At 43.3% G+C, this 144,179-nt stretch overlaps 1 protein-coding gene and 1 long non-coding RNA gene across 7 annotated transcripts; both read right to left on the bottom strand.

Annotated features, from left to right (window-relative positions):
• Nucleotides 1-55,305: 55,305 nt before the first annotated feature.
• Nucleotides 55,306-65,096, bottom strand: LOC141275729 (uncharacterized). Its single transcript, XR_012324002.1, has 2 exons — nucleotides 59,207-65,096; nucleotides 55,306-56,019 (listed from the first exon to the last, which is right to left on the bottom strand). It is a non-coding gene; the product is annotated as an uncharacterized lncRNA (long non-coding RNA).
• Nucleotides 65,097-71,104: 6,008 nt separating this feature from the next.
• LPAR3 (lysophosphatidic acid receptor 3) lies at nucleotides 71,105-143,263 on the bottom strand. Of its 6 annotated transcripts, XM_019919920.3 has the most exons (4): nucleotides 143,096-143,263; nucleotides 142,805-142,920; nucleotides 118,696-119,452; nucleotides 71,105-72,916 (listed from the first exon to the last, which is right to left on the bottom strand). In XM_019919920.3, exons 3-4 carry the CDS (start codon nucleotides 119,429-119,431, stop codon nucleotides 72,585-72,587), a joined length of 1,068 nt encoding a protein of 355 aa, XP_019775479.1. In that variant the 5' UTR covers nucleotides 119,432-119,452; nucleotides 142,805-142,920; nucleotides 143,096-143,263; the 3' UTR covers nucleotides 71,105-72,584. The 6 variants fall into 6 exon arrangements, with proteins under 6 accessions (XP_019775479.1, XP_019775477.1, XP_073644047.1 ...); XM_019919918.3 differs by lacking the exon at nucleotides 142,805-142,920; XM_073787946.1 differs by lacking the exons at nucleotides 142,805-142,920; nucleotides 143,096-143,263 and adding an exon at nucleotides 142,596-142,786.
• Nucleotides 143,264-144,179: the final 916 nt, after the last annotated feature.

Raw genomic sequence — 144,179 nt, 5'->3', positions numbered from 1 at the left:
TGCCAAGATATGCAAGCAACCTAAGTGTCCATCAGCAGATGAAGGATTAAGATGTGGTGAATATACACACACACACACACACACACACACACACACACACACACACAATGGAACACTACTCAGTCATAAAAAAAGAATGAAATCTGGTCATTTGCAACAATAGGAATGGACTTGGAGGGTGTTATGCTAAGTGAAATATGTCAGACAGAGAAAGATGAAAGACAAATACTGTATGATATCACTGATATGTGGAATCTGAAAAATACAACAAACTAGTGAATATAACAAAAAAGAAGCAGATTCACAGATATAGAGAACAAACTAGTGGTTACCAGTAGGGAGTGGGAAGGAAGAGTGGTAAGATAGGGAATTAAGAGGTACAAAGTACTATGTATAAAATAAATTACAAGGATATATTGTACAACACAGGAAATATAGCTAATATTTTATAATAACTATACATGGAGTATAACCTTTAAAAATTGTTAATCACTGTTCTGTACACCTGTAACTTATACAATATTGTACATTAACTATACTTCAATAAAAATAAATTTAAAAAATTTAAAAATATATATTAGAATTGGTGAGTTCATAATGATATTTTTAAACGTAAAAATTGATCATCTTTGGAGGATAATAGGGAAGCAATATATTACTATCTTGAATGCTGTAAATAAATGGAAAGGATCAAACATTTATCCTTCTTTTCCTATATGAACTTTACCATTGTGTAATGAAATAGTAGAAAAGGAAAGCATCTCTTTACAAAATTATTCCAGCTAATAAATGAAAATTAAATTATAACATTTGAATATCACTAATTTGCAAACACCAATGAATAATGAACCTAAGAAATGAGCACCAATGGATGCTAACATCATAAAAACGAGCCATCCAGATATTATGTGCCTCCCAGTGAAAGAACATACAACCTATATTCTTGCCAAAGGAATGAATCTGAGTCTGGTCAAATCCCTAGATAGAGCACCAATCTGCAAGAAACACAGAGGACAGTGGAACATATTGAATGCACCATAAGGATGCAATCAGCAAAATCATAATTGTGAAAAATTTCACAGGTCAGTGCTTCTTAAAGTGTGGTCCCAGACCAGCCACACCTATATTACCTGGGAACTTGCTAGACATGCAAATTTCCAGGCCCCATTCTGACCTCCTGAATAAGAAACTCTTGAAGTGGAGTCCAGCAATCTGTATTTTGTTGAGCTCTTCAAGTGATTGTGATGTAGGCTTATGTTTGAGAACCACTGCTCTAGGTCAAATGTCCAGCGTTCTTCAAAGGAAGTGTAAGCAAAAGACAGAATGGAAGAAAAACCTATAGATTAAAAGAAATATATTGAAAAAATTTTAAATCAACCACAGTGTCTGAAGACCTGCGCTTGGGTGAAGAACCATGAGGACATTACTAGTATACAGTCAACACTGCGTGGTTATTTTTGGAGGAACATGGGAGGTTATGACTTTGCTAATGTCAGAGCACACGCATGGAAGGCTCTCTGGAGTGCTGGCAAAGTTCTGTGTCTTCACCTGGGTGGCGATTACAAGGGTGTTTGGCTGGTCATACTTCACTAAGCTATATATTTGTTTTGTGTGGTTTTCTGTATTTTTGTTTTATTTCACAATAAAAAGTTATAAAACATTACTGCTGATTCAATGACATTATTTAAGCCTCTTGGGCCTTAGCTTCTTTGCCTGAGCTGTGAAGCTATAGCTTCATGCTCACTCTGGAATTTTACTTTACAACCCAAATAATGTTGACCTTATAGTAGTTCTTTGTCATGGTTATGGGAAATGACTGCATGCGTTACAGTCCTCTAAGCCAGTGCTTAAATCATATTTGGGGAATGGAAGGAGTAAAGAGGACTAGCTTAATCCTGACAATAATTTCCTCTACACTCCCATTTTCTCTTTACCTCTGCCTGAGAAATACACGCTGTCACCAGGATCTCATGAAGGAAGGGAAGAAAGCCATAAAGCTGGGATCCTCTGAGGCAGTAAAACCTCCTGTCCTTTCTTTCTCTCAGGAGGATGTATATTTATAATCACTAACCTGCTTAAGACTGGAATGGTCACACAGACAAAATCTGCCAAGAACTGTCATGGGATTCAAGGTTTGACAAGTTCTCTCAGCCCAAATAAAGGGGAGCCCTGGTGAGGAGGCTTGAGGGACTCTACATCACAAGGTCCAGTCCCACTGATAGTTGAGACAAAGACTGAGTTACTGATGTGGAGAGCTCGGCAGAAGGGCTAACCCAGGGCAGGAGGTGCAAAAGCCTTAATGGACTGGCTCTCCCAGTGACTGACAATGATCCACCCATACCTCTGTGACCACCAGGCCAGGGGAGCCTGTGCCCATGGTAAGGTAAGTCTGAGAGAGCATGAAAACACTCACTTGGTTTGGGAACGTTTACATTCCTTAATTCCCTTTCTTCCTCTTTTAAATGAATATTTATTCCTCTTGGAACTATTTTAATGTCTTTGTTTTCTATTTAATCCTTATATTAGTTGATTTTTATTGTATTTCTCAGAAATATGTCTATGACTGATTGGAAATTAAAAACCAAAAAACCAAAATAAATACATAAATATAAGTGCCACAGATAGTTTGAGAAGCACTGAAATAGACTACACTAAAATCAAGAAATTCTGTTCATTGAAAGACACCATAAAGAGTGAAAAATCAAGCCACAGAATGGGAGAAAATATGTGTAACACATAAAACAAAGAACTGTATCTAAAATACACAAAGACTTCATTCTAATTAGGAATATGAGCAAAAAACTTGAATAGTCACTTCACATAAGAGGAAATGCTGATGGCCAATAAGCTTATGAAAAGGGATCAATTCATTTGGGAAATGAACATTAAAACCATAGTGAAAAGCACACGTTCACCAGATTGGCAAAAATTTAAGTTTCCCAATTCTGAATGTTGGCAGAAGGTACAGAATCCCTCATATATTGCTCATGAAAGTATAAAATCGGTGAAATCACTTTAGAAAACTCTGACTGTATGAATCTACCAAAGCTTATTATACACGTGCCCTGAGCCAGCAACTCCGCTCCCAGACACACCACAGATATTCGACAGGAGTAAGTCAAACAGCTGGTGCAAAGATTCTCAGAGCAGCATTATTTGTAACAACCCCAAACTGAAACAACTCAAATGTACCTCCATCATCTGAAGAATGGATACATTCTGGTATATTCACACCGTGGAACACTGAATAGGAATGAAAACGAACCATCCACAGCTTCACACAACAACACGAAGGAATCTCTCAGACATACACAGCTGCCATAGGGTTTCACCATGGTTCCCCCAAGGGACACAGGATGTTTAAGTGGATGAACTGGTCTGTATATTTACACATATTCTGGTGCTGGAACATTCTCCACTGGAAAGTCAGCTCCACTTTGGAGCTGAGGGGTCATACAGGAGGTAGATGTTGAAGTCACTGATGGAGTCTGGGTCCAGGAGAATTTTCAGATTTTGACTTATACTCTCCAGCATGAAAGCCAGAAGCTAGGACTGGAATGGAGACCACCAGATCCCCTGCTTGGAGTCCTTGTGCTGGGGACTCACCAGGCTGGGGGTGGATGGAGACAGAAATATTCCCATTGTTTGAATTCCCAAGGGACTAGACAGAGGGGAGCTGCAGGAACCAAACATGCTGGGACAATAGGATTGGCAGAGGCAGAGGCTCCAAGTAATGCATCCGGATTCCTTAGCTCCATATTCCTGGCTGGGTCTTCCTGGTGATTGCTGTTGCTGCTCCCTGATGCTATTTGGCCCAGCGGTTTGAACCACACCTGTATTTTGTGCTTGCGTTTGTTAGCTAGGCCCTGCCCTTCTTCGTAGGCTGGATGCCTGGTTCTCTCAAAGTGTTGCCACTCCCTGCTGCAGGCAGAGCGTGCCTAGACTGCTTCCTTGTGGGGCCCGTGAGTTCCTGAGGTTCTTCCATCCTTCACTTCAGCTCAGTTCCCTCTCTCGGTGCTTAGGACTACTTTTGTTTACTGTACTGCTTTTTGGTACCTTTGCTGGAGTCAAAGGATTGAGAAAAAAAAAATACTTTCTTCCATTCATTGTCAATCAATAATCCTGAGTCCTTGGCCCCAAACTCCCCCCACCTTTTCCATGATGGAGTTACATCTGTCATCTTGCTCTCTGTCCCCTGCAATTTCGATCTCTCCCTTTCCACTGGCTCCTTTTCCTGCCTAATGGCATTGCCCCCCTGCTTCACAGCTCTTTTCTACTCATCTGTGAAGACCCAACTCAACAGCCACACCCCCAAGGTAATGCCTTTCACATGTACCCTGGGCCCGGATTAAGTACTACTCCCCTGTGTGTTCACATCACCAGGTACGTCTCTCCATCACTGCACCAACTACAACGCTGGCAGGCACACAGTGAGTATTTTCCAAATGGATGAATGAATGAGTAACCGATCGTTGAGGAATGAAGATGATACTCATTCTCTGTATAAAAGGTTGCTGCTTTCCTGACCATCATGAGCAGTGCTCTCCTGATTACTATATATCTTACTGGAAAAGGCATGCAACACCCTCACATTCCCACTGAAGGCCTCTCCGGGTGGTCCCTGCTACGTGAACAAAAATTTCCAATTTTGCTTAGAAACAAAGGTTTATATTTGCCACCCGTATGAAACAAAATGGAAAATGTTATCCTTAATTACAGCAGTGAGAATTAATTTTGAGTTGTCTCTCCTGTGTTTCTTGGGGTCTGTAGATTGCAGCGTTTTGGAGCCCATGTTTCTGAGCGACTCACTGTTGAGAAGAAACATCTCTCTTTCTCAAGAACAGAAGGAAGATTAATAGTCTGCTGTAAATCCTGTCGGTTCACAGTTTGAAAGCTCGTTTTGCACAGATGTTCATACTGATGTGTGGCTTTAAAACACCTCTTCTATTACGCCAATGTCCTGTTTCAACATCCCCCATGGAGGATTTCTGTCTATTGTACTACTCAACTCCCTTAACACCAATCCTTACCTGACAGCAAGAAACACAGTCTGCCTTCTCATGTGCCAGGGCATAGGAGGAGGGCAACTTCCCTTTTGAGTTAGAAAAAAGAGGACTATATTTGTAAGGGGGAAATCTATACATCAATACTTGTAAATGATAGATTCTTTACACTGTATCTATTAATTATATCCATCAAAATGTATAAAGGATGTGGAAATTCTATTCTAGAATGCTGGGGACATGACATTCAATAAGATATGGTCTCCAACCTTAAGTTCTGACAATCTAGTGAGTGTTAGTACTTGACTACCATGGAGGGATGTGACTTACAGTTTTTAACTTATCTTTAAATATTCCACATTTTTACTTAGATTCACCACTCATCAGTCTCTTCTTTTTGATCATGAGAAGGGAAAGCATCAACTTAAGTTTCTGTTCTTTTGCCCCATCCAGAGAACATTACTGAGACATATTCCTGAGGTCTCTTCATCTAAAAAAGAAATGAAGATACATCAGTATTCACATCTGTGCAAAACAAACGTGGCACTGATATGGCTGGTGGCACCATGTCTGTGGACAAATCAGCATGTCATCACGTGACCAAGTCGTAAATCCTTACAACCATAATCATACTCTAAGGAGAGTAGCACTTGTTAAATGAAAGCTGTTTTGTTTGTTTTGTTTTTTTGTTTTTCAGCTCAGCCCTTCCATGGAAGCTGAGTTTGGAATCCAGGGCTAGAGAAAGTTTCATTGTTTTGCGTAACAGGGTGAGAAGAATTGGGAGTTCGCACTGCCAATCCATGGATTGCGGCGGGGTGGGAAGGGGAGAAAGTGGAGAGATGAAGGAGGGAGGAGTGAGAGGACAGCAGGGAGGAGTAGAATGAGGCTAGGGTGCCATGTGGGGTGGAAGGGCCAGGGAAACACCCTCAGTGGTGGGACGGCCAGAAGCGTGACGCCTGAGAGTCAGTAGGAAGTAGCCTCTGTGGCTGCAGTGAAGCATCCCTCCACCCCTGCCATCTTCACCATCCCTCATGCGAACAGATATTGGGTGTGTGGTGGGCAGAATATTGGCCCCCAAAGTTGTCCTAATCCCTGGAACCTGTGATTATGTTAGATAACTCTACAGATGTGATTAAATTCAGGATATGGAGGAAGGGAGATTATCCTGGATTTTCTGGGTGAGCCTGCTGCAATCACAAAGATCCTGAAAAGTGGAAGAAGACGCCAGTCAGAGGAATATGGAACTACAGAAGAAAGGCACAGAGAGAAGCAACGTTGCTGGCTTTGAAGAGGGAGGAAGAGGGCCGACTCTAGGAGCTGGAAAAGGCCAGGAAACAGATTGTCCCCTGGAGCCTCCGGAGGGGAAAGCAGCCCTTGTCAACACCTACATTTTAGCCCCACGAGACCTGCACTGGATTTCTGACCTTGAGAACTGTAAGATAATAAATTTACATTTTTAAGCCACTAAGTTTATGATAATTTGTTACAGCAGCAGTAGGAAACTAATATAGGGCATAAATCAGGGAGAGGAGTTGAGTGCAAAGACAGGAAAATCTAAGTATGATTTAGAGACAGTCATTAGACCCGAGGGTTGCTGTAGCCAAGTAGAATAGACTTTAAAGTCAGAAGGTGAGTTTGAGTCAGGCTGTGGGACCCCTTAAAGGAGAGATTAATGAATTTAGACAGGATCTCTGGGCCATTGGAAAGCCACTGACAGGTTCCAGCACAGAGACGTAATGAGCAGAATTTCATAAGTGGCGATGCGAGAGCACTGAGTGCCTCTTGCAAACTCTGTAAAGATGCAGAGGCCACCTCGGGGCTTAGCTAAACTGTGTAGTAGGTGAACTTCTCCAGAGCACTTTGCCTTGTCCCCCATTTCCTGTCCTGGGCTTCCGCTTCAGAGCTCATTTGAACAAGGGATTTGTATCTAAAATAATAAAAAGAAAATAGGGAGTGAAGAGAATTTGCTGCACAGAGACGTTAAGTGTCTTGTCCCAGCTCATCCAGCTGGAAGGTGGGTGGGCAGGAACTTAATCTCTAGTAATTCCAACTCCCAATCCTGGGCTCTGCTGGGGCAGACAGGAGGGACTGGAAAGGGAAGCAAGTGAGGCCATCTGTTGGGTGATCGATCCTGAGTCATGGACTGTGGACACTTCGAGTATGAAAGGAATGGTCTGGTCATAAAGAATCAACGTGTCTGGGGGACTCAGTGGACGCAGAGGCAGCAGATGCCAGTGAGAAACACTGCACTGACCCCTTCCCAAGTCCAGGAGTCCATGGACAGGAGGAACTGGATGTTTAAAGCTCCGGAGTGAAGGAGAGTCACACTGGCAGACCACAAAGAGGACACACGAAGGATGCAGGTATGGTTTCACAAGGAGGGTCCAGGCTTGGCTTAACAAAGCAAAAAAACAAATGAAATGATAGAGCAGGAAGCAGAGACCTGGACTCCAGCTTCTGCCAAAGATCCCAGATGAATTACAGCCTAGTCTATTAACCTCCTCATGACCCCGCTTCCAGGAAACTTGTAAAATCAGAAACCAAACAGCTCTGCGAGGGCTCAAAATGAATGTTTAGGGCTTTGCGGTTCTCTAAGCATGCCTTTCAATTGTCAGGGTGTTATTACTTAAACAGGAACATTGTAATTACTTTCGCATTATTACAGTACAAAAGTGATTTAAGCAGTAAAAAGCCTTTGATGAATTAGTAGGTCTTTTGATTCCTACAGTTTTGTGGCTCACGGTCAAAGATGTCTTTTAAAAGTTTTCAGAGCCATGGAAAAGCTGCTCTAGCTCTTACCTAGATATTCTTTTTTCTGACTCCAAACCTGTATAGCTTTCTGCTTTCTGGGCACTCCACCCAGAAGTCCCACCCTCATCTCCAGCTCAGCTGTTCAAAATTAAAACTCATCTCCCGTTCACTCCGGGCTCACTCCTCCTCCTACACTTTCTATCTGGGAGAATGGTCCCTCCATCCATTTGGTTGTCCAAGTCCAAACTTTCGGGAGTCATCTTTATTCTCTTTTTTGTTCCATCTCCCGCCATCACCCTTTACATTCAGATAACATTAGCCACCAGCCTAACAATAACAGTGGCTGCCATTTTTGAGTGTCTATTATACTTCAGACACCTTGAACACATTATTGCTAGTCCTTACAAATTCTACAAAATTTATATTGTAGTCCTCACTTAATAGTCAAAGATCCTCAGGTTCAGAGACATTGCTTCAGCAAAGGCATTATTTCAATAACTGCTACTAGGAGGCAAGATTTGAACACACATCCATCTGATTCGAAAAGATATGCATTTTCCACTACTCAGGGCTGCATTCAGTAGATCACCAATAGTTCTGCTAAATTTTCCTTTTAAGTATTGCTAAAATCTGCCCACTTGTCTCCGTCTGCAGGGCTGTTCCCTACCTCAGTTTACACGTTCATTAGTTCTCATGAGGACTCCGCACTGGTCTCCCTACCTTCAGCCTTGCTATATTCTCATTCACCTTCTCTAGTGGTGTATTGCTAATCTGACTGGTCATAAACATTTTCCTGGACCTACTAAATCAGAATCTCCAAGCCTGCAGGTCTCTCTTAGTAGCAAGCACCCCCATGCCCTGCCCCACACACATTGATACTTAAGATCAGCCAGTACAGCCAGAGAGATGTCTAAGAGGGAAACCCTTTGCTTAAAACCTTCAGTGACTCTTGGTCCCCTAGAGGATAAAATGAATAATCTTTAACCTGACACATAAGGGCCTTTTATCATTTGGCTCCAACTTACCCTTTCTAATCATGCTGGCCCATAGAAGTCACTCGGTAAATTGATGCATGGTGTGGTAGGCAGAATAATAACCCCCAAAGATGTGCACACACTAATCCACAGAACTTGTGAATATATTACCTTACACGGCAAAGGAAACTTCGCAAGTGTGATTGAAGTTATGGTCCTTGAGATAGGAAGATTATCCTCAATTATTTAGGTGAGCCCAACCTAATCACATGAGTCATTAAACCCAGAGAACCTTTTTTTCAGCAGCAATCAGAGAGAGATACGATGATAGGAGAAGGGTCAGAGAGATGTAATGTAAGAAGGACTTGACCTACCATTGCAGATGAAGGAGGGGATCATGAGCTAAAGAATATGGCAGTGTCTAGAAGCTGAAAAAAGCAAAGAAACAGATTCTACCCTTGGGCTTCCAGAAAGAGATGCACACACCTTGATTTTAGCACATGTTGGATTTCTAACCTCTAGTACTATAAAATAATCAGCCTGTTATGATTATTTGATTACCTAAGCTTATGGTAATTTTTTATAGCAGGAATAGGAGAAAAATGCACATAGTTTTCCAAAGGTGACCTGCTCATCCACACTTTTTTTAAAATATATATATATATATTTTTAAATTATTATCTATTTATTTATTTATTGGGTTGCACCAGGTCTTAGTTATGGCAGGCAGGCTCCTTGGGTGCAGCTCTCAGGCTCCTTAGTTGTGGCATGCATGTGGGATATATGGGATCTAGTTCCCTGACCAGGGATCGAACCCGGGCCCCCTGCATTGGGAGCGTGGAGTCTCATCCACTGCACCACCAGGGAAGTCTCCTCATCCACACTTCTTGCATGTACCACTTTCTCTGTCTAGAGTGCCCTGTTAGGTGTACTTGGAAGACTCCTACTCATCCTTCAAAACCCAGCTAAAATCAACTGATTCACACATGCATTCACAAATAGTTCCTTCAACTTCAGTAGCATCCAATATTTTATTCATGATAAGTCCTAACATCACCTTGCTTTGTATATATTTACAGTCCCCATTCTCTCCATTCTACTTAGAATTGAGATCTAGTCGTGCTCTAGTTTGTACTCCTAGCCTGGCACAGTGCCTGGCATTTAGTCAGTGCTCAAAAGTATTTGCTGGGCAATAGCCATGGAGATATTGAAGGAACCTTATTATAGAAGCGCCTCACGTAAGCTAATCAATGTTGGATTCTGTGAATTCTTAATAGAATATCAGGGTTTTAAATGTCAAAGGTAATGATTCCAAAGATGAGTCTCTTTGGGATTGACACTTTATGTTTACCACTTACACTTACTTTTGAAATCAGATTATTTTTATTTTCCTTATACGGAAAGCATTGACTCCTGATGTTTTACTCCAGGCAGGCAAGGCAGAATAAAAAAATTACTTTGGTTAAAAGCAAGTTCTGCATCCCAATGTCATTATTAAAACTGAGTTTAGGGCTTCCCTGGTGGCGCAGTGGTTGGGAGTCCGCCTGCCGATGCAGGGGATGCGGGTTCGTGCCCCAGTCCGGGAGGATCCCACATTCCGCCGAGCGGCTGGGCCCATGAGCCACGGCCGCTGAGCCTGCGCTTACGGAGCCTGTGCTCTGCAATGGAAGAGGCCACAACAGTGAGAGGCCCGCCTACCGCAAAAAAAAAAAAAAGAAAAAAAAAAAAAACCCCAAAACTGAGTTTATACATCTTCCCAGGAACTCGATTCTCACTGGTTCCCTTGTTCTACAGCCACGTGAAGAAGTTAGGAGCCTGGCCACGTTTCCTCCATAATGTGAGAAAGTCCTTGGTAGCTGGGAAAGCCTTACTCAGACCACAGGGAAGAAACCAGATGCTCCCAGAAGGAATCCTGTGGCTTTGTCCTGCCACCCCTGGCTTGTCCTCACTTTGTGTCACAAGGAGCCCAGGGCTCTGTCCCACACCTGCCTCAGGGCCCAGGGGAGGAACCAGGACAGGGAGTGGGAGTGTCACCCAGGCTTGCTCCCCTAAGGTACCTGGAAAACTCTGTTTGTTGTCATGAATTGCTTGGTTTTCATCACTGGCTGCAAATTTGAATCACCTGGAGAGCTATTATCAAATTCCCGTGGAATTTTTGTCAATTGGTCTGTGGTAGGACCTGGGTACCTGTATTTTTCAAAGCTCCTCAGATGATTTTGAGGTACAGCCAGGTTTGGGTTCCCATCAGACAATGGTTTTCAAATTTCCGTTGGAATAAGAATCAATTGTGAGGCGTCTTAGGCACAAGAGTGCGGGCCCCCAGGGTCAGCAGGTCTGGGTGGAGCCTGGGAATCTGCTGGCTTGACCTGCAGCTCCAAAGAGTCTGAGGCAGCCCCGCAGCCCCTCTGGGGGTGTGGACACTGTCAGCAGCTGCCACCTGGAGGTGCCCGGCCCACCCATTGCCCAAGCCAGGACACTGTCCTAAGAAGCAGAAACCCTGGGAACGTCCAGGGTCCCTAAAGCAAAGCCTGCAGTTATTCACAAGCACCAGTTTGTCTATACAAAACTGACGCCACAAAGGGAAGAGGAAAAGGTATGGTGTAGGTTGATGGCATATATAGAACACACCTCTCCTTTCCCACCAAGTAATAAAGCGAATCAGGTCTTTATGAGTTCACCCTTTCCCACAGTCACTTCCCGAGATAACATATTAACCCATTAACGTCTGGCGAATTTAAAAGAAGGGTTCAGTGCAGGGAGTTTGCGATTGATACGTACACACTGCTGTATTTAAAATGGATGACCAACAAGGACCTGCTGTATAGCACAGGGAACTCTGCTCAATATTCTGTAATAACCTATGAGGGAAAAGAATTTGAAAAAGAATAGATACGTGTATATGTATAACTGAATCACTTCGTTGTACACCTGAAATTAACACAACATTGTTAATCCACTATACTCCAATATAGAATAAAAAGTTTAAGAAAAAAGAGTTCAGTGCAAATCCACACATGAACTCTCATGACACACTGCAGACATCCGGTTGTTTTAGATCCATCCAGCCTCTGTTTATCCAGTTTTTATTCACTCAGCTTAAACTTTGTAACAGAAAAGTTTTGTCTTTATTGACATAAGTATAATGGAATATGTGAGTTTGTCATGGTCAGGGACAGAGCTGTCAGGCAGGTCAGCTCTGCTCAGTTGTCTGTGGCTTTGGTTCCAAATATTTACACAGATGATCCTACTCATCAGGAATGCACAAACATTTCCTTACGGGAGGTGGGAGAACACAGGCTTCCTCAGTGCTCACATTCACCCTCCCCAGCTTCTTGGATGCAAGATAGTGTAGAAAGAATGAGTCAGGTCCCCTTATCTGCCGAGACCAGGGGTCATATAACACACCATGTGGACGGATCCAGATGGGGACTTGAGACAATGACACAGGAGTGGTCAACTCTAGGTCAGCTCTGCCCTTGAGAGCTTTAGGGGTGCTGAGCAGACAGCAGTTGGGCTGCACACACTTGCCAGAGGCTTGCCTGCATCCCAAATTCTCCTATGGAGTTTCACTTATAATATACTTTTATATAATGTACATTTCATATAAGGTACTTTTGCCTGTTAACTCTTGAGGTTGGTTTGAATCTTATATACAAGAGGGGCAACCACTTTAAAATGGCCACATGATATCACCTGCAATGCTGAGTGTAGTGAAGAGTGGACCCAATCATTCAGATGCCTTCATTAGTATAGGAAGGGATGAGGTTCATTCTTTCTTCCAAATGTATTATTCACTATAATTCCATCCCGAAAAGGAAAAGCATCACAGCGACTTGCTGAATTCTCTGTGTGACTTGAGCTCACTGATGGCAGTGACCATGCCTGTCTCTCATGGGCTCGCCAAAGTGCTTTGCCCTTACTGGGCCCTTGTAACTGTTCACTGAATCAAAGAATTAATTAACTAATGAGAAGCTATGCATTACTCAGTTCTAACCAAATTTAATTGTGCTTCCATGGTTTCACAACTTGCATTGGAAGGCTTCTATGAGACAATAATGAAGTAGAAAACAGTAGTTTATGGAATCTGAAAAAAATCTGTGGCAGAAGTCACATATTTGCAAAGAGTTCTGACAAAATGGAGGTATGTTAAGAGGCTCCACAGTGAGATTGGTTCAAGATGGTGGAGTAGAAGGACATGTTCTCACTCCCTCTTGCAAGAGCACCAAAATCACAACTAATTGCTGAATAGTCATTGACAGGAAGACACTGAAACTCACCAAAAATAATGCCCCAGATCCAAAGACAAAGGAGAAGCCACAATGAGACAGCAGGAGTGGCACAATCACAGTAAAATCAATTCCCATAACTGCTGGGTGGGTGACGCACAAACTGGAGAAGACATACCACAGAAGTCCACCCACTAGAGTGAAGGTTCTGAGCCCCACGTCAGGCTTCCCAACCTGGGGGTCCGACAACGGGAGGAGGAATTCCTAGAGAATCAGACTTTGAAGGCTAGAGGGATTTGATTGCAGGACTTCGACAGGACTGGGTGAAACAGAGACTCCACTCACGGAGGGCACACACAAAGTAGTGTGCACATCAGGACCCGGGGGAAGGGGCAGTGACCCCATAGGACACTGAACCAGAACTACCTGCTTGTGTTGGAGGGTCTCCTGCAGAGGCGGGGGTAGCTCTGTTTCACCGTGAGGAAAAGGACACTGGCAGCAGAAGTTCTGGGAAGTACTCCTTGCCGTGAGCCCTCCCAGAGTCCGCCATTAGCCCCACCAAAGAGCCTGAGTAGGCTCCAGTGTTGGGTCACCTCAGGCCAAACAACCAACAGGGAGGGAACCCAGGCCCACCCATCAGCAGTCAAGTGGATTAAACTTTTACTGAGCTCTGTCCACCAGAGAAACACCCAGCTCTACCCACCATCAGTCCCTACCATGAGGAAACTTGCACAAGCCTCTTAGGTAGTCTCATCCACCAGAGGGCAGACAGCAGAATTAAGAAGAACTACAATCCTGCAGCCTGTGGAAGAAAAACCACATTCACAGAAAGATAGACAAGATGAAAAGGCAGAGGGCTATGTACCAGATGAAGGAACAAGATAAAACCCAAGAAAAACAACTAAATGAAGTGGAGATAGGCAACCTTCCAGAAAAAGAATTCAGAATAATGATAGTGAAGATGATCCAGGACCTCGGAAAAAGAATGAAGGCAAAGATCGAGAAGGTGCAAGAAATGTTTAACAAAGACCAAGAAGAATTACAGAACAAACACCTTGAAGAATTAAAGAACAAACAAACAAAGATGAACAGTATAATAACTGAAATGAAAAATACACTAGAAGGAATCAATAGCAGAATAACTGAGGCAGAAGAACGGAAAAGTGACTTGGAAGACAAAATGGTGGAATTCACTACTGCGGAACAGAATAAAGAAAAAACAATGAAAAGAAATGAAGACAGCCTAAGAGACCTCTGGGACAACATTAAATGCATCAACATTCGTGTTATAGGGGTCCAAGAAGGAGAAGAGAGAGAGAAAGGACCCGAGAAAATATTTGAAGAGATTATAGTCGAAAACTTCCCTAACATGGGAAAGGAAATGGCCACCCAAGTCCAGGAAGTGCAGAGTACCAGGCAGGATAAGCGCAAGGAGAAACACACCGAGACACATAGTAATCACACTGGCAAAAAAAAAAAAAAAGACAAAGAAAAATTATTGAAAGCAACAAGGGAAAAATGACAAATAAGATACAAGGGAATTCCCATAAGGTTAACAGCTGATTTCTCAGCAGAAACTCTACAAACTAGAAGGGAGTGGCATGGCATATTTAAAGTGATGAAAGGGAAGCAACTACAACCAAGATTACTCTACCCGGCAAGCATATCATTCAGATTCGATGGAGAAATCAAAAGCTTTATAGACAAGCAAAAGCTAAGAGAATTCAGAACTACCAAGCCCGCTCTACAACAAAGGCTAAAGGAACTTCTCTATGTGGGAAACACAAGAGAAGAAAAGGACCTACAAAAACAAACCCATAACAATTAAGATAATGGTAATAGGAACATACATATTGACAATTACCTTAAACATGAAAGAATTAAATGCTCCAACCAAAAGACACAGGCTCGCTGAATGGATACAAAAACAACACCCATATATATGCTGTCTACAATAGAACCACGTCAGATCTAGGGACACATACAGACTGAAGTGAGGGGATGGAAAAAGATATTCCATGGAAAAGGAAATCAAAAGAAAGCTGGAGTAGCAATACTCATATCAGATAAAATAGACTTTAAAATAAACAATGCTACAAGAGACAAGGAAGGGCATATGTAATGATCAAGGGATCAATCCAAAAAGAAGATATAACAGTTATAAATATATATGCGTCCAACATAGGGGCACCTCAATACATAAGGCAACTGCTAAGAGCTATAAAAGAGGAAATCAACAGTAACACAATAATAGTGGGGGACTTTAACACTTCACTTACACCAATGGACAGATCATCCAAACAGTAAATTAATAAGGAAACACAAGCTTTAAATGACACAACAGACAAGATAGATTTAATGGATATTTATAGGATATTCCATACAAAAACAGCAGATTACACTTACTTCCTGAGTGTGCATGGAACATTCTCCAGGACAGATCACATCTTGGGTCACAAATCAAGCCGCAGTAAATTTAAGAAAATTGAAATCATATCAAGCATCTTTTCTGACCACAATGCTATGTGATTAGAAATCCATTACAGGGAAAAAAATGTAAAAAACACAAACACATGAGGCTAAACCATACGTTACTAAATAACCAAGAGATCACTGAAGAAATCAAAGAGTAAATCAAGAAATACCTAGAGACAAATGACAATGAAAACACGATGACTCAAAACCTATGGGATGCAGCAAAAGCAGTTCTAAGAGGGAAGTTTATAACAATACAAGCGTACCTCAAGAAACAAGAAAAATCTCAAATAAACAATCTAACCTTACACTTAAAGGAACTAGAGAAAGAAGAACAAACAAAACCCAAAGTTAGTACAAGGAAAGAAATCATAAAAATCAGAGCAGAAATAAATGAAAAAGAAACAAAGAAAGCAATAGCGAAGATCAGTAAAACTAAAAGCTGGTTCTTTGAGAAGATAAACAAAATTGATAAACCATTAGCCAGACTCAGCAAGAAAAAGAGGGAGAGGACTCAAATCAATAAAATTAGAAATGAAAAAGGAGAAGTTACAACAGACACTGCAGAAATACAAGCATCCTAAGAGACTACTACAAGCAACTCTATGCCAACAAAATGGACAACCTGGAAGAAATGGACAAATTCTTAGAAAGGTATAACCTTCCAAGACTGAACCAGGAAGAAATAGAAAATATGAACAGACCAATCACAAGTAATGAAATTGAAACTGTGATTAAAAATCTTCCAACAAACAAAAGTCCAGGACCAGATGCCTTCACAGGTGAATTCTATCAAACATTTAGAGAAGAGCCAACACTCATCCTTCTCAAACTCTTCCAAAAAATTGCAGAGGAAGAAACACTCCCGAACTCATTCTATGAGGCCCCCATCACCCTGATACCAAAAACAGACAAAGGTACTACAAAAAAAGAAAATTACAGAAAGAATATAGATGCAAAAATCCTCAACAAAATACTAGCAAACAGAATCCAACAACACATTAAAAGGATCATACACCATGATCAAGTAGGATTTATCCCAGGGATGCAAGGATTCTGCAATATATGCAAATCAATCAATGTGGTACACCATATTAACAAATTGAAGAAGAGAAACCATATGATCCTCTCAATAGATGCAGAAAAACTTTTGTCAAAATTGAACACCCATTTTTGATAAAAACACTCCAGAAAGTGGGCATAGAGGGAACCTCCCTCAACATAATAAAGGCCATATATGACAAATGCACAGCAAACATCATCCTCAATGGTGAAAAACTGAGCATTTCCTCTAAGATCAGGAACAAGACAAGGATGTCCACTATGGCCATTATTATTCAACATAGTTTTGGAAGTCCTACCATGGCAATCAGAGAAGAAAAAGAAATAAAAGTTATACAAACTAGAAGAGAAGAAGTAAAACTGTCACTGTTTGCAGATGACATGATACTATACATAGAGAATCCTAAAGATGCCACCAGAAAACTACTAGAGCTAATCAGTGAATCTGATAAAGTTGCAGGATACAAAATTAATGCACAGGAATGTCTTGCATTCCTATACACTAATGATGAAAAATCTGAAAGAGAAATTAAGGAAACACTCCATTTACCATTGCAACAAAAATAATAAAATACCTAGGAATAAACCTACTTAGGGAGACAAAGGACTTGTATGCAGAAAACTATAAGACACTGAGGAAAGAAATTAAAGATGATACAAACAGATGGAGAGATTTACCATGTGTTTGGATTGGAAGAATCAATATTGTGAAAATGACTATACTACCCAAAGCAATCTACAGATTCAATGCAATCCCTATCAAATTACCAATGGCATTTTGTATAGAACTAGAACAAAAAATCTTAAAATTTGTATGGAGACACAAAAGACCCCGGATAGCCAAAGCAGTCTTGAGGGAAAAAAAACAGAGCTGGAAGAATCAGACTCCCTGACTTCAGACGATACTACAAATCTACAGTAATCAAAACAGTATGGTACTGGCACAAAAAGAGAAATACAGATCAATGAATCAGGATAGAAAGCCCAGCGATAAACCCACACACCTACGGTCAACTAATTTATGACAAACGAGGCAAGGATATACAATGTAGAAAAAACAGACTCTTTAATAAGTGGTGCTGGGAAAACTGGACAGCTACATGTAAAAGAATGAAATTAGAATGCTCCCTAACACCATATACAAAAATAAACTCAAAATGGATTAGAGACCTAAATGTAAGGCCAGACACTATAAAGCACTTAGAGGAAAACATAGGAAGAACACCCTTTGACATAAATCACAGCAAGATCTTTTTTGATCCACCTCTTAGAGTTAAGGAAATAAAAACAAAAATAAACAAATGGGACCTAATGAAACTTAAAAGCTTTTGCAAATCAAAGGAAACTACAAAGAAGACGAAAAGACAACCCTCAGAATGGGAGAAAATATTTGCAAATGAATCAATGGACAAAGGATTAATCTCCAAAATATATAAACAGCGCATGCAGCTCAATATTAAAAAAACAAACAATCCAGTCCAAAAATGGGTAGAAGACCGAAATAGACATTTCTCCAAAGAAGACATACAGATGAGTAAGAAGCACTTGAAAAGCTGTTCAACATCACTGATTATTAGAGAAATGCAAATCAAAACTACAATGAGGTATCACCCCACACCAGTTAGAATGGGCATCCTCAGAAAATCTACAAACAACAAATGCTGAAGAGGGTGTGGAGAAAAGGGAACCCTCTTGCACTGTTGGTGGGACTGTAAATTGATACACCCACTATAGAGAACAGTATGGAGGTTCCTTAAAAAACTAAAAATAGAATTACCATATGACCCAGCAATCCCACTACTGGACATATACCCAAAGAAAACCATAATTCAAAAAGACACATGCACCCCAATGTTCATTGCAGCACTATTTACGATAGACAGGTCATGGAAGCAACCTAAATGCCCATCGACAGATGAATGGATAAAGAAGATGTGGTACATATATACAGTGGAATATTAGCCATAAAAAAGAACATATTTGGGTCATTTGTAGAGACGTGGATGGATCTAGAGACTGTCATACAGAGTGAAGTAAGTCAGAGAAAAACAAATATCATATATTAATGCATATATGTGGAACCTAGAAAAATGGTACAGATGAACCTGTTTGCAGGGCAGAAATTCAGACGGAGATGTAGAGAACAAACGTATGGACACCAAGGGGGGAAAGCGGTAGTGGGGGTTTTGGTGGATGAATAGGGAGATTGGGATTGACATGTATACACTAATATGTATAAAATGGATGACTAATAAGAACCTGCTGTATTAAAAAATAAATAAAATAAAATTCAAAATTTCAAAAAAAAAGAAAACCAAACTGGTGGAAAAATAACATTAAAAAAAAAAAGTGGCTTCACAGCTTTATGAGGCTCTGGCTGACTCCCTGGCTCGAGCATTTTGTGGTCCCTTGACTTGTATTTTCCTGCCTGATGAGACACGGTGCTCAGAGTGTTAGCACAGAGCTTCTTTGGCCAGTCGCGGTAGGACACATGCACATGAGCATGAGATGGGGAATTGAGAATATTTTAGTAGCACTCCAAAAAAGACATCTGTTTTCAAAAAATGTTTATGTTTAGTACAAAAATGTTTTCTGATTCCACTAAATTATGGCATGAATCTACATATTCGTGGGACCCAGAGGAGATTTAAGTTTACATTGGGAGCTCTCTCCTGGTTCTGTGAAGGGTGGAACCGCCCTGCAAGTAGGGTAGCAATACTCTGGCAAGGAATTTTGTCCCCTAGAGTCTTTAAGAAAAGGATCACCTGGTGGGACAGCCACCAGGCACACATTACATTTAACTGAAAAAAGTTTTCACAAGATGATACTTCCCTTACTATGAAATGCCCCTTAATAGTTTCCATTCTATGCTGTTCCAACTTTCAAAATGCTGGTCACATTCACTCTATTGATTACCTGACCCTCTAATGGACCGTGATCTGCAGTTGGAAAAATACTGCAGTAGAAACATGAAGAGTGTACCCAAACTAAAGACTTTAACGGGAAGCCACAAACACTGCTTGGGAGGTTTGGGAAAGCTGTGGTCCAGAATATCCATCCCCAGAGCACACTCTTCAATGGTGGCCTACAGCTCGTTGTCTGGGAAGCTGGGCTGTCTGCCTGCGCTGGGGCGACAGCGCCCTGGACTCACACAATGAGTAGGGATGGGAGAGGGCTTTGCATTCTTTGCCTGTTAGCACAGCATGGTCAGGAACAAGCCACCTCTCCTAGTTCTTAGCAGAGGCTCACAGAGATGTCACCCCAGAAGGAAACTTCTCATCCTTTGAGAGGATGAGTTTTTAGGCTGCACACCCCACCCCACCATACCTCAAATGTCACTTTCATGAAGCTTTCCTTTAACAGTTCAAAGTCCTTTCCCTCTTCTCAACACCTGCAGCACTTAATCCACAACTCACTTTGTGTACATAACACTTTCTAAACTGTGTATTGGTTGTGATTTGGTCTTATCTCCTTTACTGGCTATAAGTATTGAGGACTGTTATGATGTCTTACTCATTTTGTGTCCCCAATCTACCCCGGTGCCTTGCATGTAGTAGGTGCTCAATTGATATTTGGTACGCACACAAGGAGGTCAGGGAAATGCTTTGTCTTATACCTGGAAGTTGGAAAGGATTTATCTTTGGGAAAGTGTCACTAAACTTCTCTAAGGATTCACTTATCCAGCATGGTTATTTCCACATCTCTTATCTTCTGCCTCCCCATACATTTCTCCATCAATTCATCCATCCATCCATCATCCATCCATTCCTCCATTCCTCTATCCATTCCTCCATCTCTCCATCCATTCATCCTTTCCTTGTCCACCCATCCAACACTTGCTGAGATTCTATGATGTTCCTATGCTAGTCATTATGGTTACTGAGGTAGATAAGACAGGATCCCAGAGTTTTGTGGGGGCAGAAGACAAGGTGAAGAGTAATGACAACACAGTTTGAGAAATGCTACGAGGAGAGTTTGCTGTCTCTCACCATAATGCAGCCCTCTCTCACCATATTTTTTTTTTTTACTTCTCTCAAACTTCTTAAACTCTGCTCCACTAGCAGAGATTTTGTTAAGTTTTATATCCTATAGTTTGTATTATAAAAACCACAGCTGTGTGAAAATGTAAAATTGTTACAATACTGAATATGTTTTTTTCAAAGTGTCTACATATATCTAAAGACGATGAAACAGAAATCACAATACAGTGTGAAAAGCAAACTGTTTAAGTTGAATAATCTCACTTTACTGCTGAAACTCTTCAAAGGCTTCCCTTTTCCCTAAGAATAAAATGTGAACTGAGGTCTTCCCATGAGTAAAGGTTTCTGCATGATCTCGCCTCTTCACACTTCTGTTTTCTTTGCTGTGCCCCAGCCAGTGTGGCTGCCTACAGTCCCTCTGCTCGATACACTCTTCCTCCATCACTTGGTGGGATGAGGGGGTGGGGTGTGCAGACTAAAAACTCATCAGAAAGGTTTTCCCTGACCATCTTGTATAAAGACAGCTTCCCACGGTTACTTCTATCATAGCAGCCCCTTTCCCTTCACAGACCTAATTACAACGTGTCATTATTTCACTTGATTTTTTCTCTTGCTAGATTGTTCTGTCCACAGACTGTTCTGTTCACCAGCCTATCCCCAGAGACCCACATGGTTTCCAGCACATGGTAGATACTTAATATATTTTCTGAATAAATGACTGTTAGGGCGGCTCACCAAAAGAGTTCCTACTTGTAAAGGGAGGAAGTCTTCCACCAGCGAGGGAAAGGCCTCGGTAGAACGCAGCAGTGGAGCAACAGCGCCACCAAGCGGTCAGTCACCATTTCTCAAGACATCTGCTCCTTTCCAGAAATCTTGCCATTACAGGGCTGTTCCCGGTATTTAAAGGTGAATCACAATCCATTAAGCTTCTTTCTTTCTTTTTTCTTCCCCCCACCCCCACACAAAAAAAATCCAAAAACTTCCCTCAAACGCCTCCCACCTCTGCCCCTCCACAGAGCGGGACATTTGAAGGCAGGTGGAGGCTAGCTAGCTAGGCCGGCTTTGGGTGTTGCTACGGTAACTTTCCCCTTTATTGCTAATCCTTTGGAAACCTTACTTTTTCAAATCTGCACACTTGGAAAAAGTCTGCTTGCTTTTACTTTGTTTCTCAAGCTTTGCTTTGATTTACCGTATTGAATTTGCTCCGCCTTCTAATTTGTTAAATGACATGTTATTAAAATTCCCCAAGGAGTCAGCAGGACTCTGCGCTGTGAGAGATATAACTGCATTCTGGAAGCATCGGTGATTCCCATCTGAGCACCCCTTACAAGGTTTTAAAACCCATTAGGGTTTCACTACTGAGCCGCTGTGGACAGACTCCACGTTGGCCTGGAAGCTGCAGCAGGCAGCTCACGTCTTAGGTTGATGCTGGAAAGCTGGCTTTGTCTCTTCACTCCCTGCCCCTCGTCTCCGCTGCTGCTGGCCCTGGATGTGAGAAAAGTGACCCTGATTGCCCATCGCACCTGCTTGTTTTCTCTCATTAGTCACCCCTACGACACAGGAGAACAATGTTCCGCGCTCAATTAGAATGACGCTAAAGTGCATCCCTGAGGTCTGTCCATCACAGATAGGAGACACAAGCAGCAGAACAGGCTAGTAGGCGGTAATGGCAGGGCCCCGCCTGACTCTCAGGCCCCAGAATGGGGGATGATTTAGGGAGGCTGCTCAATGCAGGTCTACACGGCCACCGCAGGCAAACAGAAGCATTAAGTAAAGGAAATGCAGGCAAACCGTGGTTACAGAAAGGCTGCTAAGACTGACAGAGATGCAGAGCTTCCAGGAAGAAGGTGAGGGTAAAAATTTATTTGTGTTGTGAGAAAAATAGATCTCAGCACCCCCCTTAAACGTTATTACACAGCTTTAGGGTCCATGTTGTCCTTCAAGTAAAAAGGGAAGCCATTTCTCCCGGCAAAGACCAAAGCCCTGGTGCCCTTTCTGGAAAGTAGTACATGCTTCCACCACCTCCCACCTAATTTTTTTAAATGCTAAATAGGTGGTAGTTGTTTTACCCAAATGCATGTCCCTTATTAAAGGGAAGAAAATTGAATAACACGAAACTGTATAGAGAAAAAATAAAAGTTCTCTCATCTCTCTTACTCCCTTTCTGCCCACCTCTCCATAGGGAGTCCTCTGGGAGCAGTTTGGTGTGTAGTTTCTGGTGTGTGTATGTGTGTGTACAATTGAGGTGTACAATTCAACATTCAGACTCAACGACCCTGTTGTGCTATGTCCAGAGTGCAATCTTTATTGTTGCTTTAATTTGGTCTCCTGCACAGCCTCCTGGGTCTGGTGCTGCTTTGGCTGAACCCAGAATCCCACTCCCCAGGCCCCCTGCCTTTGTGCTGGCCTCCCACGCCCTTGCTCCTTGCATGGTGGATCTGGGTATCCTGGACACGCAGTCGGATTTTGTCCATGTCTTTCTGCCACCTACTGGTTCTTTCTAAAAGCCCAGCTATGACACTGACCACCATGCTTCCCAGAATCATTTCTCCTGAGTAAAACCCACCCCCTTCTTTACCATGGGTCACAAGACTCTCGCAGCGGCTTCCATGGAGTCTCCTTATCTTTGTTTGTGATACAAAATTCCAGCTGCCTTCCCTAGGGTCTTTATATGTACCCTACCCCCTCCTGAACTCTCTTTTCACCAAATTTGTTATCTTGCTGCCTTAACATCAGGCTTGGCTCTTTCAACGCTAGGGTCCCCCAGATTTGGATAAATGGAGGACACATCCATCCCACACACAATCTATTTGGTTGACATTTTGTGTAACGACAGCAATTTTGCTTAAGAATAAAATAAGAAAAAAAAATGTGTCCTTAACCTGTGTAGAGCACAGGGAACTACATTCAATATTATGTAATAACCAATAGGGGAAAAGAGTCAGAAAAATTATAGATATATCACGGAATCACTGTTCTGTACACCTGAAACTTACATGGTATTGTAAATCAACTATACTTCAATTTAAAAAAAAATTTTTTAATGTGTCCTTGTTGTAAAGCTTGTCACAGTAGCTCCACAATCAAATCATTTGGCATTTTGCTTCTAAGTGGAATTGTGTTATCAGATGGCTACTACTTCTGTCTCCTTCTCCTCCCCCATGTATCCTTTCACATCCTCTATGTTTGCCTATAATTTCTTTCACATCGATCAAGAGAAAGTATTTATTCAGGGCATAACCCTGTGATAGGCATCGAGAGGGATATGAAAAAGCCACGGGCCAACTCTTTTTAAAAGGTGTTAATTGGATTTTTCCCATATAAAACCCCCCATAGCATTTTATTTCCTAACTCTGCTTCTCACAATCAACTTCATTTGCCCATTTAATGCAATTTGCTTCACATGATAAGATTCTATTAAGTGATTATTAAGACATTCTGAGTTACTTCAGCCAAGCACGTCTATAATCATTACCTGCCTCCTGGGGGTGATGGGAGGTGTAATTAGTTAAAGCTCACAGTTACCTGCCAGCATCCGGAACTACAAACAGAGCCACTTCCACGCAGCTAAGCCAAGAGCCCTGAACTTACTCCAGGAGCAGGGCCAACACAGCTGCTCACATTTACATAAATCCCACAGATCCGTGTTAAATGACAGTCAGTGTCAGCTCTGCGGAAACAGACAGCATACTAGAAGTTGGCTATCTGTATTTTTTTAATTGAAGTATAGTTGATTTGCAATATTTTATTGGTTTCAAGTGAACAACATAGTGATTCAATATTTTTATAATTATACTCCATTTAAAGTATTATTATAAAAATTAGCTATATTTCCCTGTGCTGTACAATATATCCCTGTAGCTTATTTATTTTATACATAGTAGTTTGTACCTCTTAATCTCCCCCCTTTCCCCAATGTCAACCACTAGGTTGCTGGGTTTTTTTGTTTGTTTGTTTTGCGGTACGCAGGCCTCTCACTGTCGTGGCCTCTCCCGTTGCGGAGCACAGGCTCCGGACGCGCAGGCTCAGTAACCATGGCTCACGGGCCCAGCCGCTCTGCGGCATGTGGGATCTTCCCAGACTGGGGCACGAAGCCTTGTCCCCTGCATCGGCAGGCGGACTCTCAACCACTGCGCCACCAGGGAAGCCCTAGGTGGTTGTTTTTTGTTTTTGTTTCTTGGCTATGTCTATTGATATCAAATTATATCCCTAAGGGTTGATTTCTGTTGGCTACTAAACCCTATTATATAATAGCCCCAATCTTGCTGTTAATCAAACAAACAAAAGAATCTTCCACTAAAAATTAAAATAGCTTGAAACAAATCAACCCAACACGCCCCTTGAACATCTCATTCTTTTAGTCTCTCAGAAACACTTACTGAGCTCTTACTGTACAGGAAGCGCTAGGCTAAGATCTAAGGCTACCATGTTGAGAAAGAAAGTCACCGCCCTCAAAGAATTTATAAACTGTAAACTATACAAATGGTAATAAAGACTTTGGGCAAACTTTCACCACTTATTCAAAAATCTACCTGGTATTAAGATAGTGGGGACCCAGGAGAGAGGAAGAGAGAAAGAAGACATTGCCTCTGAGTGGTTTAAAAACTTCACTGATAAAATACTTGAGTCAAGTACCAAGGCCCCAGAGGTCCCGGGGTCTGTCCCCTCTTGGCGGGCTAGTTTTTAGTCCACTGGAAGATTAGAAGCCTTTAATTAGAAGAGGGAGTGAACTGCTTCAGTAGGCAGCAGACAAAAGTGAGAAAGGACATGGGTGACATCTCTGTAATAAGGGATCAGGATGAAAAACTGAAAAAAGAAACAAGAATTCATGGAGCACTGCCGTGCGGGGACATTTAGCACAAGGACCCAGAGCTCTGCAAATTCCAGCAGCTCCTCAGGGTTCCTTCGCCTTACAGCATCATGCAATCATTTATTTGCATAATGGCTCTAACTCAACAGAAAAGGTTACAGCATGGCTGTTAGGCAGGGGAATAGGTCATGGAGGATGATTTCCACAGAAAAACATTTCTAGAAATTTAAATCAGTTCTTAAAATGATTAAAATCAGTTCTTAAAGTCATTCTTCAGTAATAAGATGCAGGAGACAAAGTGTAGCTCAGTCTAAAGAAGTGTGTTCTCGCCATTTTAGCTGTCCCTGCGTGGGTTTGGCAACTTTGGGAGGTGGTGAGTATCCTGTGGCTCAGAGGTATTTAAGCAAAGCCTGGACAGCCCCTTGTGGGGGGGCTGCCGAGGAACTTCAGGGTTAGCCTGCTGCAAGTTTTGTACAGCCTGAGAGCTAAGAATAGTTTTTACGTGTTTTAATGTAAAGTGTAAATGGCCAAAGATCTGTTAGCTTTTCAGTGAGAACAGTTGCTCAATTTTGCCTCCCAATCTGGAAAGCCTACAGCGCCCCTTAGCTGGCCCTGGGCCCACCCCTGCTCTAAGGGGTTGTTGTCTCCCAACTCGGAGGTCCTGGGATCTGCACACACCTCATTTTCTGATGAGGCCTCCATCAAAGTGACTCTAGAGCAAAGCTGCTTCACTGTGGAGCTGAGGGTCCCTGCAGGAGACAGTACAGTCTCTGGAAACAAACCTGGATTTAACATTAAGCCGTGCTTGTTAGCAGATACACATACTGGATTTCCTTTCTCTCCTCTTTCTTACAAACTAAATTTTATACTTTCAGAATTTTTTTTTTTTTTTTTCGGTACGCAGGCCTCTCACTGTTGTGGCCTCTCCCGTTGCGGAGCACAGGCCCTGGACACGCAGGCTCAGCGGCCATGGTTCACAGGCCCAGCCTCTCCGCGGCATGTGGGATCTTCCCAGACCGGGGCACGAACCCGCATCCCCTGCATCGGCAGGCGGACTCTCAACCACTGCGCCACCAGGGAAGCCCTATACTTTCAGATTTTATTCACTGGCTGGGGAGAAAGACAACTCAATGAGCTCCAACAGGCAAGCAGCAAGAGCAAGGCATATCACAGTCCCCCAGATCCCCCCTCCCATCAGTGCCAGGGGGGACACCTTCCAGGGCATCCCTCACACAAGGGCCAATGACCCCTGGACCATCCTTCCGGGTCTCTCCAGGGAAGACGGTAGAGACAAGGGCCAGGGACTGTCATGTTATTTTTACTCTAAAAGAGAAATACCCTTAAGAAAATAAAAGTGTTCACATTTCTTTAAACTTTTTTTCCTATTTTTTTTCTCCAAGTATAGGGGGAAAAAAATCTTAGCTTAGAGAAATGCTATCTCCACCTGTTCTGGCTTTGCTGAGGGATTAGCAACCCTTGAAATGCTCTGGTCCCTGGGCATGCCCAGGGGCAAGAAGAAAAGGGCTCATCTTGTGATGGTCCCAGGTGTGAGGTTGTGGCTTCAGGAATGGAACTATGATCCCTGGGTCTCTGGGAGGAGGATGAACAAAGGGGGAATACACCCTGACACAGCCCAGTTAATCTTAGTTTAACGTAATAAATTCCACTGCTTGGAGTTTGAGCCAAGAGACCAAGTCTTGGGGGGATTTCATGATCTCCAAGGACGAATGTGTGTTTTGAGTTCGTTTTTAAAATGTGCATCTATGTAACCATAAGTTTGTTTTCTGTGTCTGTGAGTCTGTTTCTGTTTTGTATATAGACTCATTTGTATTATTTTTAGATTCTAGACAGATAGATAAAAATAAAACAAAGGTAAAAATGTGCATCTAGGTATGTTCTCGTCTTTCCCAGCACCAGTGCTCCCAGACGTGGTGAGTCACTCAGGGCACAACAGCATGCAGTACATGACATTAAAAAGCACACACTGTAAGTCATTTTAATTGCTGCAAGGACTTGCTCACGTGCTCACACGTGCATGCATGCACACACACCCCAGCTCAGTGCTCTGACGTCTGCCGCTGCCTCTTGCCCTGCTGTGTGTGTCAGATTTCAAGGGCACAGAAGCAAAGTTTACTGCCCCCAAAAGGCCTAACTCATGCCACCAGCCCTGCATGCATTCTCCACGTCTTTCATTTCAGAACCCCTGAGCACAAAAGATTATGGTATGCCACGTTTTACTAAACATCAATGTTGTGACCCAAATCATGCTTGAAAATACAATTTTCACCCACTGTGGGTGTTTTCACTGGGACTGTTTTCATAAGCACCTGTGAGAGGCTAGAAATTTCACAATACCTTTTAGAATTAATTGTGGTCGGGAACCTACAAACAGCTCCAGTTGCAGGTCTAGGTTTCCAGGTACCCTGCTCTCCTCCCCCCTTCTCTTTAGACCCCTGCCCTTCACCTTCTCACCCCCCTCCCCACATGATCTCACGCTTCTCCCAGAGAATGGGCTTGGACCACAGGTGTAATGATCTGGACGGGCCCATCTCCCTTGTCACAAAGTCAATCGTGTTTTCTCTCCCAGCCTCTCTCCTCCTCCGCCCCTCCTTCCCTGTTTCACAGTTAGAATTCAGCTCAGAGTGAAAAGAGCTGGCACCCAGCAGACGGCTGCAAGCAGCACCTTCGCCCAACCTGGACGCCCATTCCTCAGCAGAAAGAACTGGGCAGCGCCATATGTCGGGGCCGCTAACGTTGCCAGCAGAAGGAGAGCTTTGTTCTTTTGTTGGGTTTGTTTTGAACGGGAGCATAAATAATACACACCCACTACTCCTTCCCCAGCAATCTGGGCAGAGCTTGCTGGCAGAGCCTTGCAGGAGCATGGAGTGGCCCAAATTGTTCCCCGAACATGGCTGAGTACAAGCGCTGGCCTTGGCCCCAGATGGATGAAGTGTGATTATTTGCCAGCAATAAATAGTACTCCTATTACTTTCCTTATATGGAATCAGTGAACGAGCTTTCGGCTGAAACAATCACGTTACCCTGTAAAAACTAAGATCTTTGTTTTCACACAACCCAAAAAACTTCTCACAAAGTCAATCAGAGGGATGGGTGCTCCCACCTCCTGGGCCCATGTGTGTATTGGGGAGGGGGAGGGTTGGGGGGAGTACATGGGGGAGGGGGAGGGCCAAGGTCTGGATGTCCTCAAGGCACTTGAGAAAAGAGTATCAAATGAGGGAGCCCAGGGGTGTGTTCTGCCCCAGCCAGCCAGGTTTGTGTCTCCTACAGAAATCCTGCACGCTTCTCAAAGTCACTCATTTCAAGCTGTGAAAAGCATCTAAAACGCGTCTGAAAACCAGCACGGCCTTGCTCAACACTTCATCCAGTCTTAGCTGGGCCGGCACATCATCAGCTCTCAGTAATTTTTGTTGGATAAGTGAGTGATTAAATGAATTACTGCTATTTGGGTTAAATTCTTCATAGCTTAAAATGTGTTTTGGAGGACTTCCCTGGTGGCGCAGTGGTTGAGAGTCTGCCTGTCGATGCAGCAGACACAGGTTCGTGCCCCGGTCCAGGAAGATCCCACATGCCGCGGAGCAGCTGGGCCCGTGAGCCATAGCCGCTGAGCCTGCGCGTCCGGAGCCTGTGCTCCGCAACGGGAGAAACCGCAACAGTGAGAGGCCCGCGTACCGCAAAAAAATAAATAAAAAAGAAAAAAAATAATAATAAAATTTTTTTTAAAATGTGTTTTGGAAACAGATTGATATACATGTGTGTGTGTGTACTTGTATTATGTGCATATGTATACAAAAAGGATCTAAAATAATCTAGCCAGGATATTAATAGTGCTTAATATTATTTATTGCTAGTCACTATTTTCTGATTTTTTTGTGTTACTTTTGTTATTAGAAAAAAAACTAACTTCATTTTGAAAAGGGAACAACATGTAACACTGAATAAACCAAAACAATGTCAATCATCATCATTATAGTAATTACAATCTGCAAAGAAACTGTGAGTGGGTGCTGTGTACCAGACTCTGTTCTGAGCATCTTACATGCATGACCACACTGTTAAGTAGGAACTATTATTAACCCCTTTTACAGGAAGGAAACCTATGAATGCAAATGATTTATGTTCTTAAACAGTGTACATAATTCAAAGATAAACAAACGAACAACCTACAATTTACAGCAATTTCCGGGCAGCAGCGTGTAACTGACAGCTAGATTCTGAGTTGCTGTATGTAGCGTGATGAGGTTCACCTAAACAACAGCGCCTGCTGTGCTGGGTTTGAGAGGAATCAGTGAGATATGGGAGTTTCCTGCACTGGTCCTGGCCCTGAGTTGGATTTAATAAATGCTAGTTCTCCCCTTCAGCCATCAGTCCAGCCTCCCCAGCTCCAGCTTTCTCCTGGATCCTTCAGGGGTGAATGGTAACAACCCAGGCCTGAGCTGTAACATCTGGAAACATTAACAACAACAAAATAAGCAGTTTGAGACCCAAGTAAGGGCCAGCCCTGTGGAAGGTGTTTTGTAACTGTTCCCTCATTCACTCAGTCTATGTACTAACTCTGACCCCCAGTGGTAATCTGTATGGACCTCATTCGCCAGTACGGTGACATCCACTGGGATTTATGCAAACACCGTGAGACAAGACTGTCCAGTCTTCTAGAGCACTTGACACCATCCCCTAAAAATCATGTTCCATGCCATTGTAGTGTAAAATGGGTTTTGTTTGAAAAACAAGTTGTCCCTTTCAAAGTCAATAATCTCTAAATGGCTGTCATCACCATTAAAAACTATTTGAAGAGAATTCATGGATCACGCACCCAGTGAATAGGAGAGGCAGCTGTGAGGTTTTGTGGATGATGGAAAGGTCAGGAGACCGAGTTAATCCTGACTCTGCCACTCACAAGCCTGGTAAAGGAGGGCTTCAGTTCCTTACCATAACACGACAAGGTTGGCTGTGTACGGTTGCTTCCAGCTATAACATTTCATGAGTCTGAGCTAACAAAGCCCCTGGAGACAAAAGGGGCAGCAAAGTTTCCCCAGAGGCAGGGGCATATGATGAGCACATGTCCCATAGACTTGTAAAGCCCAAGTTCCGAAACGATGGGCAGGTCTGCCTGTTATTCACGATAGACTTCTCTAAAGGGATGAGTTTGAACTGGGTTTTGTGAGAAGGGAGGAGAGAAGGCTTTCTCTTGAAGTGGAAGGAGATTAGAGAACGGAGTCCGGGAAAAAGCTTTCCTGCTTGGAAAATATCAAGATCAGCTCAGCTGGCACAGAACATGCAGTAGCGGTATATTTAATAAAAAAAAGTAATATCCTACAATGAGTTAGTTCAACAAATATTTGTGGGCACCTGCTGTGGGTCAGGAATAAGCTGGTACTGGGACATCAAGAGGGCTTCTGCCTGGTCCCTGCCCTCAGGGAGTTTCCAATCTAGCGATCAAGCCTAGAGTAGGACAGGTCACTGAGGCCTCCAGACTTTTGGGAGAATGGCAGCAGTAGAGAGACTCCCACACTCAGAAAGAGTCATCTAGATCAATGTAAAGACCTTCAATCCAGAAAGGAGCTGAGCACAAGGCTTGTGATGTGGCAGAGAGGAAGGGAGAGGAAGGGATTACATCCTTTCCTTTAAGATAATTGATTCCATTCTCAGGGCTCACCCTTGTGCAAACCTCCTGCATGCTGCTGAAAGGGGGTCTTTCTAAACCATGGAGAGCCTTGGGTCACCCTTCACAAGTTGTCGTCGCCTCTCCATTTGCTGCAGAAAACTCCTAGTGTGACATTCAAGGCCCTTCACAGAATGACTGTTTTCCTAACCTCTCCCCCAGACTCATCCTTCTGTGTCCTGGGACGCCCCAGGAGTGTACTTGTATCCTCGTAGCTATTCATGCTCCTCTGAGGAGAAGAGGGAGTAGAGACCATCTCCTCAAATATTATCTTTCCTGGGATAATTTCCCCCATCTTACAAATTCATTCCATTTAGCCCAACAAGATATCCATTGAATTGCTTTTCTCCCAGCGCCTAACACATTGTTCTAGACACATGGGCATTCTTGTGAGCTCAATCCTCAGAAACTGAAGGGGTTTGAATGAAATTGCTAATAGTGACTCTAGTTTGCAGACTAGAGTTTAATCTTGCATGCTAACTCTGTCCTCTGATGACGCAGAGAAGGATTTTAATGCAACATTCTGGTCTAGCAGGAGAGGTATGGTGGTTGATTAATGAAATCTGCCACTATCACAGGAAGAGGGTGGCAGCATGCATGCCATTTTCCCATTATTTCACTAGAAGCTTCCACAGTGCTCATACCTTCTGTTGTTGTTAATATATTATAGTCCTCGTTGTTGTTATTTTGTCAGAATAACATGGTCTCAGTCATTATGAGCCGGTTTTTCGCTGTCTGTTGCCCTTCACGTTGACTATACCCACGTTTAGCCCACAGATTCTTGGAGGCTTCCATGTGTAACATCCATACCTCTGGCTAAATAATGAGAAAAAGATGTTTAAAACAAAATGCAGCTGGATTAAATACCTTCCGCTGATGTTTTACAGCATTGAGGCATTATTATTATGTGGACTCTTAGTTTTCAATATCTGAGCCTCAAATACTGCTGCTTGTCTGCGTGGCTGATCCCGCACAATACCGTCTTCTACATCCAATGAATAAGGTGTTCTGGAGGCTTAACAAGTACAATCTGATCTTCATCCAGCAATTTGGAGAGCAAAATGCTCTTGCAAAAGACCAAATATACCTCTTCCCAGCCTTATTTGACTGGGACCCCACAGCAAGGAAATGTGCGTCTGAAGCTCGAGACAGGTTCCCAGTCTTTGTACAGACACCCCCTCATGAGGTTTCTAACCCAAGTCAGGGGTCCACGCAGTGCCCTGTGATCACAGTCAATGCAGGTAAAACAAGGATACCTCCTGGGTTAAGGTTGAAATCAGGTTTTATTCACTTGGGTATTTTTTCGCTTTCTCTGTAGACTGAAAGTGATTATCTTCCCAATCAGGGACCATCTACTGCAAAGGAATGCGATACGTGTAAAACCCAAGGGCACAGTTTCTCTAACCAGAAACATGTCTCACACTGCAGAGAGGCCGCCCGGGATGTCGTCACTGCCGTGGGACGGGGGAGGAAACCAGAATGGAGCCAGGATGCCAAAGTTCATGGAAGGGAGGTGGCTGCCTGTTTGAACAGGTGCTTTTGAAAAGCTCCTGCTGGGAAGATCCCGGGAAGTGCTAATGGATGTAATGAACCAAGACTCCCAGGGAAGCCGGAGAGAGCAGTCCCGTCAGCCAGATCATTTAAAGCTAGAACAAGGAAAACACTTTGGAGGAGAAACACAGTGGAGCCCTTCAGTGTGGCCCAGGAAATGGGCAAGAGCCCCTGAAGTCGAGGGCTAATCATCAGCTCTTCAGCCCTGAAAGAAGATAGGTGCTGTATTTCCAGCACAGAGACCAGAGGTAGGCGATTAGCTCTCAACAGGAGTCTCCCACCTGCTTTGGGAAGGGGTCTGCGGTGGTGAGGATAGTTTACAAAGCTAGACCACAGTGGAGGGGGAAGCACAGGGCAGCTGAGGCTGAGTCCTCACGCAGGCCCCTCCCCCTTCCCTGCCCACCTCTGCCTCACCTTGACCATCATCTCGTCCTTGTCTGCAGGCATTCTAGTGGGTGCCTGCTTCCACCTTTGCCCCTGTATTTTTTTCTGATTGCTGCTGTAACAAACGACCACAAACTGGGAGGCTTAATAGGAAAAGCAGAGAAATACAATGAATGGGAAAGTCGTTAAATTTGTTGCGGTCTTCTACAGCAGATGAGGCATGTATACAGTGATTGAGTCCAAGCCCAAGATCAGGCCTTCCTGAATTTTAATCTGAATTCTACCATTTCTGACTGTGTGACTTGGGCAAGTAGATGTGTAACCTCCCATGTCTCAGCTTTCTTGTCTATAAAAATAGATGACAATAGTACCCGACCAATCCTGTCTTCCCCACCTGCTTCACACTAGAAGTGGAGAATACCAGACACGTGCTTTCCCGTTCTCCTCTGCTGCTAGAGGTGACCCAGTCCTGGCCAGTAGGTTGCTGGAGAATTGGGGGAAATAGCTTCCTCTATAATAAAAGGCATGGGAGGAAATGATTCTTTTACATGCCTCTCTTTCTGTTGTGGATGCTGTCATGTGAGAACGTGATGTTTGCGGCTGCCGTAACCATGTCAACCATGAAAGGGAGGCCAAAAGAAGGTAGAGATGTTCGGCCTGTGCCCTGATATCACTGACCGGCTGAACTTCCCTAGAACTGCTCATCCATCCTTCTGTCAAGCGAGATGATTAAATGACTCTTCGGTTTAGGCCACTGTCCACTGAGTATTCGGATTCTTGCAACTTAGAGCATTCCAACCGATACAAATTTCCATCTTGGGGAATCATTGTAAAGATGAACTGAGATAGTGCATGTCAAGTGCCTGGCACAAAGCTATCATTCTATAAATGATAAACTATAATAATTATTACTAATACCTGGGGAAAATAAGGACCTACTGTTATTTGCTTTTTAACTTCCTTCTTTTCAACATTGTTAGCTCACCAATTTATGTTTATGCTGGGAAATCAGGTGAAGTCTTGTAGGCCCAACTACATTTGCTAAGTAGTTTATAACCCTATTTGGGCTCCTGGAACAGGAGTTCTTCAAGGTAAGGCGCTGTGTCTCATCCCTCAGTAGGCTCCCTGCCTGGCACAGAGTGCCATGATTAGATGTTCTTGGGTGGATGGATGAATGGATATCGATGGATAAATGGTTGGATATGATTGGATATGAATGGTTGGGTAGATAGTCGGATGGGATAGATGGGTAAATGGCTATGGGTGGATATGGATTGGTGAGTGGGTGGGCACATGGTTGGATGGATGAATATGGATACGTAGGTGGGTTGATGGTTGGATAGGTAAATAGATGGGATAAATGAATGGACAAGTGAACTAACCCCAAAGCCTATGCAGAATCCCTTCTCACATGGCATCAGGCCTGGTAGCCTTTTGTTCTGTATAACACCAGAAAATGAAAATCAAAATCACACTTCCATAGGATCTGGTACTTCTCATTTAAATCCTAACTAATGATGTTTTACAATCTACTCAGGGTTGTGTCTACCTGGGCTACGAATAGGTCAAGGCCACCAAAGGGATTTATCCTTCTCACTGTGATGGTCAGCATCAATCATCAAATTTTATTTTATCTCATGTCTTCCTATACTCCTGTATCAGCTAGGAATTTTTTTTTTTTTTTTTTTGGCCACACAACGCGGCATGTAGGATCTTAGTTCTCTGATCAGGGATCTAACCTGCACCCCTTGCATTGGAAGCGCAGAATCTTAACCACTGGACTGGCAGCGAAGTCCCTCAGCTAGGAATTTCTATTGGCTACTATTAATAGGCTGGATATAATGTGTAATAAACACATTATTATGAAGTTTGGATGCAGGTAGCCCAGGCCTGGTTGGTGGTTCTGCATCTCATCAGGAACTCAGGGTTTTCTCTCACTCTTTTAGTATGTGGTTTCCATCTCAAGGCTGCCTCATGCTTCAAGTATGGTCACAATCACTCCAGCCATTAAGCCTGCCTTCCAGCTAGGAAGCAGAAGGAAGAGAAAAAGAACACTTCTCAACCATTTTCCTCTTTAAGGAGCCTTCCTGGAAGTTCCACTGAACAGCATCCATTTATATTTCATTGGCAGGAAATTAGTCATATGGACACAACTGTCTGCAAGGGAAGCTGGGAAACATAGTATTTTGGTTGGTGTGTGGTCACCATGCATACAACTCAAGTTCATTACTAAGAAAGTCTGGGAGGATGGATGTTGAATAGAAACAGTCAGTTTGCCCCATCTTTACTCTGCCTTTCCCTCTTTCACCCCCAACAGTCCATCTAAGTTCTGACCTCTGATCTGTTTGGGTTTTGGTTCTTCATTAAATCAGCGTTTAACTTTTAATGTTTATTATCTAGTCTCTGTATGGAGGGGGATTTGTGGTGTTGTTAGTGATGCACTTCAACCAAAACAGACTGAGCGACTTCACCCAGCTAGGCTGCCTCTCACTTTAAACAGAAGCCTAATGCCTCCAGGGTAACCTGCCTTTAATTTGCCAACACCACCAAAGACGCAGGTGTAGAAAGAGGCAAACAACCCATTACTGAGTCTTTGCTATGTCTCATTAAATCCTTCTGACCAACACTTAATAGGAAGTACCATTATTAATCCTCATTTGATAGATGAGGAAATCAAGGATCAGAGAGGTTAAGTGTTACCCTAAATTGCACAACTGTGAGTGGGATTTAAACCCAGATGTGTTTCATCCCAGAGCGTTTCCTAGAATACTATATGTTTTAGTAAATTCTGGTCTGTCTCCTAAAAATAAAACCAGGTCTAAACTGGAGGCCACAGATGTGAGTTTCTGCCCAGAACACACCAGCCCCAGCCTGGTCAGGGTCACTGATTTCAGAGGTAGCTCTTGGCCCTTTGCCAATCTGGAAGACGGAAGCAGGAGGGGTAGTGGAAATGTTCACCATTGGTCTGGTCCCCAACCTCAGTGCTGTCTAACTTATTTCCCATTGTGGCACATGTAAAAAATGATAAACAGCAAGGGGGTAACAGAGGCTGATTCAGGCCCCCTCCTGCCAGAGGATGAGGGGTCCACGTCTCTTGCCGTCCCCTCTGTCAGGAACACTAATGTCCTTATTCTGCTCCAGGCTGCAACCCAGGACCCCACATTCCATCTAGTTGTCACTTCTCTTTAGTCTTCTCGAATCTGTGGCAGCTCCTCTGTCTTTCCTAGTCTTTCATCACCTTGATGCTTTTGAAGCATTCTCATCAGTTATTTTTATAGACTGTCTCTCAAATTGGGTTTGTTTGATGTTTTCTTATGATTAGATCAAAGGTATGTGTCTTTATCAAGAGTACATAGAAGGGGCTTCCCTGGTGGCGCAGTGGTTGAGAGTCCACCTGCCGATGCAGGGGACACGGGTTCTTGCCCCGGTCCGGGAAGATCCCACATGCCGCAGAGCGGCTGGCCCTGTGAGCCATGGCCGCCGAGCCTGCGCGTTTGGAGCCTGTGCTCCGCAACGGGAGAGGCCACAGCAGGAAGAGGCCCGCATACCGAAAAAAAAAAAAAAAAAAAAAAAGAGTACATAGAAGTGATGTGCCTGTCTCAGTCCATCATATCCAGGGGTTGGTGATGCCAGTGTGTCTTATAACTGGTGATCTTGACCGTGAACGTTTGGTTAAGGTGGTGTCTGCTGGGTTTTCCCACTGTCAAGTTATTATATTCCCATTGTAATTAACAAGTGTCTTGAGGGAGATACTTTCAGACTATTCAGATAATCTGTTTCCCTTCAAACTCCTGCCCACTAACTCTAGCGTGCATCTGTGGATCTCGCCTGCGGTGTTCTAAATGTGATTTTTATATGTGCCTCATTCCCTCACTTATTAATTTTAATTCTTCTGTAAAGTTGTCCCTTCTCTCCCCTTTTATTTATTTATTAATTTGACAATTTATTTACATCAGTATTGACTCAGGAGTATTTCAGGCTATGAATTATAATCTGATTCTATTATTATTTATTTTGCTGCTCAAATTGTTCTAGCTCTGGCCATTGAGAGTTCTTTCAGATTAGCTTCTGTGCCCTTTTGACATGCTGTTGTCTTTTTGACAGGTCCTGTGCCCTTTTGACATGCTGCTGTTGTCCTTTTGGGGGTACTTTCTTGCTTTTTGGCACCACCAAAATGTTCCAGATTTATCCTGTGTTTTCCCTGCCTCAGTCCGATAATCAATCACTTTTCCAAAGGAGCTCTGGTTCATTTCAAGGGAGAACGGTATTTAGGAAACATCTGGATACTAGGTGGCATTACCTGTCATTGTAAGATAATTTAGAATCAAAACATGACTCCAGTTTTAGAGATGAGAAGTATAGGGATTAGCAAGGTTACATGATTGACCAGTGTTACACAGGGCAGAAGTGGCAGAAAAGTTCAAACCAGAACAGATCCTGCACTCTGAACCTCTCCACTAGTGTAAATGCCTTATTTGTTATAAACGTGAATTAATACTTGGCAGGAAAAGCACAGATGTCCAGATAGATGTGATTTCTGGTTGATGGAGTGTCGACATCAACCAGAACATATATAAAAACAAATTTGGCATCCAATAAACATTTTTGGATAGATTCTGTTGAATGAATCATCATTATCATCAAATATTTCTTGGTCTCTGTGAAATATTCCTACTGTTCAGCTGTACTTTCATTCCTTTCTGGAACAAGATAGGGCATATGCAAAAGACTAAAGAACATAGAAAAATAAAAACCATGGCAGGTTCACTTTCTGGGTCCCTGTGGTCTTTGGATGGAAATTTGATGGCAGAGTTCACCCTCCCTTTGCCATGTCGCTTTACTAAAGCCAAAAACCAAGTCTTAGGACAGTGACTTGTGTTTGGCAAGCGCGGAGCAGAGTGGACCTAGCGTTGCCTCCTCCAGGCTGGGTCCTATCTGGCTTTGAGCATCATGATCTGATCAATTACAGCCCGGGGCAGGACAACAGCGGCTGCAGAGACTGAGCCTGGATGGGCAGGACTACAGTTGAATTCTCTGTACCTTGTAGCCCAGGCCCTTGGGTCAGCTGAGAGGTGCATCCGCACTGCTGGGAAAGAGACCTAGCAACTCCACTCCCTTCCTGTCCTTCCTATGTTTAATTCTCAACACCAAAGCCACTTCTCGCTTCAGTCGTGGCCAAGAATCCAAGACACACATTAAGGAGAGAAAGAAAACATGGTGGCCTGACTGAACAAGCTTAATCCAGAGGGAGGAGACCTGGTTTCTCAGTCCAGTTTTGCACTAACTTGTTGTTTATACCAGGAAAGATCTTTCATCTCTCTGAGCTCCACTTACCTGGTCTCAAAATGATAGGGTTGAACTAGATGATCTCTAAGGCCCAATCCTGCTTTGAAATTCTAGGATGCTTCAAATTCCTTTCCAGAATTTCTCTAAAAGGGCCATGGGCCAGCTGTGGTCTCATTGGTAGAACTCTTGCGCCACCTAGTGGCTCATTTGGAGCCTTTTTCTCCCTAAAATGCCTTCTGCTCACGGGTCTTTCCTCCATTGAAGTAAGAGAATAAAGCCAGTTCAGCCCTTCCTTTGCAGGAGTATGGCAAACTGCCAGACCTGGGAGAAACAGGTGTTTAATTCACATCCTAGAAAGATATTTTGTGTGAACACACTGCCACTTCCTATGGCAAAGACCTTGCCATAGAGAAGTATAGGGATTAGCGAGGTTACATGATTGCCCGATGTTACACAGGGCAGAGATGGCAGAAAAATTCAAACCAGAACAGATCCTGAACTCTGAACCTCTCCACTTTTGTAAATGCCTTATTTATTATAAATGTGAATTAATACTTGGCAGAAAAAGTACAGATGTGCCAGATAGATGTGATTTCTGGTGTGGTGGGCATGTGGTTCCAAAGCCGGGCTCCTGAATGTCAGGAACACCCAGCGAGGTGCCCTGACACATGCAATGGGGAAATGTGTTTGGGTTACCCCCTGTGTGCCAATTTGTTACACGCTGGTCCTTAATGCTATCAGCTGTTCTGCAGTTAACACTCATTAAGCATGCATGCAGTGCTTCCATCCTAGGCCTTACCCTGCTGTCAGAACCCTCCGCGAGACATCTGACGCAGAAAGAGAAGCGAAGGACCCCTTGGGTCACCTGCCAACATGGACCAATTCTTCATCATTTGGAAGCTCCCTCTGAGTTTTTCCTTTTCCTGACATTCCCATCTAAATAAAGACCATTTCTGAAGGCTGCCTGGCCCTCCCTTGAAGCACCTGAGTCATCCTCGAGCTGCGGTGCATTTATCCCACACATCTGCCCAATGTTGCCACTAATCCTGGAATGACAGACACGACCTGATGGCTCATCACCCCTCTCATGGTGACTACTGTTTACCTGGAGCCAGAAGTTCCACATCTTTTGCTTTCTGTTTCTATATCCTGGTGGGGCAAGTACAGGCAGCAGTATTGGTGTTCACTGCATAGGTAAGAAAACCCAGGTCAAAAACGGGTTAGGTGACTCTCCCCAGGTATCCAAATAGGGAGTGGTGGAGTGACACCAGAATGAAGGCGTTCTGACCCCCTGTTCAATTAAGCAATGTTTGGTATTTTGTATTTTATGGTCTCAGTGAGGGGGCCATTGGTTCGTTAATTTTCACCACAAACACCATTGAAAACCATTCGTTGCCTGTGCCTTAAAGAGCTGTGTTTTTTTGTTTTGTTTTTTTTTCATGCCAAGCAAGACAGTGTAGTCAGTGGAGGAGAGGGCACTGGGATGGGAACCAGAAAACCTGGGTTCTTTTCTGTCGTGGCCTCCGCCAAGCTGGGTGGGCTGGGGAATCACAACCCCTGAGGCTTTTATTTCCTCATCTCTGAAATGAAAAGGCTGGACTAAGGTTCCTTCCCTTCTAGAACTCCATATGTATGAAGAAAGAGCACGTCTGATTTAAGGTATGTTTCAATATCTCTCTAACTCTGGGTCTATCCAAATAAAATGATTCAGTGCAGATATCTTGCCTAAAAATTAAGTATCATTCATCTGGACAGTCCAGATTGTTCAGGTGGATTTATTTCTTTATTGATTTTTAAGCTTTTTTCTTTCCTTTTCTATCTTTCTCTCTCTCTCTCTCTCTTTAATGTCCTGGTCTGTCCTTGGTACAAAATTTCATTTACAGGTTATAAATTCCTAGGGTAGTGATGGCAACTAGGTTTCATCTTGAGTGCCCTTCAAATCAGTGGGCATTGGCTGTCGGGAGCTCTGTGTTAAGAGTTCATGCTCGGGACTTCCCTGGTGGCGCAGTGGTTAAGAATCCACCTGCCAATACAGGGGACCCGGGTTCGATCCCTGGTCTGGGAAGATCCCACGTGCTGTGGAGTAACTAAGCCCGTGTGCCACAACTACTGAGCCTATTCTCTAGATCCCGCGAGCCACAACTACTGAGCCCACGAGCCACAACTACTGAGCCCGTGAGCCACAGCTACTGAGCCCGCGAGCCACAGCTACTGAGCCCGTGCACAACTACCGAGGCTCGCGCGTCTAGAGCCTGTGTTTGGCAGTAAGAGAAGCCACCGCAATGAGAAGCCCACGCACCGCGACAAAGAGTAGCCCCTGCTCGCCGCAACTAGAGAAAGTCAGCGCGCAGCAATGAAGACCCAGCACAGCCAAAAAAAAAAGAAAGAGTCCATGTTCTAAGGCTCTTGGGGAGAGGGATTGGTTAGCCATGTCTGCCACGGGCATGGGCTGCGGATATACGGAGGTCGAGGGCTGTGTCTACAACAGCTGTGGACAATTTGGTTTCCCATGCCATGCTCAGAGGCACAGAGCTAGGGCAGAGATTGAAATACAGGCCTCCTCCTTTCAAGTTCAGCAGCCTCCCGCCCAAATCTCCCTCTCAATTGGATGTCTGGGCAATTAGATGCTTTGTGATGATGATGATGGTGAAATTGATGGTGCTGTGGCAGCAGCCTCCCTGGCTAGCCTCTCTGAGCAGTTTTGTGTACAGCCCACAGATGTGTTTCTTCCTTTCTGCGGGGCAGAAGAGCTTAACACTTGACAGAAAATTGACCGGGTGACTTTAATAAATGGCTCATGTCCCCATTAAAACATGCCTTTCTCCTCCCGACCTGTCCCGAAAGACTTCTAAAAGACATGGGAGATTGGGATTGACATAAATACACTAATACGTATACAATAGATAACTAATAAGAACCTGCTGTATAAAAAATAAATAAAATTCAATAACTAAATAAAATAAAAGACATGCCTTGTACAAAGACAGGTGGCAGCAGGGGGAGAGCATCTGGGCTGCAGGTGGGAGGGCGGAGGGGAGGGCAAGGGGACAATGGGAACGGCCTTCTTGGCCTTGCAGAGGGGCATCTGAGAGAACAATGATAGCTCGTGGCCTTCCAAATGGCAAAGGCACAGCCAAGGCGAGCCTGGCTGTGGAGCGGCTGCCCACCCAGATGGACTCGCTGTTCTGTGAAGGAACATTCTGTGTTCCCTGGCTGGCAGCCAGCACCCGGCCCATCAGCCTCCCCTGACTGCACATCCAGGGCCCCGACAGCTTTCTCACAGGGCACCTGGAGCTTCTGCCCCGAGCAGATGCCTGGGCTCTGTGTTCCCACAGAGCAAGTTGCCTGCAGCGGTCCATCTATCTTTCTCACCTTCATCTGGGAGACAGTGCAGCCCCCCTGAGCCCATGCAGGAGCCTCTGGCCTGGCCCAGGAGGGAGGATGCTGTCTGGGTGGAGAAGGCAGCCTGGGCCCTGGTGGGCATGGGAGACTCTGGGACCCATCCAGGGCCCTGGGGCCTGAATGCCCTTTTGTTTGCAATGAAATAAATCTACCCTTTAAAAAAGCATCCGTGTTGCCAAAAGCTCGGGTAAAGTGGGTGAAGTTGACAAGCTGCTAGGAAGGAATTCCTCTCAAGCTCTGTGGGCCACGAAGCCTCTCCAGGGAAGCCTGGGCCTGGCTCTCAGTGTGCATGGGGTTCCCTCAACACACGCCCTCCCTTCACAGGCGGGCAACTCCACAGTGAGGAAGGACCAAACCAAGTCTCAGAGCTGCAGAGAAGGGGCTCTGGATCCCACTTTAGGTTGGGGAAAGGCCCATCTTTTCTGGAGCAGTGAGCCTTCCAGTCCATTCCTTAGGGCAAGGCCTTTCCATCCTCTTCTCTCTGTTCACATGCAGGGCCCACCCAGCTCCCACAGGACTCCGATCTAACCAAGCAGGCTAGTCCTTTCTTTGCCACCATCAGTGCACATTCCTCAATCACAGAAACCCCAGGAGGCCAGATGTCTGCTACACAAGGGTGTATTATTGATTTCCACAACATGATTATCACCACAGGGTGAGAAACTGAATATGATTGGGGTCCTGAGAGACCTTAAGTCACTGTCAAAGGTGATCTTGTTTTCAATCAGCCGAGACCTGGGGCTAAGTTTCTGTCTCCCAGGATTCCACAAAGGACCCTGCAGGAGAGGAGGGAACATTCCACTGACCAGGCTAAGCTGAACCCCAGGTACTCGAGCCATCCTTGCCCTTGGGATTGGGCCAGGAAATTTTTGTAAGCATTCCTGACCCAAGCTATCTTGTTGGATTTCTTTACACACCTGGCCCCATTTTGTGTTCAGATCCATCATGCATTTGATTATAAGGCAGAGGCTGCTCCCGTGCATAAATACACTCCCTGCCAAGGCTCAGCAGGAAGGTCCTCTGACAGATAAGCAAACAAGCGTGTATTATCTGCTATGTTCCAGGCACTGTGCCAGGCTCAGGCTCCCCCATGGGTCTTCATGAGGCTTTCAGATATGGGGAAAAAAATCAGTGCAAAATGTTACAGGTGCCGTGTTAGAACGAAGTATCAGGTTTCATGGGGGCACAAAGTAGGTACAGGAGTTGGAGGGGAGAGAGCAGGAAAGCTTCCCACCACCTGCATTGTTTTGAGGATGAAACTTACAACGTGGAGCTCTTTCATAGGCTCTCAGATCTGTTTGCCAGGCTGCGGTCCTGACGGTCACAGGCTATCTGCTGGCCCTGTTTGGTGGGGACCAGCATCTGGTGTGTGGATCGAGTTCTCCAGCCTCCCAGGAGATTGTTAGGACACCAGATTGTCGGTATCCTAATTTTCCACAGTGGGAAGTGTGTACGTCGATGAGAGAGCATCCCTGCCTAGTGGGAGGCCACTCCTCTGGCACAACCTTGCCCAGGAAATCCCATGTTCTCTTCAATAAGAGCCATGTGTATCAAAGAAACACTCCAAGCCAGGGAGAAAATAATTAAAAGAAACAACCCATCCACAGCCAGAGACCTGAACGTTGCCCAGGAAATCCAGCTAGGTTTTTCCAGAGATCCACAGACTTGTGATTTTCCGTGGAATGACTAAGGAAAAACATGTTCCCTGCGTACTTCCGGACCCACCCTGCTGCATCATCGGAACAGTTCAGGTTCTCCCTGCACCCAAATGCATGATTCGAGGTACTATATCCCTTCATGATTGCATCTGTCCACGGGCCTTATGCAGTAGAGTTACTGTCATAGTGATGCTATATCCCATGTGTGTTAACATGGAAATACTGCCTACAGCATAGACAGTAATTGACAGCTAATGACCAGAGACAGCTTCTTCTTTACCTTGCCAATCTCACTACCCAGCAGGAAACTAAATTCGAACATGAATTACCTAAATTAACTAAATTCTAGCATGAATTGCTAGGTCGTGCTAGAGTTTAAGGAGCATGCTCTCTGTTTTGCTATTTGTTATATTATTTAATTAGTTTTTTCCTCTTGCTCGATTTCTCTGCTCCATGCAGGCTTAGGGAAGCCACACATCTGCTTATTACAACCTCTGAAAGTGCTTAGAATTTACAAGCACTGTGCACTTTGGAGAAACCACATGCCCTTTAGAGGCTCCTCTAAATCAACCCCCACTGGTGGCTCTGGTGACTCTGAGGTGCATTATTGTACCCAGTTCACCCTCTCTCTGGATCTTGATGGGGTGTGTGAGCCAAGGAGGCTGGGCGCGCTGGGGCCAGGGTGCAGAATGCTCGCTGAGCCTTGTTTCCTCTGGCTTCTCCCCAGGCAGCAGCAGGAGGGAGGCAGCTCTTCGTACCCACCCGCCAGGTGCCAGCCCCGGGGGGCCGAGGAGGTGTGACCAACACAGGTTGCTGCATCTCAGTAGCAGCCAGGAGCAAAACTCACTTTTGCTTTTACTTATTGAAAATCGTGATCCGAGCTATGTGCCGCCTTTACTATCTTTTTTTTTTAAGATTTTTTTTTTTTTTTTTTTGCGGTACGCGGGCCTCTCACTGTTGTGGCCTCTCCCGTTGCAGAGCACAGGCTCCGGACGCGCAGGCTCAGCGGCCATGTCTCACGGGCCCAGCCGCTCCGCGGCATGTGGGATCTTCCCGGACCGGGGCACGAACCCGTGTCCCCTGCATCGGCAGGCGGACTCCCAACCACTGCGCCACCAGGGAAGCCCTGTGCTGCCTTTTTTTTTTTTTTTTTTTTTTTAATTAATTAATTTATTTATTTTTGCTGTGTTGGGTCTTCGTTTCTGTGCAAGGGCTTTCTCTAGTTGTGGCAAGCGGCGGCCACTCTTCATCACGGTGCGCCGGCCTCTCACTATCGCGGCCTCTCTTGTTGCAGAGCACAGGCTCCAGACGCGCAAGCTCAGTAATTATGGCTCACGGGGCTTAGTTGCTCTGCGGCATGTGGGATCTTCCCAGACCAGGGCTCGAACCCGTGTCCCCTGCATCGGCAGGCGGACTCTCAACCACTGCGCCACCAGGGAAGACCCGTGTGCTGCCTTTTAAAAAAAAATCATTCCTGAGTGTAAAAGCAGTAAACTATCCATTGCCACGGATTACTTTTAAGACGAGCTTTTTGGTCCTTGAGGAAGTTGCACCAGCCATAATGAATCCTGAGAGAGAGGGGAGGGGGGCGCCCGACAGTGACTTCAGGCTCTAACTTTCCAGCAAAGAAAGCGACGCGTGGGTTCGGATCCCTTCAGCCCAGGGCAGTGTTTGCTGGGCACTTCGGGGTGTAGGGCTCCCTGGAGCACAGCTTGGTGCCTCAGAGGGTCAGGCCTCTCGGGCACTCTGCTGTCACCCTGAAACCCAAGGCTTGTCCCAGGTACACAACAGCTCCTGTGCCCGACGTCCGCTTTTAGGCTGTGCCATTGTATAGAATCAGAATTTACTCAGAAGAGATGCCTTGTACTCAGGTGCTTTCAGGAAGCACTGACTTGGTACCCCCCAAATGGCAGACACTGGTCTAGCCACCAAGAACCCAGTAGTGAAGCCGACACAATTGCTGTCATCATGGCGCTAGTGTTCTTGGGAAGGCGACAGCCAATCAACAAACAAACACATGGCTGTATAACCTGGCATCTGATAGTGATCCACACCAGGAAAAGCGTAAAGCAAGGTGGGAGGATACGAGCTCCCCTGGGTGGGGTGGTCAGGGAAGGTCTGCTGATGAGCTGCCCTTTGAGCAGAATCCTGAGTGGAGAGCATTTCAGAGGGACCAGTGGGTGCTTAGAAGAAGGGAGAATCTGGCAACGAGCACTATGGACGCTAAGAATAGCTACTACTATTAAGTGCTTATTGTGTATGTTACACCTTGTGTGCTCCTTATATATATTGTCTGGTCACAAAAGTCCTATGACACTGGTACAATTACTCTCCCATCTTATAGATGTTGAAACAGAGGCTGAAGGATGACCTAGTTTGCCTCAGATCTCATAGTTAGGACATGGCAGCGCTGAGGCTTGAGCCTGTGTCCAGGCTGAGTTCAAACCCCCCTCTTCCCAGCCTGTAAGCCACATTGCTCTGTGCTGTCGCATGGAGGGTGCTCCCAGGCCCACAGGGCTTTGTGCGGCGGAAAGAAGGTTTCTGAGGCTGCGTGTTGCCTGGAAGACGTGTTGCTCTTGGTGCAAATCGCTTTCTTTTAGGATTGTTTTCTTCCTCTTACCTGGAAACACTGGCCAACTAAAGCTACTTCTGGGGGTGTCCTGCTGAGTTTTTGCTGCCTCTCTGTTTTTATGGGGTAAATGTGACTGCTACCAGGATGACTGTGAATGCTACTCTGGTCCTCAGCTTTATTTCAGGGCTTCCTGGGGGTGCCAAAAAGTTGCACAGCTCTTTTAAGAACCTGGCATATGGGATTCACACTTGTAAGTCTGCTTCATTCTTACATTAGCCCTGAAATCAGAAATAAGTGTAAAGCGTAGCCATCTCAGCAAATGCTTCATCCAGTAGAACCGCATGGACACAGTGCAGTGTGGTGGAAAGAACAGCAATGTGGAATCAGCCAGTTTGTAGTTTTGCAGAGTCAGACCAAGAAAACACACACACACACACACACACACACACAGAGAGAGAGAGAGAGAGAGAGAGAGAGAGAGAGAGAGAGAAAACGACAACAACAAAAACCAATCTGCATGACCCTGAGCAGATAATAGACCTCTCTGAGCCTCTGGATCCTCATCTAAAAAATGTCAACTTCCTTCCACCCTCTTCAGCCTGAGAATATGCTTCTTATGAAGGATCTCCTTCATCCCTCCCCAGAAGAGAAGAAAAAAACACAAACAAAACTCCTGGTGCAGAGCCCAACTCCTGTCTCTGGATGTGAAATGCTTGGATGCTATGAAATTACCCGGTATTGGGCTTCCCTGGTGGCGCAGTGGTTGAGAGTCTGCCTGCCGATGCAGGGAACACGGGTTCGTGCCCCGGTCCGGGAAGATCCCACATGTCATGGAGCGGCTGAGTCATGGCCACTGGGCCTGCGCGTCCGGAGCCTGTGCTCCGCAACGGGAGAGGCCACAACAGTGAGAGGCCTGCGTACCGCAAAAAAAAAAAAAATTACCCCTCTCAAACAGTAGTTTGGGAGGCAAAACAAGGTCATTGAAGGATGTCCCTTCGGGTAGAAGCAGCACAGAAAGCACCCCGAATCAAGATAAATAAGAAACCACCTCAATAAACACATTTTGGATTTTAAAAACTTGACCCACAATACAAATGTGTGGGTCGGTGTAGATGTGATTAGTCGTCAAGGCATGGATTCTGAGCCAGTCCCTTGAGTTCAGATTCTGACTCTGCCACTTACTAGCTGTGTGACCTTAAGGGACTTAATTGACTGCTCTGTTCCTTTATTTCACTCTTTATAAGACACGGATAATAACAGCACCTACCCCAGAGTTATGGTGAGATTGAATAAATAAATGTGTACACACAGAGTCCCTGACAAAATAAGCACCATTTAAGTGTGGGTTATTTTATAAGGGAAAGACCAGTAAGTGCTGGTCCTTAATACTGGTTTCTAAAAACAAACAAACAAACAAAAATAAACAAAACACAAGAAGGAAAAGAAATGAGACAAACTAAAGGCTCTTCCAGGTAAGACCACCTGGTTTAGAGGGAAAACTCCAGGCCATGAGAAAGACACTATTGCTTAATTATCCAGGGAATAGCGTTCTCTAGGAAAAGCAACTCAAAATGTGTCCAGGAAAAGCGGACCCTTGGCTGAAGACGTGTGTGGCAGCTCTCGGTTGGGGCTGGATGCAGCTCCTGGGCTCTCCGACTCATCTTGGGGAGCAGGGGGAATGTGATGTGCACACTGCCTTGTCGTTAATTAATTTCTCAAGGGCTGCGGTAATCAGGATGCTCATTAATGTGTTTCACCCTGCCTTTCATTTAGAGAATGAGTAGCAAATGTAAATGCCGTCTACTTAGAAACCTTAAAAAACATTCAGGGCTGTAGTAGGAGAGGAGACACCCTGGTATGTCTCTAAGGAAAAGAAAAAAAACCACACGAGGGTTTCTTTAATCACATGAAAGACGAGCAATTCTAACTCGACAGCAACAGAGGCTCCCTGTGGCTTTTCAAATATTATCATTTGGAACTGGCTGTCCCTCTGCTCTTGGGCGATGCTTGAAGATGCCATGCTCCATCCATATTTATATTCCTCCCAGCAGGAAGCCCGATCCTGACAGGCAGGTTCGGGGTGGCGAGGGGCGGTCTGGGGGCATCCAGGGCTTGGTAGGGCCACTCCAAAGGGACCGCTCTGAGCTCGTGGGAATGGGCAGCCAAAAAGGCTTCGAGAGGAAGCCGGGCCCCCAAAGGCTCCCCCTACCGGAGGCCTGGCTGCTGGGCCAGGCTGGGGACACAGGCTGGTGATTTCTCTAATTCTTCAAGGCCAACCTCAGGATTACATGTACTCTTCCTCGCTCTGATCTTGACCTCCTCTGAGGAGGTGCTTGAAACCGCACCAATTCCCTCTTCTCTATGAAGTCAGTACATTTCAGAGGACCCTTTTGTAGACCTGGACCCCTTCATCCCCAGCTAGTCCTGTCACATGACTATAGAAAGGGCTTAGAACAATGCCTCGCTGACAGTAAAGCCCTCTACAAGTGTTTATTCTTCTTGTTGTGCTATCGGTGGCCACTGGCAGAGAGTGGCCACAGGATTTGGGGCCTCTGTCCCTCCAGTTTTCCACACTGGGCTTCCTGACCATAATTGCCACGCAAGTCATCACATAACCAGTCATAGCATCTTGGACTGTGACTCAAACTTCCGTCCTTCCTAGTACCCATCCTCATCTTTGATCCCGTTAGGTCAGTAACACCTACTCTCCTTTTTACCCTCCCCCACTGCAAGGGGCAGGGGCTGGGCTGAGGTCTACACCCTCCCCTCTAGAGTAGGACATGCCTCCAGTGGAGATGATGAGCAGCCCACAGGAAGCAGAGATTCCCCCGCACAGAAAAGGAATGCCAAGGAATCTGTGCACATTTTTCCTCCCCAGGGAAAACAATCATTCAGTCACTTAACACATGCACTGCCCCATTTTCCCCTACCCTCCCGATGACTTTGAATATAAGACTCTCACATACGTCCCCACTAGCCTTTCCTCTTAAGTTCAAACATCTATTGAGCACCTACTATGCACCAAGCTCGATGACAAGTGCTAGGGATACAACATGGATGAGTCTCTACCCTTAAGGAACGTACAGTCTAGGGATTAAACCACACCCAGCAACACAACACCAATAAATGAGAGCACAGAGGAGACTATGTCACCCAACCTAGGCTCCCTGGAGGGGATGCAACGTAGGCTTGGTCATCAAGGACACATAGCAGGGCCCAGGCAATGGGCAGTGGGTGGGCATTCCAGACACGGGCAGGGGACATCATGGCATCTGCCAACAAGGTGAGCACAGTCCGTGACCCACAGTAGGTGCTCTGCCTGCCCACTGAGCTGGCTGATGGCAAGGTGGCAAAAGCCAATGGATGCTGCCGGAGCGTGAACTCTGTGCCGCACTGGAAGATGGCGCTGAAGAGGGGCTAAAGCCCTGAATCTGAGCAGGGCCTTGAGTGCCAGGTCCTTATCTGGACCTTATCCTACAAGAGTTTGAAGCAAAGGGGTGACGTGGTTGGTATTACATCTTATTCACGCAGTAGTCCGCTACCCCAGAGGAAGTCCCCTGAGAACGCTGAAGAGTGAAGCTGTAAAAGATCACAATTTTAGGGCTTCCCTGGTGGCGCAGTGGTTGAGAGTCCGCCTGCTGATGCAGGGGACACAGGTTCGTGCCCCGGTCCGGGAAGATCCCACATGCCGCGGAGCGGCTGGGCCCGTGAGCCATGGCCGCTGAGCCAGCGCGTCTGGAGCCTGTGCTCCACAACGGGAGAGGCCACAACAGTGAGAGGCCCGCGTACCGCAAAAAAAAAAAAAAAAAAAAAAAAAAAGATCACAGTCTTATACTCTGGTATCATAAGGAGCTGTTCCCCAGCCATGTGAGAACTAAGTTGCTCCTTTGTTAAACAATTTGATAGCTGGATATCTAATCTTGAGATGCTTGGTTGAAAGTTCATAGGTTGAAACTTTCAATCTCTACCTTAGTTCCTAATCTGTAAATAGAACATTTGAATTGTATTGAAAGGCTTTCTCCTCCACAAAGCTGTCCTATTAACCAAGGTTTGTTCCTGCCTCCTGCCCTTAACTCCTACGACGCAGTGTCACAGGCCTATTTGTACACTTATGGGTCTATATCACAATATTACAGCCTGGACCTGGATCAGCTTCTCAGATGTAACATGTGACAGCATAAAGAATTTTTGTTCCAGGCTTTGACACAAATCGGGCCAAGGCTGAAATTCAAAGGAGTGGTGTTTACTGCAGTATCTAGTTTTAAACCTGAATCGTGCCTCACTCTTTAAGATTTTTGTTACATTTTAGTGATTTTTCTGAAGATTAAATAAAATAATGGTAAGGGGCTTAGAAATGTTCTATCTATAGTAAGCCCTCAAGAATGTTGCCTCTGTTCATTATTATTCACACAGGCAGTTCTGCTGAAGATTCAAGTCATTTGTCCACCTCTGGGGGTTGAGAGAAATTTATCAACTGTGAGAAATGAGTTTGGCTTTTTTTTTTAATGTTGATGACTCTGGCCTCATTTAACTATTGCATTGTTCTTTAATGTTTTGTATTTATGTCTTGGGCCCCTGATTAGACTATAAGGAGTTTGAGGGCAGAGATCTTGTTGGGCTTCTGTTTTTATATCCCTCACAGCACTCAGTACCATTCCTGGCACATAATAGATGTTCAATAAATACATGTACATGGACTAGCTACATACAGGGCTCTATAAGTGAATATTAGAGTGTTCATCACCACAAGTCATTATCTGCTCCACAGTCCTTTTCTTTGCCATTACTTCTCAGCTCAGAAAAGATGATCAAGACAAGGGTCCTGGGGTAGAGTAAAGAACCCCAAATATTATAAACCATGCCAGCTGCCTGGTTTGCACACCATGACTCATCTCTGGGTCTCTTTCTCACACTGTACACTGGCCCAGCAGAATTGATGACCTTCTCTGCCCTCCAGGCTCCAGGGAACCAGAGGTAGCACCAGCTCCCCAGGCTGTTTCTTGTGCTAAGATGCAAATGGTTTCTTCAGAGTTCAAGAGCCAGGAGAGGCGGCCCCCTCCCTAGGTCACCCACAGCAAGTTGGGACAAACTGGGTTGGCTCCATCTTCCCTTTCAAATAATAGACCATTCAGTCTTCGGGAGAGAAATGACTCAGCCACCCCAGGGCCATTCTGGCGGCTCATACAGCTGCCAGCTGGGCAGCCCATTTCAAACAACCAATTAGTATGAGCACCACAAGTTGATCGGAGCAAATCCAGGCACCTCTCCCTGCAAAAACTAGAAGGGCACCCACATCTGCATGGAAAAATGAAGCTGTTTCACCTTCCATGGCATTGTTCCACTCCAAGGAACAAGCTTTATTTCTCTCAAAACTTGGCTTTCCTTGACCTGCCAGATGAAAAATGATATGAAGTTACTGAAATCATCTGCTAAGGGAAATGAATCCAAGCTCAGTGCAAGACGTCTGCTGCTTTTTTCAAAGCACATCTGTCAGCCTGTCTTATAAGCAAAATAGAATGTCACCACCAGGTAAAGACAGTAATTATTTCAGTTAGCAATTGTATTAGATGTAGAAGGTAACAAGGAAAAAAGATGCTGGACCCAGCCCAACCATTCACTACCTATGCTTCTCTTTCCTGTTCTGGCTAAGGTAGCAAATAAACACAGAGTGAATTCAGCGGTGGGATGATAGAGGCTTTCCCTGCTAGTGGAGCGAATCACCATTCATCCTTCACTGCCTGATGAAGAAGCAGCACAACACTGGAGACCACACAGACATGAGATGCCAATAGTGCTTGGTCTACCCGCAGTCCAATACTGTGCTTGGTACCCAGTGACCCTTGCAGAAAATGAAAAACTATAAGGTTGTATGGTAGTTAGTGAAACAATAATTTTAAAGATATTTTCAGCTATATTGCTAAATGAAATAAGGAATTCCCTTATTGGATAGCTGGATATCTCATCTTGAGATACTTGGTCTAGAGTATTTTTATTCCACATCTCCTTAGACCATTCTTTGGATTTTAAGTGTACGTATTGTTGGAATGGGAGGAAAGAAAAGAGAGGGGGCAGGAGACAGAGCAAGGGCCACCTTATTCTGGAAAGACTGACTAAATTGGGTTAATATGGCAGAAAAGACTGAGCCAGCTGATAATCTTTTTGCAAATGTAGCACATTTGAAGTTTCTGCTTTGATTCGTGCCTCTCTGTGTTATCTGAACAGTCTATCACTAAAGCAAAAACTGACAGTATTTCAAGGAGTAATTGACAAATCCATGATCAGAGTGGGAGATTTAACACTTTTTCCTTAGTAATTGATAGATCAAACAGCCAAAAACATTCAGTCAAGTTAAAAAGATTTTGAACAACATGATTAACAAGTTTGATGTAAAGAACTTATACAAAGCACTGCACTCAACCACTGGTAAGTATATATTCTTTCCAAATCACACATTACATTTACGAAAACTGATGTTGAATTAAGGCTTAAAGCAAAAGCAAATCTCAAAAAAGCTTAAAAAATCAGTATTATAAGACTGTACCGGGGCTTCCCTGGTGGCGCAGTGGTTGAGAGTCCACCTGCCCATACGGGGGACACGGGTTTGTGCTCCGGTCCGGGAAGATCCCACATGCCGCGGAGCGGCTGGGCCCGTGAGCCGTGGCCACTGAGCCTGCGCGTCTGGAGCCTGTGCTCCGCAACGGGAGAGGCCACAACAGTGAGAGGCCCGCGTACCACCAAAAAAAAAAAAAAAAAAAGACTGTACCATCATTAAGTTAGAAAGCAGAAAAAAATTACAACTTAAAACCCCCATACATTTAGACACTTAAAAGCACATCACTTAAAGATCCAGAGACAGAAAGCAGATTGTGGTTGCCGGGCCTGAGAGGAGAGAGGAATGGGGAGTGGCTGCTTAATGGGGATAGGGTTTTCTTTGGGGTAATGAAAATGTGTTGGAACATGGAGAGACAAATAGACCAAAGGAAAGAATAGTGAGCCTAGAACTGGATCCATAAATGTATAAAGACTGATTCACTGGCACTGCTGAGCAGTGTGTATTGGGGGTGGGGGTGGTGGAAATGACTGTTTAATAAATAGTGTGGGAACAAGTGTTTATCCATATTGGAAAAAAAATGATTCTCGATTCCTCCCTCACATCATATATAAAATAAAGTCCAGGTAAAACAAAGAAAACTTTCAATGTAAAAGAAAAACTTTAAAAAATTTTATATATCAACATAGAAGAATGTTTTATGACCTTGGGTAAGGAAGTATTTTCTAAACAAGATGCAGAAAATACAAATCATAAAGGAAAAGATTGAGAAATTAAAAAACTCAAATTATGAATTTCTTTTTAATGAAAGACAACATAAAGAGAGTGAAAATACAAGCCAAAATTGAGAGGGCATATTTGCCAGGCATATAATTAACAGAATCCATGAAGAACTCCTAAAAATCAGTAAGAAAAATTAAAAACAACCCAATAGAAAATGAGGAACAGGGATGAAAAGGCTTCTCACAGAAGAGGAAACATGAAGGGCCAACCAATACACAAGATGTAGTTTAATTCTATTACTAATCAAGGAAAAGCAAGATAAAACAATGAGAGATATTTTTACACCTACTAGAGTGGTACAAATTTAAAGTCTGACAATTTTAAGTGTTGGCAAATCTGTGATACAATGGGGTCAACTAAACACAGGTAGTGTTACCGGATTAAAACATAGGGTCCCAAATAACTTTGAATTTAGACAATGAATAATGTTTTTAGTATAAGTATATCCCAGATATTGCATGGGGTGTACTTACACTAAAAATTATCTATTGCTTATCTGAAATGTAAAGTTAATTAGAGAAAAAAAAGAACATTAATTAGGTGTCCTTTTTCACTGTTGTTTGTTTTTAGCTAAATCTGGCAACCCTACTCACAGGGAGTTTCAATGATATTTATAACATTCTATTTCTTAAGTTGGGTGATAGGTTCATGACTGCTCATTTTATTGTTTTACTTTTAAAAAACAAACAAACTTTAAAGCAAGTCTGTCATGATTTATAATTCTACCTGGTGGACCCAAAGCTTTGGCTAAAAAATCAGCAGCAGCTGTAGGCTGGGCTGGGGCATCAGGTGCTGATCCTTCCTGGACTCCTTGGGATGCACCAAATTGCTTGTGGCTGGGCTTTCTCCTTGATGATCTCCCTGATGCTCTCCCTGTGCTTCTGTTGGTGATTACTGCACCGCATCATACAGCTACATAGCAGCTGTTAGAGTAGGTTAGATAGGGCATCCCACCATCTTGCTTTCATAGTGTCTGGGTGTTACTCAAGGCGGGATCCACTTTAAGCTCATGTTCCAAGCCATAAGATTTTCTAACCATCAAAGGGCCCTCCAATCTCCCCTGCTCCTCAGAGAAAACACAGAAAAGAGATCACAAAGAACATTCAGATTAAAGAGGCTATTAGTTGCAAAATCACTTGTCTAATCCCATGGGAAGGAGCTTACTGGAGGGAAGAAAGCCTTCCATAAAATTTAATTGATGAAGACTCAATATCTAAAGACTCTTCTTGAAGTAAGTGCATAAGCAATGGGTAGAGACTACAAAGAATACTGAGACCACTAAAACAAGAGTAGGACCTTCCAGCATAGCACAAACAGCAAGGGAGTAGTATGGGGGCTGACAGGATATACAGAAGAGATTCCAACCAGATGTGCAACTAATAAGCCCCAGGAGTGCAAGCAGCTCTGTTCTGCTCACTGTGTAGTCCCAGTGCTTAACCCACTGACCAGCATAGAGTTATCCTCAGTAAATATTTGTGCGTGGAATGCATAAACGCATAATGAATGAAAGAAGTAGCAAAGGGAGGATTAAAGGCTATATCAGACCCTTAGAAAGGAGGAATTAAAAAGTCACATCACAATCTGCTGAATCTCTTATATACTGCATTGTGTATCGGTATGTAAACTGTCTATTTTTCTCAATACAAAATGTGGGTTCATAAAGCCTGAATTAAAAGAACCCCTGGGGCTTCCCTGGTGGCGCAGTGGTTGAGAGTCCACCTGCTGATGCAGGGGACACGGGTTCGTGCCCCGGTCCGGGAAGATCCCACATGCCGCGGAGCGGCTGGGCCCGTGAGCCATGGCTGCTGAGCCTGCGTGTCTGGAGCCTGTGCTCCGCAACGGGAGAGGCCACAGCACTGACAGGCCCTCGTATCACAAAAAAAAAAAAAACAAACCACAAAACAAAAGAACCCCTGGGTGAAACCACATATCAATTTCAGGCAAGAACCTGGTGTCCAGAGTGCGCAGAACCAAAGAAGCAGCTTCTAATAGATGCCATCGTAATTGGGCCTGCTTCTGCCGGTGTTTGCTTAGTCATCCTAGCATCACTGTTGAATACATCCTTGGTTTCTTCTGGCAGACCTTGAGGGATCATGACCAAAATTCTGACACTTTTCATTTTGCCATAAGGTTGGGATACATTGGACTTCTCCATCAATTCTTGCATTTAACCATTTATTCAACAAACATTTATAACACATATGCCAGGTACTGTGTCATACCCTGGAGATTTAGAGGTAGTATTTAATGAGCACTTACTAAGTCAGGCACAGTGTAAAGCAGATTGCTTAAATTATCTAATTTGCAGCTCTAAGCAGTAGATACTATTATTAACCTACTTTACAGATGAGGAAACTCAGAGGTGAATAAGACATGGTCAACGGCTTCAAGAGAGGAGATGGGCATTTGCAATATGCTGTTCTGAGGATTTTCCAAAGTGCCATGGGAACATAGTGTATATGTGACCTGAGATGCTTCCCGAAACACCTGTATTAGTTAGGTATTGCTGCAAAACAATATTACAACACAATTAGCAACTTAAAACAACACACATTTGTTTTCTTACAATATCTGTGGAATCAGGAATCCAGGCATGATAGCTAGATCCTCTGCTTCAAGGCTAGATCCTCTCCCAAATGGCTGCAGTCAAGGTATCAGCCAGGGCTGGGTACTCATCTGAAGGTCTGACTGGGGAAGGATACACTTCTAAGCTTTTATAGTTGTTGACAGCGTTCAGTTCCTTGTGGGTTTGAGGGCCTCAGTTTCTTGCTGGCTGTCAGCTGCTCTCAGTTCCTTGCCATGTTGCCCTCTCCATAGGGAAGCTCATAACATAGCCGTCTGCTTCTTCTAAGCCAGCAAAGGAGAGGGTCTCCTAGCAAGAGAGATGTTACATTCTTATATAATAAAATCCAGAAGGAACAACCTATCACCTTTTCCATATTATATTAGTTAAAATAAAGTCACAGGTCTGGCCACACTCTAGGGGGAAGGGGTGACAGAAGGATGTGAATTGGGAGATTGGAAGCACAGAAACCACTTTAGAATTTACCACCCTGTGCTCTTCTTCATCTGACCAGATTAACTGTCCCTCCTATCTGCCTCCAGAGCTACCAAGGCTGCCACATGTGGCTGTGCATTCCCCTGGCTGCAATGTGAAAGGCACCCTGCCCCCTCCTGGAGTTGTGTAGCACACAACCTACATAACCACACACAGCAGGCCTGCCACTTCCATCATAGTGTTTCTAACACTGCATTGTGAGTATCTGTTTACTTTTCTCTCTCTTTACTGAAAGCTCCTTGAAGTCAGAGACTGCTAGATCCCCAGTATAGCAAGTGCCAAACAAGTGTTTGTCAAATAAATGGGAAGAAGAAGGGAGCACAGCTGGCTCACATGGGGTAGCCTGGGGAAGACTTCTCAGAGAAGGCACCGGGATGCTCCTCCTTATTTCTCAGCTACAGATGGACACTCAACTTCCTTAAAGAGATTTCAGGAACAATTTCTTCTTTTTAAAATTTATTTATTTATTTGGTTGTGCCAGGTCTTAGTTGCGGCAGGCAGGCTCCTTAGTTGAGGCTCAGGGGCTCATTAGTTATGGCTTGCCAGCTCCTTAGTTGTGGCACGCAGGATCTTTAGTTGTGGCATGCGAACTCTTAGTTGCAGCATGCATGTGGGATCTAGTTCCCTCGCCAGGCATTGAACCTGGGCCCCCGGCACTGGAGCGTGGAGTGTCAACCACTGCACCACCAGGGAAGTCCCTCAGGAACAATTTCTAAGGAGATATAATAATAAAAATTTTGGTATACTGTGCTTTAGTTTCCTACCAAACAATCTCCATGGAGATAAACACAAAAACACCCTGTTCATTCAACCCAGTAAAAACCAGAGTCTTTGTTCTCTTAAGGATGTAGTGGGAAGCAGCAAGTGGGATGTTGCCTATTTTTCTGGACCTGGCAAGTAGGGCCCAGAGCAGAGAAAGGGCACTGAGCTTCCTGCAGTCCAAGTCTGGACAGCATGCAGCTCTGGGATGCACCTCTCTGCAGGCCTTGCTGAGTGATGCCATCTCGGCGTGCCGGCCTCAAGCTCCTCTCCACCACCTTGCTTCTCGCACTGCTCTACCCCCAGCCCCTGGAGCATGCTGAGAACATTAAAGTAAAGTAAATAGAGAGGTGGACAGAACTAAGGACAGTCTTAAAACTGGTTACACGTTTTAAGATCATTAGCAACTCTCCTTTCAGGTTTTTCTTCATATAAAATCATTTCTGCTTCTTTAGAGTTTCTTTATGGTTTCCATGTTACAGGCCTTAAGTCATTTACTGTGGTTCTTTTAAGGACTGATAATGGTAAAGTTAAGACCAACGCTCGATATCCCAGGTCATGGCAGCATGTGCCCAGGGCTCTCTCACCCAGACCTGACCAAGGGGCCAACTTGGAAATTTTAGGACCAGCAGTCACACATGAGGAAACCGATGATACATGCAGCAGTGGTGGGAATTAAAAGACTAAAGCCAGAAATGGCCACCACTTCAAAATGATCGTTCTGTGGTTTCGTTTGTGGAGACAGAGTTGGTTCCTCAAATTAAGCTAATAAAGAAACAGAAATCAAACACTTGCCTGCATGCCACATCCACCGTGCTCTCTTGGGGAGGAGAGGCCGGGATGAGTGGAGCTGAGCTTTGATGGAGCTCACGTTATCTGTTCAGTCACTAGAGGCCTTTGGACCTGCTGTTCCTCTGTGTTCCGAGGAACGCTTTCACTCAGAACAAAGGCGCCCAACAGAACAAAGGCGAAGTTCACGGCCTTCTGCTGCTCCCCCCACAGCAAAGATCACCTGCACACTGTCCAGACACTGACTGAATCCGCTGACTACCTCCTCGGGCCCTGCTACTGAACGATGCCATAGTTGGAAAGTTTCTTTTACGCCGCTTCTATTAAATGTGAGCTTTTAGGTGCCCTCGAGTGGTTTTGAGGCAGTAAAAACTACTCAGGTTAATGTTGCTTTTAAAAATTAACGTGCAATTTATTGAAGTTACAGATTAAAAAAACTATTTTTTCTGAAGCTTTTAAGTTCTGCATCAAATATTATTGTTCATTGTATACTATATACAGCCTGTCATATTTTTTAAAACTATGTCAAAGGCCTTTGAATAATATATGATCCTGTTTCTAAGCTTAGCTAAACTAACACCTTCAAGCATTTTAAATTGCATTTATAAATCAATGTATTCTATTTCTTTTTTAAATTATTATTTCCATGTTTTGATTGAACTAACACAACCTTCCTGAATATTCAAATAACAAGGAATCATCATAATTCAAACTTATAAATAAGGGTGACCTTAGCTTCTTTTAATATTTCAATACTGTGTATAAACTTAGTAAAATTATAACAAAATTGAAAGCAATTATTCACACATTATAATTAATTAATTTATTTTTGCTGTGTTGGGTCTTCGTTTCTGTGCGAGGGCTTTCTCTAGTTGTGGCAAGCGGGGGCCACTCTTCATCGCGGTGCGCGGGCCTCTCACTGTCGCGGCCTCTCTTGTTGCGGAGCACAAGCTCCAGACGCGCAGGCTCAGTAGTTGTGGCTCACAGGCCTAGTCGCTCCGCAGCATGTGGGATCCTCCCAGACCAGGGCTCGAACCCGTGTCCCCTGCATTAGCAGGCAGATTCCCAACCACTGCGCCACAAGGGAAGCCCCTATTCACACATTATAAATTGGAATTTAATATATGGTAATTTTAAAATTAGGCCAAATTGTGTTAAACACTGCAGGCACATGAAATACCAAATATATGCTTTTCCTTCACACAAAATATTAATATAGCACAGGCTGATCTCCTTAAACAGATCCATACTTAAATCTCAACCAGCCTGTGGTTGAGTGGTGCTTAAGGTCTGTATTGCTTTCTTAGGACTGCTGTAACAAATGATCACAAACTGGGTGGCTTAAGACAACAGACATTTATTCTCTCCCAGTTCTGGAAGCTCAGAGTCTGAAGTCAAGGTGTCAGCGGGGCCCTGCTCTCTCTGGAGGCTGGAGAGGAGCATCCTTCCTCACCTCTTGCAACTTCGGTGACTCCAGGCATTCCTTGGCTTGCGGCCACATCACTCCAATCTTTGCCTCCATCTTCACATCACCTTCTCTGTGTGTCTCCTCTTCTGTCTCTTATAAGGACTCTGGCAACTGGATTTAGGGCCCACTCAGGTAGTCCAGCCAGGATGATCTCATTTCAAGATCCTTAATTTTATTACATCTGCAAAGAGACTTTTCCCACATAAGGTAACATGCACACATTCCAGGGATTTGGACATGGACATGTCTCTCTGGGGACCACTGTTCAACCCACTATCTGCACAAAGCAGCTGTCATTCCAGTGAATCACGCGGTAATGCCCAGAGGTGGTCAAAGGGTGCCTTTCTGATAGCAACACTGCTGGGACATAGTCGTTCCATTTATAGCATTGCTATCAATGCCCTTCGGATGAGGCTGTCTCATAATCAAGCCCTGAGTTTACATTCTGTTTTACTGAATTCGTTTAACTTCTCACAGAAGTCTGCACCAACCCTCCTCCCACATGGACTACACACTTCACTTGATGAGGTTTTGCATTTATTAACTCAACATATAAAAATATATTTTCTGGTTATCTCTAAAGACATTTGAACTTCAGAATCCTGGATTCTTTTCATATCCTTTCAATCTGTTAGGCTCATCAACTCTTAGGGTTAGTGATTAAAATGGTACCCAGTTGAATTCTGGCATTCTTGTTACGGTTTTGCCTGACTCATTGGTCCCACTTCTAAGGTCTTTCCACTGCCAATTTCCAGCAGCTGGGTAGGAATTCTCTTAGGACTTTAAACAAATCATTGAAAAATGAATCTCAAAGAGCGAATTCTGACAGTAGGTCTTTACTTAAAGGAGGTGGATTCGTAGAGTGGTTAAGAAACTATTCTATATGTATAAGCTGTGCGGCTTGAGAAAATTACTTAGTCTTTCTAAGCTGGTGTACCCCTCTCTATAAAGTGGAGGTAACATCATTCCAAGTTTCTTCATTGGGTTGTGAGGATTAAAAGAGAAGTGCATGTAGAGTACTTCCCACGGTGCCCAGTTTATAACAAACACGCCAAAAAATGTTAGTGTTTAGAATACTAGAATTTGTGTGTCTAGCAGATGTTCAGAAGAGTGTTCCTATGTTCCCTTAGGACTATATGAACACAAATTGTGGTAGATAGAGATAGTCCCTAAAAGGAGGTTTCCTCCTGCATATAATACATTCATTCATCTTTATTTATATTCAAATATTTATTGAGCATCTACTGTCTGCCAGACACTGTTCTAAGTGCTTGGGATGGATCACTGAACAAAACAGGCACCAATCCCTGCCTCACGGAGCTTAAGTTCTAGTGGAAGGAGCCTTACTGAAGGCGATAAGTACCACCAAAAAAATGGAGTGGGGGAAGCGGGGAGAGCAGTGCCAGGGGTGGGGTGGGCTGCACGTTAGATACGCTGGTCAGGGCAGACCTCATGAAGAAGGAGACATTTGAGTAAGGACTTGAAGGAGGTGAGGGATATTCAGATATATGGGGAGACACCATTTCAGGCAGAGAAACCAACAGTGCAAAGGTCCTGAGGTGGGAGCATTCCTGACACGTTCAAGGACAAGCAAGAGATGATGTAACTGGAGTGGTGTAAGAGAGGGGGAGAGTGCACGGGAAAGAGGTAGAGAGGTGACAGGGCTAGATCTTGAAGGTCATTAGCATCTGTTTAATAAGATGGGAGGCCATTGCAAGGTTAAGAGCAGAGGGATGACATGATTTAACCTGAATTTTAAAAGGATCACTGTGGCTACAGTGTGGAGAATAGATGGGAGGAAGGGAAGGGTAGAAGCAGGGAGACCAATCAGAGTCTATGTAGGAATCTAGGCAAGAGACAAAGGTAGCTCAGACCAGGAGGTAGCACTGGAGGTGGTGAAAAGTGGGCAGATTCTGCTTTTATGATAAAAAGAGCTTAGGCAATTTGTTGACATATTGGATGTGGGATGTGAAGGAAAAAGAAGTGAAGGAAGGCAATAAGATTGCTGACCTGAGCAACCTGAAGAATTGTGTTACCATCAACTGAGACAGGGTGGGCTGTGAGTAGATCAGGTGTGGGGTGGGAGTGAATGTATACTAGACATTCAAAGGGGAATTTTCTTTTTTTTAATTAATTAATTTATTTTTGGCTGCGTTGGGTCTTCGTTGATGCCTGGGGGCTTTCTCCAGTTGCGGCAAGCAGGGGCTACTCTTAGTTGCAGTGTGCGCGCTTCTCATTGTGGTGGCTTCTCTTGTTGTGGAGCACGGGCACTAGGTGTGTGGACTTAGTTGTGGCACGCAGGCTCAGTAGTTGTGGCTTGCAGGCTCTAGAGCACAGGCTCAGTAGTTGTGGTGCATGGGCTTAGTTGCTCCGCAGCATGTGGGATCTTCCTGGATCAGGGCTCGAACCCGTGTCCCCTGCATTGGCAGGCAGATTCTCAACCACTGTGCCACCGGGGAAGTCCCAGGAATTTTCTTTCTTTTTCCCAATTTTTAAAAATTGAAGCATAGTTGATTTACAATGTTGTGTTAGTTTCAAGTGCACAGCAAAGTGATTCAGTTGTACATATATATATCTTTCTTCAGATTCTTTTCTATTAGAGGTTATTATAAGATGTTGAGTACAGTATAATTCCCTGTGTTATACAGCAGGTTGTTGTTGTTTACCTATTTTATACATAGTAGTGTGTATATGTTTCCCAAACTCTTAATTTATCTCTCCCTCAAGGGAGAATCTTCTTTATGAGTTTAGAGTTTGAGAGAGAGACAGAGAGGTCTTGGCTACAGATAAAAATTTCGGAGCTGTCGGCATATGTATGGTATTTAGAGCCACGTGACTAGATGAGATGACCAACACAGTGGAGGTGGATAGAAAAGAGAACTGGACCGGTGGCAGAGCCCATCAGCATTGCGGAGCCAGGGAGAAGAGTGAAACCAGCAAAAGAGACTGAGAAGGGGCAACCAAGAGACTTGGTGTCGTGGAAGCAAGGGGCTGATCCTCAACGGTGTTAGAGTCTGTATTTAACTTGAAATGCCCTCCACTCGATGACAGTGAGCCCCTTAACAGTCCATGTGACATCTGTCATAGCCCTCCCAGTTTCCCCTAACTCTTCCTCTCTAGCTAGACATCTTTTGACTTTCTGCATAGACTTCTGTAGGGGAAATCAAATGGGTTTTAATAATTTAAAAATAATAAAGGAAATGAAAATCAAGAGATATACCTTGGGATAGCAATAATAATTTTTTTAAAGTATGCCTATAACTTGTTCACATAATCTATATAAAATGTGCACATCACATTGCAAATGCCCTTGCAGTCACTGGTTCTTAGGAAAATTCCAGTTAGTTCCATAACAACAGTGAATTTTATGCCATAGCCTGTAAGTTGTGCAATGGCAATCCATACAGCACTTCTGGGTATAACTCTGGCGATACATTTTGGACAGTGTGGGCAACCACCGATTTTAGCCCCTTTCTTGCCCCATGAATATCTACTGGAAGAGGCTTAGTCACTAATGTAAGCTCTTTTTGAGCTTAGAGTCAATCTCATTTTCCTCGGTATCTTTCTCAGTTCCCAGCACACTGTCTGCTTTAAGGTAGATTCTCTGAAAGTATGCTCAGTGAATGAATGAATACTGAGATCATGTTGCATCAATGAATGACTTGAAATAAAAAAAACTTTTTTGGTCAGAAACTGAAAGTCAGACGAGCATAACAAATATGCTTAAATGTGGCCTTTTATGTGGAATTTATTGCATACTTTTTGATGGGATCATTTATACTTTTGTTTCTACCGCAGGGCAGGCAAACTACTTTCCACCTTATCTGAACCACATGTATTTCCAAAAGCAATAACTAGGCAGAGAGAGGAGAAATTCAGCTTTCTAATCAGCATACCACTTCAGGAATTATGATTTTCCATATCCTCAAAGTAAAAAATCTCTATGAGAAGGCAAGCAAACCAATGTCATCGCCGAGTACACCACACAGGTGCCTATGAGAAGCTGTATTACTGGTCAAAGGGGCATAAAATAGTTACTCTGCAAACCAATCAAAAGGACCATTTCCGTGTGCAGCTGCCTTATTAGATGCATAATCAACAGTCTATCTAGGGCCTCTTTCCATGGGGGAGGCAGGGGAGATAAAGATTCTTTTTGTCAGTGTGTTCTAGTTTTTCATATGATTCTTTGCTGTCTCCAGAATTCTTTTTCAGCACTCAAACGGACAGCTATAAAATTGATTGGCTTGAATGCCAAATAAAATAAAACACAGTAGCCTACTTCATCATTTACTACTAGCTATTTATTATGAGCAGTGCTGTGTTGGGATATCGACCCTGAGATTAAAGCTAGAGAAGTATAGATGCTAAGATCCTGCAGACGCATAAATCTCCCCAGCCAGGGTGACAGATGATAATGAGATTATACTCAGAGGCCATCTTTTATCTCAATGGAGCCCAACAGCTAACGTTTCTTAAAAATAATGAATTGTACAAACAGTGCAGGGAACGTTTGCTTAGCAGTTCTGCAATGCAACTTCCTGGGGCCCTAAGTATGCTGGCAGGCTGCCCAGCTGTCTGGCCACTTAGAGCGGACACTCCCTCACTTGGTTGGTTGGTTGAATCATTTGTTCCTTCATTTACTTCAACCCACCTGGCCATGGGAGGCGCCTTTCTTCCTGAATTTTCCGTGTAATCGTCATGTTCTTTCTTGACTCCATGCCCTTTTTTCTCACAGTATCCCTCTAGCTGGGAAGCCTTCTTGCCTCTCCAAAATCAAAACCATACTCCTCCTTTAGCACACAGCTCAAGTCTCACATCTTCCACAAAATCTTACACAAAACTTTAGAGTAAATTGGTTCTGGATCTAAATCCTGGCCTGACGACTTATTAGCAGTGGAGCTGAGGGCAACTCACATCACCTCTCTAAATCTCAGCTTATTTACTATAGAGTAGAGGTTAAAATTCTTATCTCCAAGATTCTTATCTAATTCTTATCTGATTCCGGGTACTAAGTACATAGGTCACAACACAATTCCTAACTCATAATGGGTACTCCATCAGTGTTAATTTCCCCTATCTTGCCTCCTTTTCTCAGTTAAAATTTCAGCCCACAATTAGGTTATTAAACAGACACTGAATTTTTTCACAGCAGGATGTACTGGATCTCAGGCTCTTCTGTGAACCGTCCCTTCACCTTCTTGCTTTAATCCATGGATCTGAACTCTGGCTACACATGGCAATCCCTTTGGATGTACCCACAGCTTGGGCCAAGTCCCAGAGATTCTGATCTAATTGGTTAGGATGGAGCCCAGACATGACTTGACAAACAATTCGACTCTCTGTCTGCACCACGACTGCAACCAGGCAACTAGTCAGGCTGAAGGGAAACACATGAACTTTCTGAATGGTCTTAAATCTCACTGGGTGGGCCTTGGTCCAGCAGCCCTACTAAATCCCCTGGTCCACTCACCGGCCTACTCCCTTGGACAGTGATTTCTCACCTCCTCTTCTCTACTCAAACCTCCAACTCCTCTTGCCTTATCTTTATTCTCTGCTAAGGATGTGAAGCCTTCACTCATTGATAAGATAGGAAAAAAAAGTGAACACACCCCCATCGACATATCTTCCAGCTCCCTGTGTGCATACCTTGCCTTCCCCCCTCTGACTATGAATGGAATGTCCCCACTGCTGTCAAAGGCCAAAACTTCCACTTATATCCTGGAGCCCATTCCTTTCAGCAATTATCACCATGACTCTCCCGAATCATCACTTACTCCCTCTTTCCTGGAGCATTCTCACCAGCAGCTAATAAGCTGTAATAATTCCCATCTGAAAATAAATCCCACCCCTGACCCCCCCAACCTCACATACCTCTCTGGCTACTGCCCCATTTCTCTGGTGCCTTTTTAGGAAAATAAAAACAGTAATTTAAAAATAACTAGTCCTGGGACTTCCCTGGCGGTCCAGTGGTTAAGACTCCGTGCTTCCACTGCAGTGGGCACGGGTTTGATCCCTGGTCAGGGAACTAAGACCCTGCATACTGCGTGGCGTGGCCAGAAAAATAAAACAGTCCTCACTGGTCTCCTATCCTTTCCTCCCAATCTCTCTTGAACCCCCTCCAATTGGGCTTTCACCACCACAGTACTGAAACAGCTTTGTCAGGTCACCAAACACCTCCAAGGCCAAATCAGCAGTCACTTCTCAAGCCTCAAGCCGCAGTATTTGATACAGTTGATCACTCCCAGGTCTCACTGACTCTTGGTTCTCTCCCTACACCGCTGGCTGCTCCTCCCGTCTCCTCAACTGACTCCTCATTTCCCTGACCTCCAACATCGCAAATGCCCACAGGTCAGTTCTCAAATCTGTTAATCCATCTACACCTACTCTCCGTGTGATTTAGTCCAGCCTCGTGGTTATAAATACTATTCATACACTGGTGGCTCCAAGATTAATATCTCCAGCCTGGACCTCTCCCCTGAGCAGCAGACTTGTTTCTCCAGATGCCTTCTCGACATCTGCACCTGCATGTACCTCTGCAACATCTAGTATCACACTGAAGCTGAATTCCTGATTCCTACCCATCCCCGAATCTGCTGCTCCTACCACCTTCTCCATCGTAAAAAGAAATCCCATTTTTGTAGTGGTTTGGATCAAAATACTTGAAGTTGTCTTAAGACAAATCTCTTGTTGCCATATCCACTCCATTGGCATGTCCTACATCATACACATTTTTCAATGTTATTAGATTATCCATACCCATAACTTAAAATCGCCAAATAGCATTCCATCAATAACAATAAGTACACAGTGCCCAGCATTGTTCTAAGTGCTTGACATATAATTTACTGAATCTACAACTCTGTGAGGGAGGTAGACTCTTGATCCCCACTTTATAGGTGAGATACTTAATGCACAGAGGAATTGCCCAAAGTCACAGAGCTAGTAAGTGAAATGGCTGAGACATGAATGCATGCAATTTGATTCCAGAGTCCATGTGCTTGACTACAATGCCTTATGTTTGTCACATGCTTGAATATTTACATTGTTTAGAAGTTTCCAGTGTTATAAATCATGTTGTTTTGATCACCTTTGTGTAATAAACCTTTTCTTAATTTAGAGTCATTTCTTTAGCATACATTCTTAGAAGTTGAATTGCTCAATGAGCGTAAACGTTCTCAGTCCCTGAAATGGCTAACCTATTATTAGTAAACATTGGGCTCTTTGAAATCTGAAGTTATATACAGTGGTAGGAAACTTTTTCTTAATAGAGAAAAACCTCTGAAGAAGAACTTAGCTAGCTAAGTTTGATCCTGACTCAGTCACTTAAGTACTCATTCAATCTCGTGGTCTTCAGTTTCCTCATTTGTAAAATCAAGATAATCCCTACATTACAACTTCCTCACAACGATGCATAAATCAGGCCCTTATTACCATCAAAAGAAGAAACTTTAGTGTTACTTTCCCCAAAAAGCCACAAACTCTGAAACTTAGATCTATTACCATTCAACTCTAGAAAAGGCTTGATCCATGGCCTCTTTTAAGGCCATGGAACACACAGTTCTGACTTTCAAATAACTTTGCACATCTGCATTTTACACCTACCTTGGCTCACTCATTATTGTTTCAAGGTCCTCTTCTCATCATCTGGAAACCTAAAGGAAAGATTAAGTAGTACTAAGTTTGCCACGGCTGTATATCAACTGTGACCACACACTTTATTTCTCATGCTCTGATCTCAGTTTTGATATCACAGGTTTGGATAATGAATAGCCAATAAGTAAACCATGCTCTTATGCTCTTTTTTGTCTTATTTACCCATTCAGCCTTCAGAAGACCCATATACTGTAAGGGGGAACCCATAAGTTACACATACCAACACTTTACTTTTTAGAGAATTTTCATCCCTTACTCTAGAACTAGTTATATTATCTTCTACCCACAGTCAAGATAAACTAATAGGACCCATATCTCCGCAAGGCAAAAGTCACAGAAGCCAAGATGACCCACTCCCTTCCTTTTTTCTTTTTCCATCTGCTGTATTGTCTGTCAGCAGTCAGCTGGATTGCTGGTCCTTTCTCTGCTCTCCCCTGAATCTGAAAGGTTGGAAGCCTGGGAATTCTATTTCTCAGAGTACAAAGCCAGCAAATATCCCAGGTTAGATTCTGCCAGTGCCAAAGACAAGAGATGAGGAGGACAGAAGGGAAGCAGGAGCCATATTCTTCCCCTAGCAGCAGATGTTAGATTTTGCAGTGGCCTCTGAGTATCCCTCAGGAAGCAGCTTCCACAAGTTCCTGACCTGTGTGGCAATAATTCCCTACAGGTTAGCTGCAAACCTGACAGCTAACAATGGGCTTCCCTCACCTTTGCTCCTCTAGCCTTTCCAACTATTTTATAAGCACCTAATTGCCTATTTTAAATACTTCCTGCTTCAAGTACCCAGAGTGGTTTCTGTTTTTCGAACTGAAGACTGAAATATCCCATCTCTTAATTTATATAAACCTGTGGTCAGGTGTCCACTTAAGAAAAAGACAAGTCTAGTTTAGATGATCAGTACCAGATCCCCAACTCATAAATTGTAAACTGATTTTAACTCCCAGAGTAGCCCCTTTATGTGATTTCTTTTTCTTCCCCTAGGTCTTGGAGAATTCTATATTAAGAATTATATTACAGAGGCCGGATCTAAACAATACAACACCAATATCAAACAATGTTCCAAGTGATATCTGAAGGATGGCTACCTCCACATATGTCCATCCTTAATATTTTCAGCTCCTTTTCATTTTATTTCCCTTCAATTACTTGTGTGTATGTTTAATTTATGGTTTTGTTCATTCTTTTAACGGCAGGGACTTTTTGCTTGTTTGTTCCCTAGCACCTAGGGACTATTCAAAGATTTTGGTTAAATTACATGTAAAAGTAAATTTGTGGGCTCCCATTTGCCTTGATGGAGTAAACATCGACTCACACACTTCGAATTTAAGTTCATTTTAGCACACATAAGCACATCTTCAAGTCTCTTAGGTTCTCCATTTTGATTAGCAGTTCCATTGTATTCCAGAAATTCCTTCTCTTATTGATGATGGGTTTACAGTTACACATTTCATACCTGCCTCAATCTCATAGATTTTATATGGTCTCCCCTAGGTGATCCTTACGTACACTAAAGCTTGAGAACCACTGCAATAAATAGAAACAGAGCTCGTTTTATTTGAAATCCCTATGCAAGGAGTAAAACCCAACGAATCCAAAGACTTGGGGTGCTTTCCATGATTCACATCTGGGAGGTGATGTATAGAATGACAGAATTTTGGAGCTGAAAAGATCCTTACAGATCATTGAAGCTTATCATTTAGGAGATCAGAAATCTATGAATTCTAGAATTTCATAGATAGTTTAGGACAGAACAGAACAGAACTCAGAACCTAGGTATTCTGAATTTCAGTCTTGTGCCTTCTTTAAGATGGTTGTCATAACATTTGGGTGAGTGGTGAACTGAACGACTCTATGTGTGCCAATCATACTGTGAATGTGCATATGTGTTAGGAAGTTGTCTGACAAGTAGTAGTAAAGTTCTAACAAAAGTTCTAATACAAAATGTATTAGATGCTTTCCAATAGATGCAGGTAAAGTGTCTTGAAGAAGGGACAGTGATTTCTAATATGCACAAAGATGTAACATGGACTTCTGACAGGTGCCACCCCCTTTTCTTCAATACGACCTTACGACTAACAAAGAATGTGTAAGTGCTAATCTCAGTAACAAATACAATACAGATGAGGTTTTTGGAAATTTGAACTATGTAAACTTGAAGTTGCTAATACAGAAAATTTTTTATAAAGTTGCAACCTCTAAAAAGCTGGCAAGAACTGCAAATTCCAAAATTGGCTGACCCAGTAAATTGCAAACCATGTTCATGGATTGACAGGCAGAGGTACTGCATTATATATATAACATGACCCACCCTCTTATTCCCGTGTACCGGCATCTCCCCATGTGATTTTAGTGACCATTGTCCTATTGTTTGCACCATAAACCTTTAGCTCAGAAGTTATATATAATAAAATACTCTGAACCCATAATCACTGCCATTAAAACTTTACCATCTATTAATTTAGGAGAGAGCACACTCTAAAAGGCACTAGAGAGAATGATGTAAAAATAGATAGAGGATTAGGGCCAAAAAGAAAAGAAAAAAAAAAAAACCCTACAGCAACAGCATCTCCCATCCTAATGTTTACTCCTCTGTGAAAACCGGTCTTACATTATGAGTATTGTAAATTATGTGATGTGTTCAGGAGAGCATCCCTCACAAAATGCATCTTCTCTTAAAGCTCCTTCATGTCTTTAAGTGATTCTAACCCCAACTCCTATGCCTGAAAGACAGTGTGTACAGTTGGAAGGAGCTCTAGGAGTTTCCAATTTAAGCTCACATTTAGTGGTCCACCAAGGGGATAGAATTCTCTGGTAAACATCCCAGAAAACAGATCTGTTTTTGTGTGTGTCTAAATTCTTTTCAGTATGCCGTGAGATGCATCATCGTGTAGAACAACGCTCTGGTTATTTTCACTCCAAGTTCTAACAGGGCTTGTGTTTGTCGTTAAGTCACCTTCATGAATGTCTTCATGGGGCTTGCCTTCATTATGCCTAGTCAATCAATTAAAAGAGGGCCAAGCATGCTTATTGCCCCCACTCCCTGAATGATTAGGGAATTGATGCGCTAATAAGAACAAAACACTCTCAACCTCCTACAGTTAGTCTACAAGCACGGGGCATGTCATGCCTTGTAGTCCATGTGGGGCAGCACCAGATGAAAAGAGCTGCACCCCCCATGCCTCCCTGGTCCCCCCACTGCCTGATGCTGCTGCTGCTGGGCTCTCCCAGGCCCGGATCCTGGGCCATCCAAACTCAGGGTGCCAGGGCAGCAGGGGCATCGAAATTGCTAAATTTTGATTATCAACATTTATATAAAGCATCAAAGTGCTAACTGTGAAGGAAATTAGAGTTTTTTTCAAGGCTTACATTTGTTCTATGGTTAAGTATTGTTTTTATTTGGAATTACACAAATGGAGGCATAATCATTTCAGTGCTTAGGGCTTCTAAAAGTTACATTATGGCCTCAAGTCTACCAGTCACTTAAAAAAAAATGTCACCAAGAAACGTCAGTTTACTTCCAAAAAATTCTTTCTTTCCAAGCAGGCAGTCTTCACGAAGGATTAAACGCTCTCACCCATATAGATTTAACAGAACACCTTGGACAGTGCTGCAAATCTAGGGAGAAAATGAAATCTTGCTTGGCTCGGGAGTAGCCCATGCTTTGAGTCAAGGGCTGGTCTGGAAAGGTCTAGATCAAATTTTTAGAACCATCATCACAATGACTTGCAGATAAACTCGGGGTCCTAGGATTTGAATAGGAACATTCTTTCCTTGGTTTTTTTCCCCAACTAAGAGATGGGTTTGCTGTGTTCTTGGTGAGCCCTGTGATGGCTGCAAATATACATGACTCCTCTACTCTTGCACCAGTGCTAAGATATGTGTGTGCATAAAAACAAAAGCTATATATTTCCACCCCGAGTCTCCATAGTTGGATCCCCTCCAGACACCATTCTGAACATGACACTCTGCTGCAGGGTACTAAAAATGGTGCTTTGCTCAAAATAAAACCTTTAAAGATCCCTTAGTAGCTATTCAGGGATGGGAATTCAATCTCAATTCTCCACCCTTTGCCCGGCTGTAGATTCAAAATGCTTACATGAAACACTGAGAGTATGTACTTCCTGGCAAATCTGATTTTTCTTCTGCAATAGACGCACGTGCTATAGTTACCGCAAACTATATTTTTACTTAGAAAATACACAAGGTAATAATGCACCTCCAACGATAGAAAACAGATCCTCTTTTTTTATTTTATTTTATAGGTAGCTTTGGTATAAGCTTCAGATAGACCCACTTATTACACAGTTTGTGAAATCTATACCTTCAAATCATACTACTCTCTATTTTAGGCCATTATATCTAAAAGCATGACTTCTCAAATCCTTTTATTACAAGTAGTTCTTGCACATAAATGTTACACCACAATAGCAAAAAAAAAAAAATGTAAACTTCTTTTGCAAACTACATAAATACTATAATATCTGCCTTGAAGTTATTCTCATTTTAGAATCAGAAGATACTCTATATGCTTTACATAGAAAACTCTGGTCAGTAGCCTATGTATATAAATTTTTTTTTTTCTTACTGACTTGCCTTTCATGTTGCCTACTTAGGTCTTTGAAGGAGAAAACTTTTAAATAGAACCCAGCTCAAACTTCAATCCACAAGTAAAACAAGTAGTGGAAACATGTCAATAATTGTGGATAAAATATGAGGTGTGAAAATTATTCTAAATACTAAATCTGACAAGACACCAGTGGCATGGAAGGAACTGGAAAGACTCATTTAAGCTCAAATTTGATCCTATATGCAAGGAACTCAGCCCGCATGCTAATATACTTTTTTACCCTGCTGAATGTCTGTTTTCAAACAAATCACCTCTTTCTATTTTAGAGCACAACAGGTCATTTCTACAACTGTAGTCCTAGATTGGAAAGTCTGGGTGGTCAGTGAATTTATTTCACCATCACTGTCTGTGATGTCTTTAAATACAAATTCGAAGTGTGTAAATATACAGGTGTGTATACACACGCACGCACACTGAGAGGACCACATCAAAGCCTCTTTTTCTTTTTCCCGCAAGAAGAGTTTTTAACGTTTACCTTTTTTGTTATTACTTCAAAGTAAATCTTTTTCCTCAGAACGTTCTTTCAGTTAAAAATCAAGTAAATTAATCTGGAGCCCTGACTGGTTTGTTATTCTGAGATTCCTATTGAACACCTAGCTACTGGCCATGATTTGTTTGAGGAGAAAAACATCACTGCTGAGGCATTTTTTAAAATTTCAAATGCATGCAGAAAGAACTACATAGGCTTTCCAAGCAGCTACATAAGGTGGCTCAAGTAACATTTTTATTTATTTTGGCCTAAGCCCTTTAACAGCATCCTTTGGAAACACAAAGAGAATGGCTACAAGACGGTGGCAGAGCCCGGGATGCATGGCCTGGTGGGCGATGCTCCTAGGGGTTCACAGGATGTCAGGCAGGAATCCACCGTGCTGCCTTCCCTCTTTCTGTGCGTTTTCTCTAAATGCATCGTATCCTCTCTTTCCTGCCCATGCTTTTAAATGATGAAAAACAATTTAAAAAAAAATTTCCCAATGATTCATTCAGAGCTCAAATAACACTGTACGCGGGCTTAGTTGGAGACAGGTAACCATTCTGAACAGTTCTCCCAGACGAAGGCTGGGCCAGGCAGAGGGACATTGAAGCCTAGGAGCTGCTCTTGTTGCAGACCTGGCCTCGGTTGCTATTATCCTCCATATACTGGCTGCCCCCCGTGTCGCTCTGGCTGAGGACCACGGAGGGGATGTGGGAGGACCGCCTCTCTGGGTTCTTCTCCTGCGAGAAGCAGCAGAGCATCTTCTTCATGGTGCTGTACATGTCCTCATCCTTGTAGGAGTAGATGATGGGGTTCATGACGGAGTTAAGCAGCGCCAGCAGCAGGAACCACCTTTTCACATGCTGCACGTTGCACCACGTGCAGTTCAGGCCGTCGAGCAGCAGAACCACCAGACCTGGTGTCCAGCACACGACAAAGGCCCCTGGAGGGAGAGAGAGGAAGCAACAGGCACTCAGACCTCAGGCTAATTATTTGGGTTTCTTCTCGCCCGGTCTTCGGTCAGTGGTGTCAAGGGACCTTGAGGATTTGTTCTGACAACTGCAAAGCAAACTTCCAGCCTTCCTCTGAGCATTTGAGACTGGGCTTCTTAGAAGCAAACAGACTCTTAACCACGTTCCACTTCACCTTCTTATCTGCTTACTCAGGTACCGTAATTAGAGGCTTACACTTATCTCTTACTTCTTGAGCACAACACGGACCTTATTTCTGTTTGTTCTCCGAATCACACTAGGAGGCTGTGCAGTCATTATCCACACTCTGCAGGTGAGAAAACTGAGGCCAGATCCCAGGGTCTATGTGGGGAAGCCTCACACACTTAACCCTGCACTCTGCTGTTCTCCAAATCAGACGTTCCAAATGCTCTCCTGAAAATAAGATGCATTGCATCTATGGGAGTCTCCTAGTCTTTTAATCAAGTCACCTGCTCAAAAACTGTATTCTTTACAAATCCATGTTGCTGCCGAGTAAGCGCTAAATTCTTTTTGACATAGTCATAGGCCATCTGCTTAATAATCTGTTCTAGGCTGAGATAGTTTTGTCAGAAACAAATCTTTCTCTTTCACGATGAGATATCAATGTGCTTTTTATTAGCATATTTATTTATTTAGCATAATTTTAGCACCAATGGCACATGAAGGGGGGTCTGTTCTGAGTCTCTACCCACATGATCATATTTAGCTTACCTCAAACTTTCTGGTATGTTTTTCCTAAAATATGAGACACATGTTCAATTTCCCTACTTAGTCATCGTAACAACAGATAACAATGACAGCTAACACATCAACGCTTCCCTTTATTAACTCATAGAACCACACTCTGAAATAGACATCATTATCATCCTCAGGAAACTGAGGCACAAGAGAAGTTCAGTAACTTGCTTACAGGCCAATAGCTTGTAAGGGACATTGAAGTTTGAACCTAGGCAGTCTTCCTCCACAGGCTGTACACTGGGCCACTATGGGACCTGCCTCCATACTGGGACGTGGTTTCTTTCTCTCAAAGTCCTTCTGATTTCTGAATGCCCTTACTTATCCACTGAATAGTCATTGTGAGGTTTCAATGTGCCAAGAACTGTACTAGACAGTGAATGAGGCGAAGACCATGCGGTGCGGGAACAAAAGGGCTAATGGGAGAGATAGAATGAACAAGCGAGTCTGTGAACCGTATCACCAACTAGTTACTCTTCCTGGTTAGAGTCAGACCTGGACAGTATTCCTCTTGGTGCTTTATCTTCCTTCTGAGAGATATAATAATAAGCAAGTCAAGAATTATAAAGAGGCAGTATGAGGCCATGAAACTCCGTGAGCTATGGGGTCAGACAGCTACGCCCAGCCCCTCACCTTACATACTGCTAGTGAGGCAAATTACTCTTCTGAGCCTTCATTCCCTTGTTTAATAAGAATAATGATCCCGACTTACGAAGTGGTTGTTAAGAGTCAGAGGTAATGAAAAGTGGTGTCTAATACCGTGTTGGGTTCACTCAGCAGTGGTTATCATGAGATGCTCTGTCAAAGACATCTGCCAAAAGTAGACGTGCAGGAGTTCTCAGGGGGTTTCACTTCCCATTTCATAACTACAGCTCTCCAATGGCCCCCTTTTTTCTCCATTCTGTATTATTTTTGGTTTGGCTGACATATGTGAAGAAAGAAGTGAACTTAGAGATAAAATAGCAGGGATTTGGGTCCTAATTCTTCACTTACTGTACAACTCTGGGAGATCCATGTCATCGGTCTGGGCTTCATCTTCCTAAACTGTAAATTGAGGATGTTAGGCAAGTTCTGGGTTTTTCAAACTGTGGGCCAAGGCACCTTAGTGAGTATGCAATCAATTTAATGAATTTGGAAAAGTTTCTTTTTATTTTTTTAATGAAAGAATGGAAATGCAAATGGAATGGAATAGCTCAGAGTATATTACACAGACCAAGAGAAGTATTGTTTCTTGAAACTTTTGTTTCAGTTTTATATACTATATTTATGTGTGCATTGGTTATAAAATAAAATATTAGTTTTGACTGCTGGGATTAGTCAAAAAGTTTGAAAAACACTAATTTAGATAACCTTTAAGGCTGCATCCAGCTCCAGCGGTCTGTATTTCCCGTAGAAGTAACACTTTTGTTCTCTCTGCCATTTCTGAGACAGGGTTACTATGTTGTCAGGAGGGAAGAACTAAACAAAGCAGACATCAAAAGCTGTAGCTACCAACTTTGACGTGAAGAGTCCTTTCTGTGTGAGATTGCAGAATTCCAAAGAAATCCTAGTGGGAGTGTTCCAAGGTTTTTGTTTTAATGGGTAGGAGGGAGAAATATTGATAAACTTTATACTTAGTTAAATACGCATGTCAAAATTTAATAGTGTATATAACTTCCAAACCAATGGAGGGGGAAGGATGCAAGTAAAGAAAAGGAAAAAAAAAAGTCTCAATGCGTAAGAAAGGAGGGAAACATAGAAAAATGGGATAAAGAAAAAATTAAGATGCTGGAAATGAATCCAGATAAGTTGATCCTTGAACAACACAGGGGTTAGGGGCGCTGACCCCTGCACAGTCGAAAATCCGTATGTAACTTTACATTTGGCCCTCGTATCTATGATTCCACATCTGTAGATACAACCAACCTCAGATCAGATTATGTAGCACTGTAGCATGTATTTACTGAAAAAAATCTGCACATAAATGGACCCGCTCAGTTCAAACCCCTGTTGTTCAAGGGTCAACGGTATACTAATAAACAAAATCAATGTTAATTGTACAGTTAAAAAAGTGAATCTAAATAATTTGATGTCTAACATTATAACCATATGTGATAAAACCATGAAGAAAAGCAAGATGATTAACATGAAATTTATAATATGGTTATTTCTACAAGAGAGAGGGGGCCACCAGGATAGGGCACAAAGGAGGTTCTAAAGACACTGAAAATGTTCTATTAAATTGGGTGGCAAGTGCACAGGTGTTTTAAATTTTTAATATTCTTTTAAGTGTTATTCTTTAAACTTTACATATATCTTATATAATTTTGTTTGAACGATATATTTCACACACACACAACAGAGAAAAGGATAAAAGTAAATTGCCAATATGTTTTCCTAAAGACTGTTTTTAAAATTGGATTTTTAAAAATCATTAAAGCTTTTTTCCCTAGCATAAAACTCTAGTTTGGATTAATCAGGGGACCTAAACACTCTAAATAAATCTTCAAATTGATGCCCTGTTTGTCATAATGTGGTACTTCATATACACTTTCCTTTTGCATTGAATTTCATAAAATAATTCATTCAGTCAACACTGACACACTTTTCACTGAGCAATGGTTATACACCAGGCACTGTTGTAAGCATTTTATATGAATTAACCATTTAATCCTCATAGCAACCCTTGGAAATAGGTATATATAAATATATATAAATATATAAATATATATATATATATATATATATATATATATATATATATATATATATATAAAACCCTCATTTTAAACCTGAGGAAAGTGAACCACAGAGAAATTAGTAACCTGCTCAAAGCCATGATAAGTGGAAGGGCCAGGATTTGAACAGGCAGTAGGGCTTGTGCTCCTGTTCACATGCTAGGCTGCTCAGCAGTGAGCTGCAAAGGATATTATTTCTAAAGTAAGTGATGGGGAAGGGGGGAGGGTACTTCTGACCTTTAAAGTCCCGTTCATAGAATATCATACCTGACTGTGAAACTGCATACAGTATATCACAACCAAGTCATTCTTTGCTTTGCTAACAGAAAGAATTTCTGGCAAAGGAAGGAAGGAAGGGAGGGAGGGAGGGAGGAAGCGAAAACGATGAAGAAGGAAAGAAGGAAGGAAGGGAAGGGGAGGAAAGAAAGGAGAAAGAATTTCAACAAAAATACAGGTAAGAAGAGCAACAAAAATCTGCTGACCTGGGGCTTCCCTGGTGGCGCAGTGGTTAAGAATCTGCCTGCCAAAGCAGGGGACAAGGGTTCGAGCCCTGGTCCGGGAAGATCCCACGTGCCGTGGAGCAACTAAGCCAGTGCACCACAACTACTGAGCCTGCGCACTAGAGCCCGTGGGCCACAACTTCTGAGCCCACGTGCCACAACTACGGAAGCTCGCGTGCCTAGAGCCCGCGCTCCGCAACAAGAGAAGCCACCGCAATGAGAAGCCTCCGCACCGCAACGAAGAGCAGCCCCCCCCCTCGCCGCAACTAGAGAAAGCCCGCGCGCAGCAACGAAGACCCAACGCAGCCAAAAATAAATAAAATTTATTTAAAAAAAAATCTGCTGACCTTTTCTTTACACCGTTTCCAAGAACAACAAAAGGCAAGTCTCTGACAGAACAGCCGCCACACACTGCGCTGCTGATGGGTACTTCAGCGGTGCCGTCTGAAGTGATGATTGCACTCCAAGCAGGAACCCTGGGAAACTGCAGCTCCCCAACTCCTCCACCAGCGGCCAAGCTCTACCTCCAAACACATCTCAGAGCGGGGGCACAGCTTATCTAAACATCTCATTCATTGGGGATTTTTACTGTATGTCAGCAGCAGCAGATATGAGGTCCCCAAAAACATTTAAAAGAGAAGAAAATGTCAGGAATGGTTTTGGCCTTGGGAATCCGTCTTTTTGGAGAATACTTGGAGAATGTGGAAGATGTCAGAAACATACAAATGTTTCTGTCTGTCCCAGTTCTTAAAAGAGGGGCAGAGGGTACATCCTGAGAAATATATACCAGTCAGTCCCTTATCAATTTCCAAAAAATTCTAGAGGAAAAAACTAAGATGAATGTTTTTTGAGTATTTAAACTCAATGCTCAGACCAAGACAGCTGGGACCAAACAAGGCTTTCAAAGAGACACATGCCAAGCCTGGATCTTCCCCCCTCCCCCCTAAATCAGGCATTAACAAGTAAGAGCAGATCTAAAGGTATCTATCTGGGAACTGATAGAAGAAATCAAGCATGTTTCTCTTGGAAAAGAAAAGGCAAAGGAAAACCACATTATGTTAACTATCCCCAAAGACCTGAAGGGCCATCACATAGAGAGAAGCATGACTTACCTTGAAGGTCACCCTGAGACAAGCGGAAAAGTACCAAAAGGCAGAATTTGAAGGTAAGACTTCTTTTTAAGAAAATGAAGCTATTAGGAGAGGAATTTGTTGTTCGGCAGACAGAGAGCCTCCCTCGGCCAGGGTATTTATTTTGCCCAGATCATCCTGAGATGTACAAAGGGAAGAGATTTTTCCTAAATGAGAGAGAGAGGGTTAAGTGGCTTCCGAACTCTTTTCCAAGTAGAAAACTGCTAAATTCTACAAACTATGAGTTTCAACTCCCCATAAAATTCAAACAAATTTGACGTATTGGTTTCCCAGACACCATTATCAGACAGTATGGCTAAAAACTGATTAAGATGAATTCTCTGAGCTACCAGTTCCCAAAGCTGGCAGGCCATCAAATTCCCAGGGGAGCTTTTTAATAATACAGATCCCCCGGTCCTAGACCAGAACCAATGGTCAGACTGTCTGGGGTGGTACATGGAAATCTGTAGGACTAAAAAGTTCCCTGGGTGATTATGATGCATGGTCAGTTTTACAAACCATTTTTCTATGCTGACCAAAATGGTTTAATCAAGCTGATACTGTCAGCAAAACTGTAGATTCCATACACACTTGGCAAAAAGTCATGGAAAGAGAAAGGGGGCAGAATTCTTTAGAACAAGAAAATCACCTTCAGATCAATATCTTCAGCTTCTATTTGGAAAGAATGTTTGAGTACATCTTATGCATAAATGAAATGTACAAACACTAGCAGGGAAACTAGTCTACAGGCAAGGCATATACTGTCCTCCACTGGCCTTGGTTGGCGCTCTGGTTCGCCCTGCCAGGAATGCCTTCCTGGCTCCTAATCTAAGGTCTACTTTTCATTCTAAGCTTAGCTCCTCCACTGGACCTTTCCCATATGTCCAACCCACAGTGACCATTCCCTCCTCTCAACTCCCGTGGCATTTTCCACTTACAACATCCACATGGCACTGGGCATATTACCTGCTTAATTCCACTCTACCATTTCCCAAGAGCTCTGGGCTGGGCAGTGTGCTTAGAGCTTTACATACACCCATTGTTTAAAACTCATGGCCCTGTGAAGTTGCCACTCTTATTTTCCGTCTCACGTATGATGAATTTGAACTTCAGAACAGCTCAAGAGTTTGTCCTAGGTTTAGTCAGAAGCCAACAAATAGAAGAGTCAGAATTTGAACCCAGGCCTGATTCCCCCATGCAAACTCTTGAGCGTTGTGCTGTTCTGAGGTAGTTTTTAATATATATGTCCTGTCTCTTGGGCCCATTGCAAGCTTCCTAAGCATGTAGGCTGTGCCTCATACCTGTCTGTGTCCTCAGAATGAAGTATAGAGCTCCATACTCAGTAGCAGAGAAGATGAGTCCATTGAACATAACTGAAGTTTATTAAGAGCCCACATGGGGCCAGGTAACGCATTAGCTGCAGCACTTGCTGATGCAAACAGTGTGCTGTCCTGCCCTTCGGGCACTGACAGGCAGGGGACCAGGATGTGATGATTCTGATTACTGTCCAGGAAGGTTTCAGGTGAAATGACACTCAGTTGAGCTGAGTATTGAAGGTCAAGAATGACTGTGCAGAGGTGAGAAATAGCAATGATGTACTTGGGGAATTCCAAACAGTTTAGGATGGTTTTAACCCAGGAAGGTGACTAGGGAAGTAAGATGAAGTCTGAAAGATGAACATGGGTCAGACCCGGAAGGGCCCTTTGGGCAGTGCTCAGGAGTTTGGATTTATTGCATAGATCACACCCCATAAGTCTTTTTCAACCAGGAGTTCATCAGGTGAATGCCCTCAGGTATCCATGGTATGTAATGAATTAACCTCTCTCCCAAGCACCTAGAATGGTATGAGTCATACACCATCATGGGAGGATTAAGAAAATATTTCTAGGTTCCACAGTTCATAAAGGAAACCTAATGAGAAAGGTTAAGAGCTGAGGTTTTTCAGGCTCAGTTGCAACTCATCAGTGGCTTGTGAAATCAGTTTAGTAGGTTGCAACCAGCTTTTTTCTAAAAAATAAAATAGAACAGAAAACATCAGGATACATCAAGTATAGTAATGGTATGTTTCATGAAACTTGTTTCAATTACACACAAAAATATATGTATGTATTGGGCCATGATAGAGAATGTACATTATTTCTCACTGTGGGGTCCTGATTAAAAAATAAAAATTGAGGGCTTCCCTGGTGGCACAGTGGTTGAGAGTCCGCCTGCCGATGCAGGGGACAAGGGTTCGTGCCTTGGTCCAGGAAGGTCCCACATGCCGCGGAGCGGCTGGGCCCGTGAGCCATGGCCGCTGAGCCTGCACGTCTGGAGCCTGTGCTCCACAAGGGGAGAGGCCACGACAGTGAGAGGCCCGTGTACCGCAAAAAAAAAAAAAAAAAAAAAGAAACCTACTTCTATAGATCATTATTATTCTTTTTAAGTAGAGGATGACTTCCCAAAGAAAATCTCTTGTTAAACTTCAATATCAGAGCTGCTCTGACTAAAGAAGGAGATGAGGTGTGGGGAGTTGACTAAAGATCTTCCTGGAGAATTCACTCCCACCTTCACACTACAGTACTCCCCCCGCCCCCACTACACATACATACACTGAGGCACTTCTGAGGAACCCCTGGGAACCTCGCTGACCTAGGTTTGAAAATGACTGCTGTAGAATGGTAGTTCTTGGAAGATTTTTAGTCAAGAGCATGGATAAGTCTTATGTTTTAAAGCAAAGCTGTGTCTGAGTGCTCAGGATGGAATGCAGGTATGTGACGCTCCCCCTGCATCACAGTCACCTGGGCTGACTGCTTGAAATTCAGATTTCTGGGTCCCACCCAGACCTACCAAATGAGAAACTGATGAAGGTATGATCTGGGCATCTCCGGTTTTAACGAGCTCCCTGGGGAATGCTTTAGTAGGGTGAAGTATAGGACCACTGACCTAGGCACAGAGACTCCTTTGAAGACCAGCTAAAATTCAGGTGGAAAGTCTAAGGATCTGATGGAGTTGGTGAGATGTAGCCAGGTCAGCAAGGTGGTAAGGAGGAAAACCTGTAAGACTTGATGTATAAACAACTGGATCTAGGAAGTGAGGGAGAGGAAAGAATCCAGGGTGACTGGGTAGTGGGATTCTGATAACCAAGCGGGAGAGAGAGGAGGGACAGGCTTAGAAGGAAGAGATGGTGATTCAGTTTTAGGCATTGGGCACTTAGAATATCTGTGGCTCCTCCAGGCATAGAAGAGTAGAAGGCAGCCAGAAATGTGGGTCAGAACTCTGAGAGCTCCAAATTGAAATGTTAACTTGGGAGTCATCAGCAGTAGGTGGAACTGAAGCCATATGTTCTTTCATTAATAAATACTTACTAGGCAACCACCTGCCATGTGTCAGCCACTAAGAGTGAATGTCTTCCAGATGATTACATTTGAATAACAAATATAACATCCTTCTAGTGCCACGTGACAGGTCAGTTATGTTGATAAGAAGCAATTGTTTTTTTTTATTTTAATGATATTCTATGTTCTTTCAGTACCTGTTTAAGAGACTCACTAATAGTCCAATTAGATTACCACTGAGCTTTCCTCTAGTAATTCAACTAGTTTCAGTGCTGTACTCAAAAACCAGTATCATGAATTCGATACAAGTTTCTAAAGTCTAGTGAATCATACACTAGAATATTCAGTTAAGTACTGAAATGATATTTAATGACTGCAATTTAAGGTAATCAGAAACATCAAGTTAAGGAATGTCTAACACTTTAGAAGAGACAATTACAACTGAAAATGTTGGTGACAAGTGAAATCAAAAATCTTTCAAACTCCCTAGTCAATATTAGGCTGAAATAATCTACAACCACCATCCCCCTTATCTGGAAGTTTTCAAAATATTTCAAACAATACTCTGGTTAACACCTCATGGCTACATTATATGAAAGAAGATATACACATTATAGGAAAGAATAGCAGTCCATATGGGAGAAGGGCCCCTCACTGCAATATATTTAAGATAGTTCTTGGGGTTTAGGTGACAGACGAGATGTATAGAAGATTCAGACCTCAAGTTGTATGACTCCTGTTCTTTAGGACTCATACTTTTCTATTCCATCTAGTTAGCCTTATTTTCCTCTGTTTAAAAATTCACACATACAATTAAAAAGAAAACTTGACATGTGAGTGGCACATAAATAAAACATACATAGTGATAAAAGCAATCCCTCACACACAATAGTCTCACTTTGGCACACGGGCTACTCATTTCATCAAACAAGAGGATATATTTTAAATATGTTCACTCTGTTATTCTTTGTTTTTAATCCAGGAAAAAACAGCAGGGCACCAGCAATAATGCTAACCTACTAAGCCACAGGGCTGTCTGTTTTACTAAAATAGAAAATTACAACTCTATATAAAAATCAGGCTAGGAACCTCATCCTATGGAAGCTCTCTTCTTATTTGAAAAGAATTTTAAAAGTAAAATTTTAAAGTTAATAGCTATTCTTGGTTAGAAGTATTACAATGTGTAAGTTACATATTAATAGAATACTCAAGTGAAAATGCTCTTATGATACTAAAGAATTTATTCAATAATTTAAAAATAACACCTCCAGATGTGGTTTGCATTCAAATTCATACTCATTTACCCACAGTGTTTTAGAAGTCCAATAATTCAGAAAATAGATTGTCACATATGTGAAAGGAATGAAAATATATACCTTGAGAAAACCTGACTTATTTTTACTGCAGAAAACAAGAAACACTGAGAAACTTCAAATAGATGATGAGCAGTTAAGCATTCCACAAATGATTCATTTAACACAGTTGTTACTACCGCCATATCTTTTGACTCTAACAACTGCTTTTAGACACTTGTTTCAAATTTGTGGCCAGCTTTGGAAAGTTGAAATTCTTTGCTGCCAAGGAGTTATGAGATAAAATTTAAAGCAGAGGCGTACTAGCTAGAACCACAGCCTAGACCTAATTGTAGTGTCTAACTCAGGGCTACAGCTGGAAATCATAAACTGCAATAGTAAGAAAACACCATCTCCACCTCCAGATTCCTCTTTAAGCACCGTATGCGTGGACCTACAGTACCTCAGTACCTCACTAACTATTATATCAAGGGCTCTACAGCATCTAAGAAAAGGTGTGAGGTCAGCAGCTATTTGTCTGGTGTAATCTTAAAGACTGACAGGTCCCAGCTAGCCTGCCCAAGGATCTGAACTTCTTTCTGCTGGAGTCACTCCTTTGAATTAGGAAGGCCTGCACCTTACCTAGACACGAACATATTAAGCTGTAGGCATGAAATAATCTACGTATCACGTAAGCTGTCATCAGCATGGAGCAGGGTTGTGAGGCAATGCAAAAGGGATATCTTTGATGGGGTTGAAAATTTTGAAAAGGGTTGCAGCATGGGACAATGTACAGGGGAGCTGACCTGATAAGGAGACAAGATTCTAGACATCCAGATGGCACAAAATACCATCTTGAGCTCAGAGGAAGGGAACAGGATGTAGGAGACTTGACTCAGAGAGAGTTGGGCCTGGAAGAGTGATGGTATGGTATAGCTCAGGAAGTACAAAGTCCTGACTCAGGGCTACCCCTTTCCGTCCTACTCCCATGGCCGCCATCATTAAGTCACCATGCGCTTCTGAGCCCAGATATGGCCTGGAAGCCGTCACAGCACAGTGCTCAGCCTCTAGCAATCAGCTGGAATTTGCCCTTGAGATGACATCCACTTACCATTCCTATTATGGTAAAAAAAAAAAAAAAAGAGCATAGGCTAAAGATCAAGCAGACCCAGAGTTGAAATCCTGGTTTATGCCCACAGGCAAATCAGTTCACCTTCCTGAGCCTCCCTCCACTTCTTAGCTATGGAATGAGCATGAAGGATACTGACCTGACAGGGTTTTTTGGGAGATATACTGCAATAATGGGTGGAGAGTGCCTAACACAGAAGACACTCAGAAAATGTTCACTGTGACTGCCCAGATGGTGTCGGACACTTCCCCTGCTGTGCTTCCTCAGGCAATTTATGAACACATCTGGTGTGTTGCTGTCGTGTGAAAGCTTGCTGAAGTGTGAAAGCTTTGGTCGCTGTCGTAGGCCCACACCTGTGTGTACGCGTGCACGTGCGCGCACACACACACACACACATACACACACATACACAATTACACTCTATCCTATTTTGGCTACCCTGCTACACTGACATCCTCAGAGGAGATCCCTTTTGCACCTTCTTCAGCTTGGGATACACAGTGCTTGGCCATGTGCCATACACATAATAGGTACTTAATAGAAGCTTATTAAATGAAGAAGTAAGGGATCTTGATTCAAATGCAGACCCTGGACTAGAGTAATTTGAAAATGTCATTCTACGTCTCTGCCTCCCGTTTCTTCATCTGTATATTAAGGGATCTGGACCATAATGACCTGTAAGTTTCCTTCTGGCTCCTACACTGGCTGATTCTGAGTTTCACCTACAGCTTCCTTCTCCACATGCAGATGTGTAGATGGTCTGCTGTAAATCCACCCCACTAGTTCTGAAGTAGCCAGCTTCTCCAATAACTCATTTTGCGTTTGTTATGCTTTCCGCTACCAAGTGGGAAAAAAAAGAATCCAAGTGACAAACATCTATAGTTTCAACTGGCCAGGTGTATGAATCAGAGCGCCATTCAGAATCTGTCAAAATACCTTTAACTTGCTACTTTTGATCACATGTAACTTGTCCCTAAGCTTGTTGGAATTGGTATTTACCATAATTTGCTTTAAAGGAATGTAATGTGACACCGTCTTTGTTTTCTAAACACTTTTTTCAGTTTACTTTGTAATTTAGAAAGCAAGGCTAGTCAGAGCTCAGTGCTCAAATCCCAAGAATATGGCAATAATTACTGATGAACCTTTTAACTAGCAATACAGTGATGCTAGAGGTGCAAACATAGCCTTGTTTTCTAATTTTCTTTATTCCTCAACTCCTTAGCTGCCCTGCTGCCACGCTCCCCAACCCCCAGCCATGTCCTATTCATCCCAGATGCTCTCCTTTATCTACTTTTCTTCATTTTCTCTTTTTCTTCAGGAATTCTGCTTATCTCCTATTTGTGATATAAGCATTGCTATCCCAGGACTGCATGCGTCAACCAACGAAAATTCATTGAGCCCCAAGAGGTGCCAATAATTGTGTTAATTACCCACGACACAGATAAATAAGGTGAGACGTACTAGCTCTTTCCCAGTTCCTGATTTCACTGGTTCCTTCTCATAGTTTAGCTCCAGGTATACCCTTTGGAGAGCTTTTCCTCTGTGCCATATAAAGTAGCCCAGCCCAGCCATTCCCTAAAATATTCTTCTGTTTGATTTCTTTATATCACTCTCTGCACTTACCTTGTTTATTTGTTGACTGGTTGGTTGCTTCATTGACTGATTGCCCATCATCCCAGTTGGACAGAAAACATGAAAATGAGGACTTTGCCCATTTAACTCTCCTACGAACACCTTTCTTGTATACGGCCCTTCTAGTTCCCTTCTGGAGGTTCTGATTCCAGGAGCCTGGAGTGGGGCCCAAGAATCTGAATGTTTAACAGATGCCCCAAGGGAGTCTCATGCTCAGGATGAATGTGTGAAGTGCTGGATTTTATACAAACCTAGGTCTTAAAGTTTGATGACCATATCTGCTTACATCCCACTTGGGGATCTTTCCACTGAAAAGGAAAAGTCTTCAATTTGGATATACTCTGTGCACTCCTCTGTGAAATGTAATTTGGTGACAGTGAATGGTGTAGGCCTACAGGAATTTAAGAAAAGCCATTCTCCATCATATTCAAGAAAAAGAAAATTATTGGTAAAGCACAACCTGCTTAATAACTTAGTGAACAAACTATGTAATCAGAAGAAGAAAAAAAACCATTATTTGGAAGCATATTCTCAGTTTGCATTGAACAAACTTTCAAAGCTTGATAGAAGGAATATGAGGGAATGGGTGACTTGAGTATACAGTAAGGATGAAAGGAGAAGAAAGCAAAGTAAGGTTGGAGGACATAAATAGAATATGTATAACAGATAACAGTGAAAGAGACGATGGATACTGCAAACAAGGAGTGCCAGGAGTACACTTGCCAGGAGTGCCAAGTACAAGGAGATGCCAACAAAGTATCCTGTAAGAACCTGGAAATGAGAGGAAAAAGGTCGTTTTTTTAAGTTCAGCCCTATACCAAAGTCATCTTAAAGAGACATTATAGTTCCCAGACCTGCAACACCTTTTCTGAAATCTGACTGAAGGCACTAACATCTCAGAAGAAAGAAAGTCATCAGAGCCAGGGATGTCTAGAACGACTGTATGTAATTCAGAGGGAGAAGAGTTCTTGGTCAAGGTCAGCCTTTCTCATGGCTGGGATGTCTCTATTGTTCCGATTCTGTACAAAAAACATCTAATGGTAACTTGATTTGCCAGGTATTGAGTACCTAAACCTCTGGGTAATTTTATTTCCTCCATCCAAATAAATACGATGGCATTCTAGTTTATCTCACACACACACACACACACACACACACACACACACACACACCCAATCCAGAGACAGGACAGGCCAAAGGGAGGAAGGAAGGAGGCAAACAGGTTGTGGTGCCATGCTTGATTCACATTCTCCCCTCTGCCTCCTGCTGGCCTGAGGGTCTCCTCTTCCTCCTTTGAAAGCAGCTCCCTTGTTACCTCCTATGTGCAGCTTTCCTCAGACACTCCTCCCAGGCTGAGTCATATGTCCCCATCCCACATTTCCATAGGCTCTCCACATACTTACTGTCAAATCACACACCATTAGTAGATTATCCCTCCATCCGGCCAGCTGGGTTGAGAGCACCTGAAGGGCAGAGATGCTGCCATATTCACCTTGGATTCCTGACACCTGATTGGGGCTGGATGCTTAGTAGTTGCTCAGTTTTCAAGGAAGCAGGAAAGGAAAGCTGAAATGTCCCTAACCTACTGACCACACACACGACATATAAATATACCAATACCTTTGAGATCAGGCACTGTACCTTGGTGCTGCAATACCAGCAAGCTCAGCCAACCCCCCGTGCATTTTTCTCCCAGAGAAACTATAAACCATGTTATCGTAGGTACCTGGGAAACCAAGGACTCCTCTTCTGATTTGGGATAGTTTATTATAATCTAGAACAGAAGAGTCTGAGGTTCTTCTTACAGTCCAAGTGTTTCCACATTTGGGTTAATCAAACACATTTAAGCCATATTATATCATAGCTTGAAAGAACTCTCTGTTTAAAAGGTTACTTTTACTATCCTATTAATCAAGTGAGATTAATAAGTCAAAATGTATAAATGACAATAAATAGTTTATAAATTGTTAATCAGTGAAGACGAAACATCCAAATCACATAAATATAGATGCTGAGAAAGATTGTTCAAAGTTTAAAGGAGTCTAGCTTTGAACTAGAGACTATCTATTTACCTTGGTCCGGGATATTGGGCACATCAAATACCCTAAGTTCAATAAAGGGCAAATAAATAAAGTCTGAGATACTGTTTCACTGAAACTGTGGAACTAAAGACATCGTGATACTCAAATAACAGAAAGCTCATCTTCTTATCCTTTAGCCCCTCCCCCACAGGAAAATATTAAACACTTCCTCTTTCAACATATACCTTTTTATTTTCCTGAAGCAAATGTGTTTATTTATTATTGGGTACAGTGAGTAATTTGATCTTTCAACCTAATGATATACATACACTGAAGGATTTACTAGTTAGGTAAACTCGGGTCATTTGCTTGAACTTGCTAAGCCTTGTTTCCTCATCTGTAAAACAGACACTAAAATTCCCCTCGTGGGGTTGGTGAGGCCCAGTTGGGAGAACAGATACAAGGCCCTTCAGTGCAGCATTTAGCACAGAGACATCGTCGTGATCAGCATCTCTTATGTGTACTCCTTTTGTGATCTGATATTTGGAAAACCTAAAACAGCATTGGTCAGAGGAGCATGTTAACAGCTCGGCTCCTAGCACCAAACTACTGGGCTCAAATCCCAGAGGTACACTTGCTTTGGGGTACCCTTGGGTGATTCTTATTTAACCTATTTAACCCACCTGTACCTCAGTTACCTTATCTGTAACATGGAGATAATAAGGACGCCCACCTCCTGGGATTGCTGTAAGGGCTACATCACTGATTATACATAAAATACCCAGGTCATTGCTCAGCACTGAGTGAGACATGATGTGTTAGTCATTCTTGCTCTTGACCCTGCTTTCCAGGTTTAAAGATGGTCAGAATCAAACTCCAGAGTGGGAAGATGCGGAAAAATACTAAGAAACTAGAGTTATTTGAGATGCAGTAACTAGCTGCTATTTCCTAAGTAATCCCATAGGGATAATGATTTTTTTCAATAAATTTAATCTTTATTTTTAAAAAATTAAGTCTTTTAGAACATAGCTGTATAGGAGGAACTGAGTGAAAAGACCTGAGTGACAGAAGTAGCCTGTGGAGTCCCATCCATTCAGCACATCTCTTTACAGCACTAGCAATGCTGCAAATATTTTTCATTTTCATGTCTGTTTTCTCTACTAGACCATATGTACCTCAAGGATTATGACTAGATACAGCCAATTTACTTTTGCATTCCCAGTTCTTAGCAGAGTGCCTGACATAAAGCAGACACTTAACCAATACTTATTAATGAGTGAGTGATCAAATGAGTGAATTGAAGAATGGTCTAAAGATATATGTAGATATTTGTCCAAGTACAAGAAGATCTTTTCATCCTATCAGAGCAGAATCTGACTCTTGCATCACCAGGTAGGAGCCAACAGCAAACGAGAAGATAAATGAACGGGAGTGACGTCTATAGCCTGGAACCTCAATTTCACAGAACCTAGTTTTCACCGTGTGGAGGTTTTATTATGAATCCTCTCATTTGCTTGGCAATTCTAATTAGCCCAGCCAGAGCTAATGTACTGCATGAGGCTTTGGCAAGATTGTTTTGCTTTATGTAGATGATACACACCCAACCAACTAAAGTATTTAATGCTTGCTCCCAGTTCAAATAAGATCAGTCGTCTTCCCATACCTGCACAAAAATGTTGTCAATAAATCTAACAAACATTTTTTATAGAGTCATAGACTCTGAGATTCACAAGCGTTCTTACAGTTTGTCCATCTATCCTCCCACGTTGTGTAAGAATCCCTAAGTAGCACTACACATGAGAGTCATCTATCAGTTACCCAGCACCTCCAGCAAAGGGAAGCCCACCTGTATCACTAGGCAGCCAGCTCCATTGGAGAACAGCTCTAATTTTTACAAAATTCTTCTGATGATGAGTTAAAATATTCTTTCTCTAATTTCTGCCCCTTGATCCTAGCTTTAACTTCCAAACTTCTAAAATATAATTCCTTTGTCTGAACACATATAATGTTCTAAAATAACTGTTATGTGCTCATTTCTTCTCTTCTTTGGTGACAATTCCCATTCCTTCATCTGTTCTGGATCCTTTCAAACCCCAGTCACTCTCCAGTAGGTACTGACTACACTGACAATATTCCTCTCAAAATGTGATGTCCAGATCTGGCCTTACGGTACCACTGTGGACGTCCTTGTATCCAGAGAAAGCAGCACACTTTCTTTCTTAAGCATAGATCCTTCACATTCCATGAGCATGGCTATGACCACACTCCCCTTTGGGACAGTCATACAGTGTGATGTCCTCGACACGGCAGCACTTCTGGTCAGTAAAAACCCTTAGTTCGTGCTTCCCTGGTGGCACAGTGGTTGAGAGTCCGCCTGCTGATGCAGGGGACACGGGTTCGTGCCCTGGTCCGGGAAGATCCCACATGCCGCGGAGCGGCTGGGCCCGTGAGCCATGGCCGCTGGGCCTGCGTGTCCGGAGCCTGTGCTCCGCAACGGGAGAGGCCACAACAGTGAGAGGCCCGCGTACCGAAAAAAAAAAACAAAAAAAACCCTTAGTTCTTTTTTTCCCCCAAACGTATATACATATATTGTTTTTAAGATCTTCCTTATTTTTTGGTTGTATAACTGCAGTGTGTGTGTGTGTGTGTGTGTGTGTGTGTGTGTGTGTGTGTGCGCGCGTGCGCGTGCACGTGTGTGTGTGTGTGCGTGTGTTTTGTCTAAACCTAACGACCGTATCTATTCTTATAAAGTGCTGTTCTCGCTTGCTTTGGCAGATCATTCTACTCTGTTGACAGCTGTTTGAATAAGGAACCTCCTACCTAACATATTAGCTATTCTTCTCTCTTTTTGCTACCTACATATTTTGACACCTGCAAGTAATGTTTCTTCCATCTTCTCTAAGTCGTTGCTACTTTGCTGGGGAAATACAGACCAAGCGCAGAGTTCTCTGGCATCCTTGAGATTCTTGCTAGGTTGACATCAAGCCTGTCCCTAATCACCAGGGCTCAGGTGTACCTGTTCAGGTACTGGTGAATCTTCTGACTATTCTATCATCCTGCCCACAGTTCCTCTTGATCACCAGAATACGACGTCCAATTAACAAAGGGCTTCTTGACATCCACATATACATACTATCTATAGCATGCTCTTATCTACTCTCCTAGCAACCTTATCACAAATTATAAACTGAGCTAATCCGTTATTTAATTTATGTGGTGTTTTACGAGCACCACTTCTTATTTTTTTAATTAAAACTCTATTCTACAATTTTGCTGAGCATGTAAGACTCTTCATCAAACATTAAAGTAGTTAGTTATGCAATATGAATTCATGACTTATCTTCTGACTTCATACAAAACTGCTCATCTTTGTAAAATACTCAAAGATCTTGTAAAGGTGGTCAGAAAATGAAATTTTAAAGTTCAAAACTGTTGTTTTTTTCCACATATACACCGCATCCTAGGGAAGAAGAATAACATTTCATTTACAGTCAGCCATAATTGCTCATTTGGGACTTTATTTAGAAAATTAGAACAAAATCTTAAAACCACAGGTCTCAAAATAAAGTCATTTCTGTGCTTTCTAATTGCTTCACTTCATAGGTGAGGAAACTGAGACACAGAGGGGTTAGTAAATCTTACTAGCGAATCATACAATTAAGGCTGATCTATTTAACAAATTAAAAGCCCTATATTCTTAAGAAAAAAAATAATTCTATCCCTGAAAGAAAAACATTTACTTTATCACTTATTTATTTAAAAACTCCCTTGATATGAACATAGCACTTTATTTAAAGAAAGACAGAAACTTCCCCCAGGTTGACTCTACATGGTCAGCAGATACGCCTTCCTGCAGGTACTGAGCCAGGTTGGGGCCAGTTAGGAGAATCTGGGGTCCTTTCCTAAGAAAAAAACCCAAGTGACATCCACTCTGACAGAATTAACAGAGGGTATATGAAATGCCAAACTTAGGCAGGAGTTTCTCATCATAAAACATGGAAATATGGTGTATATATATATATATATATATATATATATATATATATATATATATATATATATCAGTTTGTTGCCACTGAAAAGAAAGGCTGAAATCTAATGGAGGTAACAAGATACAGAAACAGGAGGGTAGTGAGGCTGGGGAGAGTTATGTTCTTATTGGCACAAAAACTAGGGTGAAAACCATCTTATTTGGAGCTGGAAGAAAAATGGTGTGACTCAGAAACGGTATCCTTACAATACACGTAATTCAGTATTATCACATCTGCTTGTGAAATATCCTCCAGGGATGGTTGAACTAGATGGCCTTTGAGGTCCCTCCTGGCATAATAGCATGTGATTTTAAAATTCCCCCTAGAACACCAGTGCTCTATAAAACACAGGTCTAACACGTATTGGGGCATAAAGAGCATGAGGCCAACTCCTTGAGAAACAAGTTGCATTCATCTCCTGCTAGGGCAGGCTCTGGAGGCTAGGGGGCCAGTGGGGATCCTCAGAGCAAAAGGTATCTGAGGGTGAGGATCACTGTTGCCAACAGCCCTGTGCCAACAGTCTGGTTATTAGCCTCTCTGTACAAATGTTAAGAAATCTGTGCCACCCTGTATTGACGCCAGATCCATGGTGGATTTTTTCATAGGTCATCCTCTTTCACTGTGTACTCTACCATCTCTCATGGTCCCTTTCTCAATGCTGCCAGAACCTGCACTCATATATGGGTTACATGCCATGAGTTCCAGGCAATAGGACCACTGTCCACTAAGTTGTCCAGGCCAGAACTTGGGTGTCATCCCAAAGGACTTTTCCCTTCTCCCACCTTCACATGCAAACAATCACCAAGTACTGTCAATTCTACCTCATTAATATCTCTCTAATGCATTCGTTTCTTTCCAACCATCCGATGCTTCCCTTAGATCGGCTCACCATCACCCCAAGCCTGCGTTAATTTAATAGCTTTCCAAATGGCCTTCCTGCCTCTACATTCTGCAAAGTGTGGTCAGAGATCTCTATATGAGTCAAGTCTGACAAAGCTGCCTCCTTGTTTAGGACATCTTCAGGACAAGTCCAAAGTCTACAGCCTGACCAGCAGGTCCCTGATGACCTCTCCCTGACTGACCCACCAGCCTCCTTGCTCCCCTCACCCCTTGTTCCTACCTTCTGTGTTACTGGCAGTGCCCTGAACAGGCCATGTTGTCTTTCGTTTCTGGGTCTCTGTCCCTGCAGCTCCCTCTGCTTCCAACACACTTTAAAGATCCATGGGCCAGTTCCTCACACAACTCCACAGCTTCCAGTGCTCAGTTTAATAAAAACAGTAGCTTCCACTTAATATGAGTGGTTCTGTTCAAGGCATTTTATGCATCCAGTCATTGAGTCCTCTCAACAACCCTTTGAGATAGGGATTATCATGTTTCCCTTTTAGAGATGAGATCCCTCAAAGCTGGGTTACGTGCCTCTTCTAAGTGCTCCCAGAGCCCCCTGTGTTTATCATAAAACTTACAATTATCTATTTTCCCAATCTTCTGCACCACAGACTGCAGGTCCAGAAGGAAAGACATGTCTGATTTTTGGTGGTCTCCTAGATGAAGCTCGGTGAATGACTGCTGAATTAATAAGTGATGACAGAGCTTGGTGGTATGGTATAGGGTTAGAAGCACATGCCAGGAGCAATCTGCATTCAGATCTCAGCTCTTCCAATGACTAACTGTGTAACCTTGAGCAAGTCACTTAACTTCTCTGCCTAGAATGGGGATAATGATAATACACAGTTCAGGTAAGAGTTAAATAAGCTGATAGCTGTAGAGTGCTTAGATGAGTTCCTGCAACACAGAAGGACTATACAAGTGTTTGCTATTATTAGCATTCACGTTAAGGAAGAAACTAAAAGCGCTTGTAAAATGGAATGAATATCATTAGTTCAACTTTACAGGCAAGAGTAACTAAGATAAAGTGACAAACCTCAAAAATATGCTCGTCCTAGAATTAAACATCACTGCCCAAATACTTGTTACAAAGCATCAAGGAAACAGCTTAAGGATGGATTCCTTACAAAATAATCTCATCAGCAGACTTTTTAAAAAACAACAAAAACAACTAACTAACTAACAAAAACAGCAGATGAATGAGTCGGCTCTAACCAACTCTAAAGAGGAAATGATCTAGAAGTTTCAGAGCACACCACTTACTTACATAAACGATAAACTCCTACATATGAGGAACAAATTTATAAGAAAGCTTTGGGGAAATGTTTCCTAAGACTAACTAATAGGACAAGCTCAGATCTGTGAGAATGGTTAGGACCAAAGAAATTCCATTTTACGGGGAAAATTTCCTGAACAATTTACTCACTGACAGTGAAAAAACTTTAATCCTCAGCTCTCAACAGGGATTTAATTGTTTGCTCTTAAAAACAAAGCAGATGTCTTATTAAAACAATAATTTGATCTAAGAAAAGATATAACCAAAGGAATAGACACTGTGCCAGGATTTTGTGGAGTAACTGAGTATGGTATCCCTTGTTAGGGACAGTGTCTTTGCTTAGAGAATACTGGAATGGAGACCCCATTTGCTGAAACAGTGGCTGGTTTTCACCAAAAGAGACACATAAATAGAGAAAAGTTTCATTCGGAGTAGACCCTCTGCTGAGCAATCCAAAGCCTTGGTCCTCACGTCCGTGACCCATTTAAATACTCACTGGAATTTCCCTGTGAAGAAACAGCAGAACTTTTACTATAAACGTTATCCTTCAGTTCTCAACAATGATCCATTCTTTGCCAATGCTTGGCAATGAAAATAATACAGTATTCACTGAGGTTCCTATCTTTTCTTTCTAGATCCCAAGTCAAAAATGAATTCCTGAAACTCCATTTCCCATTTTTGTGATGGAGATTAAATCCTACTTAAAATGTAGCATAATCATGAAATTCTTTATTTGCCTGAGAGGTTTGGAAGAACAACCAATGGTGCCTTAGGACAGATAATGTTTGTTTTATTCATTAATTTAATAAAAAAATTTTGTAACAATAAAACCCCACTACAACTAAAAATCTGCAGAGTCCTTAGATTCCACTGAAGTGGAGTTTGTCCTTTAGTGGTAAAGAAAAATGGAAGACCCCCCCCCCCTCCCCGCATAAGATTCTAGGAAATTCTCAGTGGCTCTTCTGTCATTCTCCAAGTACCCACCTCTACACTTTCAAGTTATGCAGTGTGTAGGGCATCATGTTTTGGGATTAAAATAGACACGTACAAGTCAAAGATTCCCTCTTCTCTGGTGACTGCATACCCCTCTCGATCTCTCTGTCTGTGTCTCAGATCTGTAGTAATTAAGTATCACATCCCTTATCCCTCTCTGCCTCTGTCTCTCTCTGTCATTCTTTCTCACTCTCCTTCACACACTCCATCCACATGGTTACACAGGCGAGGTTCCTGGCATACCTGATTCTACTTCTGACCAAAATTGGTTCCTTTGAAACACCTGACTCAGACTGGACCAATCAAAATCCCATCCATAGACCCCAGCTTCTGGCCAGATGTGAATGGTCTAAGGTTTAGCATCTGATTTCAGGCTGGGCCAGTTGAGTTCCATCCCAGAGAATATGTCAATAGGAGAGAGGGACCTTGATATATACACATAGGAGCTACTGGCTGCTATATTTTGCACAATCTAGATAGAAGTAGCTGAACAATAAAAAGCAGTTTGCAGAGGGAGATAAGAATAAAATAAGCACGTAGGAGAAACTCAGATGAAAAGGGAATAGAATTTCCTGGAGAACACAGGGCTTTCCAAGACCTGGTTCCAGGCCATTCCTTAGGTCTGGTGACCTACACATTCTTGGTTCTATGGCACTGCTGTTCCTCTCTTTTTCACTTCAGCTGACATGAGTTGGTCCCTGTTTTTGCAATTAAGAGGATAGTTAACAAATGAATGGAACTCTAAATTTAAGCATAGGGCCAGAAACTGAAATATATAGTTTCTTCCAGATATTTCGTAACCACCACAATCAGATCAATCATTTGCTGTAATTTTGGAGTCGCAGACAAAAGGAGTTCAGTCATTGGTCAAAAGCCAAAAAGTTCCCAAAGAGTTTGGGATGGGGGGAACATAATGTATGGCCACACAAGTGGTTTTAATGATGTAAATAAACTTGTAGAAATTATTTTCCTACATTTCCTTTAGCTTCATAAGTTAGAGCTTTGAAGAGATGTATTAAAGAAATGCACTTAAGTAGATTAGTTTTCATTTCTATAAAATGCAAAGTATTTGTGCAGATTTTAAACCTCATCAGTCTGTTTATTCATAGCACTCTTACAAACTTGTCATTTAAAAAAATTATCTGTTAAAGCACTTCTGAGTAAGCACATTTTTTCTTCATGCAGGTAAATGAGGGTAGACTTGGGAGTTCCTTTTAGAAGTAGAAGATAATAATAACAGTCCTATGTTTGAATTTCAAGTTCAGTATCACATTTGGCATGAATATCAAAATCTTCCAGCGGTGCTGCTTTGTTCACAGGGAGGTTTTTCTTGTTTGAGGCTTCTTATGTAAGACTCTTGGAGAAGGGCAAAGAAAGAAAAAAAAAGATTCGCCACATGTTGAGACATAGAGGAACTGGTACGCAGTCGACATAAACCATCCAATAAGCAAGGCTTTGGCCTCTATAAGCCTTATGGCCAGGCAGCTTCATCCTTTCCTTAAAAGATGAGCTCTAAAAGGAGGGGACCAAGTGCTGCTGCGTTTTTGCTTTCAGCACATCCTCTTTCATGCCCCACACAGCTACCCCTCAATCTCCTGGCTGCTGCCCTCAACCTTTGCCTGAGTCAGAGGAGGTGGGGCAGGGGTGACCCATCCTTAGACACAGGAGTAACTTCCTAGGCCTGGAGAGTGGAAGCTTCTTTCTGCAACCATCTTCCAAACAAACTTGCTTTTTGATTATGATTTCTTCTCTCCGGTGGTGTTAAAACACTTTAACAAAGAACTGGGTTCTTAGGAAGCAAGAAAGCGGGAGGAAGGCTATGTCAGTCATAAAAGTGTGTTGGTCTAACCTTCTCCAGGCTGGAGGGGCAGTGGGTCCGTTTTACACTTTTATGTTTCAACACAGGTAGTCTTACTGCTAGGGAGAGAGACTGTGTGAAAACTCCACAGCTGCTGGACCCTGGCAGAGACTTGCTGGTGGATTTTAGCGGTTAGAATCCCAGTCTACACTAAGAGCATTGCTTTACTAAAGAGACATAAGCATTTCCAAGTTCCTTCACCTGAACATGGCCTTCTATAAAGAAAGTAAGTAGCTCAATTATCCTCTTCTGGAAGATCAAGAGTCAGTGAAGCTTTAGGGCTATTTCTGGAACCCACCAAACTGCTCCTTTCTCGGGCTTTTTCTTTTGCTGCCGCCAGCTCTGTCTGGGTGGACCCTCTCTGATAAGCGCTGGGCTCAGCCCTCACTGCATCGGGGGTTCTATTCAGGTGTCACATCAGCAGAGAAACTTCCAGGACCTACCCCCTCCCCTCCGCCCGCCTCTGCCCTGCCGCACTTCATCCCTTCCCTGCCACTCTTTATCCCTTCCCCTGCTTTATTTTTCATCAGAGCGCTTCACACTATTTGAGATAATATTCTAATTTACTTATGGTTCACGTCCACTAGAATGTAAGTTCACAAAGGTAGGTACTTTGTCTTTTATCACTCTATTCCCAAGGCCTAAGTAGGGCCTGGCCCATAACGGCCCTCAGTAAAGGCTATTTGAATGAATGCATGGGAATGGAAGCCAAGTCTCTCCATTTCTAGCTCCCTGTCAGCTTTGATTTACTCTGTGCTTTCTGCCCTTGGTTTGCTGACAGGAGTTGGGAGATGGATAGCTCTCACCCTTTCACACGCCTTGTGCTAAAGCAGGAACACTTCATTTAAAGGTATGTGAATTATATAAGCCTGGTACTGATGGAAAGCATGAGAAGAAAGAATACCGCACGGTTTGTGGGAGTGTGGTTTGATATAACCCATTGGAGGACAATTTAGAAATATCTAACAAAATTTCAAACAGGTATTTTCTTGACCTGTTAATTCTCAAATAATATAGTCCACAAAATAGTCCCACAAATCTTCGGAGATGTATATACAAGGTGTTCACTGCAGCATTATTGATAAGGGTGAAAAATTAGAAGTAGTCTGTAAATTATCAACAATTCAGTATGGAAGACAATGTAATCTTATATAGTCACCAAAGAGAATTAGATACATATGTTGATACTGACATGACCAAAAAAACCCCAAAAAACAAATCCAAGATATTATGGTCAAGGGAACAAAGCAAGCTAGAGAACTATTATGAGTGTCAAGAACACCTTTCTGGGGGCTTCCCTGGTGGCGCAGTGGTTGAGAGTCTGCCTGCTGATGCAGGGGACATGGGTTCGTGCCCCGGTCCGGGAAGATCCCACATGCCGCAGAGCGGCTGGGCCCGTGAGCCATGGCCACTGAGCCTGCGCGTCCGGAACCTGTGCTCCGCAACGGGAGAGGCCACAACAGTGAGAGGCCCGCGTACCGCAAAAAAACCCAACACCTTTCTGTACAAAAATCATCACTATATGTGTGTATCACACACTTTTATTTGCAGGGAAAATGTCTCCAAGACGACACATCAAACTGTTAACAGTGGTGCTGACTGCTCTAAAGAGAGGGCTGAGTGGGACTTTCACTTTCTAAATATAATACATTTGTCATGTGTACATTTTAGCAACAAGCAAATGCCACATTCCTAATAACAAAAATAATAAAGGTTTTAAACATCATTTAAATTCTGGAGCTGGAACACTTTAATATTTATAAAATTATTTACGTTCTGAGCTCTCGTCGCCAACATTCAGATTAACAAATTCTATCACCTCTCTAGGCTTTATTTATTCCTGACCCATAAAATGAGGCTACTGCTCAGGGTTATTGGGTAGCTAAATCAAAATGATGGCATGAGTTTTAAAAACATTTTAAATTCCAAGAAGCCATTATGTATATTGTTTAAGCTTCTTATTAGCATGCTATCATTTATTCCTAAGGATACACTCTAGGAAGGATCTGTGTTATGACTTTTCCAGGTGAAGAAATTTGGGCAGAGAGAAATTAAATTTCCCCCGTAGATTGCAGAACTAGAATCAAATGCTCTGAGGTTAAACCCCCGCTTCATCCCATGCATTACTCAGAGAGAACATAGGTGAATAGACTCTGTAGACTATGATTCCCTCCAAGGTGAAAGGGACTGGGTCTAGTCAGGAGCAGTAATAAGCACCTTTGGAACTATAAAATAAAATACAACTGCAGCGAAAAAAACCCCGTATGTTTCTTTTCCTGCAAAGTGTGTTGTTCCATCTTCACCAAGGCCAATTAACCTTTTGAATTATGCTCAAATAAATGCTTTTCTGCACCTAAAACCAGAGCAGTTTAGGAAAACTTCTTCAGAATAAATATTCAGGATTTTAAAAAAGAAGAAAATGTAGGTCTTGATTCAAACATGCATTTACCTGGAGGAAAAATAAGACTTAGAAAAAAGCAGGGACACTGATTCCACCAAATTGCAGAAAGGGATACTTCAGTCACTGGGAAGTTTCTGAAGGTTTGCTTGTTGTGGCACTGCTACCATTATATACAAACGGTGTACAAACAAGTGGGCGGGACATGTCCTACCTGTCCCACCCAGCCATCGTCCCGTAAGTTATAACTCTTGCCAAGGCTTCAATAGATAAGAGGGCTCACTTCTAAATAAGGTGTGTGGGCTCCAATTCCCTCAGCTTCAAGCAAGCATTTTTTTTTTTTTTTTTTTTTTTTTTTGTCTGTGCCGTGCGGCTTGTGGGATCTTAGTTCCCTGACCGGGGAGTGAACCCGGGCCCTCAGCAGTGAAAGTGTGGAGTCCTAACCACTGGACTGCCAGGAAATTCCCTCAAGCAAGCAAATTTTTTTTTCAATATTTAACCATTCTTATATTTGTAGAATTATCCCAGTGTGATTTTTTAAATTATTCTCCCAGATTTAATTCACCAGAAATATATTTTTAAAAATTTTAATCTGTATGTAGTGGGTATGATCTTAATGTACAAACTCAATTGTTACAGAAATATCACAGTTTTTATTACTTTTAAATCAATTTACTTCCAACTTCAAGCACATATGCCCCTAGGTTGGCAGGAAATTCAGTCAGTTATCCTTGAGTCCCCTTCCTATTACTGAGGTAGTATAAAGCTTCTGGGGTCTTACAAAGTACCAAGGCATTGGAGGAAACCCTTGTCATCAGTCACCTCTGCTCCTCAGTTGCTCCCAAGCCACCTATTATTCAGTCCTAGATCCCTGTGCTGCCATTTTCCCCAGAGGTTTTACTGCTTTCTAGAATATACCAGAGAACACAGTACAGGTCCCTGATGTTTTAGGGACTTATAAATCTTTCTTTCTTACCAGTTCAAGGGAACTTCTTCGTGGCTTTCCTCTAAGGAAAAACTGGTCTCCACCATGAAAATACTTAAACTGATCTCTTCAATGGAGTTTTTGCAAAAGAGGAGTGATAACTGTTCAAAAATCCTTGAGGCAGCAAATGACAAATCATAAAGCTTGGGGCTGAGTGGGGTGTGGGGAAGAGTAGTTATAAAGAACAGCAACATAATTTGATAACATGAACTGTGACATTTTGCATGTCTTCCATGCTTTATAACAGTTTAAACAGGACAAAAATATCATTCCTTCTCAGAATTTGGAAGAACTTCTTGCTAAAACCATCTGAGCTTCATACCTTTTCAGAGAATACCTCTTTTACAAGTGTTTCAATTTATTACATGGTTATTGGTATATTGATTTTCTGCTTTTTCTTTGAATTTTCTTTTATACAGTAGGTTCTTATTCGTTATCTATTTTATACATATTAGTGGATATATGTCAATCCCAATCTCCCAATTCATCCTACCCCCCATCGCGCTTTTCCCCCTTGGCGTCCATACGTTTGTTCTCTACATCTGTACCTCTATTTCTGCCTAAGCAAGCAAATTTTAATCAATGTTACAAAGTTCTATCAATTTCCCACTACTATGGGTCTAAAAACCAAATTTGAGATAGTATGTTTATTGATGATAAAAGACTGTCAAAAAGACTTCCCAGATAAATTTTCCTAAGTGTTAAAACAGGCATTTTAAAGATGATTCAGCTATATAACTAAACAGTAAACAACTACCAATTACACTGCTCCTAGACATTAGTTTTAAATAATAATTATTATTCCTCTATTCCTTGGGAGTATCATCCATGTCTCAAGGCAGGAAAAGACTGTCTTCTTAAAGATTTCTTTGCTTGGATAATTCAAGTCAACAAACATTTCTTGAGCCCAACTGTGTGTAGTTCACAGTACAATATAAAGACGAACAGAGGCACCACTCCCTGCCTCAAAGGCGTTCACCCGACACTCAGAATTAAGGCTAGGGACTTCCCTCGTGGTCCAGTGGTAAAGAATCCTCCTTCCAATGCAGAGGATGCGGGTTCGATACCTGGTGGTGGAACTAAGATCCCACATGCAGCGGAGCAACTAAGCCCTCACGCCACAACTAGAGAGAAGCCCACATGCCACAATGGAGAACAGTGAAACCCGCGCCGCAATGAAAGATCCCATGTGCCACAACTAAGACCCGATGCAGCCAAAAAAATAAAGAAAATAAAGAAATAAAATAAAGAAATATTAAAAGAAAAAAAAATAATTAAGGCTAGAGATGCTAGGCCTAATCTGCACTTCCTTGAAAGTTGCAGTCCTATTAGAGAATCGCAAAACGCAATACTGCAGAACCCCGTGCAGTTTTCGTCTTCAAGATGTTATAGTAACGGGGTCCTGTGCCCAATTCAGACATACTGGTGTTGAAGACGTGCTGCTCCAAACGAGTTGACCTTGTCATCAGGTTAATTCCCGAAGTCCCTCCTCCCCTCTCACTTATAGCTACTTATCTTTCTCTGTCTGTATTTTATGACTTTTTCCACATAAAGCACTCTCTAAAATATTTGGGGGCAAGCTTTCACTCCATGCTTCCTCAAGAGTGCAATAATACTGGAAGCACAGTTTGCAGGTCATCGTGAGAGGTCAGCGAGAAGTCCCCTGGTGTTAATCGCTTGAGTAATATTGTCTTCTCCTTTAGACCACACCATTAAATTGTTTTCATTACCCACAAAGGGGTTATTTGTGTCAGGGCAAATGAGATCTGACACAAATTCATGCTGGCTAATTTCAACCTAACAAAATAGTTTATTCCTATAGAGAAAAGAACAAGACAAGGACAAAAAATGTGTTAAGTCTCCATGATATAGAGGCAGAAGGGAAGAAATGTATTAAATAGATGGGTCCTATCAGAGCAAATGATGCAGCTTTGATGTGGTACCTGGAAGTTGTGAAGGTCTACCCTGCAGGTCATTCTCCAAGAGATTGGGCTTGGGGGAGCACGTATTTTCTAAAGGTTTTTAAAGAAATGATATTTTCTATCAGAGATTTGGGTTTGGGTCTCTCTATTTCACTGAACTTCTCCCATCTCTAAACCAGCATTTTCTTTGTTCTTTCAGTCATCCAAATGTAAAATTCTGAAGCTGAAATCATCCTTTTGCTGCTCCCCTCATGTCGATATGTCTCCACCTTCTGAGGCATCTATCATTTTAATGCCTTTTAATTCCATCTTTCCTTTCCTTTTCTCACTGCCATCACAGGAACTCTTGCCTCTGAAGTGTTTATGCATGGGATGAGGGCATTCAGAACACCCTGGTAGTTTTTTCAAAACATGCATGTCAGTGCTGTGGCAGCAGACCACTGAAGTAGAAACTGGTGTGTGTGTGTAGGAGGGGAGAGAGAGCTCCGCGTATGTGGAAAATGTTGCCCGGGAGCTCTTGATGCAAAGTACCACCACATTCTGTAACGAATTGTCTGGGCCCTCTTTCCTCAACCCTCCAAATCAAGCACTTGGAACCAGTTAGAGCCTATCTCTGATCAGGAGGAATCTGAAGAGCCCCAAGCCTCAGTTCAGCCTTAACCGTGGTGTCTGCCTTATATCCCTGCCCCACTAATTAGGTCTCCATGGTGACCTGACACTCAAGGTCTGCTGAGGCTGGGCCTCTCCCCACCTCCTGTCAGGGACCTTCTGGCCCCCCGCCCATCATGCATCCATCCACCCATGGTGATCCCAGCTGGGTCTGGGTCGATGATCAGGTTCCCGTTATCCACAGCCAGGTTTCCCTGACCCTGACTTCCAGCTGCTGCTCCCAAGAGGGCTGCCTGTACCTGGCTGCTGCAGGAAGTGGCGTCTGTTGTCGCCAGCTCTCCTGGCTGGATCCCAAACCCTTCCTTGGTGGCTCCTGGGCACTATTCTCGGGCCCATGCTGCCATTAAGGACCTGCCACTTTACACTTTACTCTGTGGCACTCCCTCAGTACCTCCTTTAACAACAGGCATAGGTCCAGAGTCAGCTCCCTCCCTCCACTATGACCCCTACAGCCCAGCCCCGCCTGCCAGCCGCCCCAGCCTGCACCTGCTACAGAGCTCGGACAGTGGCAGCTTGAAGGGAACAGTGGTCTCCACCTGAACGTGGCCAGCCCCCACCTGCACTACTTCCTCAACCCTACACGGGGCTCCTGCCATCACTCTGTGACCCTATCCTGGTCTGGAAGTGTGGGAAAAGCTCCACCTAGGTGGCCACCGGACCGCAGGGGACCATCTGCCCTCTCAGGTCTCCAGGCATCCACTTCCCATGCCAAGGGAATGCCCAGAGAGCTCCCTAGGAAACTCCAGAGGAGCCCACAGCTGCTAGAGAACTTTATCTCCCATGGAGACATGAATCCAGCGAGCTTTGCACCCAGCCTTCCTTGCTCAGCATAGGAAGGGTGGTCTCAGCCTATGCCCTTGACCTACAAATGTGGGACAGGCATTACTGTGCTCCAAAAAGTCTTCAAGGGACCTTAAGAGAATGAGGCCTCTCCTACAGATCCCTCGGTCCCTAGCCTACTCTCTTTTCCATTGTCCAGGGCTGCCTCTGGCTGATGAGCTCTGGCTTGGCTGTGTTCTCTGAATGGCCAGTGTCTCTAAACGATCCAAGGAGGCCACTCTCTCCTGAGACCCTGAAGCTTCTTGAGGCTGCTCTGAAATCCCAGCTTCCCGGAGCCTAACCCTGGGGGCTTCGGAGGAGCTGCAGAGCCAGATCCCAGGGAACTCCTCGGTTTAGAGATCCCCATCCTTCTTTGCCAGACCCTGAAGGCCACGGCTCCTCCGCTCTATAATCACTGAGACCACCCCCAGGCTGAGCCCAAGCAACACTTTTCCATCTGGGGAGGTTTAGGCCTAACTCTCCCACCTAACAGCGAAGTCTCCTATGTTACGTCATTCCTGAGATTGAGGGAATCCAAGAAAGCCCTCAACTTAAGAACTTCCAGACTGTCCCTGCAGGGCTCCCAGGCTGGCCAATATTTCTCCCAAATGACAGAAATCCAGAATTCAGGGGTTGGTTCTTGGCATTGTCCCTGGGGACTGCATTCAGCGAGACTCCCTGAGTCAGGAGGGTCTACATGGCCCCTTGTTATACAGAGGCCAACAAAGAAGAATCAGGAATCCTAAAGATTCTCCAGGCTCATGCCAATGCTGCCGTCTCTGAACCGCAGGTTGCCTTAAAGCAGAGGAACAAGATTTCCCCTCCAAATGAGGAGAGTCCAGTTATTACCCCATAAATTAGCATTAACCTCTTGTAGGACCACGTCAATGTCCTTCTGAGGGTCCATTCCATGCTACTGAAGAGACACACTTTCAGCTTCCGAGCTGCACAGAGAGTCAATGGAGCGCCCAGAACCACTCAGCTCTGCTGTGCCACTTCAACATCCTTACGTTCCCTAGTCTCGGTGACAGCACTGAACTCCACTCGGAGATGGCTTTCAAACGTCTGCCATGTCATGGTTAGAGAAAAGGCCGTGTGAGGACACAGCAAGGAGACATCCACCTACAAGCCAAGGAGACAGTTCTCAGTAAAAGCCAGCCCTGCTTGATCTCAGACTTCCAGCCTCCAAACTGTGAGAAAATAAACGTGTTTGTAAGCCTAAACAAAAAGGCTTGCCATGTGTCTCTGGAGAAACGGCGAGATACCTAAGCGGCCATGCAGATCCTAGGAACTTGGCTACATGCTTTCCAGCATCTGGACCCTCAGGAATAAACTCACTACAACTCCGTTGGAACCCAGAGCCTTCCACAGAACATCAGACCTAGCAATGAGGAGCCCCAGGATCGAGGAGCTTGGAACGTGTCCTGGGGAGGAAAACACGGACCTCTCAAAGGAGGAATTGTTCGAGTGACAAGTCCTGACCGTTCGCACAAGGTCCATTTGCAGGGTTCTTGAGGTGACCCAGTCATGAGGTGGCGTGCTCTGAATACAGCACTTATCTCATAAGCCTTGCCCTGGACCCAGACAGGCGACTCAGAGCAGATACAGAGCAGGAACAGACCGTTCCCTGACTCATGGGTGAGTCCAGATCTGAAAGCCCAGTAACATATAAGCTCTAAGCGGGAGCCCTGGGCCTGTGTCAGTCACGCAGCCTCACTCTACCTCCCATCAGTACTCAAGCCTGGTGATGAGGAGCCTCACCCTTGAAACAGGACCCTGGAAACAGACACAGGCCCTAGTGAAGACAAGGAAGCCTCTAAGAAAACACCTCTCTCGCAATCGAGGAGACATCATGAAACGACACACATGGCTGGTCCTCATAAAACTGAAGGAGCAAATTCAACGAGACCTAAGTCGTTCAAAGTGCTGGGTCCTGGGCTAGTTAAGGTCAAGGGGTCAAACTCAGCAGCCAGGGCCAGCCTCGTGGGCATGAAGCCTGTGCAGTCACAAGTCACTCACAAGGGCCCTGAGCCTGGCTTAAAGCTCTGCTGTGGCCGCCTTGAAATCCTAAGTGTACCTTTGAACTTATATTTTTTTAAGTAAAGTTTGACGGGACAATGAGCATGAGTGTGAGTAGAGGAGATGTGCAGAAGGAAGGAAAGTAGCACTTCTTTCCCCTGCCTTTTTGTTATAATTTAAAAAAAAATTTTTTTGAAGTATAGTTGATTTACAATGTTGTGTTAATTTCTGCTGTACAGCAAAGTGATTCAGTTATACATATATATACATTCTTTTTTATATTCTTTTCCATGATGGCTTATCACAGGATATTGAATATAGTTCCCTGTGCTATACAGTAGGACCTTGCTGTTTATCCAGTCTATATATAATAGGTTGCATCTGCTAACCCTAAACTCTCAATCCACTCTCAATCCTCCCCTTTCCTGCCTTCTTTACAAGAGGTCCACAAATTATGTAGCTGGACCTGTCAGCAGCCCTGATGTAATTGCTTCCCAAGTAACATAAACTCCAGGTATTTTCTGGAGCTCCCTCAACCTCTAGTCCCATGCCTCCCAAAGAAATCTCCTTTGATGCCTTAGGGTCACTCCTCACACAAGTCAATTCCCATCCCAGCTTTACTTGCTACCCTCTTCGAATTTCCCCCAGCTCAAAACAAGACCACTGGTGAGAAGCAGGAAATAGGGGGCCTGCATTCCAGGAAGAAATCATGTTAAGACAGCCTAGGGTTAGTAAGAAGGATCCTGAGTGGCAGTAGGACCATCCCTGTGGTTATGACAAGGACAAGGATGGAGGCTGGGACAGCTGCCTCCCAGTGACCCATCCAGTAAATATGTTTGTTAGTTCATTATATAAACATTTGTTGAGTACCTACTGTGTGCCAGGCACTGCAGAATGAAGGTAGACACAGTCCTGACTTTGACAAGCTCCCAGTCTAGTAAGAGGTAAGGGCATTTAGTAAATAAATTGTAATAAAGTGAGCTAAATTCTTTTATGCATATAAATAGTGTGCTATAGAAGCACTGCATAATTAACTCTGCCTGAGAGAGGCAGACCATATCACAGAGAAGGATCCTGAAAGATGGATAGGAGTTTGCCCTGCTACGAAAAACCACAAGGAGTATCAAGTCGTCCCTGCATTCCTCCAGAGTGGTGGTGAGAAGTCTGACACAATGGAAGCATGGGCTGGGGCGGGGGGGGGGGGGGGGGGGGGGGGGGGGGGGGGGGGGGGGGGGGGGGCGGCGGTGAAGAGGCATTTGGAAAAGAAGACTGGGAACAGAGCTGTGAAAGGGGCCTTGCAATTCCAGCTAAGGCATTTGAGTTTTACGTAATATGTAGGAGGAGAGAGAAAAGATCAGAGTTAATTGTGCTTTTTAGGAAGATCCCTCAGCTGGTGGTATGGAGGAAGGCCTGGGGCAGGGAAAACAGGGACGAAGGAATCCAGACAGACTCAATGTTCAACAACAGAATGGCTTCATCAGCAGGGTCTTAGTAGAGTGGCAGGATCAGAGCTAGCTTATCATGGTTTAAGGTATTAAGAAAACAGGATAATAAATGGAAGGACACAGAGCAGTAGTTAGAAAAGGGAGGTAAGATCAAGGGTTATATTTTTTAATGACCAAAAATAGAGCACAGGAGAGCAAGAATAAGGATGAGGCCCCTGGGGAGGTGGGAAATGATTCTCACAGAAAAGCTAGAAGGTTACAGGGGGGGCCTTTGTAGGTTGGCTAAGCCGGTGAAGGGAGGGAAATTAGGGGAATTCATGCCAGGTAGCTTCTATCTTCTTGGTTAGAAGAAAGCAAGGAAGGAAAGGTCAGCTGGGAGTGGGGGAAGGGCAAAGCTGAAAAGCCTTAAGGATAGTGGGAAAAGCTTGATTAGGTCCAATCTTGTTTTTGCCAGTCCCCTGGCCCTGAATCCTAGTTCAGTTCCCATGATGGATTCCTGCTTCCAGATCTCTCTGACCTTGGCCACCTGCTTATTCCACCTTTGTCCCCTACCAGATTTCCACAAGCTCATGCTCCACTGGACTGCTCCCCTTCTGCTCCCCTGCAGTCCCCGTTGGTCCTCCCTGGCTGCTCCTCCCTCCCCGTGTAGACTGGGCCTGCTGGTGACAGATGTGCTTTCCTGAAGCACCCACTATGACGAGCCAGCTCTGTCTCTCTCAGGCATCTGAGCTACCTACCGCCCACAGAGCCCTGGGCCAATCCCAGCAGTCCCCTAAGTGATCTCTCCCTCTCCAGCCCACCTCGCAACTCCCACCTTCTTCTCAACCCACCAATACCCCAAGACCCTACAGGGGCTCTCTGCTGCCAGATGAGGCAACTTAGCTATGGGCTTATGACTGGCCACAGACCTATTTAACTTCGCCTGCAGGGCTTTTAACAAAAGTTGAACTGTCCCGTTAGCCACAGGTGCCACCCCTCCCTAGTGCCTTATTCCTACCCTAGGCCCAATCCACACACCAAGGTGTTCTACTCAGTCTCTGTAGACACTTGACAATAAAGTCCACACAATCTCAGGATTCAAGGCCTTCCAATCTCTGGTCCAGCCACTTCTCAAACCATGCAAAGCCCTTATTCCAGAAACTTGCCTCCGCCCTGTCCCCACCCCTCCTCCCTGTCCCGGCCCTGGCATGGTCTCCCTAGATGTATGTATGCCTGTCTCCTACCCTATCTTTCCCCCTGTCGGTAAGGCCTTACCCTCTCCTCTCCACTTGTCACACTGAGATCCACTCATATCCCCTCTCTTCAAGCAGGCCTCCAAAGACCATCCAAACCCACAGCACTATTTGCCTGGACCCTTCACTTGGCTCTTGTATATATTTCTTTGTTTCTTTTTATCTATATTTCTTTTTTTCTATATTTCTTTTTATCTTTTTTTTTGGTAAGCTTCTTCATTCCTCAGATAAGCCTATAAATAGGTTTCCCTGTAAGTCATTTGCCCCAAAAGCCACACAGAGCAGATCTGCCGTTGTGTAATTTATCGCATACGTAACCCAACCATTGACTCAAACCATGGCTATCTCCTGACAACCATAAAACTTCAGAGCAGCACAGATTCGTAGCCTTCAGGACAGAGGTCATGTCTTATAGTTAGTATACTGCCTAAAATCAAGTAGGTACTCAATAAATGCAGAAATCCCTTCTTGTTAAGAAAATGTAAAGGATAAAATAGGCCCACTGTAAACTCTCTGACTTGATGGAAATAAACAACTTATTGTTTATCACTGCCACTCAGGCACCCAAGCACAGGTGTCTTTCACCAAAGCAAGAAGAGAGACCCACAAGAAGAAGCAGAAACTAGGAAATCCGGAGCTCTGGCCCCAACACTAGCAATGATTTACAAGATGAACTTGGGTAAATCTCTCAACAGATATTGATTTTCTAGGTAATGGGATCTTTCCTTCTCACACTCTGCAGAGCTATGATACCAGTCTGGTGAGGAGGGAGAAAGAGTAGGTACCTGGACTACAGCAGGGGGAAGGGCTGCCCACCTGGTGTACCCCTGCCAATACTGCCTGGTTTGCCCACCCTTTATCCCAGCTTCCATGTTGACCCCTAGGTCTGTGACAGGCTATGATTCCAGCAAACACCCTTTACTCCTAATTCCTCCCCAAAATGTTTACTTTAGCTACACAATGAATGCAGTCTCCAGTGGAAATTTTAAAAGTACAAACAATGTTAACACGGATTTGGTAAAAAGTCTACCATGGATCAACATACACCATGCTGTTCCAGATGTTAAGTTAGTCAAGTGATGTGACAGGTAACAACTACATTCTCCTTTGGCAGAAGTCAAGGCCCTGAGAGAGGGCCTGACTGAGTTCTGGAACTCTAACCCTTCCAGGAGGCTGGGTGCAGGAGAGTTGGATGTAGTTGGGTAATGAAACTTCTCTGTTAAGTGAAATAAGTCAGACAGAGAAAGACAAATGCTGTACACACCACATATATGTGGAATATTTAAAAAAAAAAACAAAAGGCTGAGTTCACAGAAATGAAACAGAATGGTGGGTACCAGAGGCAGGGGGAGGAGGAATGAGAGATGTAGGTCAAAGGTACAAATTTTCAGTTAGAAGAAGTGTAAGTTCTGAGGATCTAATGTATAGCATGATGACTGTAGTTAATAATACAGTACTGTATACTTGAAAGTTTCTGAGAGTGTCTCTTAAGCATTCTCACCACAAAAAAGGAACAGAGTTAACTATGTGACAGATGAAATGTGTTAATTATCTTGATCTTGGTAATCATTCCTCAATGTGTATGTCTATCAAATCATCATGTTGTGTACTTTAAGAATATACAATTATATTTGACAATTATTCCTCAATAAAGTTGGGGGAAAACAAACAAAGAGGTAGAACTTGAGAAGTGTTCCTGTACCTTGTACTCAGGAAATATTCAATAATTGTTCCGGCTGAAGAGGAAGGTTTCAGGTTGCTGAAAAGATGAAAAACCAGAAAAAAACAGTTCTGAAGGAGGGAGTGTGATAGGGAAATAAAAGAAGCTGAATGGATTTAGAAGAACAGAACTGAAGGGGTATATGGAGGAAACAGAAGCAGAGAAGGCAGAGCAGTGATTACACTGGAAACAACGACAAAGATCTGGTAAAATGACTTTTGAACTGACTGCAAAGGAAGGCATCTGAAACAGTAAAGCAGGAAAAAAATAAAAGAACCAAAAGCCAGACTCGAGATAACAAAGGGCTACATACAGCAGAGGCAGAAGGGGAGGAACAGACTCCTAAAAATGTGGGGTTAAGAAAAGATATCAAGAAGTGCAGACAATTTGAAAAGGTGGGATGGAGAGGCAAACAGTGATGGATTTTTTTAAATTTGAAGCTATCTTCCCTCTAACATCAGACGTTGAGGTTTTCTCAATCACCACGTTCCCCCTCAGAATGGAGGGGTCTGTCACACTGTGTTGTTGGGGGCAGCACCTGGGGAGCGATTACATTTTTGCCCTCATTCATTCCCAGCTTGCCTGGAAGCAAAGGTCCCTCTCCCGAAGGCCCCTGCTGCAAGGACATGAAGCCCAGAGGAAAAGCATGTGCCACGAAGGTGCTCCTTTGATTAGCTGTTTTCAAGACAAAAGTACAAACACCCCTGGACAAAACGTACTGAGTAGTGGTGCCTGGGTGGCTTGACTCTGAAAAGAATTAGTCATTCTGATATGACTGCACAGCAACAAGCGAACTCTTGAGTGCCAAAAATCTGATCGTTTCACTCAGCGTTTCTTAAAGCAAAGCTTTAACTTTTTTTTTTTTTTAACAGATATTTGATTACAAAGGCATGCAAGGCAGCAAACATTGAAAGCAGGCTTCTGTGATGTAGAAGCCACTACAAGGTCACACAAGCTAAAAACAAACGTTTCAGAATTCCTGGGGACCACAGTTAGTTTCTCTTCACTCCTGGTTTCTGTGTGTGTGCGTGCGTGCATGCGTGTGTGTGTTCCCAATTCTTTTCAGACAAAGGGCAAATTTCCCAATCCTAGTAAAGGTGGTAATAGTACTTGGTTAACTGGGAATCCTGGTAGGATTCATTAGCAAGATGGGGACAGTTTCTCATGAGGAATGTTTTATAGATCCACACACAAGATGTTGGTGCTATATTACAGGATTCTTATTAAGCTAACACTTGATGGTCAGGGTCTCACTTATCATGTTTTATTCATAAATGTTGCAAAAGCAAAATGAATTATTAATGCAAAGATCATTTGGCAGAGATAGGAATCATTAACAGAATTTCACCGGCACTGGGGGCCGTGGGGTGGGGGGTGGTGGTAGAAGATGGTTTATAGGGACTAGCAATGCAAGCACAGAGCTTTTCAGATCTGTGGTGACCGTGTTTTCAGATTGGCCTGGGTCTCCAGGAACTGAACTTGTGCCATTTGTCTGCTGTCGGATAGCCTTTGCAAAGCACATCCAGTTAGCTTCCTCCTGGCTACTCATCCACAATACAAAACCTGCCGTTATGAAGGTGCCAACAGTAGGTCCCTAGTCTCCCTCTCCACAGTACCTGCGACATTACTGGGGAACAAGCGCACTCTGCTTGAATACAGGGCGAGGCTCTTCAGATTACCTAACTCTTCTTAGTACTTACTATGTAAATTGTTTAGTACCTTCTATGTGTCAAGCACTACACTAGGTATTTTATGTGCATTGTCTCATTGTTTCCGTAAAAACGTGCCATGCCAGGGGTACTGATATTATCCCCATTTTACAGATGGGAAAACTAAGTCACAGGGAGGTCAGGTGAATTGCTCAGCGTTATGCAACTTGGAAGCTGCAAAGCCAGGATTTAAATCTGGTTCCCTCCCTATTCCAAAGCCCCTACTCTTGCCATATACTTTAATGAACATAAAGTTTGAAGAATGTGGAGCTGTCATTCCCTGGGAGATGTCATAACTGTCACCAAGCTGCAGAATCTTTAAAACAAGAGCAAGGTAAACATCAAGAGATCAAGTACCTTTACTGAAATAAACTTAACTAGAAATTAAGGGAGATACAAGTTATAAACATCATTACGTGGGTAGATGTTGTTCTAGCCCTATCACTTTCAAGAGGCTACTGATTAACCTTGAAAAATTGGTTCCTGGAGCCAATCTGCTTGGATTTGAATCTCAGCTCTGCTACTAATCTTGGGCAAGACACTGAACCTCTCTGGGCCTCAGTTTCCTGGTAATAATAACAGAACCTCCCTCATAGGGTTGTCATGAAGATTAAATGCAATAAAACGTGTCTCAGAAGCCATGTATTGCACACAGTGAATATTAACTATTATTATTTTTTCCAGTATGGGTCTATGGGGAAGACGCTTAAGTCCATCCGAGTTTCCTCATCTATTAAACAGATCTGCAGAGAGTTGTTATGAGGGTTAAATGAAATAAAATCCTAAAAGAGTGTAGGATGCAGACCTCCTCATAGTAAGCAATCAACGAATGTTCGTTTGTTTTCCTCTTCCCAAGAGAGACCTCTGTTTCCCACCCTATGAAATGGGATACCCACTCACTCCTCTCATGCCATTGTTTACCTCACAGGCATGTCACAGCCAGAGCCTGCCAAAGGTCAGGCTGCACACCTGGGTTCTACTTTTATTTCCAGCTTTTGAAAAGCCACTCCTCTAAACCTTGATTTCCTCACTTATTCCTTCTGTTACAACCTCAACAAGTGTGTTCCAGACAGCGTGCTACATGTTAGATAGGCAAAGGTAGATAAATAAGGTACAGACCTCAACTTCAAAGAATGTACACCCTAGTTCAAGATAAAGGCATGTAAACTTCAAAGAATGTACACCCTCAACTTCAAAGAATGTACACCCTAGTTCAAGATAAAGGCATGTAAACAAATGAAGTACACTGATTGAGGTATGGACAAGATAGAGAGTGGTCCAAAGGAGGTAGGATCAGATTCATCTAGGCAAGATTCAGAGAAGATAAGCCCTTGAGTTGAATCTTACAAGATGAATGCAAGTTTCCCAGGCAAAACAAGAGGAAAGGTATTCCAGCTGAAGCAAAGGCCTAGCAATGCAAAGTGAAAAACTGTAAATAATTACTTATAGCTGAGTAGAGGGTGCATTTAGGGGAATAGGAAGAAAATAGGAGAATGCTATCTTCCCCACTTACCATACAGAATTTCCATGAGACCAAATGAGAATAATGTATTAAAACACTGAAAAAGACATAGTGTCGCAGAAATGTCAAGTATGATTGTTAGTAGTACTCTAGCAAGGCTTATATGGCACTAAATTTTCACCCATTTCCTAGCATGAGAACTCCTGGTGCTGTTTATTCTCTTACCACCACTTTGTCTCCCTCCCCTCTCCCCTGAGAGAAGGCAAGGTGGATTCAGCATTGATCGGAGTGGAAAAGTAGAAGGGAGAAATAAAAAATTCCAGCTCTTTGTTTCAATGACGACAAACCTTTTCAAAGTCCCTTAACTGTAATGTTGCTCATATTTTTGAAAAGCTCTATCCTTATTGGCCAAAAAAGTAACCTGGACCCTAAGACCATGGCTTTTCAAATGTTCTTCACTATAACCCATAGTAAGATATACATACACACACACCATAATCCAGTCTCACACACACACTAACATTATGAAATACACTTATACCTACCATATGCAATGCACTCTGATATTTTCTCTTCTTTTCTACTTTGTGTCATTTTTTAAAAGTGTCAGTAACAATCTCCTAATTGAGTTCACTACTTGCTAGTAGGTCACAATTTGCAATTTGAAAATCACCATCCTAAGAGACAGGAAGGTTTATGAAAGATTTCAAAAGTATGGTTCACAAATCCTTTGAATCTTTCTTTTCTTTTGCATTTCAAGATACTGCAGAATAAAAGAAAGCCCAGCCCATTTCCTGGAAAATAAAACATCCATGTGTGCACAGTTCACATCGTATGTTGTTTGACAATAAATAAGAGGTTTCCACACGGGGTATCTTGTGTGTTTGGGGTTGCTGTGACTGATTAGGCTGGCTGACAAGTAAGATTTCAAAATACAGGAGTCTCTCTTAGGCAGGGCCTTGGTGCCCTGTAGAAAGTAGGATCACATGTCTCCAATGTCTTTTCGATGAGAACATTCAACAAGCAACTGGTGGTGCAGTGGTTGGCAGTCTGCCTGCCAATGCAGGGGACATGGGTTCGAGCCCTGGTCCGGGAAGATCCCACATGCCTCGGAGCAGCTGGGCCTGTGCGCCACAGCTGCTGAGCTTGAGCTCTGGAGTCCGTGAACCACAGCTGCTAAGCCCGTGTGCCCACACTCCTGGAGCCTGTGCTCCGCGATGAGAGAGGCCACCGCAATGGGAGGCCTGCTCACCGCAGCGAAAAGTGGCCCCAGCTTGCTGCAACTGGAGAAAGCCTGCAGGCAGCAACAAAGACCCAATGCAGCCAATAAATTAATTAATTAATTAAATTAAAAAATAAGCAACTTCTTTCACGTAAAAGGCCCATCACACATTATAACCCAGAAGTGAGCAGCATTCTGCCTCAGGGCTGCTGAAATGGGAACACATGCTTAGATGCCTTTCCAGTCACACACAGATTTAAAATCCACCCCACCATCATCACTACCACCCATCCGGCTCTGTATGCTTTTTGTGTTCAACCAAAATCCTAAAGCCAGAAAGAAACACAAAGGTCATCTGGTCTACCCCTCTCCTTCCAAAGAGCATGGCCAGCTAAACTTTTCTGGCTCATAGCTGAGTTATTTCCCCTTGTACCTCAACATGCATCTGAGTCCACGGGGCCTTCCTTGTGTTACTGCACAAGCTTTACATGTCTCTGCCATCACACTTCTGATTATACTGTTTCTCCTACATAGAATTCTTTCCCTCCTGCCAATACAAATCCCACCCATCCTTCCAGATCACACCTCAAGCTCCCTAAGAAGCCTTCCCCAAACTCTACAGCTCCTAATTATCCATTCTTCCATCCATTCTCATTCTCTGAAATGAGATTAAGCTCACTGAATACATGCAGCCCTTTGCCTCTTAGATGCTATTTAACAGACAGTTGATATACATTTATTGATTAACTTTCTAAGACTTAAAAGAAGTTACATATATAAGAATCTTTAATCTTAAATTAACCTTTCCTACAAAATATATATCAAGGAGCAAATAGAAAGGTTTAGCATTTTATCATGAAGATATTTAAATCAGGTAATCATTAATGAAATAAGTATTAAGCTATTAATTTCCATATACTCAGAACCAATGACTACAGTGATGGTAGGTCCTGCCAGTCCTGTTGATTTTTCTAATGCATATACTATCATATGAGAGACACCTGTATTAGGCAACCAAATTCTTACGTGTACCAGATAGAGCAACTAAGGGGCTTCCTTCCTAAGGAGCACCATGAAAGATGCTCTCATGGAAGGGGACTCTGTGCTTTGATACACAGTCAATGCACGAAGTCTGTGCTGGCTTTGGCTACTTACTGTCATGGCAGGATTACTGAATTTCGTAACTTGGAAAGAATTTAAAGTTTACCTATTCAACCTCAGATGAGGAAATTTAACCAAGAAAAGGTGAGCTAATGTGCTTCAGATCACCCCTGTAGAAAATGCCAGAGGTGGGGCTAAAACCCAAATCTGTTATCTGAAGAAGTCAGGAGCTGGAAGCCTAAAAACCTCATACCACCTAGCTCTTCGGTTTCATTTCCCCCGTCCCCAAACTTCTTGTCTTCCACCGGATCCCTCTGTCTCACCACTGAGGAACTTCCCCAGGTCCTCCACACCAAACTGTCTTCCTGATGTTAACCAATTCCCCAACGTTGTTTCATCTTGATGCCCTGACTTCTCTTAACCTACTCGGCAATTTCACTGTTTCTTCTGGTTTTGCCCTTATCCAACACCACACCCGCCCAAACCACACAGCTGTTTTAAGCCCTTCCATACATTCCAGACAAAGTTACATATGACCCTGAAGCTGGTGACCGGGATGACCACCTCACAAAAAATCCTACCTAGGATGACAGAAGTTTTTTTGCCATCTCGTGCTGTATATAATACAGAACATGCTGGAAAAAAGGTTTTCTCTTTAATTAGGCAGGTAGTTTCTCAAGAAACATAGCCAAGCAAATGATTATGCTTGCAAGTTAAGCAGGGAAAGCAGCAGAGCTGCTGACACTACCAATGAATACCAAACACATCAACAGCTCTAGCTCAAGAGTGGGAAAATGGATTAATGTGATTACTCTTTTTCTTACTGTTGTCTATGTTCTTGTCAAGACACTAAAACGAGAAAGAGGCGGTCAAAGCAGAAGACAGGACAAAGAGGAGGCCAGTAAAATGTTCAAATAAAGCAAAACTAGCTACAGAGTGTGGTAATAAACATGTGGACTCCAAAGGCCAACTGGTCAGTCTTGCTTCCACCATTAACAACAAATGACCTTGGGCATACTTGCTTAAACTCTCCACTCAGTTTCTTCATCTGGTAGGGGGATGACAGTAGCACCTATCTCACAGGGTTGCCATGGGAATTAAATAAGTTAATATCTGTAAAACACTTAGGACAATGTTTGACACATATTAAACCCTACATAAATATTGGTTAATGAAAATAAATCCTCAGTTTGAAATTATTTTAACTATCACACTATGTGTCTGCTGACCTCCAAATCTTATTAGCAGTTTCAGGACCTACAGATATCACGATGGCTCCCATACCACACCATATATACCCTGCATCCTCCGTTATGAATTGTTTCCCAAGAATTCATTTTATAGTTCCTTCACATTGGGAATTAAAAGGAATATACTCCTGGCTCTCTCTCAGTAATGGTCCCCATGGCTGCAGTCACCACACGTGGTGAGAAAATGACCTCTCTAACGTAGAACACAAGGTCTGTGAAGCCACAGAAGTTCTTGTTTGCCCACATGTCACAAATTCTACCTGTAACCCGGGACTGGAATTGGGGCACAACTGGCTACCTGCCACAGAGAAAACAAAATGAAGGGAAAATTCTTTGCCCCAAAAGCGTCTTCTTGGTCCAGGGCTCACAGTGGAGAGCAAAACCCCTCAGAGCTGTTTAAACTCTGTCTTAAAGACTCTCCTCCCTCCATTTCTTCATTTCCTTCTCATCAGGCTCTTGGCTACACTAGTTTTGATCTTCTCAAGGTTACCAAACAACTACCACTCTGCTAAGGCTGCATCTGGCTCCACCTCTCAGGAGTATTAACATGGCTGATACACCCTTTCCTTCTCTCAGCTTCCAGGCCACCGTATTCTCCTGGGTTTTCAGGCTTCTCCTTTTCCTGGGCTCTCGTGACACTGCTTCCTGCCTTCCCACCCTCCCTACGTTGGAGTACCCCAGGACTTGTTCCTCGGTCCTCTTCTCTCTTCCATCCACACTCACCTCCATGGTGGGCTCATCCAGTCTTGTGGTTTAAAATACCATTTTTTTCCCCAAACGACTCTCAAATAGAGATCTCCAGCCCAGACCTAAATCCTCAACTCTTGATTCAATAGGAGAAATTCAATTCACTGTCTAATAAAATCCTAAACTTAGCTAGTCCAAAGCCAGACTCCCAACCTTCCCTCCAAATCTCCTCTTCTGTCTTCCGCATCTCCACAAATGACGTGCTCCACCCTCCCCTCCTCCTCCCGCCTTTCTTCATACCTTACTGCTCAGCAAATCCTATTGACTCTACCATGTAAAAAATTTTCAGGGGCTTCCCTGGTGGCGCAGTGGTTGAGAGTCCGCCTGCCGATGCAGGGTACGCGGGTTGGTGCCCCGGTCCGGGAAGATCCCACATGCCGCGGAGCTCCTGGGCCCGTGAGCCATGGCCGCTGAGCCTGCGCATCCGGAGCCTGTGCTCCGCAACGGGGCTCGCATACCGCAAAAAAAAAAAAAAAAAAATTCAGAATGCAACCTTGTTGCATCACGTCTAGACTGCCCTCTGGTCCTAGTCATTTCCATCTCTCTTGGGTACTGAAATACCCTCTTAAGCAGTTCTCTGTTTTTACCCTTGCCCCACTACAGTACTTCCTCAAAACAGCAGCCAGAGAGATGCCATTAAAATTCAAGCCGTGGGAAGCAGCCGCATAGCACAAGATCAGCTCGGTGCTTTGTGACCACCTAGAGGGGTGGGATAAGGAGGGTGGGAGGGAGGGAGACGCAAGAGGGAAGAGATATGGGGATATATGTATACGTATAGCTGATTCACTTTGTTATAAAGCAGAAACTAACACACCATTGTAAATCAATTATACTCCAGTAAAGATGTTAAAAAAAAAAAAAAAATTCAAGTCAGATCACGTCACTCCCTCGTTCAAAACCTTCCAATGGCTTCTCCTCCTCTCCCTCAGAAAAGCAAAGGCTTTGTGATTAACTGTGCAGCCTGACTGAATCTGAGTCACTCCACCTATACCACCTCAACTCTCTGACCTCATCACCTCCCACCCTCCCTCCACTCCACTCCAGCCACACTGGCCCCCTTGCTGTTCAGCCTCCTACGCTCACTGAATCTCCTGCCTGGAACACCCTTCCCCCCACACCCACATGGTTCACTCCCTCATCACTTTCCCATCTTGGCTAAAACGTCACCTTCTAGGTGAAGCTGTCCCTCACAACACTTTTTAAAATTGCAAACTATACCAGCTTAGTGCCCTCTTTATCTCTCTTCCCTGCTTTATTTTTCCCCATTAGACCACTCCACATCTTATTTTACAAATTTTATAATAAAATATACTACAAAATTATTTTGCTTGTCCCCATTAGAATACTTATATTGTCTTCCCCTATTAGAGTATAAGCTCCAGACAGGTGAGGGTTTAGGTCTGTTCATGTTCACTGCTGCATTCCTACTACCTAGTAAGTTCCTTGTCTACGGCAGGTGCTCAACAAATATTTGCTGAATGAAGGAGAATAATGGCTGACTTGGTTCCTCTTACCTAAGACAGTCATCACCGTCTTCATTAGCTTCATGGGTGTCCTCCGGTGGCTGATGGACCCACTTGTGTGCGGAGATAAGACGTTGGTTTTCCTCTTTACGTACATGTAGATCCGCAGGTACACCACGACCATAATGAAGAAGGCCATGAGGTTGGACACACTCCAGAAAATGAGGTAACTCCTGCTATAAATGGGGGCCAGGGAAGAGCAGGCCGAGATGTCACAGAGGCAATTCCAGCCCAGTGTGGGGACAGCCCCCATAAAGATGGCAATGGCCCAGACGAACAAGATGAGCAGCGTCACTCTCTTTTTGGTCAGGTTGCTGTGGACTCGCATCCTCATGATTGACATGTGCCTCTCCACGGCAATAACCAACAAATTTGTCAGGGAGGCTGTTAAGCTAGTGTCCAGAAGCCCCTGGCGGAGAAACCAGCGGTTGACAGTCAGAGTTTTGGAAACTGGGCCAGTGTTAAACATCAGGTATACATAGGCAATTCCAGCAAAGAAATCTGCAGCGGCTAGGTTAGCCAACAGGTAGTAGAAGGGGAAATGAAACTTTCTGTTTTTGATTACTGCTGCGATGACCAGAGAATTAGAAAAAAAGATAAACAGGCAGAAAAATGTTCCAACACACAAAACAATTACAAGCTTCGTTCCTGTCCACTCATCGGCAGTGTCAGTGTTGCTCCTATTATAAAAAAAGTCCATCTGCTTATCATAGTAGCACTCATTCATTGTGGAGAAGAACTGAACATCCTAGAAAGAAATTTAAAGAAGAAACAAATATCACTCTTTGGAAAAGTCAATCACTAAATCACCAAGTGCCATTGCTAAGCCCCTTGTTCTAGTCAACCCGTTCATCCTTCAAATCTCAGTGTAAATGTCCTTTGCTCCAGGACCCTGGCCCCTGACCACCTATCACAGCATTTATCTCATATCAGTCATTATTGTCTGTTTCCCAGGTTAGGTGCAAACGCAGTGAGGGAGGGTCTCTGTCTATTTTGTTCACCATGATAACCCCAGGACCCATCTGCCCTGGCTGCCTCAAGACAGGTATTTGCTGAATGGCTGGCTGGCTGGTTGGCTGAATGAATGAATGGTCATGGAGGCAGGAATAGGTCAAATATTCTGAGCCTTGCAACAATCCCCCCCGCACTGGTAACGATTATAGCATAGCACGTTAAGGCTTCTCCTGGTGGTTTCCAGCTCATTTCTTACTTATAGGTTCTGTTCATTAATCAAGGGCAGGTTGGTAATGCCAGGCACATTCTTGCCCAGATAACAGGTGTTGAGTTACTCTTCACATGACCAAATGGCTTCCCCAAGAGATTAATTTTCTACCACTTCTGATTCCAATCCTGATCTCCTTTTGCCATCTTTTAGTTTCAAACTACAATGACAACACTTGTTAAGCATGTGGTGCAGGGCTGGCGACTTTGGCCTCAATCCTCCTTCCTTACCTTTTTGTTCACTTCTTTCTTATTCTCCTAATCCAAATTGTACCAGTGTGAGTTTGCATATTGGATTTTCCACCTCAATCACTTCAAGTCAGTTTCCTTCTCTGGGCTCTCTTCAACACTGATGGTAGTAGAAGACCAGGCCTCCATGGGTAAGACTAGGATCTGGAGTCCAAGGGTGTGAGAACACTCCCGCCAAGGAGGGGAAAGTCCTCCAGACACATGTCTGAAAGTAGACCCCAAAATGGGGTATCAAACAGACAGGCAAGACACTAATCTCAGGACAAGATCTCTTGCAGCCCAAAAGTGAGGGATTCTGGCCAAGGAGGGGCTGGGCAAGGACTCAAACAATGCCCGTCCATCTATGCTTATTAGGGAGACCAGGTGTTCTGCCTCACAGTAGTCTGGCTATAGCCATGAAGTGTCCAATCAATGGAGTGGGGTTGAAGGCCAGAAAATCTAGCTTCAGGAGAGAACGACCACGGGCTCTCTCTCGAGAAACAAGGCTACAACTTTTTTGCTGGAAAGCTGGAGATCCAGAAGGCCCAGGCACTGAGCAGTCCGCTGGCGGGAATGAAGTGGCTCTAACAGTAAACGCTTACTAGAAATCCCCAGCTCTTAAGGCTCTTATAAATTCTACGGTCCAGTACCACATCCAGAATCAGGATAAGTGGATCAAATATCAGCCTGAAGTAGTACAAAATAGAAATGTATCATAGACAGTCTTCTTTTTATATATTCATATTTTAGTGGTATTATGATATTTTTAATGAATTAGATATATGCATCCCTGCTGTAAAGAATGAAAGGCAAAATATCATTTTATATGCTTAAAATAAACAAAATGGGAGTGGTCTCAAGAGACAAATGGTTCTAGTGCCTTTCAATTACAAGGAAGGGGGATTCAATTTTAATAAGGACAAAACAAAGATACAGCAGGGCAATATATCTACACTACATCTTGATAATTTTCCCAAATTAAAACTATAGATCTACATGATAATTTTAATAGCTTCATAATATTCCAGTATGAACATACCACACTTTACTTAACTAATCCCTAACTGTTGCATATTTAGCTTGTTTCCAATATTTCACTTTTACAGGCAAGGCTACATTCTTATGCATTAATCTTTACACACTTGGCCAATTATTTCATTAGGATTAATCCATGGATTAATCCTAAGTTGATGAAGTAAAGAATATAATTTTTTTTAATTATTCTTTACTTTTTTTAAAGTAAAGAATATAAATTTATTTAAAGATTTCTGATACATGTTGTTGAACTGCCCTTGAGACAGATCATATTTCTAATCCCACCAGCACATATAAGAGTTGAATAGCAGATACTAATCTAGTGAAATTCAATTTTAATATCCAAGGAGAAAATGTAGCTTTCAACAGTATTGAAAGTACACAGAAATTCAAGACAAAAAAATCCAAAAACCACATAAGAAATTTTAATAATTATGTGTCTTCTCATGTGTGCAATTTTTTTTTTAATAAATTTATTTATTTTTGGCTGCATTGGGTCTTCGTTGCTGCGCACGGGCTTTCTCTGGTTGCAGCGAGTGGGGGCTACTCTTTGTTGCGGTGTGTGGTCTTCTCACTGCAGTGGCTTCTCTTGTTGCGGAGCATGGGCTCTAGGTTTGCAGGTTTCAGTAGTTGCAGCACGTAGGCTCAGTAATTGTGGCTCATCGGCTCTAGAGCACAGGCTCAGTAGCTGTGGCACACAGGCTTAGTTGCTCTGCGGCATGTGGGATCTTCCCGGACCAGGGCTCGAACCCATGTCCCCTGCATTGGTAGGTGGATTCTTAACCACTGCGCCACCAGGGAAGTCCCTATGTATGCAATTATTATGTGTCCTATCACAAATGAAAAATCCTTTTTATTTTGCTATATGTTTTAGACAGCTAAGAGAAGCACATTTCTAATTTTAAAATTATATTATTCTTGATTAACTCATCAGTTTAATCAAGATTAAATTGTCAGACAGATGTAGGAATTAACATACTACCAAAAAACTTTAAATTTTCCTAACTTCCTTTTTTTTTTAGACATCTTTATTGGAGTATAATTGCTTTAAAATGGTGTGTTAGTTTCTGCTTTATAACAAAGTGAATCAGCTATACATATACATATATCTCCATATCTCTTCCCTCTTGTGTCTCCCTCCCTGCCACTCTCCCTATCCCACCCCTCTAGGTGGTCACAAAGCATCGAGCTGATCTTCCTGTGCTATGCAGCTGCTTCTCACTAGCTATCAGTTTTACATTTGGTAGTGTATATATGCCGATGCCACTCTCTCACTTTGTTCCAGCTTACCCTTCCCCCTCCCCGTGTCCTCAAGTCTATTCTCTAGTAGGTCTGTATCTTTATTCCCGTCCTGCCCCTAGGTTCTTCATGACCTTTTTCTTTTTTTAGATTCCATATATATGTGTTAGCATACGGTATTTGTTTTTGTCTTTCTGACTTACTTCACTCTGTATGACAGACTCTAGGTCCATCCACCTCACTACAAATAACTCAATTTTGTTCCTTTTCATGACTGAGTAATATTCCATTGTATATATGTGCCACATCTTCTTTATCCATTCATCTGTTGATGGACACTTAGGTTGCTTCCATGTCCTGGCTATTGTAAATAGAGCTGCAGTGAACATTTTGGTACATGACTCTTTTTGAATTATGGTTTTCTCAGGGTATATGCCCAGTAGTGGGATTGCTGGGTCATATGGTAGTTCTATTTTTAGTTTTTTAAGGAACCTCCATACTGTTCTCCATAGTGGCTGTATCAATTTATATTCCCACCAGCAGTGCAAGAGTGTTCCCTTTCTCCACACCCTCTCCAGCATTTATTGTTTGTAGATTTTTTGATGATGGCCATTCTGACTGGTGTGAGATGACACCTCATTGTAGTTTTGATTTGCATTTCTCTAATGATTAGTGATGTTGAGCATCCTTTCATGTGTTTGTTGGCAATCTGTATATCTTCTTTGAAGAAATGTCGACTTAGGTCTTCTGCGCATTTTTGTGTTGGGTTGTTTGTTTTTTCGGTATTGAGCTGCATGAGCTGCTTGTAAATTTTGGAGATTAGTCCTCTGTCAGTTGCTTCATTTGCAAATATTTTCTCGCATTCTGAGGGTTGTCTTTTCGTCTTGTTTATGGATCCTAATTTCCTTTTAAAGGGGTCTTAACATTTATTTTGGTTCATAAATTTGGTTGAATTTGTAATCAGATGATACCCTAAAACCTCAATGATTCTACTTCAAAAATCTTCAAGTTCAACTTTCCCCCATCAAAACCAAAATGGCATGTTCTTTGACACATTTTAGCAAAATTCGTCCTGGGAATGAGAAGCAGTTTTGTCTTCCAAAGTTGAAAACCACAGGAAAACCATGATTAACCAGAACTCCCACCACACAGTTCCCTACCTCCAAGCCTCAAATTCTACTTTTGGGAGAAATAGACAATGAGAATATTAAAAGTTCATATAGGGAATTGATGAAAAAGATTCCACGGGATGGCATATTATACAGCCATTGAAAACCATGTTTACTATGAAGTTGTAGTGATATGAGGAAAAGCATATTCCATTATTTTAATTATAAATATATACGTATGTATACATATACAGATATTTATGTATACATACATATATAACATACATATAAACACAGACAAATGTGCTTGTGTTTGTATGTCTTAACGATTTTTAAAAGATATAAAAAGAAAATAAGGAAAAGAACTCAAAGTGTAAATAGTTAATTAAGAATGGTAGAATTGTGGGTCATTTTTTAAAAATTCTTTCCAGTTTTTTCTATGTTCCACATTTTCTGTAATAAATAAATAAATAGACTTTTAAATGCTAGGCTACAAATTCTGTCTTAGGAGCACACATTCTACTTCATCTACCTTTCTTTGACAACTACGACAATGAAAAATCAAAATTAATGCTCAAAGGAAAAGCCTCAAGGATTCACTTATGTTCGTTATTACTACTCTTACCAGCACAGCGCACTTTAGCATTTTCCAGTGTTAATGAAAATAAAATGGTTTTCTACTTAAAACTTCATGTAACCACAAAACCTTATATGCTGACAACTGATCAAATCAAGACGTCACTTTCCCCAACTCTCTTATAAAACATTTCCTAACACAATTGCTCCAGAGCCCCAAATATGAATAACTAGAAGTTTCTGAATTAGTACTTTTGATTTTTTTCTCTCTGCCATATGCTATCAAGCTTGTTGACAGTCCCCAGTACATATTAACTACAGATCACCATATTCTCTTAGCTGGAAATTACCAAAAACTTTAGTGAGCTTATAACAAATTATCGACATAGTTCCTCGACCTCTCTCAAACCTTAAAGTATGATTCTATTATCTAAGCCTAAACATCCCCTCCACAGAGATACCCCTCTCTGACCAATCGAAAGTAACCCCCAGGTCTCGCTATCAGAGAGCCTCATTTTCTCTACCAGTTGTGACGTATTTTTGTGTGTGTGTTTGCCTTTATTATTCACCCCCCCCACTGCTAGACCATTTCACTCCAGGAGAGCAGGGACCTTGCCTTTTATGCTCATGTCTATAGCATCAGCATGTGTGGAAGGAAAAAAATGAATCTGCACCCAACACTATCTCTTCCCCCACTAAAATGAAGAGGTTCAGTTAAATGCCTTTGAAAACTTACACATCATCCATTAAATATGCAAATTAGAGAACTTCACTAATTAACTATGTGTTCTTGGGTTAGTTACTTAATATCTTGACTTCATTATTACTATTTTTAATTGCTAATATTTGAGTGATTACTTTGTGCCTGGTGTTGGACTAAGCATTTTATGTACGTCATCTCATTTAATCCTCCCCACAGTGATGTAGATACTACTAGCATATCCATTTTGCAGGTGAGGAAACTGAAGCAACCTTGCCTAAGGTTGCACAACTAGTAAGTGGAAGATCCTGGCTTCTCTTCAGGCAGCTCTGCTCCCAGGCTTGTGTGCTTCTCTACAACACTACATTTTCCCTCTACAGACAAATGAAACACCAGACAGAACAAGAACTATAGTCATACTTAACAACAACCATGGGATTACCAAAATAGACTGATCCCATCAAATCACGTACAAAGACTGTCTTGCACTGTAAAAAAAGTTAGGCATTCTAAATAAACTTCGGGTTTTTTTATTTTGTTTTAAAAGCCCTGAGAAGTACAGAAAAGGCATTTTTTTCTGAAAATATGTTTTCAAATTTTACAGTAAGCAGGGCACACAATACAATTTCAAGACTAACGTTGCTAAACTTTAATTCTGCCAAATCGCAAGCTGTTTTCTTTTTTCTTTTTCTTTTTCTTTTTTTATACTTAAAGGTTTAGAGGGTTTGAATAGTTCTGACCCAGAAACAAAAGATGTTAAACTTCGGAGGTATCACCACAACTTCAAACTTCAGTAATTTAAGACTTCATAAAATGATGGTTTAGAAAGTCTATATGTGGAATCCAAATGAAAACTTCAGGAGCAAAGCTTTCATTTAGACTCTCCCAAACTTGATTCTCTGAAAAACTGTCCAGCCAGCCCATAATGTGGAAACAATTATGAAAATTAAGACATGTGCAAACCACCCAAGCAGCTTATTTCGAGCTACATCTTACGAGACAAGTTACTGCTGGCCTTTTAGTTGACTTTCAATAACACTTTCTTTTCCCCTTAGGACGAAACAGGGTGCATCGAAACAAGATCATTTGGTGCTGTGCACATTTTCTTTTCCTGTGGTCTACAAATGTAGAACTATCCTCCCCTCTCTGGAAACTCCAGCCAGATGGGAGTTGGAGATTAGGTTAGTTGGTAGGCTAACGACCAGAAGAGACCACTCCTTCTAAGCAGTCACGTTTGCTCACTGAATTCTTTTAATAATTCACGTTAACGGAAAAATTAGGATCGCATGGGAGATGTAAGTCCACATATGATCCTCGAGGTTCATTCTAGCCATTAGTTTCAAGGCCCTTAAACTGCTCCTCCTGCCAGGAGCCTCTTCCCCCAGATAACTTCAGGGCTCACTTTGCCACCTCATTCCAGCCCAAAGGTCACTTCACCAGAGATTCTCTTCCCTGCCCCTTTGTAAAAAAAGCACCTCACCCAAACCCCTGCCCTCACAGCACTATCGCTCTTTCCTCTGCTTTATTCTTCTCTACAGCGTTTCTCACTACCTGACACCATCTGCTTGGGGTTATGGTCTGTCCCCACCGTGTGCTTAGGAAGTCAGGGCCTTTGTGCTGTTGTAGCACATCCACAGCACATGGAACAATGCCCAGCACACAGTAGGCACTCAGTAAATACTAGTTAAATGTAGAATTAAATTAAGTAGCCTTGGGCACACGTGCCCCCTACCCAAACTGAGCATTCTTACTTTCTTCTACTGCTGCATACTCTCTAATTTGGGTCTCAGAACTCTTTCATTTTCTTCTGTAGACTTGGATCCAAGCCCTGCTGGCTGAGAAGTGTGAGGAGTGGTGTTTGCCACCCTTGAACAGAGGCTTTACCAGAGCAGACAAGACAGGGTGGTCTGAAGGGCGGTCCCACCGTAGAGACCCCCCAACCCCCTGTCTGTATGGACATCAGAAATTATGACTTCTCTTTGAACATAACTTCCAAAGAAAGGGAGACCCAATGGCCAAGGTAGAACAATTTGAGCAACAAAATAAATAAAGTAGGATTGGACTATATAACCCAATGCATTTTTAAAAATCTATTAGTCCATATTGTTGGAAGTAAATGACTGAAAAAAATAATAAATGAAAAAGAAGAGACATATCTCCCATACAGAAAAATTCCAAATAAATTATGTAGATATTCCACTCTAAAGGAGGGGAACATATCTCCCACTCCGTAAGTGTGGACTGTGCATGGTGACTGCCTCCCAAAAGGAGAGTATGAAAGGGGGCGGGGCTCACTTTTCAGTGGAGAAACTTGACAAACATGACTTCGGCCAGGTGATCAAGGTCAACATCAACAGTGATAAGTCATGTTGCTAGTCTGTAACCCTGATAAAATATGTTAAGAATGGCACTTTACTCTGTAATCTTCCTTCCCAAAACCCATAACCCCAGCCTAATCTGAGAAAAACCTCAGACACATCCCAGTTGGGAGACATTCTCAAAAACCATCAAGGTCATCGAAAACAAAGAAAATCTGAGAAACTGTCACAGCTAAGAGGAACCTAAGGAGACATAACATCTGAATATAATGTGTATCTCAGATCCTGGAACAGAGAAGGAACATTATGTAGAAAGTAAGAAAATCTGAATAAAGTGGGACTTTAGTTAATAGTGATGAATCTATATCAGTTCATTAGCTGTAACAAATGTACCATATTACTGCAAGATGTTAATAATAGGAGGGGAAACCATGTGTAGGAGTGGGAGCATAACATGGGAACTCTCTATTCTATCTGCTCAATTTTTCTGTAAATATAAAACGGTCTTATAAATAAATAAATATTAAAAATAGATTTTAAAAAGAGAGAGGGGAGAGGATGTTATCAATTCTACTATACCACAGTAATTTCAAAATAAATAAAGCCTGCAGCTTTCATAAGCAGTTATTTTACTCTTTGCTGTGGTAAAATAACACAAAGGAGTAGCCACCTATTGGAGATTCAATTTAAACAGATATTATCTATGACAGGGTATTGAGATCCTCGATATTCTTGGGTAAAGCTAATACGTTTACTTTAGGGGTACCTGTTACACTTAACTGTAGGGCTTTTACAGGTCTGGTACCCTATCTTAATACACTAGACCATTTCTCTTAAGAAAGCTGAACTCAACTTTGTTAAAGTTTCATCACTCTGTTTCTTAAGAACGAATAGTAAACTCACGCACATAAAATTGTTCTGATTGTGACCCCCTGCTCGCCACACAGCAACAAGGTCCCACGGCACACCGAGTGCTTCTACTGGTAGTAAAGTTCCCAAGACAGCAGCCACAGAGGAGAAGCAGGCACACACCCAGTGCGCTTGGGAAATGAGAAACTTCCATGCCTCAAGTCATCTTCGGCTCAATGACACACAGGGGCAAATGCAGTCAGAGCTCAGCAGGATAAACAGGTTATTGTGCCAGGGCACGTTTCTGAGTCCTGTAGGTAGGGAGGACAGCCTGTTGCATGTCAGCTGTTTCAACCACTGCTTTCTCTCTCTCCATTGAGTGGGTGGATTTACAAGAGGCCACGGTATATACAAACAGCTGCTACCCTAGGACTTGTTTAATAAACAACTATAATCAAATGTATTGTTCCTCAGATGTCACTGATGACTGAAGACCTCTTAAACCTCTTGGTTAAACAGGAAGGCAAACTTGAAAACATACAGAACTAAACCAAATAAACGAGGTGAGACAGGGATTTTATACGATCAGCAAACTCCCTGACTCAGCTTATCCAAATGTAATGTAAATCTTTAACTGTGTTTACTTTACCAATTGTATATGATTTTAATCTCATCTAATTCATTAGGCTGGAAAGATGACAGACACATTTTGTCCTTTGACCCTCTTAAAAGTAAAGACACTAATCAAAATGCTTAAAATGAATAATATTTATATATAATATAACCCCATATGTTCTATTATATACCAAATAATCCTTAGATCATCATGTAATCACATGTTTGAAGGAGGAGAGAATGCCAAAATTTAAAGTGTGGACATTCATCTCTGAAAGAGATATTCTTCTTGTACAAAGAACTTCGTCATTCTGTGAAAATATATTTTGAGAAATTTCAAAGTTCCTACTTACAGCCAATGACTTCCCATAAGAAGAAAATTAGATTTCTTTACATTATAAAATTCACAACAGAGAAAATTTTGGTCCAAACTGTTTGTCCTGACTTAACCATGAACTGCATTCATTCCTTGGCTCACTCTCCGTTTCGTGACTCAGTCTCCTGCCACCAGTCCTGAGAAGGATATTCAACAGCCTCTTGTTCTAAATAATCCCCCGCTGTTCCCAGCAATAGGTGAATAGTGATCTGCAGTGACCCCTCCTTGCTTCTGGAAAGCACACCAGCTCAGGTTAGTGCCTGACTGAATTCTGAAACTCTATACAGGCAGGACAGTCATATTTTCAAAGCATGTGGCTATAGTGGGAAATGGTTGTTTTAATGAAGGCTTCAGAGGCTCCAAAGGAGGGTACTGCTGTTTCATCACTAAAGCAAGGAACTCGTAGCCATCCCCATCCTGCCCCCCTCTCCCACCCTATGCATATCTCGTAGTAAAACAGCACATCTGTATGAAGGTAACCAGGTCACGGAAATGCATATAAAAGGCATTTGAACGCTGTGCCTGATCTCATCCATTGGTCCCTCCAGCTCCCTCTCCAACCTCCTCCACTTGCTCTTTTCCCTGCAGGACTGAATCAACCGGCTTCCTTGCCCTCCAGCTCCTGCCCTGAGAGGTACAGCGAGAGGTGAGGAGGAGTGGGTGGGGCAAGGCTGAGACATTGATTCCCCTGCTCCCTCCCTGCCAGGTCGCTACGGGTTGGCTGGGTTAGTACCTGGCAGGCAGCCTCTCCTTCTCCCTCCCCTTGGCTTCCAGGTTGAGGGGTGTTAAAAGCTCCTTGCTGTTTCTAGCTCTGGGTCATTGTACCATCTCTTGGTTTCCATGAATTCTGCCCTCCCCCAGTTACCAAGTTACCATCCCCCGCTCCAGATACCAAATTAACGATATCATGTTTCCTGTGGAACTCTGAGCAATACAGATATCTTCAAGGACATTGTAATACAACAGTGTTATTTGTAAGGTGTTACTATGTTATAGATTTTTCTTAAATCTTTTAGTAAGATATAGTACACATAATATTTCCCAGCTATAAGTGTAACAACTCTCAGAGAAGGAAAGAGGAATAAACTGTATTCCCAAAGGCATGGGCCAGTATCACAATTCTTTGGATGCCCCCTATGTCCCCTTAGAGTACCAGAACCCTAGTAAATTTCACTACACACAGTAAGTGATTCAGTCAATGAGTAATTTGCCCATAGTTAGAGGCATTATATACAACAAAGATGATTGCACTGGATTCCAACAGATCCCTGCATGTTGAAGTCTACCTCACAGATGTCCCCCAGTGTAATCAAGGATCAGTGCCAACTCTGTGCTCTTGTATACCATGGAAATAAATGACATGGGTTGAAGTGTTTATTGGGACCTAAGGTTAGCCAGGTTTGAATCTAGACACTGCAGAGAAAGAAGCAGTAGAGTTTTCCTTAAGGTGCTGTGAGGAGAGCAGGGCAGAGGGGGTCAGGGTAATGACAACCTGAGCCAAAGGGGACACTGCAGCCCGATGCAAGGCCATGCAGCCATCACTACGAGGACTGCCTTTTGGTGGCACTACTGATCCATCCTCCACAGTGGCATTTCCAGCGGCAGGGCCAGCCGTGGGAGATGCTGGATAAGCGCTACTCTCCAAGAAGCTCTGCAGGCTGCAACCTAGGTGCAGATGCTATAATGGCAGATGACCTTTAGACCCTGGGGACACAAGCTAGACTTAGTCACTGAGTAGACAAAGAAGCATGGGGGCTCAAGGCACTGGGGGGAGGGAGGTCAGGAATAAACTCATTTCTATTCCATCAACAGTCTCATCTTAATTCTAGCGTTCCTCACCTCTACTCTTCGTAAATTAATACAGACGCACTTGGGGGAGACCGGAGGTGGTCCTTGACTCTGGAACCTGTACACATCTATATACCTGGAACTTTCAGACATGTGTATATTCATTCTCCTAAGGTGACTTTTTATTTACTAAATTCGGACTCTCTTTTAGCCACTGGAGGGGGACTCCCCTGATACTGCACTGTGGAAGCAGTCTCTGCCTCAGTGTCAGCCTTTACTACCATACTGTGAGCTTCTGAAGGGCCACCACAGTTTCTCACTCATGTCTGTGCACCTGATGCCCAACATAGGTGCGTGGACAACGCGTGTCTGGTTCACGTGTTGGTTAGTTTTAGTTCACTGGTTGAAAGCAGAAGAGACAGAAACTTGATCACACTGGATTGAATAATGCTTGGGTGATACGGAAGTGGAAAGAAAGTATAGGCTATTCTTCCAAGAAATTTGGCTGACAAATACTTGGTAGCTCTCCTGTGGCATTCAACACATCATATTAAATATTGATTCGTCTTAGCCTCACTTCCAAACCTGTTGGAAGCAGAGCTAGTATCCTTCTGTCTCCCTGTTCTCTGAGGCACAAACACAGAACCTTGCCTGTAATCAGCACATAATAAAAATATGTTCAATTTTATTGAATAATTCAATAACAATTCCTTTGTTTCCAGTCCTCTTTTTCTTTGGTTTCACTGTGGACACTGAGAGAGTTATTCTCTTTTTGTAACTCCCCTCCCAAGCCTCTGTGACCCTACTTTTTCCTGGTTCTTTTCCCACTGTTCTCAGTATTTCTGTCTCCCGTTCTTCAAGGCTGTTCTTCAGCCTTGAAGTGTACATACTCCTAGACTTGGCTCTCAGCCCCCTCTTCTTTTCCCTTTAAACTTTCTTCCACAAGAGCTATGATTGCTCAAGTTTTTTCCTCTATGTGCATGACTCCTGAACTAGCTCAAGCCCTGACACCGCTCATGTCCTCTCACCCTCATGCTAAGCTCCCAAACTGCCTTCAAGATAAACAAGAAGAAAGTCACCATAAGGGTAGCATGTATGCAGGCTGGGACATGAAACCTCCCTCAGTTCAGCTGTCGGGATAGGAATAGAGTTTGAGGTTTAAGCACCAGGTTTTAATGCAGGGGCTAAAACAATGGTGGCCTCGGGCTTCACTAGCTGTTTGTAGCATAGCATTTGCAAGCTGGCAGAGAGGCTTGGGATTGAAGAGGCTTCGTCCAGCTCACACTGGCCAAGACCTTTTGTCCTCCCTCCTCTGGTGCTTTGCTTGGGCTCAGGGTAGACTATTGGAACCCCTTTCCTGATGCCCACTGATCCTGACTGCTGCAGTGTCCTAAGCCTTCAGATCTGCCCCTGCCCCAGCGCTCTGAATACCACCTTGTGGATTCCAGCTCCAAACCTGGGTATTTGATTTCTAGATTTCCTCCTGAGAATGGTTCTCAGCCTCTTCTCGCATGAACTTCCCTCTTGTTAACCTCACTGCACAACCAGCCTCTGACCCCCTGGTTGCGTGAAAAGGCCAGCAGGACCCCAGACTCTATTTCCGAGAGGCCCTGTCCTGAGTGACAAGGCACTGAACTCAGAACAGTTCTTCTAACTCATTTGCCCATGATTGTCTGCTGCCCTGCGAGTTCTCTCACAAATATTTCTTTTATCATTGTCTAGCTTTATGGTCTATGGCACAAAGTGTTGAACCATGTTTTCCTTTCCTTATAGAGTAAAAAACTCTATTTCCCAGCCTCCTTACAGGGAGGCATGTGACTAACTTCTTGCCAATGGACTGGCACGAATGAAGTACGCTGCTTCCAGGTTAGCCCTGAAATAGCGTGTGTGCCTCCGAGCTCTTTCACCTTCCTGCAAGCTGGAGCTCAAGCAGCCCTGTGATCAGCACTGAACCTTCAGACCAGGGCAAAGCCCTAGAAGCACAACTCCGAGTAGTCCAGGGACACGTTTCCATTAATGAGGAGATAAGTCCAGAAACTGTGAATAAATACCTAGAAATGTTTGCGACAATTTGACACTGCTGTGAAATACAAGTGTGTGATCTGTGGAGTATAAACCAAAAGTATTTGTCTTCGGCACACTGGCAATAAAAAAAAATCCAGTCTTGAAACAAAGGGAGTTTGAGAAACATTGCCCTGGTGGATAGTGGAAAAACAAGATAAAAGAAGCCCTTCAGACTCAAACCACTCACCTCAGGACTGTTAACAAGAGAGAAAAATAAACTGTTGTCTTCAAATCACTGTAATTGGAGGCCTCTCTGCCTAAGAAGCCGGCAGCTCTAGATGCAGGCACTGGCTGCTTCTCGCAGCTTTTAGCAAGGCATTCCCAGAAAGAGATGAGCTCAGGCAAGGATCGTTTGTAAGCAAAGGTGGAAAAGAATGGTCAGCAACCAGAAGCTGGAGGCCTTGGAAGATTAGAAAAGTGAACTGCTTCTGCGACCCCATAGAGCAGAAAATAGTATCACTGCTCACAGCCTTTCTCAAAGGCCTCTCAATAAAACATGGCATTGGAACAAAGAAGTCAGGCCGACAGTAAAGGGTAAGCGTGCATTCTCCTGCCCAAGTCCATGTTTTAGAGGACTTCAGGGCAGAAACCACTAAGGAGAGGAAAAGAGAGATGGGCCCAGCATAGAAGTTGGGAAAAAAGAAATGCCTGAGACCTTGATCCAAAATAGAATTTGGATGTGGTAACTGGTATATGGAACTGACTAGAAGCAAACAGACCAGAAGCCTATAAACTTTTTAAGGAATTATACTGCTGTGGAAGCCACAGAGTGGCCTGGAGCTCACACTTTCCAACACCCATTTCAGATATGGTCACAGAGGGTAATGGACAAGGAAGAACTTCCCAGGGAACAGAGTCAAAGTCAGGACCACCAGGAAGCCTCTCACATACAGCAGAGGAAGGGACCAGGGCAGGGAAGTCTTAATTGCTGCCCAGCAGGGTTCCATCATGTCTGCTGCATGTCTCTCTTTCTTCTGAAGGGGAGTTTTGTTTTGTTTTGCTGTGGTTTGCTTATTTCCATTCCTCCAGTGCATAATGGACATTCGTTGGTCAGAATAAATAAAGAAATGGACATTTTAGCATGGGTATTTAAAACAGGGTTTAGAGAATGGAAGGCCAGAACAGTGGAGCTCTGGTCACCTAAACACTTTCAAGGAGAGCATGGCAGGCTGTGACACATAGGAGGGCCGGGTAGTGGGGGGGAAAAGGAGCAGAAGCTTTGGCGTCAGCTGAACCCGGGTCAGATGTAGGCTCATCACTTTCAGCGATGGCTCTAACCTGGCATACTGCCGATCTGGCCAGAGACTTTTCCTTCCTCTCTAAAAATAACTACAACATAATAACTACAACAACTATATAGGATTGTTGAAAGGATAATTAAAGCAATGTATATAAAGTGAGTAGCAAGATGCTTAGGACATAGGGTGTACTCAATAAATGGTAGATAGTACCTCCCAAGAAAGTTAACTCAATATTTCCCCAAAATTCAATAGAATATACGACTGGCATTCTGGAATTTTAACTGTTCATGCTCTAACACTTCAATTTAACAAAGACAAATAACAAAGGCATCCTATACTTACACTAAAATAACCACAGTCCAGGAAAGACTCTTCTCCTGCCTAAGAGTATGGGCCTAGAGCCACAGTGACTAGGCTTAAGAGACTGCCACTTCCCTCTTCTGTTGCTTGAAACAAAGCAGGGAGGCAGGAGTGTAGAAGTGGGTGAGGAAGCAGAGGAGAGACAATGTGGTGTGGCAGAAGAACACAGGCTTCAGGTTCTGCGTTCAAATATTAGCAGATAAGCAGGTAAGCAGAGTGGTTAAAGAGCATGACCCCCAGAATGAACATCATACTCAACAGTGAAAAACTGAAAGCTTTAAGACCAGAAACAAGGCAAGGAGACCCACTCTGGCCACTTCCATTCAACAAAGTATCTCAAGTCCTAGCCAGACAAGACAAGGATATAAAAGGTATCTATATCGGAAAGGAAGGAGTAAAATCATGTTTGCAGATGATATGATCTTATATGTAGAAAACCCTGAAGATCCCACAAAAAATAACTGTTAGAACTAATCGATGAATTCAGTAAGGTTGTAGGATACAAAATCAACATACAAAAATCAGCTGCATTTCTATACGCTAACAACGACAAGCTTTTTGGAAATTAAGAAAACAATCCCATTTACAATAGCATCATACTGAATAAAATACTTAAGAATAAACATAACCAAGGAGGCAAAAGACTTGTATACTCAAAACTACAACACAATGATGGAAGAAATTAAAGAAGACATAAATAAATGGAAAGACATGCTGTGTTCATGGATTAGAATCTAATATTGTTAAGATGTCTATACAACTCAAGGTAATTTACAGATTCAGAACAATTCCTATCAAAATCTCAGCAGCATCTTTTTTTTTTTTACAGAAATAGAAAAGAAATCCTAAAATTCACATGAAAACACAAAGGATTCCAAACAGCCATAACCATCTTGAGAAAGAACAAATCTAGAGGCCTCATACCTCCTGGTTTCAAAATATACTACAAAGCAATAGTAATACTAAGTTACAGTAATCAAAAAAGTATGGTTCTGACATAAAGACTGACATATAGATCAATGGAACAGAATAGAGAGCCTAGGAATCAACCCATGCATATATGATCAATTGATCTTTGGCAAAGGTGCCAAGAATATACAATGGGGAAAAGACGGTCTCTTCAACAAATGGTGTTGGGGAAACTGGATATCAAAAGAGCAAAAGAGCATGGCCTCTGGAGATAACTGGCCTGAGTGTGAAGCCTTACGTACCAGCAAGTTAGTTAACCTCCCTGTGCCTTAATTCTGTCATCTATAAAATGGGGATAACAACAGCACCTTCTTCCTAAGACTATAGGGAGATTTAAATAAGGTGCTTAGAATAGCCTCTGACACAGAGTGTTAATTTCATTACTGTTATTATCAGTGGGGCCTGAGAATAGTTACTTAACCTCTTTGAGCCTCAATTTCCTCTGTTACAAAAGGGAGACAAGATCTAACTTGTCAGGTTACTGGGTTACTGGGGCAAAGTGAATGAAACAGCCAATGTAAAGTCCTCAACCCACTGCCAGGTCCAGAGGAGTGAGACAAGTCCAGTAAAGCAACAGGGTAAGTCTGTTCCCAATAGGTTGGGGAGGAGGATCCCAAGAGAGATTACCAGGGAGGGGAGGTCAAAGGAGGCAATCCCTCCCTCAGACAGGGTGGGTCACCGGCATTACAACCCCAAGAACGTCTCCCCTCTACCACCCTGTCCAGGGTCACTAACTGGTGTTTTTCACTATCAGTTGAAACTACTTGGTCCCAGAGAATAAGTATAAAAGGAGTTTAGCCAGAGGGGTTGGAAACCTGATGTTTAACCTTCTAATCATATTACCATGCTTCCTCTAGACTACTCTATCTGGATCATAGAGTAATCCCTCAAAATATATTCACTAATATACCACTGAACAGTTTTCAAAGTGAGTTCATGTCTCTCTTCCCATTTGATCCCATGGTGAGATGGGCACTGTAGCTTTCTCCATCTTACAAAGAAAATTAAAACTGGGAGACACTGATTCACTTTGACCAGCTCTCATCCTTCTAGCCCAGGGCTCTTTTCACCACCCTGACCACTGGAGCCTTTTTTCCTTAGTTAATCCTCTAACCCCAAGAGAAATAAAAATGCAGATTTGTTCTCCATAATGACATTAATGCCTTTTGCAAATATTTAGTGATTCTAGACGTAATATAATGTGGTTGTGGTAAATGTCAATAAAAATTTGTAAATGTACCTCTACTTAGAATTGTTGACAAGAGTTTATGGGAAAAATCCATAATCAAATGAAAAGGACTGAATAAAACTCTAAATACACGATAGAAAATAGCGATGATTAGTCAGTTTGCCTGCTTCAGAGAAAGCTCAGAAGAGCAAGCAACCCAGTTTACTTCTAACATATTGAACGATATAACGTAAGAAACAGTTTCTCCTAAAGCATTTTACTTTCTCCATCAACAAAATAGAGACTACCAGTTGAACTAGGCCACAGACATCAATTATCTGACTCTAGAAATTAGGCTGGAAATTAACTGAGAAAGGCTAGTAATGACCTAGTAGCAATCCACGGAAACCTTTAAAAATGTATATGCTGTTTCTATCTTTGCTTTCTTTCATTCCCATCTTCTTCTCTCTTCCTCTGCCTTCTCTTTTCTTCCCTCCCCAGAACTGAGGGGTCAGCATGTGGCTGAGAACGCAGTATAATGGAGAGAGTTTGGGGAGTTGCACAGAAGCATGGGCTGTGGCTGGGGAGCCACACAGAGTAGTGAGCTGGAGGGACTGGAGGCTGATAATAAAGTTGCATAGACACACGGGTTAGCAGGCCTGGCACCAAAGATGAGCAGCAGTGGGAAGAGAGATGGACAGAGAGGAGGCAGGATGGCCTTTGTGGCTGAGAGGCGGGCTACTCTGAGCAAATAAGTAAAAATATTGATGGTAATGAGAGTCAAGTTTCTAACTGCCAGAGAAGATATGTAAAAAGATATAAAGCGATAAGACTAGAAAGGTCCTTGGGTGTTGGACTGGAATTGGAGGTATTAGTATGAACTCATGATTTTACAATATATGGCCTAATGCAGAAAATATATAAATGTGTATGTGTAAATACATATATACATATATTTCCTAGCTCTGTCCTTTGAGAGATCTAAGACACCCCAGCAAAAATGGACACAATCAACCTTCTGGATCTTGGTTTCTAAATACCATTCTCTACCAAAAAGGATGACTAACCAGGAGAGGGAAAGTACAAGATAAACCTGGGATGCCTTGTGGTGACAGAAAATTTTTAAATGTTCAATGGATGATAAGGATGTCAAAAGGACAAAGGAGCCAGTTCAAAGGGACTCCCACTGGTCAAACTGAGAACAATTTGAGCATCAAAATAAGTAATTATAGCAAGAGATCTCAACATATTGTATACAAAAGGAATCCACGAATACTTCCTAATATAAATGAATAAATGCATGAAGGAGAAAGAAAGTTCTTCCTAATAGCAGAATGCCAACTAACAAATGTGGAAGGAGTGATGGAAATAAAGAATCACCATTTGGCAACCTTCAGAGAGGTGGCTGATTCAGGCAGAGGTCATCAGTGAATGATAAGGCTGTAGGTGGATGTTTAATGAGAGACAGCTATTAGCATAACCTCAGAACACCTCCCCACAAATACCAATAAGTTTCAAAGGGAAAAATGGTGAATTTAAGGTGGGGAGATCTGGCAAACACCAACATAACCAGGTGATTAAGGCCAATATTCCAGTGGTGGACAAGCTGACATCGTGTACCTTCTAATGCGATGTGCTGACAAGAGCAGAGTACCCTGCCAAGAACATATGACCTAAGTCTGGTTCTGAAGAAACACCTGCTAGACCCAGGTTGAGAGTTATCTACAAAATGTTAAGACCTGTACAACTGCAAGGACTTTAGGAACAGGGAAAGTCTGAGGAACTATTTTACAAAAGACATGACAAATAAATTTAACATGGATCCTAGATCAGACAGGAAAAAGAGACACTTGGGGAAGTACTGATGATATATGGATGGGCTCTGTGGACGGTAGTGTTGTACCCGTGTCAACTTCCTCGTTTGGTGGTGGAAGAATTAATTTTATGGGCCAACTTGGCTGGGTTAAGGGATGCCCAGGTAGCTGGTAAATCATTATCTGGGTGTGTCCATGAGGGTATTTCCAGAAGAGATTAGCATTTGGGTCTGTAGACTGAGTAAAGAAGATAAGCCTCACCGATGTGGCTGGGTATCATCCAATCCCCTGAGAGACGGAATAGAGCAAAAAGGCAGAAGAAGAGCAAATTTGCCTGGTTGCTTGAGCTGGGATGTACATCTCCTCCTGCCCTCAGACATCAGAGCTCCTGTTCCCAGGCCTTCAGACTCAGACTGGACTACACTACCAGCTTTCCTGGTTCTTCGGCTTGCAGATGGCAAGACCGCAGGACTTCTCAGCCTCCATGATCCCATGAGCCAATTCTTATAATAAACCTCCTCTTATAAACAGCTATATATGTCCAATTGGTTCCATCTCTTTGGAGAACGCTAATCCTAAGGCCATTTTTATAGAAAAAAATTATATGTATTTTCTCTTTGCCAGACCCATGTGACAGTTTAGTTCAGGGAAAGGGCTCCCATTTAAAGGACTGGCCTATTAAAAATCAACCAGGGGGGCTACCCTGGTGGTGCAGTGGTTGAGAATCTGCCTGCCGATGCAGGGGACACGGGTTCGTGCCCCGGTCCGGGAAGATCCCACATGCCGCGGAGCGGCTGGGCCCGTGAGCCATGGCCGCTGAGCCTGCGCGTCTGGAGCCTGTGCTCTGCAACGGGAGAGGCCACAACAGTGAAAGGCCTGCGTAAAATACAAAACAAAACAAAACCAGGGCTAGTAGGTCCTGCAGCCTAATGTCCCAGGGCACAATAAAGACATAGGACTAGCTGATGAGTAATTACGGGGCTGACTAACATTGTTTGGAAGGGGTGAGGCAGGCTATACTGGGCAGGCTGTTTTCCAGAGCGACACCCAGTCTGGCCTGGACTAAAGTATATGAATGATTCACATCTGAGGAGGGGAAGCAAGGTCCATGGGAGCAGGGAGGGGCACAGGCAATGAAGTTCAAGGAAGTAGGCAGACAGGACCAGAGGCTAGGGGTCAGGGGCCGCAGAGGCCAGGCCAGGAGATGAAAAGGAATAAGGATGATTGACATCAGTCTGGGAAAGAGGGGGCGGGGACAATCCAGGAAGTCAGACCTTCCCCTCACTGGGCACTACTCTCCTGGCTCACGAGGCAGGTCAGGCAGAGAGCAAGACACACCTCTCAGATTGAATTAAATAATTAGCTTAATTGTTTGTGTGGGGGGGTGGGGGGATGCCTTGAGTCAGTTTAGTGCTTTGCAGAGTGAACCTCAGAGACTTAAGTTAGCAAGAAGGCACAGGAGTGTGAGGACGGCACAGGGCACCCCAATTCAACGTCTGATGATCTCCAGTACCACTCTCCTCTGTCTCATTGGCTGATTAGTTAACCCTATGTTTCTGTCCACTAAGAACTGAGATGAGCAGACAGTACAGGTAATTCTAAGAGGGAATTAAAACTTCTTTGGACCTTTTGCCCTGTGCCTTCGATCACACAACGTCAGGTAATCTCAGCCCTGAAATTTCTCTTCCTTTCATATTTCCCACAGAGCAGTTTCTCAACCTTTGGCAGGATTTCCTCCTTAAAATCTCATATGCTATCAGAAGGCAGGAAAGAGGGGTGTGGAGAGATGGCAGCAATGACCACTTAGCATGTCCAACACCCACATGGAGATCCTCCCGCCCCCTACAGCCTGCCTGGGGTGTCCCACATCTGGAGGCCCTGTCTCTTTATCCAACATTTATGTGGCCCTCACCAGGTGCAAAGCCCTTTCACATGCCTGACTTAATGGGACCCAACACAACCCATGCAGGTAGCTAGAAAAGGAATTATTATCCCCATCGTGTGAATGAGAAAACTGATTCAGAGATGATAAGTGATTTATTCAAGGTCACAAGAGCTCACAGGAGTGGTGCTGGGGTTAGAACCCAGACCCCTGTACTCCAAATTGCCTCTCTAACCCAGCACTGTGAAAGCACAAACTCTCAGGGCTTCTGCAGACAGCTCTAAACCCCTCACCTCCATCTCTCCCATCCGCGGTAGAACTAAGTTCCAGGGGTCTCCTCCACATAAACACAGAATCCAGGATGAGGGACAAAGGATCAGCAAGGCCAGACAGGAGGCAGCTCAGTACCTGCAGGAGAAATGATGGAGGGAAGAGCAAAAGGACCATGGCAAGGGAGGAGGAAAGCAAGTAAGGAAAGCGAGCAGAACATCTCTAAATCACCAAGGACTTGGGAATCTACCTTTGCACTCTCACCACTGCAATGTACATTTGCACCATGTTTATAGAAATGTCAATACTTTATCTAGGAGGAAAAGAGGGCAACCAACATATAAGGAATACTTCCTGTATATCAGAGACCCTGCTAAGTGCTTTCTCTTTTCATCTTGGGAGGTGGATATAATCTTCATTTTTACAGACAAGGAAATTAAGGCTTAGAGGTGAAGCAAAGTATACAAGGTTACGAAGCCTGACCTGGAACAAAACCTGGTCTCTCTGCAAAGCCCTGCTCTTCTCTTTATACCACATTAATAATACCTTAGGCCTGGGCTCTGCCATTTAGAACCTTGCAATCAGACTTAAACACTCTGCTGGTTATAATCACAGGCTACAGAGATTTTGAACGAATGTACAGTCCAAGGAGAATGGTTAATGGGTAATTCGAGTTATAGTAATTCCCATTCAAGTTACAGTGATTCCCCCTGCCACGGCCCAAAGAAATAAGACGCTGGGGGCTTAGGTTATGGTGGATTTCTGCTCCAAGATGAAAAACTTGGGGGAGAGGCAGCCAGCCTTGGGCATGTGTACACCACTTTGAGAATGTGTACCTTGACTGCTGCCTGGCTACAATGCTGTGTGTGCAGTGGTTCCTCTGTGCCTGTGTATTTTGGAAAAATGAGAGAGAATCAGCATGTAGATTTTCAAGTAGGGTCTGATGGACATACATGAAAATAATCCCATATTGGAATGTTTTCATTTCAGTCTTCATTCAGAGAAAACATATGCAGATCTGTTCTATCAAACATCTTGTAAAACAGCCAGATACCTAAAATAGATCTGATCTAACAATATAAAGAGGCTGGTAACTACTATTTATGCATTTGTCAGATTTAGAAAAGAAATGTGTTATTTCTCGTTTAATCGAAGCTACAAAGTTTTGAACTCTAAAGACAAAAGAAAACCTGAAAATGTGCCAAAATAATCTATTGTCCTAGTTACCTGGTAGTAACAATCAATATAAGTTACATCCAGATGATTGGATGTCCAGTCCCTACATGATACAGTCATACAGTCTCATGGCACAAGAAACAAGTCCAGAAGCTTATCTCAAGTACATAAACCCCACTGGTAGGGTTTGCTTGCTGGTCTTTTTAGAATGGCCCAGTTTGTTTAGACTAGCATGGTGTTAATAGAGCCAAGGTTGTGTGTTTTTAACTGTATCACTTCTGTTCAAAAAAGAGGAAAACTCTATTCCCAGGACTCAGACCACACAAAGTTGGATGCAATTCCTCACTGTAAGCTGGGCTAGCAACCACTGATAGGTAGTTCACTGGAAAACCCAACAACTCTCCTTAGCAACACAAAAGTTCATGCATTAATGACATGCTGTGCAGTGCATGAAATAATAAGCGACTTGTAAAGAGATCACCTGTTTGGCATTTACTTTATTCTCCGACTTACAAAAAGCAAGTAGGAACCTTGAGAAGCTAAGAGGCCCTTAACTTCTAAAGTAACGTTCCAAGGCCAGGTAATACTCAGGGCAGCAAAGAAGTGAGGAGGGAGAAGTGTACGACAATGACAGTAACGAAGCACCAGGAACACACTTCGTGGAAAATACTCAGTTTAAAAATGCTTTTGAGGGCAGTTTAAATGATGACCTTAATAAGACTAAATTGTTTCCAATACTCACAGTCACTCCTCCAACTACTTGCTTGAGAAATTTCTAAGCCATTTTAGGTAGTCGCAACTTGTTGAAGGAAAGCAATAAAGTAACGCTGCTACAGAACAAAGCACTTTTGTCTGCCGGTAGTGAGAGGGGGACCGCGGGGACCGTCACTTACTCTCAAAGCACAACCCCCAACAGTGTCACTAGTTAGTTCGTAATAACCATTTCCCGAATCTCTGGATGCCTTGCTTGGTTCGAGCTGTTCCCTAACACACCACAGGCTAGGGAGTAACTGAAGGCTGGAAAATGTTATATCCCTAGGCTCCACGAGAGAACCTCAGTTCACCATCGACGGCTGTAAAACCGAGTTTGGAAAAGAAGCACCTGTGCAAAAGCAGAGCGGAGCCTGCGCCCCGCTCTGCGCTCCTCTGCGCCCAGCCCACCAGCCCACAGCTGGGGCGGGCGCTACGCGGATTCTGCATCCCGACTGCTTCTCCCTCCTAAAATAAAAAAGAATTTTAAAAGAAGGCGGAAAGGGCAAGATGCGCCACACACCGCCCAAAGAAGGCTGTCCCAGGTACTCGGAATGGGTCTGGGGCCCGGGCTGGACGCCAGGCAACCCCGAAAAGCCTCCCCATGCGCCCCGGCCGGCCGCCGCTCCGGGAACCCACTCACCGCTCACGCTCGCCCGCGCCGCGGAGCCCGGGAGCGTAGACCCCTGCTGCTGCCGCATGCCCTCGGGGCCGAGCGCGACAGGGAGACCGGGGGCCGGGCGCGAGCAGCCGAGGGCGACGCGACAAGCGGGCAGGCGGCGGCGCGCCTCCTCTCCAGCGGACGCTGGGACCCGCCCGGAACCCGAGGAAAGTTTGGCAGAGCGAGGGGTGGCGCCAAGGGGGCGGAGGGGCCGAGTCCCGCCCTGCCCCTCCCCGCCCTGCCCGACCTTTCCCACGGGAGAGCGCCCCCCACTGGCGAGGCACGGATCGGCGCTCGGGGGCTCTTCTGCTGATGCCCTTCTGCCCGGGACTGGTCCCCAGGAGTGTGGCCGGCCTCCAGGGGGAGATGGCGCCCACTCAAGGACCGCTAGCACCCACAGTCCCTACAGGGCCGTACCTCGGAGCCCCGTATTAAATCACTGTCCTCCTGTCCCTCTCCTCACACTGAGGGGAGAGATTTGTTTGAAGTGGCTTCAGGGAAGTACAGCCCACGTGTGAGGCAAGCTCACCGCCAGGCTGACCGCTTGCTCTAAAACTCCAGCTCCAAAGCTATCTGAGGGAGCAGGCAGCCCCCAGAGGCCACAGGTGTTCACAGACATTTGGCTTGGGACCCTTCCTGGGCACCTTTTTATTGAAACAGGAAACAAAAGATATTTTAAGTTCTTGTAAGAGAAATCTGGGCCTCTTGGGGTCAATACTCTTGGATACTTTGTTTTTCAAAGCTGAAATATAAAGCCTCCACTGACCTGCATTTGGTAAAGAAGAAAGGTGCAAAGTAAAACAATGTTTGTCGTGAACACTTTGTTCTCTCTGAGCTCTGCAAAGCAAAAAGAGGGCACAGGTGTGCAGAGAGTTGGGTTCTCCCGGTGACCTCAGGAGGGAAATATTGTGAGTCCTTCCTCCTCATTCTTTAAAACCTTGGGAAAAACTGAGAGCATATGCGGGAGATGTCTTCCTGTAGCCCTTTGCCATTCATTCGTTCGTTCATTCATCATTCAATATTGACATTAGGTCTTTCTGTATGCCAACTAGGAACCATATCCCAG

The sequence above is a fragment of the Tursiops truncatus genome, chromosome 1 (assembly GCF_011762595.2).
Source record: "Tursiops truncatus isolate mTurTru1 chromosome 1, mTurTru1.mat.Y, whole genome shotgun sequence".
In the NCBI taxonomy this organism is placed as follows: domain Eukaryota; kingdom Metazoa; phylum Chordata; class Mammalia; order Artiodactyla; family Delphinidae; genus Tursiops; species Tursiops truncatus.
The sequence above is the reverse complement of the archived record's forward strand: the minus strand, read 5'-3'. Positions and strand labels throughout refer to the sequence as shown.

Coding starts and splice junctions, on each gene's coding strand:
- LPAR3 (XM_019919916.3), bottom strand. Junction 72,917..118,695: donor GACGGTGATGACTGTCTTAG/GTAAGAGGAACC, acceptor CTCTCCCTCCAG/GGGCCTTTGTCGTGTGCTGG.